The sequence below is a fragment of the Hevea brasiliensis genome, unplaced genomic scaffold (assembly GCF_030052815.1).
Source record: "Hevea brasiliensis isolate MT/VB/25A 57/8 unplaced genomic scaffold, ASM3005281v1 Scaf1, whole genome shotgun sequence".
Lineage (NCBI taxonomy): Eukaryota > Viridiplantae > Streptophyta > Magnoliopsida > Malpighiales > Euphorbiaceae > Hevea > Hevea brasiliensis.
The window spans coordinates 1,374,060-1,518,238 of record NW_026614585.1 but is presented as its reverse complement, the minus strand read 5'-3'; the positions used below and the strand labels follow the sequence as shown (position 1 = coordinate 1,518,238).

Sequence of the window (144,179 nt, the reverse complement as noted above, 5' to 3'; positions counted from 1 at the left end):
AATTTAATCATATGTTTAATTTAATTAGGATATTATTACAATGTCTTCTTAATTAGACTTTTTTTTTCTTTGTAGTTTGTAATTTGATACAAAATATGGTAAACCAAAAATTTATTATAAGAGGAATAGATATAAATGTTATAAATTTTTTTTTTCTCATTTAGCAAAGCCCGTTTCTAATATCTTACTTGGTATATAATGAAACAATGAAAAAAAAAATATATTATCCTTATTTGGAAACTTATTTATTTGAAAAGACCTAATCAAGGAATAAGACAGTCTTATCCCACATCAAACGAAATCAAGGAAGTGCTTATGTTAAAAGAAAAAAGAAATTTTGAGGAAAGTTTTAAATATCAATAAAAAATAAATGTAATAAGGTATTTCTTTTTTAAAAAATAATCACATCTTATTATTTATTGAAAGAGAGTCTTATTAAAGTATATCAAATTTATATATTAAAATAATAAAATATATTCTTATAATATTATATTGAATAAAATATTTTAAAATTATTATTCTTAATTTTTTTAATCCGAGTAAACAAACAATGAGTAATTGTTATGATCTCACTTTTAAGGTTGGGATGATTTTGATGGTTTCCTAATCTTAATTTCTTTAATGCTTATATACATTATAGCATATATTAAGCTTCCATCCGCATTCACATGAGGAGCTTCACTTATTAATTCATTTTCTTGTAAAATCTCATCATGTAACCTATGACGCAAGCTTCACCTTAGAAATAATAGTATCTATGGATTTAAAATCCTACATATTGAATCATTCAAAATTTCCTTGATATATATGATTTTTGTGAAAGAGTCAATAACTTCTTTTGAGTGATCCTTTAACATCTTAATTTCAAAGATACATATATCTTTCACTATTGTTTTTTATCTCAAAATTAAATGAAAGCCATCTTTTTATCTCATTCACATATTTTTTTTATGACTTTCAATTATTAATATATCATTTAATAAGATCTTAAAACGAACTTTGAAATTCTTAATATACATGTAATAGTCTTCATTAATCATAATGAAATTAAATGACATGATCACATTATGAAAATGAATGTACCATTACTCTTTCTCTGTGGCATTGCCACTTATTATATTATTTTTATGATTCAAAATAGATGACATTTTGCAGTTATTTAAGTTAAGCTACCTATAAAATTTATATTTACACACTTAAAAATATTTAGCTAAAATCTTTAAAAAAGCTTCAATTAAAAAATAAAAATGGAAAACAATTGAATTCAGTACTTTGACTATATTTAGGACAACACTAACTACAAAATATTGTAACACATGTGATTTGCTTTACTAATTCAGGTGTAGAGATAAGAAAAGTACATTGAATCTGGACAAATCTCACATTCATTGGAACTTGGACATCATACTCATTCTATTATTAGTTTTCTTTCTCTTCTATCTTCCTTGTTTTTAATTATAATCCAACTCAAATTGGCATTATATTGCTATGATAGTACATATCCTATGACAATGGTTAACCATACATGTGATGTAACTTTGAAAGGCGTGGCTTACTAATTTTTTTTTTAAAATTTTTTTTTATCAATCTGTATTAATTTTGAGTTTGAAATATTATTAAGTTCATGTTATTAATAAATTTTTTAAAAAAGATTGACTCAAAGATTGATTTGATGTTCAATCAAATTCGATTGGCTGAAATAAAAGTGCAATTTTAAATAAGCTTTATGATCAAATAGAGGTATTTAAGGGAATAATCAATAATACCAAGTCTTCAACAAAAGTCCGCGATACATCTCATTTCCAAATTAAATGCAAGGACTTGATCTTTTATGAATTTTTTAATTTTGGCTTAAATTGTTTTTTCTTTAATTATATTTGAGAGTGATTTTATTTACTTATGAATCACCAAATTTTAGTGTGAATTTATTTATGAAAACATAAATCAAGAAGAATAATGTAATAAAATTGAAATATTATAATGACAAAAATATGATATACAAAGAGAATAATTAATGTATTGTTTGATTTATAGCTTTCTATTTTTGCATTCCAAAAATTGCTTGTTATATATATATATATATATTGTGTTAAGGATGAGTATGTTGGATTTAAACCAAATTATTAAATTAAGAGAAATTTACGACTTGGTCTTTAAGTTTTGCCTTATATTCATTTTAATACCTAAATTTTGAGAAATTAACTATTTAATTTTTAAATTTTATAATATATTACATTTTAATCACTAGATTTTAGAAATTAATTATTTAGTCATTAAAATTTTACACTATATCATAATTTGGTCCCTATAATTTTAATATATAAAATAATTTAATCCTTTTATAAATGGATAAAATTATGTAAATATTAAATTACAGAGACAAATTATTTTATATATTAAAATTAAAGAGATTAAATAATTTATTTTTCAAAATCTAAAAATTAAAGTATAATATAGTATAAAATTTAAAGATTAAATAATTAATTTTTTGAAAAAAAAGAACTAAAATATAATATATGCAAAATTCGCTGGCCAATTAGTTATTAATTTTTCTTTAATTAAAATGATGCATTTCGGTTAATTAACTTTAGCTCGGTTTTTCAGTTGCATAAATTAAAATGAAGCGTTTTTGTTAATTAATATTTTATATTTAATACTTATTTAAATATTTTTTCAATCCAAAATTGGAGCCGATATTTAAAAAAGTCAATTATTTTTGAATAAAAATAAAATCAACAAATCTAAAACCAAGCCAAATTATTTTATTTCAATTTGGTTAATTTTACACTAAAAAATGGTTAATTAATCATTTGATTAGAATAATAGCAATAATTTTTTTTTTCAATATATATATATGCACACACTAGCGAATATAGCGTTAGATCAATAGTAACATCATAAAGATTTTTTCTGATTATTTTATGAGATATCGAAAATGGATTTGGATATAATCCAATCCAAATATGCATAAAACATGAAGAGGTTGGGGGGGGGGGGGGACATCTTTCACACTGTTTTCTTTATTTATAAATTAAAATATATTATTTTTATTATTTAAGAACGATAATGGGATGGGTTTGAAAATAAAGATCGCTCTTCCATCCCGACCAGAAAAAAATCCACATCAAATGAGTTTTCTTATAAATAATTGTTGTTAATTTTTTTTATAAATTTATTTTATATAATATATATTTATCAATTAAAAATATAAATTTTAAACAGAATTCATATATTTTTTTATTAGAATTATAATATTAAATACATAAAAATAAATTATTATTTTTAATAATAATAATAATAATATATTATTATTAAAGCGAGAAAATTAAACGGGTGCAAGACGAGTTGATTGGATCGGGAATAATTGTCATCCTACAGCTACTATTGTTATTATTATTATTATTATTATTATTAATTTAGTTGTATTTTTACTAAGACAAGGATGAATGGGATGGAGTTATTGTAGAGAGCTTGATAAGAAAAAAGGCAAAGAAAAAGAACAAGAGCGGGTTCTTAAAGATTGAGGTAAATGGGCCGGGCTTGTCAAGAAATTGAGCCAGGCTTGTCGAGAGAGGTTTGATCTGGATAACTGGGTGAAGCTTGAAAAAGAAAGTGATTGCAATGGAAAAGGAAATAGAGAGGGAAGAAATTGGGAAAGTTAAGAAGTTAAGAGATTTAGTTGAGAAGAAATTCGCAGAAAGCAAAAAATAATAAAGATTTAAATCAGGAGATAAAAGATATTATAAGGAAGAAGACTGAAATGGAGAACAGTGGGATCCAAAATCGCTTGTGCAGAGTATATATATATAGGATATATAACTTAATATGTCTGGATAAAATTATTATGATTATAATTTTGTTGAGAGATATGTATTGTCTTTACCTTGTTATCTTAAAAAAAAAAAAAAAAAGTGAGCAAAATGTTAAGATTACTAACTTGGAGAAAGATGTATTTGAATTGAATGAGATTATTTGAAATTTCAAAACTGTTGTTAATGGTGAAATTATTAAGTTGTGTTTCATTGTGATTTGTGAACGGGTTAATTTGGTGATTTTGTTGTTGAAATTGCAAAATTGAACAGATTTGCAAAATGTATTGTATAAAGCCTATGTGAAAAGACCTCCATGGAAACAAATCAAACACAAAATTAAAGGATTGAAGAACTCAAAAATCCAATAAAAGAAACTTTTTGAAATCGAAGTACAAGCTTTAAAGAAATGAAGGAGAGCTCCGGAGAGAGAAGAGAAGAGAGGAAAAAGAAAGAAGTTTGTTTGTTTGTTTTTTTTTTTTTTTTTTTTTTTTTTTTTTTTTTAAATCAAAGATAAAATAAGATAAAGATAAGTTGATAGTAGTGTCGAGACAAAGGGCACTTATTCAAGAGGATTATGAATTAAAAATTAACTTTGTAAGGCCCTAGAAGCTAGGTCATGAGCTGTAGTGAATGAGCGGAAGCATAAAAAACATAAGTTTAGATCATTGAATTTAAAATTTTTTTTCTAGGTGTCATGCATCATGTAAGATTCATTATTTATCTATTTGATTTCAATGTTAAACAGCATATTAAAACTCTTTTAATATATTTTTGGATCTACATTTGTCATTTAAGATTTTAAAATTAACAGATTAATTCATTAGAACCCTAGATTAGATCAAAAATAAGTGCACTAACCTTTTGATGCACTGCAGTTGTGTTTGGCACCTTTGGGATGCGCCTAGGATATCAGATGTTGTTCCTCTAGCTTGTCCACACCAAGATCACCAGTGGCAGCCCCTTGAACAGCTTCACAAGCCTTTCCAATCAATTAGAAATTCAGGTTTTGCTTTTAGAGAGATTACAGATATATACAGGACACTAGAAACGATTTCTAACAATTTTAATTCAAGAAAATGTTGGCAATTCTCTTTGAATTGATGAGAGATGAAGAAGAAGAGAGGAAGAGCACTCCAAGGGTGGCGACACCTATGAAGAACAGCAGCTTGTTGTTTTACTCTTTCATAACAACACATTATATAGCTAGGTCACCACTAAAACCCTTACCACATGTCACATTTTGATTGGCTCTTAGTTTAATTGACCCAATCACATTATGCCAAGTGCCAAACTTAGATTTAATCTTGACTTTGATCATCTTACATAATTAAAAGACAATTGGCAAGCTTATGTGTAGTGCCATATGTCACCATCTCATGGTGCCACATGTCACCCTGTGAAATGACCAAAACCCTTGTGTCTTAATTTTGAGTTCTTAACCCAAAATAATTATTTTTATTCTTCTAATCACTTTATATCAAATATAAATTAATTATTTAATCTCTATTAATTAATTTCTCATAATTAAATTCATATTTAAACACTTTAAATATAAATTTAACTTATACTATACATTCAATAACCTAGATTTGGTTTCAAGCCATGCTAGGGACTTTGCAATCTAATTGCAAACCAAACCTATTTAATTAATCAATTAAACTCTTCAATTAATTAATTAAATCACATTTAACTTGGTGATTACTTGTGTATGTGTGTGACTCACTAGGCTCATCACTAATTGGCTATGAGATATGATATCAACTCTTAATATCATCAGAACTCTTTCTTACCATAAATGATTTCTCTAAATCATTTTATGCACCTCATAGACTATGGTTAACACCTAGCATAGCATGCCATAGCCACCCAATTAGTAATAAGGTATACTTTAAATGAACCAGTAATCATATGTTATCATGCACTAGAATCTCTTTGTTACAAAATCCCAATTCGAGCTGGAGTCATGGTTTATGTCAAACCCCATTTGCTATGAATATTATGTTATCTTGTAATTCTAGTTTTTGATTAAAAAGATTTTCTCATCAGAAACTCTTTTTTGATTAAATCTACCTGTCCTGGCCAGGAACTTGAAACATCAAGAATAATTAAATGAACATATGATTTTATCCCTATTGACTTAGGGTAACAGATTTCATCCTGATCAACACCTACCTCCATATATAATTAGTAAGAGTCAACACATGCCCATATACCCATACACAGTACAAGTATGAAAGCAATATCAAACTCAAACCACCTATATACAAGATAACTGTGCTATCTCAGGTCTAAAGATTATAAGCACTGATATGATTTATGACAATGCATTGACAAGAGTAAACTCCATGTGCTTATCATAAGTGTCACTGGTTCGGCCTACTTATCATGTATAAGTGCCTATCATGTTTGTTATATAGCATGAGACTCACCATTCCATCTTATTTATATCTCATATAAATAACTTGGGAACAAACATGATTACAATATTTCTGGATAAGTTATGTCCTTATTGTGAAGTATCCTCGACTGTGAACCAATTTATGATACTTTGTGCTAGAAATACTATCACTCATATTCTTAACAACTTAAGAATAGAATTTCTAACAAAATATCAATGGATCTTTTCTATTACACATAAATATATTATGTAAACGGAAAAGTGAAAATGCCTTTTATTAATAAAACATGTACAAGATACATACTAAATGATATGCTCTAGGGCATACTACTAATATGTGGTGTTGCAGCGCCTTTTGACAAAGGAGAAGGAGATAGTATCAAAAGAGATAGCAAGATGCTTAATGTCTGATATGATTACATGAATACATAGCAAGATTGCTCCTATTTGAGAGAGCCTTGATGACAATTTGCGAATGTCCCTCTACTATAACTTCCTTGATACCTTTTGCTCTAGCGAGAAGGATAGCTTCATGGCACATAATGCTTTCCAAAATTAGGGTGTATGTGAGCTCCTTAAGGACTTTACACGACCAACCATGGTGATAACCTTGGTGATTTCTTGCAATGGTGGCTACTTAACCACAATTCTCTCTTGCAAGCACCCCTATCATGGTTTTATTTTAAAGTAGTGGGACGTGGAGTAGACCAAGAGCTAGCTGGCTCACTAAAGAGGTTGAGGTTCACGGTCAGGGGATGGACTTGATTCTAGGCCTGAGCTTCTCAAAAGTCCTCATAATGGCGAATGCCCGCCGTTATAGCTTGTCGAAAGGGGGTAGATTCCCGATTGAAAGCAAGAGAATATATATTCTTCCAACGTTGCCAAATGATGAAGACTAAAAGGACAATCAAATCGGCCCAATTTTCTTGCTTAGAAAGGTGGGAGGACAATTTATGTAACGCCCTCACTTTAGATAGTCCGTATATTTTACTATTCTGGTGACTAATGTCTGTCCGGACAGTCAGAATATCTAGAACCATATTTAAACTAGAGTGAGAAGTCATAAATAAACTAAATAATGGTAAGAAAAATTAAGGAAGAATTTAAGCAATAAAATACAATAAGATTAAATGAGTCGGTGCTCTAGCAATGGGTAACCTAATGGGAAACTACTATGAAGGCAGTTAGCAACCCTTAACTCGAGGGAATGTAACACCCTCCCTATAGTAACTCCGTACATTCTACTGTTTCGGCGACCAGTGTCGGTCTGGACAGCTAGAACGTCCGGAAAAATATTTAAACTAAAGTGAGGAACCATAATTAACTCAAATATTAATAAGAAAAATTTAGCAAAAATTTTAGAAATAAAATACAACTAAGTTAAATGAGTCGGTGCCCTAGCTATGGGTAACCTAGTGGGAAGTTGCGGTTCTCGCAACTAAGAGCCCTAGACCGGAGGAAAAATTCATAAAATAATTTTTGGGACTTCAGAGAAGGGTCATCGAGGTTCCTATGGCATTAGAATGCTAAGAAAATGCTTAGAAAATATTTTCAATAAGTACAGACGATTTTGGCTCAATAAGCCAAATGGAGAGCATTTTGGTCATTTTGTCTTTAGAGATGATTTTTGGCCGACTTGTCCAGTTAAGTAAATAATTATTATGATATAAAATATGAATAAATATTACTACAAATTAAATTGAAATTGAGTAGAAAAGAAAAAAAAAAAAAAATTAAATAAGAAATTATGACATCACATGATGTCATTAGTGTGCCTCCACCCAATCACATGGTGACACATGGCTATAACTCACTTAAAATAAGTTAAATGGGCAGAAATAAAATAAAAAATCAGATTTCTTTTTTCCTTTCTTCTTCCATCCGTAGCCTCTCTTATCCCTTCCACCCAAACCTCCATGAAAGCTCCACCAAAGCTTCATAACTCACCAAATCTCACCCCAAAACCCTAAACACCCTTCACAAAAATTAATCCCCACATCAAGAGCAAGGTTTTGATTATCATAAAGTGAAGAAATTCCAAGGTTTATACAAGCCAATAAAGAGACCAAAGAGGTTAGTGCATGTTAATTACTTAATCTTGTTTATTTCTTAAAATTTAGTTTGAATATGAACAAATAATTAAGAAATTGAGATAAATCATGTGTGAAATTGAGAATGGAATTTTGGCCAGCTTTATGGGAGTGGTAGTTGATGGTTTTGATGGATTTAAAATGGCTTAGAAATGGTGTTGATGTGTAGACATAAATTTGAAATGGATTAGTATGCCTAATTGACATGTGTTGTGTGAACCTTGAGTTTGAGTTAGGGTTTGGACACAAAAACTTGGATCTTGTTCATGTGTTGGTGAAATTAAGTTTTAATGGTTAATTAGTGACCATTTGGTTATGTGTAAAAAAGAAATGAAGTGGTTTGTGTAGTGGGAATTGAGGTTAGTATGGCTGCCCTTGGTGACCTGCAGGACAGGGCATGAGTCCAGCAGGTTTAGGCAGCAATAACTAGAGTTGTAGAGGTTCAATTAGTGCAAGGCCAATTGTACATGAAACTAAACATATAATGACACAACTTTGGTGAAGAAATAATGCCCATAAAATCAAACCAAGTTGACCTAAAGATTGCCCTAATCTGGGTGACCTGCATTCTGCCTGGGCAAAATGACCAAATGAACAGTGTTTAGTCATTTGGCCATAACTCAGTGTAGAAAGGTCCAATTGACCTGAATTTTATCAAAAACAAGCTGAGATATAGACCTACAACTTTCAAGAAGAAACCTAACCCAAATTATGGCCATAACATATTCAAAAAGTGACCTGCAGTCACTACTCAAAATACTGTAGATTTGGTCAGTCCAGAAAATCTGGAAAATTTGTAATCCGGCCAGTTGTGGTTTTTGGGTCATAACTTGAGCTAGAAAACTCCAAATGGAGTTATTCCAAAAAATAAATGTAACTAGACAAAAAAAAGGAACAACTTTCATGTTGATCACTTTGCCAAATTCCCACAGCAAAAATGACTAATGGAACAGTAAACACATAACTTGAAATCTGAAAATTTTGAACAATTAACATTAAGCTTAGAAATGGTATTGGCAACCAATACCAACTTTTTTAGAATGAAAAATGTGGTATGTTGGGAGTATTAAAACTAATGTACCTATTGTCTATGCAAAAGTCAACATTTTTGTTGACTAGTGGAATGAATAATAACACCTAAACTTAAATTTCAAGAATTGTATAAATTAAGAGTATAACATGCCCTAGTACACTTAACAAGATTGGTTTGGATAGGTTGGCATGCCAATAGGGTTCAGTTAGCAGTACTGCACATGGCATTATGCTATTATGTGATTTCATGGCTTTTAGCCATTCTGACACTATGTTGATACTTGGCCTTGTGCCTAATGTTATTACAGCTTATTAGCTATTCAGTTACACACCGAGAGATACATATGTGACCGATGGTGTGACGGCCGGAGGTACTTGATACCCAGTGCCAATTTACCCGTTTATCCAGTCTAGTCGTCCAGTATAGGTTACTTGGGCAACCAAAAATGAAAGTAAATAAATTTAATGAAATTATGAATATAACAAGTATAAAATAAATAAGATTACCAATAATAATCAAAAAATTATATGCATAAGACATTAGGACATGCACTGCATATTTATTTTCTATTATTTCTTTTTATTTTATTATTGGCACCACTAAGTATTATTGCTTAGCGCGTTGCTTTTTGCCACGCGTAGGTTCTGGAGAGACCGACTGAGAGCCCAGTAGACCACAGACTGGGTGAGACCTTCTGCAACTCTGCATAGTGTCCGTGTCACCTCACCGTCATCAGTGCATTGGTAGGACACTAGGTTTTATTTTGATATTTTGTAATTAACTTTTACTTTCTCATGTGCAATTGAAACTCATGTAATGTATTTTGGTATTAATGTAAATAGTGAGAATTGTGTTTATGAATGGAAAAAAATTGAATATTTATGTATGAATTATATATGAATTTCATATGAAATGAATGAATGAGAATGGGAGTATATATGAGAAATATTGGGATTTTGTTGATGAAATGAAGTTTGAGAATGATTAAAAATTTTGGAAGTTCTTTTCACAGTTTCCGAAGGCACTCTGCCGGTTTTTCTATAAAATTTGCGGAACATCAAATAAATTATAATTTCAATAAATGACTTAAATGAATTATGTTTTACAAATTGTACTTCATAACTATGAAAAAAATAAATTAAGAAGAATAAAAATGATTGAATTAAATAGGATGTTCCGGTACACTGCGTGGCATATCTTGATCGGCTACACTGTAGACGGGTAAGGGGTGTCACATTTAGTGGTATCAGAGCACGGTTTAGGCGTTTCTGGGCCTAGATTGAGTCCATACCATGCATTACATTTATAAGAGTCGAGGTGACACTAATACAGATCTGGTTGTCTTTGTTATTTTGAATAGGATATAGATCCCATATCTCAGAGGGCAGTTGAGGAGGAAGTGGAGAGTCATGCTCCACTGCAAAGAATCGAGATCAAAGGTGGAGAACCTGCTCCACCAGCTCCAGCAGAGTCTGCTCAGCCTCCACAGGCCATGTTCCAGCAAATGGCCGAGTTTTTCAGACAAATGGCTGGGGTAATGCCACCACCACCACCACCTCCACAGCAGAAATCGCATTTAGAAAGATTGAGAAAATTTAGAGCAGTGGACTTCTTTTGCAAGAGAGAAGATGATTCTTTTACAGCCGAAAATTGGTTGAACAGAACAGGAAGGGTTTTAAAACAACTCCACTGCACTCCAGAATAAACTCTAGAAGCAGCTGTATCTCTGTTGCAAGATGATGCATATGAATGGTGGGATACGGTGTCCAGTGAAGTATAGCCAGAAGTAATAACTTGGGACTTCTTCCTCTCAGAATTCAAGAAAAAGTATGTGGGTAGTGTATACCTGGAAGAGAGAAGAAGAGAACTCATTAACCTGAGATAGAGACAGCTGACAGTGGCCGAGTATGAGAAGGAATTTGTCAGATTGAGCCGCTATGGAAGGGAGATAGTCCCTAATGAGGCCGAAAGGTGTAAGAGATTTTAAGAGGGATTAAATGATAATATAAAGATCATGACCACTGCCTTGGGAATCACAGACTTCACCAAGTTAGTGGAAGCTGTAATAAAAGTTGAAAAGGTTAGAATAAGTGAGCAGACCAGAAGAGAGAGACAGTAGAAGAGGGGCTTGGGTCAGTCTAGCTCATCTCTTACACCTGGGAAGAAGTTCAAAGGTCCACCTGCACAGAGTTCAGGTAAACCACAAGGTCAGGGTCAGTCCCAGGGGCCCAGGCCACAGTTCATCCCTAGGAGAGGTCAGTCCACACCATCAGTGGGCGGCTCTCCAGGGATGGGGTTCAGGGGACCAACCCCAGCATCTTCTGCATGTCCACATTGCCTGAAGTGGCATAAGGGGGAGTGTTGGAGAGTGACTGGTGCTTGCTTAAGGTGTGGGTCGACAGAGCATCAGGTGAGGAACTGTCCACGCAGAACTACTATAGCTGCTCTAATACAAGCAGACAGACCTGCTCCTGCACCACAAAGGGGTAGGAAATCTGGCAAATCTGAGGCAGTGGGACCATCACAGAGGCCTACATCTAAGCCAGCAGAGAGGCCTGAGGGCAGACCACCTGCCAGAGCCTATTCCATGAGAGCTCAGGAGGAGCAAGATGCCCTGGACATCAACAGGGGTACGTTCTACCTCTACAATACATCTGTACATGCATTGGTGGATCTAGGATCCACTTATTCATACATCTGCATCAACCTACCCATAGAAAGGGGGATACTAGTAGGGGAGAGTGACTAAGACATTCTGGTCACTAATTCATTGGGCCACAGAGTAGTGGTGAACAATGTGTATAAGGGTTGCCCGTTAAGGATTCAGGGGTATGAATTCTTGGCAGATTTGATTGAGTTGCCTTTCCATGAGTTTGACGTGATTTTGGGAATGGACTGGTTGTCACGTCATCAGGCAATGGTTGATTGTAAACTGAAGAGGATTTCTTTGAAAACTCCTGAGGGTAATGAGATTACAGTTGTGGGGGAAAGGACAGATTTCTTGTCCAATGTCATTTCAGCCACAGTTACAAGAAAACTGATAAGAAAAGGCTGTGAAGCCTACCTAGCACATGTGATGGATACTAGGCAGGCTAAGCCAGATCTGTGTGACATACCCACAGTAAGAGACTTCCCAGATGTGTTCCCTGAAGAATTGTCTGGCTTGCCACCAGAAAGGGAAGTTGAATTTGCTATTGAGATACTGTCGGGTACAGCACCAATCTCTATTGCTCCTTATAGGATGGCGCCCACAGAATTGAAGGAACTAAAAATCCAGTTACTGGAGTTATTGGATAAGGGGTTCATACGCCCCAGTGTATCACCATGGGGAGCTCCAGTGCTGTTTGTGAAAAAGAAGGATGGGACTTTGAGGTTATGCATCGATTACCGATAGTTGAATAAAGTAACTGTGAAGAATAAATATCCATTGCCTAGAATTGATGATCTGTTTGATCAGTTGAAGGGAGCAGGAGTATTTTCAAAAATTGATCTCAGATCAGGCTATCATCAATTGAGGGTGAAGGATGCAGATGTGTTAAAGACTGCATTCAGGACCCGGTATGGGCATTATAAGTTCCTGGTGATGCCCTTTGGCCTAACAAATGCACCAGGGGCATTCATGGACCTTATAAACCGTATCTTCCATCCATACCTAGATCGGTTCGTAGTGGTCTTTATTGATGATATTTTGGTGTATTCCAAGACCAGGGAAGAACATGATGAGCATTTGAGGATTGTTCTGCAAACCCTGAGAGAAAAGAAGCTGTATGCTAAGTTGTCTAAGTGTGACTTCTGGTTGAATGAGATTGCATTCCTTGGACACATAGTGTCAGCTGATGGGATTAGAGTGGATCCCAAGAAAATAGAAGCAGTGATGGAATGGAAGCCTCCCAGAAATACAACTGAGGTCAGAAGTTTCTTAGGGCTAGCTGGGTATTACAGAAGATTTGTGAAGGGATTTTCTTTAATAGCTGCTCCAATGACGAAGTTGTTACACAAAAATGTCAGATTTGACTGGAATGACAAGTGTCAGACCAATTTTGAGAAGTTGAAGGCTATGTTGACAGAGGCACCGCAGCACACAAAGGTGTTGGGAAAGGACTTTGTGGTCTATAGTGATGCCTCTCATAATGGGTTAGGGTGTGTATTGATGCAAGAGGGGAAGGTGGTCGCTTATGCTTCCAGGCAGCTAAGGCCACATGAACAGAATTACCCTATCCATGATCTAGAGCTTGCAGCAATTATCTTCGCACTGAATATATGGAGGCATTACTTGTATGGTGAAAAGTGCTACATTTACACAGACCACAAAAGTCGAAAATACTTGCCAACCCAGAAGGAGCTTAACCTCAGACAGAGGCGATGGATTGAGTTCCTGAAGGACTATGATTGTGTGATTGACTATCATTCTGTGAAGGCAAATGTAGTTGCTAATGCTTTGAGCAGAAAATCCATCACAGCTTTGAGATCATTGAATGCCCGTCTATCTTTGGCTCGAGATAGAGTTATTTTGGCTGAGTTGCAAGTGAGTCCAAACCTACTACAGCAGATTTTAGATGGGCAAAAGGTAGATGAGAAATTAATAACTACTGTGAGTAAAATCTCAGAGGGGAAAGCAACTGACTATGAGGTGAAAGTAGATGGGTGTCTGTACTACAAAGGAAGAGTATGTGTACTAGATGATGGGGAATTGAAAGCCAGTATTCTGAAAGAGGTACACACCAGTGTTTATGCTATGCACCCAGGAAGTACAAAAATGTACCATGATCTGAAGCTTCATTATTGGTGGCCTGGTATGAAGAAGGACATAGCTGACTATATGACTAAATGCTTAACATGTCAGCAAGTTAAGGCAGAATATCAAGTTCCATTAGGTTTGCTACAGCCTATACGCATACCTGAACGGAAATGGGATCGGGTCACTATAGATTTTGTAAGTGGTCTACCTCTCACCCAGAAGAAGCATGATGTAGTATGGGTGATAGTAGATAGATTGACGAAGTCAGCACACTTTCTGCCGGTTAGGACTGACTACTCACTGAAGAAGTTAGCAGAATTGTATATCAGTGAGATAGTTAGATTGCATGGAATTCCACTTTCCATCATATCTGATCGAGACCCAAGGTTTACATAGAGATTTTGGAAGAAGTTGCATGAATCCTTGGGTACACAACTTCACTTCAGCATAGCTTTTCATCCTCAGGCGGATGGGCAATCAGAAAGAGTAATCCAAGTAAATCATTGAAACCAATTGAATTAATACAAATATTGAACTGAAATGATAATAATAACATAAAATATATGTCAGGTTCTTGAGGATATACTGAGGAGTTGTGTCATTGAATTTGAGGGAAGTTGGGATAGATACCTCCCACTGGCAGAATTTGCATACAACAATAGCTATCAAGCTAGCATTCAAATGGCCCCATATGAAGCACTGTATGGGAGGAAATGTAGAACTCCAGTGTGCTGGACTGAATTGGGTGAAGATAAACTGATAGGGCGGACACAGTGAAATAGGCGAGGAGAAAGTAAAACTAATCAAAGCCAATCAAGGTTGCCTCGCATGCATGTAAATCCTATGCCGACCTGAAGAGAAAAGAAATAAAATTTGCGGTTGGCGATAAAGTGTTCCTCAAGGTGTCACCATGGAAGAAGGTACTGAGGTTTAAAAGAAAAGGTAAGTTAAGCCCTAGGTTCATTGGCCCATATGAAGTCATTGAACGTGTGGGTCCAGTGGCCTATATGCTAGCTTTACCATCAGAGCTGGACAAGATCCACAATATGTTCCATGTATCTATGCTAAGAAGATACCACTCAGATCCTTCACATGTAATCTCCATGGAAGAAATTGAAGTACAATCAGATTTGACATATGAAGAAGAACCCATACGGATCTTGGCTCGGGAAGTGAAAGAGTTGAGAAATAAGCAGATTCCACTGGTGAAAGTGCTTTGAAGGCACTGCAACACCGAGGAGGCAACTTGGGAAAGTGAAGAGACAATGACGCAACAGTTCCCTCAATTGTTTGCATCAGGTAAATTTCGAGGACGAAATTTAAATTAGAGGGGAAGAGTTGTAACACCCTCCCTGTAGCAACTCTATACATTCTCTTACGGTGACGATTAGTGCAGGCGGACTAGAACGTCTGGAAAAATATTTAAACTAAAGTGAGGAACTATAATTAACTCAAATATTAATAAGAAAAATTTAGGAAAAATTTTAGAAATAAAATACAACTAAGTTAAATGAGCCGGTGCCTTAGCGATGGATAACCTAGTGGAAAGTTGCGGTTCTCGCAACTAAGAGCCCTAGACCCGAGGCAAAATTTATAAAATAATTTTTGGGACTCCAGAGAAGGGTTATTGAGGTTCCTATGGCATTAGAATGCTAAGAAAATGCTTAGAAAATTTTTTCAATCAGTACAGACGATTTTGGCTCGATAAGCCAAACGGAGAGCATTTGATTATTTCGTCTTCAGAGATGATTTTTGGCCGACTTTTCCAGTTAAGTAAATAATTATTATGACATAAAATATGAATAAATATTACTACAAATTAAATTGAAATTGAGTAGAAAAGAAAAAAAAAGAAAAAAAATTAAATAAGAAATTATGACATCACATGATGTCATTAGTGTGCCTCCACCCAATCACATGGTGACACATGGCTATAACTCACTTAAAATAAGTTAAATGGGCAGAAATAAAAGAAAAAATCAGATTTCTTTTTTCCTTTCTTCTTCCATCCGTAGCCTCTCTTATCCCTTCCACCCAAACCTCCATGAAAGCTCCACCAAAGCTTCATAACTCACCAAATCTCACCCCAAAACCCTAAACACCATTCACAAAAATTAATCCCCACATCAAGAGCAAGGTTTTGATTATCATAAAGTGAAGAAATTCCAAGGTTTATACAAGCCAATAAAGAGACCAAAGAGGTTAGTGCATGTTAATTACTTAATCTTGTTTATTTCTTAAAATTTAGTTTGAATATGAACAAATAATTAAGAAATTGAGATAAAATCATGTGTGAAATTGAGAATGGAATTTTGGCCAGCTTTATGGGAGTGGTAGTTGATGGTTTGATGGATTTAAAATGGCTTAGAAATGGTGTTGATGTGTAGACATAAATTTGAAATGGATTAGTATGCCTAATTGACATGTATTGTGTGAACCTTGAATTTGAGCTAGAGTTTGGACACAAAAACAAGGATCTTGTTCATGTGTTAGTGAAAGTAAATTTTAATGGTCAATTAGTGACCATTTGGTTATGTGTAAACAAGAAATGAAGTGGTTTGTGTAGTGGGAATTCAGGTTAGTATGGCTGCCCTTGGTGACCTGCAGGACTGGGGATGAGTCTAGCAGCTTTGGGTAGCAATAAATGGAGTTGTAGAGGTTTAATTGGTGCAAGGCTAATTGGACATGAAGCCAGACACATAATGGCACAACTTTGGTGAAGAAACCATGCCCATAAAACCAAACCAAGTTGACGTAAAGATTGCCCTAATCTGGGTGACCTGCATTCTGCCTGGGCAAAATGACCAAATGAACAGTATTTAGTCATTTGGCCATAACTCAGAGTAGAAAGGTCCAATAGACCTGAAATTTTACCAGCAATAAGCTGAGATATAGACCTAAAACTTTCAATAAGAAACCTAACCCAAATTATGACCATAACATATTCAAAAAGTGACCTGCAATCACTGCTCAAAATATTATAGATTTGGAAAATTTGGAAAATTTGTAATACGGCCAATTGTGGTTTCTGGGTAATAACTTGAGCTACAAAACTCCAAATGGATGATTCAAAAAAAGAAATATAACTAGACAAAAAAAGGAACAACTTTTATGTTGATCACTTTGCCAAATTCCTACTACAAAAATGACTAATGGAACAGTAAACACAAAGCTTGAAATCTGAAAATTTTGAACAATTAACATTAAGCTTAGAAATGGTATTGGCAACCAATACCAACAATTTTAGAATGCAAAATGTGGTATGCTGGGAGTATTAAAACTAATGTACCTATTGTCTATGCAAAAGTCAACATTTTTGTTGACTAATGGAATGAATAATAACACATAAACTTAAATTTCAAGAATTGTATAAATTAAGAGTATAACATGCCCTAGTACACCTAGCAAGATTGGTTTGGATAGGTTGGCATGCCAATAGGGTTTAGTTAGCAGTACTGCACATGGCATTATGCCATTCTGTGATTTCATGGCTTTTAGCCATTCTGACACTATGTTGATACTTGGCCTTGTGCCTAATGTTATTACAGCTTATTAGCTATTTAGTTGCACATCGGGAGATACATATGTGACCGATGATGTGACAACCTGAGGTACTTGATGCCCAGTGCCAGTTTACCCATTTATCCAGTCCAGTCGTCCAGTATAGGTTAACTTGGGCAACCAAAAATGAAAGTAAATAAATTTAATGAAATTATGAATATAACAAGTATAAAATAAATAAGATTACCAATAATGATCGAAAAATTGTCTGCATAGGACATCAGGACATGCATTGCATATTTATTTTCTGTTATTTCTTTTTATTTTATTATTAGCACCACTAAGCATTATTGCTTAGCACGTTGCTTTTTGCCACGGGCAAGTTCTGGAGAGACTGACCGAGAGCCCAGTAGACCACAGACTGAGTGAGATATTCTGCAGCTCTACATAGTGTCCGTGTCACCTCACCATCATCAGTGCATTGGTAGGACACTAGGTTTTATTTTGATATTTTGTAATTAACTTTTACTTTCTCATGTGCAATTGAAACTCATGTAATGTATTTTGGTATTAATGTAAATAGTGAGAATTGTGTTTATGAATGAAAAAAAAATTAAATATTTATGTATGACTTGTATATGAATTTCATATGAAATGAATGAATGAGAATGGGAGTATATATGAGAAATATTGAGATTTTATTAATGAAATGAAGTTTGAGAATGATTGAAAATTTTGAAAGTGCTTTTCACAGGTTCCGAAGAACTGTTTTATCCATTTTTAACCGGCACTCTGCCGGATTTTCTATAAAATTTGCAGAACCTCAAATAAATTATAATTTCAATAAATGACTTAAATGAATTATATTTCACAAATTGTACTTCATAACTTTGAAAAAAAAAATGAGGAAGAATAAAAATGATTGAATTAAATAGGGTGTTCCAGTACAATGCGTGGCATATCTTGCTCGACTTGCAACATCCTCACTTTAGCTAGTCCGTACAGTCTACTGTTCTGGTGACCAGTGTCGGTACGGACAGCTAGAACGTCCAGAAAAATATTTAAAATAAAGTGAGGAACCATAATTAACTCAAATATTAATAAGAAAAATTTAGGAAAAATTTTAGGAATAAAATACAATCAAGTTAAATGAGCCGGTGCCCTAGCGATGGGTAACCTAGTGAGAAGTTGCGGTTCTCGCAACTAGGAGCCCTAGACCAGGGGAAAAAATTATAAAATAATTTTTGGGACTCCAAAGAAGGGTCATTGAGGTTCTTATGGCATTAGAATGCCAAGAAAATATTTAGAAAAATTTTTCAATCGGTACAGATAATTTTGGCCCGTTAAGCCAAACGGAGGGCATTTTGGTCATTTCGTCTTTAGAGATGATTTTTGGCCAACTTGTCCAGTTAAATAAATAATTTATATAACATAAAATATGACTAAATGTTGTTAAAAATTTAATTGAAATTAATTAGACAAGAAATGGAGAGAAAATGAAAGAAAATGGCATTATGACATCATAGTTATGTCATTAAGATTCTCCCAACCAACCCAATTTTGACACATGGAATAAACATATTTAAAAGAGACTAAATGGGCTGCAAAATGAAAGAAAATCAGAACACCTTCTTCTCTTCTTCTTCTTGACGTCAATACTCCCACCATGGCCACCATGAACAAGCTTTTTTAAGCTTGATTTTTCCTAGCTTTCTTCCACCAAAAACCCTAATTGTCAATACAAAAACTTGCTCTTTCATCTTGGTGAAGCTTTTGGGAGCAAAAAGAATTAAAAAGAAAGAGTTCTTACAAGCTTTGGATTAGCTCCATAAGAGGCTAGTGACTTAAACTTATGTTTCTCTTCAAATTTATGTTGAATAAGTATAATTGAGTGCAAAATTACAAAGCAATTTGCTAAATATCTTGTGTATGTCCATTCCAAAATTTTGGGCAGCCTTGAACCTAGTAGGGCTTTGAAGATTTCTTAGAGTTAAATTGTAATTTGGCTGCCTTTAACATTAATACAATACTTAGGACAATGGAAGGTATGTAAATGCATGAATGGTAATGTGTGAGTTAGGGTTTGGGGTGGAAAAATAGGACTTTGACCATGTGATGATCAAAATAGGTATTAATGGTCAATTAGTGACCATTTAGTTCTGTTTAAATAAAAAATGAAGTGTGTTGAGTGATGGGATTTGGGTTTGGTGTGGCTGCCATTAGAGTGACCTGTAGAATTGGAGTGACCTGCAGAATTAGACTTGAGTCCAGTAGGTTTGGGCAGCCATAACTTGAATTGTAGAGGTTCAATTGGTGCAAGGCCAATTGGAAATGAAACTAGACACATAATGGCACAACTTTGGTGAAGAAACCATACCCATAAAACCAAACCAAGTGGACCAAAAGCTTGCCCTAATCCGGGTGATCTGTAGTCTGCCTGGGCAAAATGACCAAATGAATAGTGTTTGGTCATTTGGCCATAACTCAGTGTAGAAAGGTCTAATTGACTTGAAATTTTACTAGCAACAATCTGAGATATAGACCAACAACTTTCATGAAGAAACCTAACCCAAATTATGACCATAACATATTCAAAAGGTGAGTTGCTCTATAGATATGGTCAGTCCAGAAATTCTGGACAGAATTTCAATCCGGCCAGTTGTGGTTATTGGACCATAACTTGAGCTACAAAACTCCAAATGGAGTGATTCAAAAAAGGAAATGCAACTAGACAAAATAAGGAACAACTTTCATGTTGATCAGTTTGCCAAATTCCCACTGCAAAATTGACCAATGGAACAGTAAATACAAGGCATAAAAAGTGAAAATTCTGCCCAACTAACATTAAGCTTAGAAATGGTATTAGCAACCAATACTAACAAATTTTGAATGCAAAATGTGGTATGTTGATGATATTAAAACTAATGTACCTATTGCCTATGCAAAAGTCAATATTTTTGTTGACCAATGAATGGAATAGTAACACTAAAACTTAAATTCCAAAAATTGTGAAACTTAAAAGTGTGAAATGCCCTAGTATACCTAACAAGATTAGTTTGGATAGCTTGGCATGCCAATAGGGTTCTGTTAGCAGTACTGCATATGGCTTCATGCCATTCTGTGTTTCATGGCTTCCCATGCCATTCTGTGATATAATAGCCTTTGGCTATGTTATTTGAATTATTACACTTGGGTTTTAACCCTGATAATTATTACAGCTTATTAGCTGTTTTGTTGCACACCGGGAGACACAATGTGATCGATGGTCTGATGGTCCGAGGTACTTAGTACCCAGTGCCAGTTTACCCATTTATCTAGTCCAGTCAATTAGTATGGGTTACTCGGGCAATGATAATAAATCTTACTAAATTTTAATCGAATAATAATGCAAATAATGTCAGATGTTATGTCTACTAAAAATGTAAACATACATTCTGCATATTCGTTTTATTTTATTTTATTTTATTTTATATTGTCACCACTAAGTAGAATTACTTAGCGTGTCACTTTTGCCACGCGAAGGTACTGGAGACCTAACTGGTGAGCCCAGCAGACATCAGACTAGGTGAGCCTTCAGATTTGCATCTGGAGTCCCGAGTCACCTCACACTTGCAGTGCATATGGTAGGACATAGGATTTTGGGAGCATTTTGTATTTTGGCATTTTGTATTAGTTTGGATTGTAACTATTAAACTTTTATAATTATGTATTAATGTAAATATATGAAATTTCATATTATTGAAATTTTTTGCATAATGTATGTTGATAAATGAAATGTTGAGAAATATTTCTTAATATGCTTCAAGTGATGAAGTAAAAAGAAAAATTTCTGAAAATAGTGTTGTGATTTGAGATTGAGATTTTGAGATTGACTTGAATGTGTATAATGGAGTTTGGAGTTGGAAATTATATTGGAAGTGTTTTTAAACAGGTTCGGAAGAACTGTTTTTCTAATTTACAGCCGGCACTCTGCCAGATTTTCTATAAAATTTTCGAAAAAATTCAGATTTACCAAAAATTGAAAATAAATGAATTAAAAAGGGATAAATTGTAATAGAAACATAAATTGGTGCTCCGGCACACTGAGTGGCATAACTTGCTCGGCTACACTGTAGACGGGTAAGGGGTGTCACATTTAGTGGTATCAGAGCATCAGTTTAGGCGTTTCTGGGCCTAGATAGAGTGCATACTATTGCATTGCATTTGTAAGTGTTGAGGTGACACTGATGCAGATCTGTTTGTTTTCTTATTTTGAATAGGATATGGATCCTGCTTCGCAAAGAGCAGTTGAAGAAGAGGTGGAGAGTCGTGCTTCACCTAGGGCTGAATCTGGGGGCAGGGTAGAATCTACTCCATCAGCAGCTGAGGCACCTGCTCAACCTCAGTTTGCTCTATTTCAGCAAATGACTGAATTCTACTGGCAAATGATGGGGGCAATACCACCACCACAACCACAGCCACAACCTCCACCAGTATCACAGAAATCTCATCTGGAGAAACTGCGAAAGCATGGGGCTGTGGACTTCTTTGGGAAGAGAGAGGATGATCCCATGACTGCAGAAAACTGGTTGGATAGAACCATCAGAGTGCTGAAACAACTAAATTGCACCCCCGAGCAGAACCTGGTGGGTGCTGTGTCCCTACTTCAGGATGATGCATATCAGTGGTGGGATACAGTAACCAGTGAGGTGTAACCAGAACGGATCACCTGGGAATTCTTCCTCACAGAGTTCAGGAAGAAATATGTTAGTAAAGTGAATTTAGAAGAGCGAAGAAGGGAATTTATCAGTTTGAGATAGAGACAGTTGTTAGTGGCTGAGTATGAGCGTGAGTTTGTCAGACTGAGCAGATATGGGAGGAAGATAGTCCCTACAGAGGCAAAGAGGTGTAGAAGGTTTGAAGAAGGGCTCAATGACAACATCAAAGTCATGATCACAGCATTGGAGATCATTGATTTTGCTAAGCTAGTAGATGCTGCATCAAAAGTGGAAAGGGTCAGAATCAATGAAAAAAAATAGAAGGGAAAGACAGCAGAAGAGGGGTCCGGGTCAGTCCAGTACATTTTCTGCTCCCAGCAAGAAGAGTAAGGGTCCTCCTGCTCAGAGTTCAGGACCAACACAGGTCGTGGCCATCTCGGGGCCTGCACCACGCTCACACCTAGGAGAGGCCACCCACACCATCGGTGCGGCTCTCTCGGGGACGGTGTTTAGGGGACCAGCCCCTACATCTTCTGCTTGTCAGTACTGTCAGAAGTGGCATAAGGGGGAATGTTGGCGAGTGACCGGTGCATGCTTGCGGAGTGGATCTACAGAACACCAGATCAAGAATTGTTCGAAGAGGACTACTACTGTTGCTCCAACACAAACTGACAGACTTGCTCCTGCACCACAAAGGGGTAGGAAGCCCGGCAAACCTGAGGCAGCTGGTCCATCACTGAGGCCTGCATCCGAGTCAGCTGAGAGGTTAGACACTAGAATACCTGCCAGAGCCTATGTCATCAGAGCTCAGGAGGAGCAAGATGCCCTAGATGTCATCAAGGGTACGTTTTTCCTTTACAACACTTCTATGCATGCATTGGTGGATCCAGGATACACTCATTCCTATATTTGCATCAAACTACCCATAGAAAGGGGAGTTTTAGTAGAGGCGAGTGATCACGACATTTTGATCACAAATCCACTAGGCCACAGTGTGGTAGTGAATAAGGTGTATAAAGATTGCCCGTTGAGAATTCAGGGGTATGAATTTTCGACAGACCTAATTGAGTTGCCCTTCCATGAGTTTGACGTGATTTTGGGAATGGATTGGTTATCAAGTCATCAGGCAATAGTTGATTGAAATTGAAGAGGATTTCTCTGAAAACTTCTGAGGGTAATGAGATCACTGTTGTGGGTGAAAGGACAGATTTCCTGTCCAATGTTATCTCAGCCACAGTTGCAAGAAGATTGATGAGAAAAGGCTGTGAAGCTTACCTAGCACACGTGGTTGATACTAGGCAGACTAAGCCAAACCTGTGTGATATACCCACAGTGAGAGACTTTCCATATGTGTTTCCTGAAGAGTTGCTTGGTTTACCACCACAAAGGGAAGTCGAGTTTGCTATTGAGGTAATGTCGGGTACAACACCCATTTCTATTGCTTCTTATAGGATGGCACCCACTGAATTGAGGGAGTTGAAAACTCAGTTGCAAGAGTTGCTTGATAAGGGGTTCATACGCCCCAGTGTGTCACCATAGGGAGCTCCGGTGCTATTTGTGAAGAAGAAGGATGGAACCTTGAGATTGTGTATTGATTACCGGCAGTTGAACAAAGTAACTGTGAAGAATAAATATCCGTTGCCCAGAATTGACGATCTGTTTGATCAGTTGAAGGGAGCCGGTGTATTTTCAAAAATTGATCTCAGATCAGGGTATCATCAGTTGAGGGTAAAGGATGCAGATGTGTCAAAAACTGCATTCAGAACCCAGTATGGACACTATGAATTTTTAGTGATGCCATTTGATTTGACAAATGCACTAGCAGCATTTATGGACCTTATGAACCGTATCTTCCATCCATATCTAGATCGGTTTGTAGTAGTCTTTATTGATGATATTCTAGTGTATTCCAAGACCAGGGAAGAACATGAGGAACATTTGAGGATTGTCCTGTAAACCCTACGAGAAAAGAAGTTGTATGCTAAGCTGTCCAAGTGTGACTTCTGGATGAGTGAAATCTCCTTCCTTGGACACATAGTATCAGCTGAGGGGATTAGAGTAGATCCCAAAAAGATAGAAGCAGTGACGGAATGGAAGCCTCCCAGAAATACAACTGAGGTCAGAAGTTTCTTGGGGCTAGCTGGGTATTACAGAAGATTTGTGAAGGGGTTCTCTCTTATAGCTGCTCCAATGATTAAGTTGATGCATAAGAATGTGAAATTTGGCTGGAACGACAAGTGCCAAGCCAGTTTTGAGAGGCTGAAGGCTATGTTGACAGAAGCACCAGTGTTAAGACAGCCAGTGTCGGGAAAAGACTTTGTGGTCTACAGTAATGCCTCACATAATGGGCTAGGGTGTGTATTAATGCAAGAGGAGAAAGTGGTAGCCTATGCTTCCAGACAGTTAAGGCCACATGAATAGAACTACCCTACTCATGACCTGGAGTTAGAAGCAATTATCTTCGCACTGAAGATATGGAGGCATTATTTATATGGTGAAAAATGCTACATCTATATAGACCATAAGAGTCTAAAATATTTGCCAACCCAGAAGGAGCTCAATCTTAAACAGAGGCGATGGATTGAGTTCCTAAAGGACTGTAATTGTGTGATAGATTATCATCCTGGGAAGGCAAATGTAGTTGGTGATGCTTTGAGCAGGAAGTCCATCACAGCTTTAAGATCACTCAATGCCTGTCTGTCTTTAGCTCAAGATGGAGCTATTTTGGCTGAGTTGCAAGTGAGGCCAACCCTGCTACAGCAGATACAAGATGGGCAGAGGGCAGATGAAAAACTAATGGCCATTGTGGGTAAAATTCCTGAGGGAAATGAAACTGAATATGAGGTGAAAGCAGATGGGTGTCTGTACTACAGAGGAAGAGTGTATGTACCAGATGATGGGGAACTGAAGACTAGTATTCTGAAAGAAGCACACACTAGTGTTTATGCTATGCACCCAGGAAGCACGAAAATGTATAATGATTTGAAGCCTTATTATTGGTAGCCTGGTATGAAGAGGGATATAGCTGACTATGTGACTAAGTGTTTGACATGTCAGTAAGTTAAAGCAGAACATTAAGTTCCATCAGGATTGCTACAGCCTGTAAGCGTACCTGAATGGAAATGGGACCGGGTCACTATAGATTTTGTTAGTGGTCTACCTCTCACCCAAAGGAAGCATGATGCAGTATGGGTGATAGTGGATAGATTGACGAAGTCAGCACATTTTCTGCCAGTTAGGACTGACTACTCACTGGAGAAGCTAGCAGAACTGTATATCAGTGAGATAGTTAGACTGCATGGAATCCTACTTTCCATCATATCAGACCGAGACCCAAGGTTTACATCGAGATTCTGGAAAAAGTTACAAGAAGCCTTGGGCATACAACTCCACTTTAGCACGGCTTTTCATCCCCAGATGGATGGACAGTCAGAATGAGTAATCCAGGTAAACCCAAGAACTAATTGAATTTTCGCAATTAATAAATTGAAATGATAGTAACAATGTGAATTATGTGATAGATCCTAGAGGATATGCTAAGGAGTTGTGTCATTGAGTTTGAGGGGAGCTGGGATAGATACCTCCCATTGGCAGAATTCGCATACAACAATAGCTATCAAGCTAGTATTCAAATGGCTCCATATGAAGCACTGTATGGGAGGAAATGTAGAACCCCAGTGTGTTGGACTGAATTGGGCGAAGATAAGCTGGTAGGACCAGACCTGGTGAAACAGACTGAGGAGAAAGTGAAGATAATCAAAGCTAACTTGAAGGTTACCTCAGATAGACAAAAATCTTATGCCGACTTGAAGAGAAAAGAGATTGAGTATACAGTTGGCGATAAAGTGTTTCTCAAAGTCTCACCGTGGAAGAAAGTACTGAGGTTTGGAAGAAAGTACTGAGGTTTGGAAGAAAGGGTAAGTTAAGCCCTAGGTTCATTGGCCCATATGAAGTCATTGAACGTGTGGGACCAGTGGCCTATCGGCTAGCTTTACCACCAGAACTGGATAAAATTCACAACGTATTCCATGTTTCTATGCTGAGAAGATATCGCTCAGACCCTTCACATGTCATTTCCATGGAAGAGATTGAAATCCAACCGGACTTGACATATACAGAAGAACCTATATAGATCCTAGCTTGGGAAGTGAAGGAACTGAGAAATAAACAAATTCCACTGGTGAAAGTGCTTTGGAGGCACCACAATACTGAAGAGGCAACTTGGGAAAGTGAAGAGATGATGAGGCAACGGTTCCCTCAACTGTTTGCATCAGGTAAATTTCAAGGACGAAATTTTTTCTTAGAGGGGAAGAGTTGTAACATCCTCACTTTAGCTAGTCCAAACAGTCTACTGTTCCGATGACCAGTGTCCGTCTGGACAGCTAGAACGTCTGGAAAAATATTTAAACTAAAGTGAGGAACCATAATTAACTCAAATATTAATAAGAAAAATTTAGAAAAAATTTTAGGAATAAAATACAACCAAGTTAAATGAGCCGGTGCCCTAGTGATGGGTAACCTAGTGAGAAGTTGCGGTTCTCGCAACTAGGAGCCCTAGACCAGAGGGAAAAATTATAAAATAATTTTTGAGACTCCAGAGAAGGGTCATTGAGGTTCTTATGGCATTATAATGCCAAGAAAATACTTAGAAAAAATTTTCAATCGGTACAGACAATTTTGGCCCGTTAAGCCAAACGGAGGGCATTTTGGTCATTTCATCTTCAGAGATGATTTTTGGCCAACTTGTCCAGTTAAATAAATAATTTATATAACATAAAATATGACTAAATGTTGTTAAAAATTTAATTGAAATTAATTAGATAAGAAATAGAGAGAAAATGAAAGAAAATGGCATTATAACATCATAGTGATGTCTTAAGATTCTCCCAACAAACCCAATTTTGACACATGGCATAAACATATTTAAAAGAGACTAAATGGGATGAAAAATGAAAAAAAATCAAAACACCTTCTTCTCTTCTTCTCCTTGACTTCAACACTCTCACCATGGCCACCATGAACAAGCTTTTTCAAGCTTGATTTTCCCTAGCTTTCTTCCACTAAAAACCCTAATTGTCAACACAAAAACTTGCTCTTTCATCTTGGTGAAGCTTTTGGGAGCAAAAAGAATTAAAAAGAAAGAGTTCTTACAAGCTTTGGATTAGCTCCCTAAGAGGTTAGTGACTTAAACTTATGTTTCTCTTCAAATTTATATTGAATAAGTATAATTGAGTGCAAAATTGCAAAGAAATTTACTAAATATCTTGTGTATGTCCATCCCAAAATTTTGGACAGCCTTGAACCTAGTAGAGTTTTGAAGATTTCTTAGAGTTAAATTGTAATTTGGCTGCCTTTAACATTAATACAATACTTAGGACAATGGAAGGTATGTAAATGCATGAATGGTAATGTGTGAGTTAGGGTTTGGGGTGGAAAAATGGGACTTTGACCATGTGATGATGAAAATAGGTATTAATGGTCAATTAGTGACCATTTAGTTCTGTTTAAATAAAACATGAAGTGTGTTGAGTGATGGGATTTGGGTTTAGTGTGGCTGCCATTAGAGTGACCTGCAGAATTGGAGTGACCTATAGAATTAGACTTGAGTCCAGCAGGTTTGGGTAGCCATAACTTGAATTGTAGAGGTTCAATTGGTGCAAGGCCAATTGTACATGAAATTAGACACATAATGGCACAACTTTGGTGAAGAAACCATGCCCATAAAACCAAACCAAGTGGACCAAAAACTTGCCCTAATCTGGGTGATCTGCAGTCTGCCTGGGCAAAATGACCAAATAAATAGTGTTTGGTTATTTGGCTATAACTCAGTGTAGAAAGATCCAATTGACCTGAAATTTTACCAACAATAAGCTGAGATATAGACCAATAACTTTCATGAAGAAACCTAACCCAAATTATGACCAGAACATATTCAAAAGGTGAGTTGCAGTCACTGTTCATTGCAATCAGATATGAGTCACCCGTAAATTCTGGACAGAATTTCAATCCGGCCAGTTGTGGTTTTTGGACCATAACATGAGCTACAAAACTCCAAATGGAGTGATTCAAAAAAGGAAATGTAACTAGACAAAATAATAAACAACTTTCATGTTGATCAGTTTGCCAAATTCTCACTGCAAAATTGACCAATGGAACAGTAAAGACAAGGCATAAAAAGTGAAAATTCTGCCCAACTAACATTAAGCTTAGAAATGGTATTGGCTACCAATACCAACAAATTTTGAATGCAAAATGTGGTATGTTGATGATATTAAAACCAATGTACATATTTCCTATTCAAAAGTCAACATTTTTGTTGGCCAATAAATGGAATAGTAACACTAAAACTTAAATTCCAAAAATTGTGAAACTTAAAAGTGTGAAATGCCCTAGTATACCTAACAAGATTGGTTTGGATAGCTTGGCATGCCAATAGGGTTCTGTTTGCAGTACTGCATATGGCTTCATGCCATTCTGTGTTTCATGGCTTCCTATGTGACACCCCTTACCCGTCTACAGTGTAGCCGAGCAAGATATGCCACACAGTGTACCGGAACACCCTATTTTAATTCAATCATTTTTATTCCTCATAATTTATTTTTTTTTCATAGTTATGGAGTACAATTTGTGAAATATAATTCATTTCAGTCATTTATTGAAATCATAAATTTATTTGAGATTCCGCAAATTTTATAGAAAATCCGACAGAGTACCGGCTAAAAATGGAGAAAACAGTTCTTCGGAACCTGTGAAAAACACTTCCAATATTTTCAATCAATCCCGAACTCCATTTCATCAACAAAATCTCAATATTTTTTTCAACAACATTTCCATTTCTCAATCATTCATCTCATATGATAATCATGTAAAAGTCATAAATAAATATTCACTTTTTCATTCATAAACACAATTTCCACTATTTACATTAATACCAAAATACATTACATAAGTTTCAATTACATATGAAAAAATAAAAGTTAGTTACAAAATACCCAAATTGAAACCTAGTGTCCTACCAATGCGCTGACGTCAGTGAGGTGACACGGACACTATGCAAAGCTGCAGAAGGTCTCACCCAGTCTGTGGTTTACTGGGCTCTCGATCGGTCTCTCCAGAACCTACGCGTGGCAAAAGCAACGCGCTAAGCAATAATGCTTAGTGGTGCCAATTATAAAATAAAAAGAAATAACAGAAAATAAATATGCAGTGAATGTATTGATGTCTCATTTCAAACAAATTTTCGATGAGTATTTATAGTCTTACTTATTTGGCACTTGTTATATTCATTATTTCATTAAATTTATCCACTTTCATTTTTGGTTGCCCAAGTAATCTATACTGGACGACTGGACTGGATAAATAGGTAAACTGGCACTGGGTATCAAGTACCTCGGGCCGTCACACCATCGGTTACATATATGTCTCCCGGTGTGCAACAGAACAACTAATAAGCTGTAATAACATTAGGCACAAGGCCAAGTCTCAACACAATGTCAGAATGGCTAAAAGCCATAAAATCACAGAATGGCATAATGCCATGTGCAGTACTGCTAACTGAACCCAATTGGCATGCCAACCTATCCAAACCAATCTTGCTAGGTGTACTAGGGCATGTTACACTTTTAAACTTTACAATTCTTGAAATTTAAGTTTAGGTGTTACTATTCATTTCATTAGTCAACTAAAATGTTGACTTTTGCATAGACAATAGGTACATTGGTTCTAATACTCCCAACATACCACATTTTGCATTCTAAAATTGTTGGTATTGGTTGCCAATACCATTTCTAAGCTTAGTGTTAGTTGTTCAAAATTTTTAGACTTCAAGCCTTGTGTTTACTGTTCCATTAGTCATTTTTACAGTAAGAATTCGGCAAAATTGTCTTCATGAAAGTTGTTCCTTATTTTGTCTAGTTACATTTCCTTTTTTAAATCACTCCATTTGGAGTTTTGTAGCTCAAGTTATGGCCTAAACACCATAACTGGCCGGATTAGACAGAATCCAAAATTCTGGGCAAAACTGGTTCTGCCAGATTTGGTAACCTAAGTTTGGTTGGCAATTTGACTAGGTTATGGTCAGAATTTGGATTTGTGTTCTTCATGAAAGTTTTAGGTCTATTTCTCAGATTTCTTCTGATAAAATTTCAGGTCAATTGGACCTTTCTACACTGAGTTATGATCAAATGAATAAGCACTATTCATTTGGTCATTTTGCCCAAGCAGAATGTAAGTCACCCGGATTAGAGCAATTTTTAGATTAACTTAGTTTGGTTTTCTAGGCAGGGTTTCTTCACCAAAGTTGTGCCATTATGTGTTTAGTTTCATGTCCAATTAATCTTGCACCAATTGAACCTCTACAACTCCATTTATAGCTGCCCAAACCTGCTGGACTCATGCTCAGTCCTGCAGGTCAGCCAAGGTAGCTCACCCGTACACAAATGCCAAGCCTCAACTCACTTCAATTCCTCATCATACACAGCCAAATGGTCACTACTTGACCATTTAAACTTTCATTCACCAACACATGAACAAAATCTAAGTTTTGTGCCTCAAACCCTAACTCCAACAACTAAAATTTTTATACACATACAATCCATGAATTTCAACACCAAAATCATGTTCAATGGCAGCCATACACAAAATTTTTAGAAGAAATTGGCACTAACCTTGACTTAGGCACTTTCCAAGGCTTCAAAACTTCACTTTCTTCCCTTCTTTTTACTGTCCAAAGCTTGCTCTAGGTGTGAGGATGAGTTCTTGTGAAGGGAGGCTAGGGTTTTGAGGTAGTTTGATAGGTGAACCAAAGCTTAGAAAAGCTTTAATGGAGTTTTCCTTCCTCTCTCTCTCTCTCTCTCTCTCCATGTTTTTTGGCTGCCCAAAGGTTGAAGAAGCAACTGATTTTTCTTTCTTTTTTTTTTTCTGCCCATTAAGTCATTTTAAATAAGTTAATGCCATGTGTCAAAGTTTGATTGGGTGGGAGGATTTTTAATGACATCATAATGATGTCATAATTCTAATTCCTTTAATTTTCTTTCCTTTTCTTGTCTACTAAATTTCAATTTAATTTTTAGCAATATTTATTCATATATTATGTCATAATAATTATTTACTTAACTGGACAAGTCGGCCAAAAATCATCTCTGAAGACGAAATGATCAAAATGCCCTCCGTTTGGCTTAACGAACTAAAATTGTCTGTACCGATTGAAAAATTTTTCTAAGCATTTTCTTGGAATTCTAATGCTATAGAAACCTCAATGACCCTTCTATGGAGTCCCAAAAATTATTTTATGAATTTTTCGCCAGGTCTAGGGCTCCAAGTTGCAAGAACCGCAACTTCCTACTAGGTTACCCATCGCTAGGGCACCGGCTCATTTAACTTGGTTGTATTTTATTTCTAAAATTTTTACTAAATTTTTCTTATTAATATTTGAGTTAATTATGGTTCCTCACTTTAGTTTAAATATTTTTCCGGACGTTCTAACTATCTGGACCAACACTGGTCACCAGAACTGTGACACCCCTTACCCGTCTACAGTATATCCGAGTAAGCTTTGTCACACGGTGTACCGGAACACTCTATTTTATCTTACTTAATTTTCATCATAATTTTGAATATAATTTGTGAAATATAATCTATTTAAGTCATTTGTTGAAATTTTAATTTATTTGAGGTTCCGAAAATTTTATAGAAAATCCGGCAGAGTACCGGCTAAAAATGGAGAAAACAGTTCTTCGGAACCTGTGAAAAACACTTCTTATAATCATATTCAATCATCTCAAACTCCAATATCAAAATCTCAATATTTTTAAATTTCATTTCTCAATCATTCATCTCATGTGATAATCATGTACAATTGACAGATAAGTATTCACTTTTCCATTCACCAACATAATTTTCATTATTTACATGAACATCAAAATATGTTACATAAGTTCAATTACATATGAGAAAATAAAAGTTAGTTACAAAAATACCAAAATGAAACCTAGTGTCCTACCAATGCACTGTGGATGGCGAGGTGACACGGATACTATGCAGAGCTGCAGGATGGACTCACCCAGTCTGCGGTCTACTGGGCTCTCGATCAGTATCTCCAGAATCTACGCGTGGCAAAAGCAACGCGCTAAGCAATAATGCTTAGTGGTGCAATAATAAAATAAAAGGAAATAGCAGAAAATAAATATGTATTGAATGTATCGATGTTTTACTGGTTTTGTACTTGTTATAATCATTTTCTTTGTTAACTTTATCCACTTTCATTCTTTTGGTTGCCCAAGTAACCTATACTGAACGACTGGACTGGAAAAATGGGTAAACTGGCACTGGGTTTCTAGTACCTCGGGCCATCACACCATCGGTCACATGTGCATCTCCCGGTGTGCAACAGAACAGCTAATAAGCTGTAATGACAATAGGAACAAGGCCAAATATCAAGACAAGGTTAGAATGGCTAAAAGCCATAAAATCACAGAATGGCATAATGCCATGTGCAGTACTGCTAACTGAACCCTATTGGCATGCCAAACTATCCAAACCAATCTTGTTAGGTATACTAGGGCATTTGATACTTTTGAATTCTTCAATATTTGAATTTCAAGTTTTGGTGTCACTATTCACTTCATTGGTCAACAAAAATATTGACTTTTGGATAGAAAATAGGTACATTGGTTTTGACACTCCCAACATACCACATTTTACATTCAAAACTTGTTGGCATTAATCACCAATACCATTTCTAAGTTTAAACCAAGTGAGCATAATTTTTCAGTTTTCATACCTAAACTTCACAGTTCCATTAGTGACTGTTACAGTGGAAATTTGAGAAAATGGTAAACATGAAAGTTATTCCTAATTTTGTCTAGTTGAATTTCCTTTTTTGAATTACTCCATTTGGAGTTTTTTAGCTCCAGTTATGGTCCAAAAACCACAGCTGGCCGGATTGAAAAGTTGCAGAATTGACCATATCTACAGTGCAGTGAATAGTAAATGCAACTGCCTTGTTGGATAGGTTCTGGTCATAATTTGGGGTAGGTTTCTTCATGAAAGTTGTTTGTCTATATCTTATCTTGTTGCTGTAAAAATTTCAGGTCAATTGGGCCATTCTACAGTGAGTTATGGCCAAATGAACAATTACTGTTCATTTGGTCATTCTGCAGATTCTGGTTGCAGGACATCCGGATTGGGACCAGTTTTTGGTCCACTTGCTTTGGTCTTTTGGGCATGGTTTCTTCACCAAAATTGTGCCATTATGTGTCTAGTTTCATGTCCAATTGGAAAAATACCAATTGAACCTACACAGCCAAAGTTATGGCTGTCCAAGTGGGCTGGAATCACAGCCTCACCTGCTGCCCTCACTAGGCAGCATACCAATTCAGGTTGTAACACTCTAATGCACTTCAAATTATGGTCAACTCACCTCAAATAGTCATTAATTGACCATTAGAATGTTCACTCATCATTTCATAAGCAAAGTCCAAGTTTCACTCCCAAAACCCTAATTTCCCATTTCATTTCACCCATACACCTTAGTTAAACACTTTCATTCATTACATATATGTATATACATTTTAAACACCCTCTCTAATCCACTCTAAGCCCATCAAAACAATCAAAATCATAATCCTCACTAGGCTGCCGAATTCCATGGGATACATATACCTAAGTTTTACTTCATTTAAGTTACATTTTCATACTCATTTTAAGTCCCTAACATGGAATAAGAGATATTTATACATAAATAAGCACTAACCTCTTGTAGGGCAGAATTTTCCAAGCTTAAACTTCACTTTCTTTCCTTTTCTAGGCTGCCTAAGGGTTATTCAAGGTGTAAGGATGAGTTTTAATGAAAGGAGTAGGAGGGTTTATGGTAAAACAAAGAGAGAAATTGAGCTTTGGTTGAAAATCAATGGAGGGAGAGGGGAGAAGGGTTTCGGCTTGCTGAAGGAGAAGAAGAAGACCAGAATTTTTTTGGTCTATTTTGACTCTTTTAAGTGATTTAAGAAAGCTTGTTGAATGGTGATTGGTTGGGAGTAAGTAAATGACATCATGTGATGTCATTATCCTTAATTTCCCTTATTTTTTTTTCTTTTCTTTTCTACTAACTTTAAATTAATTTTTCATCAACATTAATTCATATTTTATGTCATAATAATTATTTACTCAACTGGACAAGTCGGCCAAAAATCGCCTCTGAAGGCGAAATGACCAAAATGCCCTCCGTTTGGCTTAACGGGTCAAAATTGTCTGTACCGATTGAAAAATTTTTCTAAATATTTTCTTGGCATTCTAATGTCATAAGAACCTCAATGACCCTTCTCTAAAGTCCCAAAAATTATTTTATGAATTTTTCCCCGGGTCTAGGGCTCCTAGTTGCGAGAACCGCAACTTCTCTCTGGGTTACCCATCGCTTGGGCACCGGCTCACTTGACTTAGTTGTATTTTATTTCTAAAATTTTTACTAAATTTTTCTTATTAATATTTGAGTTAATTATGGTTCCTGACTTTAGTTTAAATATTTTTCCGGACGTTCTAGCTGTCCGATGACGTTTGGACCGGCACCGGTCACCGGAATAGTAGAATGTACGGAGTTGCTACCGGGAGGGTGTTACAACTCTTCCCATTTAATTTAAATTTCGTCCTCGAAATTTACCTGATGCAAACAGTTGAGAGAACTGTTGCCACATCGTCTCTTCACTTTCCCAAGTTGCCTCCTCGGTGTTGTGGTGCTTCCAAAGCACTTTCACCAGTGAAATCTGCTTATTCCTCAATTCTTTTACTTCCCGAGCTAGGATCCGTAGAGGTTCTTCTTCATATGTCAAATCCGGTTGTATTTCAATTTCTTCCCTAGAGATGACATGTGAAGGATCTGAGCGGTATCTTCTAAGCATAGACACGTGGAACACATTGTGGATCTTATCCAGCTCTGGTGGTAAAGCTAGCCTGTAGGCTACTGGTCCCACACGTTCAATGACTTCATATGGGCCAATAAACCTAGGGCTTAACTTACCTTTTCTTCCAAACCTCAATACCTTCTTCCATGATGACACCTTGAGGAACACCTTGTCGCCAACCGCATATTCTATTTCTTTTCTCTTCAAGCCCGCATAAGATTTCTGTCTGTCTGAGGCAACCTTCAGATTGGCTTTGATTAGTTTTACTTTCTCCTCAGTCTGTTTCACCGTGTCCGCCCTACCGCTTGTTCGCCAATTCAGTCCAAAGACACCTGAGTTCTACATTTCCTCCCATACGATTACTTCATATGGGGCCATTTGGATACTAGCTTGGTAGCTATTGTTGTATGCAAATTCTGCCAGTGGGAGGTATCTATCCCAACTTCCCTCAAACTCAATGACACAACTCCTCAGCATATCCTCAAGGACCTGACATATATTTCATGTTATTTTTATCATTTCAGTTCAATATGTGTATTTGTTTAATTGGTTTCAATTGTTTACCTGGATTACTCTTTCTGATTGCCCATCCGTCTGAGGATGGAAAGCTGTGCTGAAGTGGAGTTGTGTACCCAAGGACTCATGCAACTTCTTCCAAAATCTCGATGTAAACCTTGGGTCATGATCAGATATGATGGAAAGTGGAATTCCATGTAATCTAACTATCTCACTGATATACAATTCTGCTAACTTCTCCAGTGAGTAGTCAGTCCTAACTGGCAGAAAGTGTGCTGACTTCGTCAATCTATCTACTATCACCCATACTGCATCATGTTTCTTCTGGGTGAGAGGTAGACCACTTACAAAATCCATGGTGACTCGATCCCATTTCCATTCAGGTATGCGTATAGGCTGTAGCAAACCTGATGGAACTTGATGTTCTGCCTTGACTTGCTGACATGTCAAGCATTTAGTCACATAGTCAGCTATGTCCTTCTTCATACCAGGCCACCAATACTGAAGCTTCAGATCATGATACATCTTTGTACTTCCTGGGTGCATAGCATATACACTGGTGTGTGCCTCTTTTAGAATACTAGCCTTCAATTCCCCATTATCCGGTACACACAGTCTTCTTTTGTAATACAGACACCCATCAGCTTTCACCCCATAGTCAGTTGCTTTTCCCTCTGAGATTTTGCTCATAATAGCCATTAGCTTCTCATCTACCTTCTGCCCATCTAAAATCTGCTGTAACAGGTTTGGCCTCACTTGCAACTCAGCCAAAATAGCTCCATCTCGAACCAAAGATAGACGGGCATTCAATGATCTCAAAGCTGTCATGGATTTTCTGCTCAAAGATGTCATGGATTTTCTGCTCAAAGCATCAGCAACTACATTTGCCTTCCCAGGATGGTAGTCAATTACACAATCATAGTCCTTCAGGAACTCAATCCATCGTCTCTGTCTAAGGTTGAGCTCCTTCTGAGTTGGCAAATATTTCAGACTTCTGTGGTCTGTGTAAATGTAGCACTTTTCACCATACAAGAAATGCCTCCATATCTTCAGTGCGAAGATAATTGCTGCAAGCTCTAGATCATGGGTAGGGTAATTCTGTTCATGTGGCCTTAGCTTCCTGGAAGCATAAGCGACCACCTTCCCCTCTTGCATCAATACACACCCTAACCCATTATGTGAGGCATCACTATAGACCACAAAGTCCTTTCCTGACACTGGCTGTGTTAACACTGGTGCCTCTGTCAACATAGCTTTCAACTTCTCAAAACTGGTCTGACACTTGTCATTCCAGTCAAATCTGACATTCTTGTGTAACAACTTGGTCATTGGAGCAGCTATTAAGGAAAATCCCTTCACAAATCTCCTGTAATACCCAGCTAGCCCCAAGGAGCTTCTGACCTCAGTTGTATTCCTAGGAGGCTTCCATTCCATCACTGCTTCTATTTTCTTGGGATCCACCCTAATCCCATCAGCTGACACTATGTGTCCAAGGAATGCAATCTCATTCAACCAAAAGTCACACTTGGACAACTTAGCATACAGCTTCTTTTCTCTCAGGGTTTGTAGAACAATCCTCAAATGCTCATCATGTTCTTCCCTGGTCTTGGAATACACCAAAATATCATCAATAAAGACCACTACGAACCAATCTAAGTGTGGATGGAAGATACGGTTCATAAGGTTCATGAATGCCGCTGGTGCATTTGTTAGGCCAAAGGGCATCACTAGGAACTCATAATGCCCATATCGGGTCCTGAATGCAGTCTTTGGCACATCTGTATCCTTCACCCTTAACTGATGATACCCTGATCTGAGATCAATCTTAGAAAATACTCCTGTTCTGTAACGATCGGGAACCAACCACTAGAGGAATTGTCCGCTTTGGCCATAAGCCTCACGGTTTTGTCCCAGAGGTGGAATGGAGAACTTCCCAGGAGGTCACCCATCCTAGGATTTCTCTCAAGCGAGCACGTTTAACCCTGGAGTTCTTCTAACTCTCCAGGCCATTCCATCAAAAGGCGCCTCTAGTGATTAGTTCTCCTATTTTATATATCATTACTTTTTGAGCCCAAGACCATCTCCGTGCTTTGCCGATGTGGGATTTGCCTAAGGGACCTTTCTCCCCCCCTTTCGGGACTCAGCGTACTCGCTGAGGTTTGCCCCACCATCGCCCAAGAGGACACGCGAGCGGCTCTGATACCAATTGTAACGATCAGGCTCGAACCACTAGAGGAATTGTCCGCTTTGGCCATAAGCCTCACGGTTTTGTCCCAGAGGTGGAATGGAGAACTTCCCAGGAGGTCACCCATCCTAGGATTTCTCTCAAACGAGCACTATAAATGTAACACCCCTCACCCGACTACAGTGTAGCCGAGCAAGGCGTGCTACAATCGGTGCCAGAGCACCCTAACTTATCTTACTTTATTTCTTTAATAATTTTCAATTCGTTTAATCTAACATCAATTTTTTTTTTATGGAGAAACCAGTGGAGTTTCCCCTATTTTATTATTGTTTGGCGTATTTCAATTTTCACCTGTTTGAAATTCAACAATATTTTAAAATAAAAATCTCATCCATGCTAATCATAATTATCTTATCAATCATTTCTATACTCATATCATCATTTGAAAAATCATTATGTAGTTCAAATCTATACTCATGTGTACAAATTCATTCATGCTCCATTCTTATAGCAAAATTCTCAAATTTGCATTAATTTACATTGTTTGCAATAATTAAATAAATCCTTAATTTACATGATATACAAATTAATTACAAATTGGCTAATTTATATTACAACATAAGAAATAAATAACATACACAAAATACATAATATGCTTAACGTGAGCCCTATCTACATGCATTGCTGAGGAGGTGACAACCTTGAATACTTCAGACACTTCTGCAGATCAGAACTCCAAAATCTCTGTTTAATATTTTTATCCGGCTTTACCTTGACTGCACTGAGGAAACAATTCTATCGCGCTAAGCATTGCTGCTTAGTGGTGCAATAATATAACAAGGAAATAATATACAAATAAAGATAGAAATAAAATTCGGATAATTAAGATTTATTTATACTTCACATGCGGTTTCTAAAATTTAATAAGTTTTATCCTGATTTAGTCTTCTTTAGAAGTGTTTATTTCGCCAATGTACAATAATAATGTACAAGGAAAAATAATCTAAAAATAATAAATTTATGCTTATATTATCATGTAAGTCACATTTGCAATATTTATGTATGTTATAATTTTCTTTGCTAATCTTTTAGCGTTTTCTCAATACTTTCTAAGTTGTCTCAGATTATTTCATAATAAGTAAATTTTGATATCGGTCCAGTTCATTTCGATTCTTCCTAATAAATAACTATTCTAATTTATTTTAGGTCATCTTACTCATTTATTTTATTTAATTTCTAATATTTTTAATTGCTAGTATTCTTAACTTATTTCAATAAATTTCACTGCCCAAGTAACCTATGACAGGCTGACTAAACTGGATAACGGGTCGTTGGCACTGGACACCGCGGTGCCTCGGGCCGTCATACCATGGGACGCAGAACGTCAACCACGTATGCAGTCAGTATGGCTAAAAAGCCATGATATCACATAATCGGGCATAAAAGCCATGAATGATGGCATAAAGCCATGAATGCGGGCATAAAGCCATGAATACGGGCACAAAGCCATGAATACAGGCATAAAGCCTTTCACACTACTGCTAAAACAATACCCTATTGGCATGCCAAACTATCCAATCTGACACACATGTCTAGGCAATACAAGGGCACATAATATCATTAAATATTAATATATTGTGTTTTATGACTTCATTATTTCATGATAAATTTCAATCATAATTCATACATTCATTTGATCATTTATATGATCACAATTCACATCAATTATCCTTTTATACCATTGTACTCAAAATACTTCTCCTCTCTACAATAATGAGAACTAATGTCTCATTCATACATTAATATGGTTCATTTATTCATTCATTATGTTATTCATATTGATCACACTTCTAAACAATGGTTCACATGTACCATTGTATTCAAAACATTTTTCCTTTCTCATTTATACATTCAAGAATCTACTTATGTAATTACAATTTTTATATTTCAAGTTGAGTTACTAATATTTTATGAATTCCATTTGTGATGGGCATATAAGCCCTAACTATCTATTCACATCAATTAGGTGACTTATTTTTCATGTTTCAAGTAATCCATGAATATTTCATGGATTTCAAATTTATGGCCTTAATTTCTTTTTAACAATTTTGACTAGGATGCATAGTCCACATTTGTCATACAATTCTAAGCATTTAAGCTTAGAATTGGTTCTAGGTCTTCATCTTAATTTACTAATCATTTTGATTACTATTCACCTTACTAGTCAACCAAAATGTTGACCTTTTTATATTTAATGGATACATTAATTCTAATTACACCAGGATCCCACATTTTGAGTTTTACATTTGCTAGTATTAATTACCAATTGCAATTTAAAGTCCCCTAGATGCATTTCTAATTTCAAATTTTGAATTTCAAGTTTTGGTGTCACTATTCACCTCATTGGTCAACAAAAATGTTGACTTTTGGATAGAAAATAGGTACATTGATTTTAACACTCCCAATGCACCACATTTTACATTTAAAACTTGTTGGAATTGATTACCATTACCATTTCTAAGCTTAAAACAAGAGGGCAAAATTTTCAGTTTTTGAAGCTTAACTTTACTGTTCCATTAAGCACTGTTGCAGTGGGAATTTGAGGAAATGGTAAACATGAAAGTTGTTTCTTATTTTGTCTAGTTGAATTTCCTTTTTTGAATCACTCCATTTTGGATTTTGTAGCTCCAGATATGGTCCAAAAACCACAGTTGGCCGGATTTCCATTCTGCAGAATTTACCAAATCTACAGTACCATGAACAGTGACTGTGACTGCCATTTGGGTTAGGTTCTGGTCATAATTTGGGGTAGGTTTCTTTATGAAAGTTGTTTGTCTATATCTCATCTTGTTGCTGTAAAACTTTCAGGTCAATTGACCATTTCTACAGTGAGTTATGGCCAAATGAACAGTTACTGTTCATTTGGTCATTTCTGCAGGTGCTGTTGTAGGGTATCCGGATTGGGGCCAACTTTTGGTCCACTTGCTTTGGTCTTTTGGGCATGGTTTCTTCAGAAAAAATGTGTCATTATAAGCCTAGTTTCATGTACAATTGGCCAAACACCAATTGGACCTACACAGCCAAAGTTATGGCTGTCTAAGTGGGCTGGAATCACAGCCACCCTTGCTGCTGTCCCTAGGCAGCCTACCATTCCACTTTGCCATGCATTAGCTCACTTCAAATTATGATTAACTTGCCTTAAATGGTCAATAATTGACCATTAGAATGTTCTTTAACAATTTCATGAGCAAACCCTAATTTTTGTTCAAGTCTCCAAGTTCTCAAAGTTAAATTTATACATTAAACTTACAATTTCAACTTAAATCATGTCCTTAAACATGAATTGAGTGAGAGAGAGAATAAATTGGGCACTAACCTTGTTGTGTGCATATCCAAGCTTGAAAAACTTCTTTATTTTCACTTCTTTTTGCTGCCCAAGTATTGCACAAATTGTGATGACCAATTTTTGTGAAGGGAAAATGGAGTTTTATGGTGGGATGAAGGGAGAAATCAAGCTTACAAGGAAGCTTTAATGGTGGAACCTCTTCCCTCTCTCTCTCTCAACGTTTTTTAGGCTGCCCAAGGTTGAAGATGCAGTTTGGTTTTTCATATTTTTGGTCTCTTTTATCTCTTTTTATTAGTTAATGAAATGGTTGTTTAAATGGGATTGGTGGAAGCTTTTAAATGACATCATAATGATGTCATATTTGGCATTTTATTGTATTTTCTTTTCTACTAACTTCAAATTAATTTTTCATCAACATTAATTCATATTTTATGTCATAATAATTATTTACTCAACTGGACAAGTCGGCCAAAAATCGTCTCTGAAGGAGAAATGACCAAAATGCCCTCCGTTTGGCTTAACGGGTCAAAATTGTCTGTACCGATTGAAAAATTTTTTTAAATATTTTCTTGGAATTCTAATGCCATAGGAACCTCAATGACCCTTCTCTGGAGTGCCAAAAATTATTTTACGAATTTTCCCCGGGTCTAAGGCTCCTCGTTGCGAGAACCGCAACTTCCCTCTGGTTACCCATCGCTTGGGCACCGGCTCATTTGACTTGGTTGTATTTTATTTCTAAAATTTTTCCTAAATTTTTCTTATTAATATTTGAGTTAATTATGGTTCCTGACTTTAGTTTAAATATTTTTTTCCGAACGTTCTAGCCGTTCGACACTGTCAGGACCGATGAGAATGTACGGAGTTGCTACCGGGAGGGTGTTACATGTTCCCTTCAACTGATCAAACAAATCATCAATTCTAGGCAATTGATATTTGTTCTTCACAGTCACTTTATTCAACTGCCGGTAATCAATGCAAAGCCTCAAAGTTCCATCCTTCTTTTTCACAAACAGCACTGGAGCTCCCCATGGTGACACACTGGGGCGTATGAACCCCTTATCAAGCAACTCTTGCAACTGAGTTTTCAACTCCCTCAATTCAGTGGGTGCCATCCTATAAGGAGCAATGGAAATGGGTGCTGTACCCGGCAGTGTCTCAATTGCAAATTCAACTTCCCTTTCTGGTGGCAAACCAGGCAACTCTTCAGGGAACACATTTAGGAAGTCTCTTACTGTGGGTATATCACTCAGGTTTGGCTTAGCCTGCCTAGTATCCACCACATGTGCTAGGTAGGCTTCACAGCCTTTTCTCATCATTCTTCTTGCAACTGTGGCTGAGATAACATTGGACAAGAAATCTGTCCTTTCACCCACAACAGTGATCTCATTACCCTCAGAAGTTTTCAAAGAAATTCTCTTCAGTTTGCAATCAACTATTGCCTGATGACGTGACAGCCAGTCCATTCCCAAAATCACGTCAAACTCGTGGAAGGGCAACTCAATCAAGTCTGCTAAGAATTCATACCCCTGAATCCTTAACGGGCAACCCTTGTATACTTTGTTCACCACTACACTGTGGCCCAATGGATTAGTGACCAGAATGTCTTGGTCACTCTCCCCTACTAGTATCCCCCTTTCTACGGGTAAGTTGATGTAGATGTATGAATGAGTGGATCCTGGATCCACCAATGCATGCACAGGAGTATTGTAGAGGGAGAATGTACCCCTGATGACGTCCGGGGCATCTTGCTCCTCCTGAGCTCTCATGGCATAAGCTCTGGCAGGTGGTGCATTATCGAGCCTCTCTGTGGCTCGGATGTAGGCCTCGTGATGGTCCCACTACCTCGGTTGCGGATTTCCTACCCCTTTGTGGTGCGGAGCGGTGCATGCGCTTGTGTTGGAGCAAATGTAGTAGTTCTGCGTGGGCGGTTCTTCAACCGATGCTCTGTTGACCCACACCTTAGCGCAGTACCAGTCACTCTCAACACTCCCCCTTGTGCCACTTCAGCGGTGTGGACATGCAGAAGATCTTTGGCTGGTCCCTGAACCCCATCCACGGAGAGCGCCCACCGATGGTGTTGGTGACCTCTCCTAGGGGTAAAGCGTGGCCTGGCCCCCTGACCACGACCTTGTGGTTGACTGAACTCGTGTAGGTGGACCCTTGAACTTCTTCCCAAATGCAGGAGATGAACTAGGCGACAGGCCCCTCTTACGCCGTCTCTCTCTTACAGTCCGCTCACTTATTCTAACCTTTTCAACCTTTATTGCAGCTTCCACTAACTTGGTGAAGTCTGTGATTCCCAAGGCAGTGATCATGATCTTTATATTGTCATTTAATCCCTCTTCAAATCTCTTACACCTTTCGGCCTCATTAGGGACTATCTCCCTTCCATAACGGCTCAATCTGACGAATTCCTTCTCATACTCGACCCAGCGGACGGTGTCTGCCTCAGTTAATGAACTCTTTTCTTCTCTCTTCCGGTATACACTACCCACATATTTCTTCTTAAATTCGGAGAGAAAGAAGTCCCAAGTTACTATTTCTTTGTACTTCATGGACACGAGATCCCACCATTCATATGCATCGTCTTACAAAGATAGATACAGACTTCTAGATTTTGCTCTGGAGTGCGGTGGAGTTGTTTTAAAACTCTGCTGTTACATTCAACCAATTTTCTACTAATGTAATCATCTTCTCTCTTGCCAAAGAAGTCCACTGCTCCAAACTTTCTCAATTTTCCAGGTGTGATTTTGGTTGTGGAGGTGGTGGTGGTGATGGCATTACACCAGCCATTTGTTTAAAAAATTCGGCCATTTGCTGGAACATGGCCTGTGGAGGCTGAGCAGGCTCTGCTTGAGCTGGCGGAGCAGGTTCACCCATACCCCCAGTCTCAGCTGCTGCAGGTGGAGCATGACTCTCCACTTCCTCCTCAACTGCCCTCTGAGATGTAGGGTCCATATCCTATTCAAAATAAGAAAGACAAACAGATCTGCATTAGTGTCACCTCGACTCTTACAAATACAATGCATGGTATGGACTCAATCTAGGCCCAGAAACGCCTAAACCGTGCTCTGATACCACTAAATGTGACACCCCTTACCCGTCTACAGTATATCCGAGTAAGCTTTGTCACACGGTGTACCGGAACACTCTATTTTATCTTACTTAATTTTCATCATAATTTTAAATATAATTTGTGAAATATAATCTATTTAAGTCATTTGTTGAAATTTTAATTTATTTGAGGTTCCGAAAATTTTATAGAAAATCCGTGATCTTAGGCTAAAAATGGAGAAAACAGTTCTTCGGAACCTGTGAAAAACACTTCTTATAATCATATTCAATCATCTCAAACTCCAATATCAAAATCTCAATATTTTTAAATTTCATTTCTCAATCATTCATCTCATGTGATAATCATGTACAATTCACAGATAAGTATTCACTTTTCCATTCACCAACATAATTTTCATTATTTACATGAACATCAAAATATGTTACATAAGTTCAATTACATATGAGAAAATAAAAGTTAGTTACAAAAATACCAAAATGAAACCTAGTGTCCTACAAATGCACTGTGGATGGCGAGGTGACACGGACACTATGCAGAGCTGCAGGATGGACTCACCCAGTCTGCGGTCTACTGGGCTCTCGATCAGTATCTCCAGAACCTACGCGTGGCAAAAGCAACGCGCTAAGCAATAATGCTTAGTGGTGCAATAATAAAATAAAAGGAAATAGCAGAAAATAAATATGTATTGAATGTATCGATGTTTTACTGGTTTTGTACTTGTTATAATCATTTACTTTGTTAACTTTATCCACTTTCATTCTTTTGGTTACCCAAGTAACCTATGCTAAACGACTGGACTGGATAAACGGGTAAACTGGCACTGGGTATCTAGTACCTCGGGCCGTCACACCATCGGTCACATGTGCATCTCCCGGTGTGCAATAGAACAGCTAATAAGCTGTAATGACAATAGGCACAATGCCAAATATCAAGACAAGGTCAGAATGGCTAAAAGCCATAAAATCACAGAATGGCATAATGCCATGTGCAGTACTGCTAACTGAACCCTATTGGCATGCCAAACTATCCAAACCAATCTTGTTAGGTATACTAGGGCATTTGATACTTTTGAATTCTTCAATTTTTGAATTTCAAGTTTTGGTGTCACTATTCACTTCATTGGTCAACAAAAATGTTGACTTTTGGATAGAAAATAGGTACATTGGTTTTGACACTCCCAACATACCACATTTTACATTCAAAACTTGTTGGCATTAATCACCAATACCATTTCTAAGTTTAAACCAAGTGAGCAGAATTTTTCAGTTTTCATACCTAAAATTCACTGTTCCATTAGTGACTGTTACAGTGGAAATTTGAGAAAATGGTAAACATGAAAGTTGTTCATTATTTTGTCTAGTTGAATTTCCTTTTTTGAATCACTCCATTTGGAGTTTTGTAGCTCCAGTTATGGTCCAAAAACCACAGCTGGCCGGATTGAAAAGTTGCAGAATTGACCATATCTACAGTGCAGTGAACAGTAATTGCAACTGCCTTGTTGGATAGGTTCTGGCCATAATTTGGGGTAGGTTTCTTCATGAAAGTTTTTGGTCTATATCTTATCTTATTGCTGTAAAACTTTTAGGTCAATTGGGCCATTCTACAGTGAGTTATGGCCAAATGAAAATTTACTGTTCATTTGGTCATTTTGCAGATTCTGGTTGCAGGACATCCGGATTGGGACCAGTTTTTGGTCCACTTGCTTTGGTCTTTTGAGCATGGTTTCTTCACCAAAATTGTGCCATTATGTGTCTAGTTTCATGTCCAATTGGCCAAATACCAATTGAACCTACATAGCCAAAGTTATGGCTGTCCAAGTGGGCTGGAATCACAGCCTCACCTGCTGCCCTAACTAGGCAGCATACCAATTCAGGTTGTAACACTCTAATGCACTTCAAATTATGGTCAACTCACCTCAAATAGTCACTAATTGACCATTAGAATTTTCACTCATCATTTCATAAGCAAAGTCCAAGTTTCACTCCCAAAACCCTAATTTCCCATTTCATTTTACCCATACACCTTAGTTAAACACTTTCATTCATTACATATATGTATATACACTTTAAACACCCTCTCTAATCCACTCTAAGCCCATCAAAACAATCAAAATCATAATCCTCACTAGGCTGCCGAATTCCATGGGATACATATACCTAAGTTTTACTTCATTTAAGTTACATTTTCATACTCATTTTAAGTCCCTAACATGGAATAAGAGAGATTTATACATAAATAAGCACTACCTCTTGTAGGGCAGAATTTTCCAAGCTTAAACTTCACTTTCTTTCCTTTTCTAGGCTGCCTAAGGGTTATTCAAGGTGTAAGGATGAGTTTTAATGAAAGGAGTAGGAGGGTTTATGGTAAAACAAAGAGAGAAATTGAGCTTTGGTTGAAAATCAATGGAGGGAGAGGGGAGAAGGGTTTCGGCTGGCTGAAGGAGAAGAAGAAGACCAGAATTTTTTTGGTCTATTTTGACTCTTTTAAGTGATTTAAGAAAGCTTGTTGAATGGTGATTGGTTGGGAGTAAGTAAATGACATCATGTGATGTCATTATCCCGAATTTCCCTTATTTTTTCTTTTCTTTTCTTTTCTACTAACTTTAAATTAATTTTTCATCAACATTAATTCATATTTTATGTCATAATAATTATTTACTCAACTGGACAAGTCGGCCAAAAATCGCCTCTGAAGGCGAAATGACCAAAATGCCCTTCGTTTGGCTTAACGGGTCAAAATTGTCTGTACCGATTAAAAAATTTTTCTAAATATTTTCTTGGCATTCTAATGCCATAGGAACCTCAATGACCCTTCTCTAAAGTCCCAAAAATTATTTTATGAATTTTTCCCCGGGTCTAGGGCTCCTAGTTGCGAGAACCGCAACTTCTCTCTGGGTTACCCATCGCTTGGGCACCGGCTCACTTGACTTAGTTGTATTTTATTTCTAAAATTTTTACTAAATTTTTCTTATTAATATTTGAGTTAATTATGGTTCCTAACTTTAGTTTAAATATTTTTCCAGACGTTCTAGCTGTCCGGACCGACACCGGTCACCGAGCGATGAGAATGTACTGAGTTGCTACCGGAGGGTGTTACAGAATGAGAATGTCTGAAGTTGCTTTAGGGAGGGTGTTACAACTCTTCCCCTCTAATTTAAATTTCGTCCTCAAAATTTACCTGATGCAAACAGTTGAGGGAACTGTTGTCTCATCGTCTCTTCACTTTCCCAAGTTGCCTCCTCGGTGTTGTGGTGCCTCCAAAGCATTTTCACCAGTGGAATCTACTTATTTCTCAACTCTTTCACTTCCCGATCCAGGATCCACATGGGTTCCTCTTCATATGTCAAATCCGGTTATACTTCAATTTCTTCCATGGAGATGACATGTGAAGGATCTGAGCGGTATCTTCTTAACATAGATACGTGGAACACATTGTGGATCTTGTCCAGTTCTATTGGTAAAGCTAGCCTATAGGCCACTGGACCCACACGTTCAATGACTTCATATGGGCCAATGAGCCTAGGGCTTAACTTACCTTTTCTTCCAAACCTTAGTACCTTCTTCCATGGTGACACCTTGAGGAACACTTTATCGCTAACCGCTTAATCTATTTCTTTTCTCTTCAAGTCGGCATAGGATTTCTGTCTGTCTGAGGCAACCTTCAAATTGGCTTTGATTAGTTTTACCTTCTCCTCAGTCATTTTCACTAGGTCTGGCCCTATCAGTTTATCTTTGCCCAATTCAGTCTAGCACACTGGAGTTCTATATTTCCTCCCATACAGTGCTTCATACGGGGCCATTTGGACACTAGCTTGGTAGCTATTGTTGTATGCAAATTCTACCAGGGGGAGGTATCTATCCCAACTTTCCTCAAACTCAATGACACAACTCCTCAGCATATCATCAAGGACCTGACATATATTTCACGTTATTATTATCATTTCAGTTCAATATTTGTATTAGTTCAATTGGTTTCAATTGTTTACCTGGATTACTCTTTCTGATTGCCCATCCGTCTGAGGATGGAAAGCTGTGCTGAAGTGGAGTTGTGTACCCAAGGACTCATGCAACTTCTTCCAAAATCTCGATGTAAACCTTGGGTCTCGATCAGATATGATAGAAAGTGGAATTCCATGCAATCTAACTATCTCACTGATATACAATTTGCTAACTTCTCCAATGAGTAGTCAGTCATTACTGGCAGAAAGTGTGCTGACTTCGTCAATCTATCTACTATCACCCATACTGCATCATGCTTCTTCTGGGTGAGAGGTAAACCACTTACAAAATCCATGGTGACCCGATCCCATTTCCATTCAGGTATGCGTATAGGCTGTAGCAAACCTGATGGAACTTGATGTTCTGCCTTAACTTGCTGACATGTCAAGCATTTAGTCATATAGTCAGCTATGTCCTTCTTCATACCAGGCCACCAATACTGAAGTTTCAGATCATGATACATTTTTGTACTTCCTGGGTGCATAGCATAAACACTGGTGTGTGCCTCTTTCAGAATACTGGCTTTCAATTTCCCATCATCTGGTACACATACTCGTCCTTTATAGTACAGACACCCATCTACTTTCATCTCATAGTTAGTTGCTTTCCCTTCTGAGATTTTACTCACAGTAGTCATTAATTTCTCATCTACCTTTTGCCCATCTAAAATCTGCTGTAGCAGGTTTGGCCTCACTTGCAACTCAGCCAAAATAGCTCCATCTCGAGCCAAGGATAGACGGGCATTCAATGATCTCAAAGCTGTGATGGATTTTTTGCTCAAAGTATCTGCAACTACATTTTCCTTCCCAGGATGGTAGTCAATTGCACAATCATAGTCCTTCAGAAACTCAATCCATCGCCTCTGTCTAAGGTTGAGCTCCTTCTGGGTTGGCAAGTATTTCAGACTCTTGTGGTCTGTGTAAATGTAGCACTTTTTACCATACAAGTAGTGCCTCCATATCTTCAGTGTGAAGATAATTGCTGCAAGTTCTAGATCATGGGTAGGGTAATTCTGTTCATGTGACCTTAGCTGCCTGGAAGCATAAGCGACCACCTTCCCCTCTTGCATTAATACACACCCTAACCCATTATGAGAGGCATCACTGTAGACCACAAAGTCCTTTCCCGACACCGGTGTGCTGCCGGTGCCTCTATCAACATAGCCTTCAACTTCTCAAAACTAGCCCGACACTTGTCATTCCAGTCAAATCTGACATTCTTGTATAACAACTTGGTCATTGGAGCAGCTATTAAGGAAAATCCCTTCACAAATCTTCTATAATACCCAGCTAGCCCCAAGAAACTTCTAACCTCAGTTGTATTTTTGGGAGGCTTCCATTCCATCACTACTTTTATTTTCTTGGGATCCACTCTAATCCCATCAGTTGACACTATGTGTCCAAGGAATGCAATCTCATTCAACCAGAAGTCATACTTGGACAACTTAGTATACAGCTTCTTTTCTCTCAAGATTTGCAGAACAATCCTCAAATGTTCATCATGTTCTTCCCTGGTCTTGGAATACACCAAAATATCATCAATAAAGACCACTACGAATCGATCTAGGTATGGATGGAAGATACGGTTCATAAGGTCCATGAATACTGTTGGTGCATTTGTTAGGCCAAAGGGCATCACTAGAAACTCATAATGCCCATACCGGGTCCTGAATGCAGTCTTTGGCACATCTGCTTCCTTCACCCTCAACTGACGATACCCTGATCTAAGATCAATTTTGGAAAATACTCCTGCTCCCTTCAACTGATCAAACAGATCATCAATTCTAGGCAATGGATATTTATTCTTCACAGTCACTTTATTCAACTGCCGGTAATCGATGCACAACCTCAAAGTCCCATCCTTCTTTTTCACAAATAGCACTGAAGCTCCCCATGGTGACACACTGGGGTGTATGAACCCTTTATCCAGTAACTCCTGTAACTAGATTTTCAGTTCTTTCAATTCTGTGGGTGCCATCCTATAAGGAGCAATAGAGATTGGTGTTGTACCCAGCAGTATCTCAATAGCAAATTCAACTTCCCTTTCTGGTGGCAAGCTAGGTAATTCTTCAGGGAATACATCTGGGAAGTCTCCTACTGTGGGTATGTCACACAGATCTGGCTTAGCCTGCCTAGTATCCACCACATGTGCTAGGTAGGTTTCACAGCCTTTTCTCATCAGTTTTCTTGCAACTGTGGCTGAAATGACATTGGACGAGAAATCTGTCCTTTCCCCCACAACTGTAATCTCATTACGCTCAGGAGTTTTCAAAGAAATCATTTTCAGTTCACAATCAACCATTGCCTGATGATGTGACAACCAGTCCATTCCTAAAATCACGTCAAACTCATGGAAAGGCAACTCAATCAAGTCTACCAAGAATTCATATCCCTGAATCCTTAACAGGCAACCCTTGTACACTTTGTTCACCACTACACTATGGCCCAATGGATTAGTGACCAGGATGTCTTGGTCACTCTCCCCTACTAGTATCCCCCTTTCTACGGGTAGGTTGATGCAGATGTATGAATGAGTGGATCCTGGATCCACCAATGCATGCACAGATGTATTGTAGAGGGAGAACGTTCCCCTGATGATGTCCGAGGCATCTTGCTCCTTCTGAGCTCTCATAGCATAGGCTCTGGCAGGTGGTCTGCCCTCAGGCCTCTCTGCTGGCTCAGATGTAGGCCTTTGTGATGGTCCCACTGCCTCAGATTTGCCAGATTTCCTACCCCTTTGTGGTGCAGGAGCAGGTCTGTCTGCTTGTGTTGGAGTAGCTGTAGTAGTTCTGCGTGGACAGTTCCTCAACTGATGCTCTGTCGACCCACACCTTAAGCAGGCACCAGTCACTCTCCAACACTCCCCCTTATGCCACTTCAGACAATGTAGACATGCAGAAGATGCTAGGGCTGGTCCCTTGAACCCTGTCCCTGGAGAGCTGCCCACTGATGGTGTGGACTGACCTCTCCTAGGGGTGAACTATGGCTTGGGCCCTTGGGTCTGACCCTGACTTTGTGGTTGACCTGAACTCAGTGCAGGTGGACCCTTAAACTTCTTTCCAGGTGTCGGAGATGAACTAGACTGACCTGGGCTCCTCTTTTGCTGTCTCTCTCTTTTGGTCTGCTCACTTATTCTAACCTTTTCAACTTTTATTGCAGCTTTCACTAACTTGGTGAAGTCTGTGATTCCCAAGGCAGTAATCATGATCTTTATGTTGTCATTTAATCCATCTTCAAATCTCTTACACCTTTCGACTTCATTAGGGACTATCTCCCTTCCATAGCGGCTTAGTCTGACAAATTCCTTTTCAAACTCGGCCACTGTCAGCTGTCTCTGCCTCAGGTTAATGAACACTCTTCTTCTCTCTTCCAGGTATACACTACCCACATATTTTTTCTTGAATTTTGAGAGGAAGAAGTCCCAAGTTATTACTTCTGGCTGTACTTCATTAGACACCGTATCCCACCATTCATATGCATCATCTTGCAACAGAGATACAACAGCTTCTAGATTTTACTCTGGAGTGCAGTGGAGTTGTTTTAAAACTCTTCCTGTTCTGTTCAACCAATTTTCGGCTGCAACAGAATCATCTTCTCTCTTGCCAAAGAAATCCACTGCTCCAAATTTTCTCAGTCTTTCCAGGTGTGATTTCTGTTGTGGAGATGGTGGTGGTGGTGGCATTACCCCAGCCATTTATCTGAAGAATTTGGCCATTTGCTGGAACATGGCCTGTGGAGGCTGAGCAGGCTCTGCTGGAGCTGGTGGGGCAGGTTTTCCTCTACCTCCAGTCTCAGCTGTTGCAGGTGGAGCATGACTCTCCACTTCCTCCTCAACTGCCCTCTGAGACGAAGGGTCCATATCCTATTTAACAAAGACAACAGATCTGCATTAGTGTCACCTCGACTCAAATGCATTGCATAGTATGGACTCAATCTAGCCCAGAAACGCCTAAACTGTGCTCTGATACCACTAAATGTGACACCCCTTACCCGTCTACAGTGTAGCCAAGCAAGATATGCCACACAAAGCAAATTTAACACCCTATTTTAATTCAATCATTTTTATTCTTCCTAATTTATTTTTTTTTTCATAGTTATGGAGTACAATTTGTGAAATATAATTCATTTTAGTCATTTATTGAAATCATAAATTTATTTGAGGTTCCACAAATTTTATAGAAAATCCGGCAGAGTACCGGCTAAAAATGGAGAAAACAGTTCTTCGAAACCTGTGAAAAACACTTCCAATATTTTCAATCAATCCCAAACTCCATTTCATCAACAAAATCTCAATATTTTTTTCAACAACATTTCCATTTCTCAATCATTCATCTCATATGATAATCATGTAAAAGTCATAAATAAATATTCACTTTTTAATTCATAAACACAATTTTCACTATTTACATTAATACCAAAATACATTACATAAGTTTCAATTACATATGAGAAAATAAAAGTTAATTACAAAATACCCAAAATGAAACCTAGTGTCCTACCAATGCATTGATGTCGGTGAGGTGACACGGACATTATGCAGAGCTGCAGAAGGTCTCACCCAGTCTGTGGTCTACTGGGCTCTCGATCGGTCTCTCCAGAACCTACGCTGGCGTATAACGCGCTAAGCAATAATGCTTAGTGGTGCCAATAATAAAATAAAAAGAAATAACAGAAAATAAATATGCAATGAATGTATTGATGTCTCATTTCATACAAATTTTCGATAAGTATTTGTAGTCTTACTTATTTTGTACTTGTTATATTCATTATTTCATTAAATTTATCCACTTTCATTTTTGGTTGCCTAAGTAATCTATACTGGACGACTGGACTGGATCAATGGGTAAACTGGCACTGGGTATCAAGTACCTCGGTCCATCACACCATCGGTCACATATGTGTCTCCCGGTGTGCAACAGAACAGCTAATAAGCTGTAATAACATTAGGCACAAGGCCAAGTCTCAACACAATGTCAGAATGGCTAAAAGCCATAAAATCACAGAATGGCATAATGCCATGTGCAGTACTGCTAACTGAACCCAATTGGCAAGCCAACCTATCCAAACCAATCTTGCTAGGCGTACTAGGGCATGTTACACTTTTAAACTTTATAATTCTTGAAATTTAAGTTTATGTGTTACTATTCATTTCATTAGTCAACTAAAATGTTGACTTTTGCATAGACAACAGGTACATTGGTTCTAATACTCCCAACATACCACATTTTGCATTCTAAAATTGTTGGTATTGGTTGCCAATACCATTTCTAAGCTTAGTGTTAGTTGTTCAAAATTTTCAGATTTCAAGCCTTGTGTTTACTATTCCATTGGTCATTTTTACAGTAGAAATTCGGCAAAATTATCTTCATGAAAGTTGTTCCTTATTTTGTCTAGTTACATTTCCTTTTTTGAATCACTCCATTTGGAGTTTTGTAGCTCAAGTTATAGCCTAAACACCATAACTGGCCAGATTAGACAGAATCCAAAATTCTGGGCAAAACTGGTTCTGCCAGATTTGGTAACCTAAGTTTGGTTGGTAATTTGACTAGGTTATGGTCAGAATTTGGATTTGTGTTCTTCATGAAAGTTTTAGGTCTATGTCTCAGCTTTCTTCTGGTAAAATTTCAGGTCAATTGGACCTTTCTACACTGAGTTACGACCAAATAAATAAGTACTGTTCATTTGGTCATTTTGCCCAGGCAGAATGCAAGTCACCCGGATTAGGACAATTTTTAGATTAACTTAGTTTGGTTTTCTGTGCAGGGTTTCTTCACCAAAGTTGTGCCATTATGTGTCTAGTTTCATGTCCAATTGTTATTGCACCAATTGAACTTCTAAAACTCCATTTATTGCTGCCCAAACCTGCTGGACTCATGCTCAGTCCTGCAGGTCAGCCAAGACAGCTCACCCATACACAAATGCCAAGCCTCAACTCACTTCAATTCCTCATCATACACAGCCAAATGGTCACTAATTGACCATTTAAAGTTTCATTCACCAACACATGAATAAAATCCAAGTTTTGTGCCTCAAACCCTAACTCCAACAACTAAAATTTTTATACACATACAATCCATGAATTTCAACACCAAAATCATGTTCAATGGCAGCCATACACAAAATTTTTAGAAGAAATTGGCACTAACCTTGACTTAGGCACTTTCCAAGGCTTCAAAACTTCACTTTCTTCCCTTTTTTTTGCTATCCAAAGCTTGCTCTAGGTGTGAGGATGAGTTCTTGTGAAGGGAGGCTAGGGTTTTGAGGTAGTTTGATGGGTGAACCAAAGCTTGGAAAAGCTTTAATGGAGTTTTCCTTCCTCTCTCTCTCTCTCTCTCTCCACGTTTTTTGGCTGCCCAAAGGTTGAAGAAGCAACTGATTTTTCTTTCTTTTTTTTTTTCTGCCCATTAAGTCATTTTAAATAAGTTAATGCCATGTGTCAAAGTTTGATTGGGTGTGAGGATTTTTAATGACATCATAATGATGTCATAATTCTAATTCCTTTAATTTTCTTTCCTTTTCTTGTTTACTAAATTTCAATTTAATTTTTAGCAATATTTATTCACATATTATGTCATAATAATTATTTACTTAACTGGACAAGTCGGCCAAAAATCATCTCTGAAGACGAAATGACCAAAATGCCCTCCGTTTGGCTTAACGGACTAAAATTATCTGTACCGATTGAAAAATTTTTCTAAGCATTTTCTTGGAATTCTAATGCCATAGAAACCTCAATGACCCTTCTATGGAGTCCCAAAAATTATTTTATGAATTTTCCCCCAGGTCTAGGGCTCCTAGTTGCGAGAACCGTAACTTCCTACTAGGTTACCCATCGCTAGGGCACCGGCTCATTTAACTTGGTTGTATTTTATTTCTAAAATTTTTTTATAAATTTTTCTTATTAATATTTGAGTTAATTATGGTTCCTCACTTTAGTTTAAATATTTTTCCGAGCGTTCTAACTGTCTGGACCAATACTGATCATCGGAACAGTAGAATGTACGGAGTTGCTATAGGGAGGGTGTTACATCCCATGCCATTCTGTGACATAATAGCCTTTGGCTATGTTATTTGAATTATTACACTTGGGTTTTAACCCCGATAATTATTACAGCTTATTAACTGTTATGTTGCACATCGGAAGACACAATGTGACCGATGGTGTGATGGTCTGAGGTACTTAGTACCCAGTGCCAGTTTACCTGTTTATCCAGTCCAGTCAATTAGTATGGGTTACTTGGGAAATGATAATAAATCTTACCAAATTTTAATCGAATAATAATGCAAATAATATCAGAAGTTAAGTCTACCAAAAATGTATACATTCTGCATATTCGTTTTATTTTATTTTATATTGTCACCACTAAGTAGAATTGCTTAGCGCGTCGCTTTTGCCACACGCAGGTACTGGAGACCTAGCTAGTGAGCCCAGCAAACATCAGACTGGGTGAGCCTTCAGATTTGCATCCGTAGTCCCGAGTCACCTCACACCTGTAGTGCATATGGTAGGACATAGGATTTTGAGAGCATTTTGTATTTTGGCATTTTGTATTAGTTTGGATTGTAACTATAAACTTTTATAATTATGTATTAATGTAAATATATGAAATTTCATATTATTGAAATTTTCTGCATAATGTATGTTGATAAATGAAATGTTGAGAAATATTTATGAATATGCTTCAAGTGATGAAGTGAAAAGAAAAATTTCTGAAAATAGTGTTGTGATTTGAGATTGAGATTTTGAGATTGACTTGAATGTGTATAATGGAGTTTGGAGTTGGAAATTATATTGGAAGTGTTTTTAAATAGGTTCAGAAGAATTATTTTTTCAATTTACAGCCGGCACTCTGCCGGATTTTCTATAAAATTTTTGGAAAAATTCAGATTTACCAAAAATTGAAAATAAATGAATTAAAAAGGAATAGAAACATAAATTGGTGCTCCAGCACACTGAGTGACATAACTTGCTCAGCTACACTGTAGACGGGTAAGGGGTGTCACACGGCTACACTGTAGACGGGTAAGGGGTGTCACATGAAAACTCTGTTAAATAATTTTTGGGAATCCAGGGAAGGATTATTGAGGTTTCGATGACAATAGATTATCAAGAAAACACAAGGAAAATTTAATTAATCGGTACAGACAATTTTAGCTCGTTAAGCTACACGAAGGGCATTTTGGTCATTTCACCTCCAGAGATGATTTTTAACCAACTTGTCCATTTAAGTAAGTGAGATTTATGACATAAAATGTGAATTTATATTGATGAAAAATTAATTAAAAATGATTAGAGAAGAGAGAAAAAGAAAATGAAATTAAAATCCCAAATTATGACATCATGCACATGTCACCATGATGCAATAAAATTTTCCAACCAATCACCATTCAACAAGCTTACATAAAACAATTGAAAGAGGATAAAAACAAATAAAAATCAGCTTCTTTGTCCCCATTTCCTCATTTGGCCTCCCTCCATCTCTCTCCTCCCTCCATTGTTGCTCTTCCTTCTACCTTGCATAACCTTTGATTCTCACCGTATTTCCCCTAATCACCTTCATTAAAATTTCATTTCTAACCTTGCTAAGGTGCCTAGAAGCAAAAAGAAGTAGAAAGGAAGGAGTTTTAACAAGTTGGGAAAACTCTAATTGAGGTTGGTGTCCATTTCTTCTTCTATCTCTTTAAATTCCTTGTTAGAACTATGAATTGAGTTAGGATTTGTGAAAATTGAACAAAAATAAACATGTTAGGGCACTCTCTAATTTTCGGCAGCCATAAACATAATTGGGTTTAATGGCTTTTAATGAAATTAAATTGGTGTAGAGATGCGTTTTGATGTAAATAGGTGAATTGAAATCCTAAATTGTATATGTGTGCAAGATTAGTGAAATTGGGAATTAGAGTTGGGGCTAATTAGGGTTTTGCTCATGTGTTGTGGAATTAAGGTTCTAATGGTCAATTAGTGACCATTTGAGATGGATTGACCCTAATTTAGAATGAATTGTGGCATTAAGAATTGATTTGGTATCTGCCCTTGTTGTGCCAGAATTTCTGGACTTGAGTCCAGTATGGTTAGGCTACAATAACTTGACTTATGTAGCTCCAATTGGTGCAAGGCCAATTGAAGGTGAAATGGCACATAATGCCACATTTTTTATGAAGGGACCCTGCCTAGAAAACCAACTTAAGTTGACCTAAAAATTGCCTAAATCCGGATACCACAATTCTGGACCTGGAAAATTGACCAAATGAATAGTATTTATTCGATTGGCTATAACTTTGTATAGAGAGGTCCAAATGACCTGATTTTTAAACCCATGAAAAGCTAAGAGAATTTAGAACAACTTTCATGAAGAATAGAAACCCAAATTCTGACCATAACCAATTCAAATTTCTAGCCAAATTCAGGACACCAAAACTGCCAGAACCAAATCCTGTCTAGAAATTTTGGACATGGACCAATTTGACCAGTTATGGTAAAAAGACTATAACTTGAGCTACAAAACTCCAAATGGAGTGATTCAAAAAGGGAATTAAAGAAAACACATTAAGGAACAACTTTGATGAAGGAAGTTTAATCAAACTCCCACTGTAGATTCGTTCAATAGAATAGTAAACATTGGCAATGAAATCTGAAAATTTAAAATAACTTTTAATGAACTTTGATTTGAGATTGGCCATTAATGACAATAAGTCTAAAATCCAAAATATGGGATTTTGGTGTAATTAGAACTAACATAACTATTATGTATGAAAAAGTTAACATTTATGCATGAATAGTAAGGTGAATGGTAACCACCAAACATTAAGTGCAAAGAATTAAATAATTAATTTTGTAATATGCCCTAGTATGCCTAGAATGATTGGTTTGGATAGGTTGGCATGCCAATATGGTTCCGATAGCAGTACTGCATATGGCTTTGTGCCATTCCGTGATTTATGGCATTTTATGCCCTTTTATAATATTATGGCCTATGGCCATTTTGCTATGCTTGACATACTTGGCCTTGTGCCTGATGCTTGTTATGGCTTGTTAGCAATTCTGTTGCACACCTGGAGATAATTTGTGACTGATGGTGTGATGGCCCGAGTTACTTGATACCCAGTGTCAGTTTACCCGTTTATCCAGCCCGGTCAATTTGTATAGGTTACTTGGACAACTAAAATAAGTCTTAATAAAATATTATCAAATAATAAACATAAAAAGTACTGAATTTAATAATATTGTTAATGATTTTCAAAAATTCCAGTTTGCATAAAATATCAACATAATGCCTGCATATTCAGTTATGTAGTTTATTTTTATTTATTACTGGCACTACTAAGCTGTATTGCTTAGCGCGTCGCTATTTGCCACGCGTAGGTACTGGAGACACAGATAGAGAGCCCAACAAACCTTTGACTGGGTGAGCATTCAGATCTTCATCGAGTCCAAAGTCACCTCCACTACTGTACATTTTGGTAGGGCTACCAGGCTTCATTAGATATTTTGTATTTTGGATTTTGTAATTAGATTATCATTTTGCCATGTACATTATAAACTCATGTACTTATAGACTGGTGTAATTAGTTGTAAATTTTGTTAATAAATAATATTTTGAGTATTTCTCCATGAAATTGAGTTTGATTATGATATGAATGGGATGTATGTGAAATTGCCACGTGTAGGTACTGGAGATACAGATAGAGAGCCTAGCAGACCTCAGACTGGGTGATCATTCAGATCTGCATCGAGTCCAAAGTTACCTCCACTACTGTGCATTTTGGTAGAGCCACTAGGCTTCATTAGATATTTTGTATTTTGGATTTTGTAATTAGATTATCATTTTTCCATGTACATTATAAACTCATATACTTATAGACTAGTGTAATTAGTTGTAAATTTTGTTAATAAATAATATTTTGAGTATTTCTCCATGAAATTGAGTTTGATTATGATATGAATGAGATGTATGAAATTGTGTTGAGCCATTGAGAATTGTTGAACTTTTATTGATGGTTATTGGAGTTGAGAATATGATGAACATATTGGGAGTGTTTTTAATAGGTTTCGAAGGACTATTTTTTCAATTTATAGCTGGCACTCTACTGGATTTTCTGTAAAATTTGTGAAAATTCGAATCAATCAAAATTTTGATAAATGACATAAATGGTATGAGTTTCGTTTAAAAGCCTTTAAATCAATAAATCAAGAACTGTAATTGAGATAAGATATGATAAGGTGCTCCGGCACACTATGTGACATGTCTTGCTCGACTACACTGTAGATGGGTAAGGGGTGTCACAATTTAGACCAGATATCCATTAGAGAGGACCCATCAATCACATGAGATCTCAATTGGAGAGAGGAATAAAGCGTGAATTCTTTAGCTTTAGGACACAAGATTTTGTTTTCATGCATTTCTAGCTCTCCACAGGAATCACATTCATAAGCAAAATGGTTCAATTTCCTATGGATAAGATCGTTAGATGGTATCCTTTCCAGAAGCAAATTCTAGAAAAAGATGGATAACTTCTTTAGCAAGTTAAGCTTTCAAATTTGCATCCAAATGGAAGTAAGCTGCAGCTGCAGCTGCATTGTGGGGCCTGGCATCGCTTGAGAGGGTTGATGTAAGGAGGAAAGTAGATTTTTAGCTACATAGTAACCCAATTTCACTAGATAAGTCCCTTAACTCGTGTGGTGCCATATCAACTTGTTAGGACCTTGGAACATGGATACAGGAATAATGGCAATATTAGATACTTCCTCCTAAAAATTCTCTCTTAACTTGTGAGCATTTCAAGACTGACCCTCTTTGTGAAAAATTTGATCATTATGGTGTGCTTTCACTTAAGGATGGTTGGACGAATGATTTTGGAATCCATTTGTCCGATTTGCAAAGAATCAAATTCCCATTATTAACATGCCATTTAACTCTCTTTTGGAGAACTTGTCTACCCCACAACATGCTTCACCGTCCTCAAGATGGATTGGAGCCCTAGTTTGCATCCATAAAAGGAGGAATGTGGGAATTATCTTCTTTTAAGAACTCCACTAAGGAGGGAATTTGGATTTGAAATAATTCTCTAACCTTGTTTGATTAGCATTGTTAGATTGAACTCTTCCAAATCTCTAAAACCTAAGTCGCTGGACCTTTTAGGATTACACATGGAAATCTAAGAAACCCAATGAATTTTCCTTTCTTTATGTACAAGAAGTTGGAGATCATACTATTGACTTCCTAGCATAAAGCAAGCCATTGTTTTTATTGAGATAGTTGTAGCTACTGTTTTAATAAGAATCTCTTTCCCTATCTTATATAAGAGATAATCTTTGGAACCCACAATGTTATGGCGAATTTGATCATTAATTTGGTTGAAAGCTTATTTTTTGGACTTTGGAATGACGGCTAGCACCCCAAAAGATTTATTGAATTTTAATATAAATTAAACTTTAAATATAAGAAATATTTTTAAAAATAAAATTTTAAATTTTATAAAATTTTTTTATTGAATAATTGTTTTAATATATATATATATATATATATATATATATATATATATATATATTATGATTAACATAATTTTATAATATCTAAAATCATAAACTTAAGAATTTATTTAAAATTCTTGAAAGATGTAGTAATTTTTTTAAATAATTAATATATTTTTTTATCTGACATAAAATTTTAATAGTTAAAATTTGAAAACATGTAAATAAAATATTATTATGATAAGTTAATTTTTTATGTAAAAAATTACAAAAATGAAGGTATGAAAGAAAGACAATGTCACATGGCAAATGGCAATTTTTTAAGCATTATTTTAAATTAGGCTGACACTTTTGCAAAGCCATCTGTAAGACTTAGTTTGTATATATTATATCACCATTGCATTTTTTTAAACTATTATGTGATTTTTTAATAGTTTTTTAATGCTTTTTTATTTAATTTATTAAAAATATTATCTATTATTCACATGGACAAGAAGAGATGAGAGATAATGGAGAATTGAAAGCTACTAAATTAATTTATATAAAAAAATTAAAAGGTCAGTTATAAAAATAATAAGCTTATCAAGCTATATTATAATATGAATTGATAAAATAAGTGTGTTAGAATAGTTTAATTAATAAGTGTGTTAGAATAGTTTAATTAATCTTCCTCCAACCTTTAAATTAAAGAGAGAGAAAAAATTTTAAGTTCAAATATTTTTATTTGAAAATCTTAAGTTTAAATATTTTTATTTATTTATTTTAATAATACTATCCAAGAAATAATAAAATTATCTTTAACAAAATTTACTATTTATTTTTTAAATTTTATCATTAATAATAATTTGATACTCAAATTTTAAAAATTAAATTATTTAACCCCTGATTTTTACTTCACCCAAATTTACAAGTCTCTTCGTCCAAAAATTACCGTTAGTCTCATTGATTCCAATAGTCTAAGGGTAGAGAAAATTTTTAAATGATTAAATTACCCTTACTGATTCTCTATACTATTTTTCCGTCTTCTCTTTCTCCCTCCATATTATCTCTCTCTCTCTCTCTCTCTCTCTCTCTCTCTCTCTCTCTCTCTTTGTGTGCACGTTTTTTTTTTTTTCTATCTTTCCTCATCTCAATATCTCTTCATAGCCCTTCCACACAAAAGACAGAACCAACACAAACAAAAATCCAAGCACAACAGGCTAATTCATTGCCAAAAAAAAAAAAAAGAGATACATTAGCTAAATCAGAGAAAAAAAAAAGATGTGAGATTTCCTGAGACATCTTCCATCCGGAATCCCTTAGTCTCAGATACAAGAAAAGCCTCTTTTGCTTTTGTTTCATCAATTATAATTTCAATTTCAATGCCCCACAAGTTCCACAAGTTCAATGTTCCCCAAACATAATTCCAAAAAAATTCCCCAAACATCTCTATCTCTGCTCTCCTTGTTTCATCAATAATAATTTCACAATCATCCATATGGTAAAAAAAAAAAAAAAAAATCAACAAAGATAAGAGAGCAGGAGACCGCGCTCAACATCATCACCACCTCCTCTTAGTTAGGGGGCTTCACTACGAATTGGCTTAACATCACTCAACACCAGCGTTCCAAAATCAATCACACTATATCTTGAACCATGCTTATGATTCAAAATGGAAGAGTAAGAGAATTGAAGGGACCCAGTAATCAATGAATTGAACCACATTTATTTACCTTGAAATGTTTCATGATGGAAAATTGAACAGATCCAAAAACCAATAATGGGTGTAAAAGAAGAAGAAAGACCACTGGATTGGATGAGAGTGAGACTCGGGCGACGCTATGGAAAGGATAAGAAGAGAGTGAATGAAATGACCCAAACAACCACATGCCATTTTGAAAGAGCTAGGTTCTGTAAGTAAACATATGAAGGAAGAGATGGCCTATTGGGATTAATTTTGATTATGGAGCAGATGACTTGAATGCCACTTTCTCTCTCTCTTTTAGAGAGAGTTAGAAGCGTTGGCGCCTACATTCTAGCGAAACGAATGAGATACAAGGGGTATTTTTGTCTTTTTAATTAACATTAACAGCAAATTATTTTGAAATTAGACGGAAAGACTCTAATTTTAATGAAAGCAAAAATTATAAATTAAACAGTTCAATTTTCAAAACTTAAAAATCAAATCATTATTATTCACAATAATAAAACTCAATGACTAAATAATAAATTTTCTTCATCATTACTATTTCTTCTGAAAATGTCCAGCAGAACATTTAAAAGCAAAATCTAGAAGTGGAGATGCACACTCCTTTATCTATCCATGATTTTTTATTGTTTTAAAATGATTTATGCATGAAATTTGACCATTAAAGGAAACAAATGTTTTCCTCCTTATTCAACTACAGTGACTGCACACAAAGTTCTACCTGGAATATTATTACCCCAGGTCTTCCAGAAAAAAAAAAAACTTTCTGATCGGCTTCATCATAAACCTGCACACCATTGCCCTGAAATATTCTGTAAGACAATCACTTAAGAACTGGGTGACGGCAATGCTGATTTAACCAATGTTTGAAGTCCAATCAGAGAAAAATTCAGTACTGGAAAATCATATTTTAAATTAGAAATTGTTATTTTTAAAAATGTACTAACAGCAAGAAAGATGCAAAACTCCTTGATATAAAGTATCACTGAAAAAGCAAAAATTTAACATATGTTTCCATCATATCAATGCGTGTCTTCCACCAACTAGAGCAGTACTTGCATTTGCACATTAATGTCTTTAGAAACCGAAGAATGCCAATAATAATCATCAATGATTATAAGAGTTTTGATTAGTAGTGGATCAACTGCATCACCTCATCAAGAAGTTGCACACTTGCTCCTACAATAACAATATTTCGACCACCTCCAGAAACAGCAGCCAACCAAGCACCTGAAATTGGATCTCTACTCAAGTAAACAAGCAATAATCTACGTATAAACAATGAATTTCCTCAATGCTCCCAACCGTATTCGAGCCTTCAGATTTGAGCACCCACTGTGTAGGTAAATCTTTCTCTTGCTTAATATCACCAGAATTCAAGATTGGCAATGATGGAATTGTCTAAATTTTCATAGCAGCTGAACAAAACTTGTATACTGTACTGCTGCTCTCCTTGAAACTAATACCTGGTAAAGGTGCTGCAACTTTGGCTGCTGCAGGTGGACCACCACTGCCTCAGTGAAACAACAAAAATTTGAAAATCTCACTCATCCATCCATCACATTTCTGTTAAAGAGAAGTACAAGGACAACTTTTCCTTTTTTTATTTTTTATTTCTTTATCTTGACAAAGTAAATTATTTGATAAGATGAAGTATGGTGCTATGTAAATCTCAATACAGAACCCAAAATTTGCGCTTCCTTTTCATATGCATTGATGGGTTCACAAGTACAGATAATTAATTTTACTAGAATTCTATACACAAATCAGCTTCAATCTTCTTAAAAAATGGGCAATTGGAGCATTTCTCCAATCCTTCTCAAAAATTACTCTGATGTAGAAATTGGAAAGACTAAGAGAACCTAAACTCCCATCCATTCAATAATTTCTTGTAGAGGACACCTGTTTCTGCAAAGAACAGCAAAATATTGTTCTACCCTTGAGCAAATATTATGCCCAAATCAATGTTTGAATTACAGCCAAAAAAGACTATCTATATAAAATACATCAAAATCAAACCAGATTATGCATAAATCAATTTGGAAATACCTGAACTATTACCCACATAATTGTCTCTAAAATCAATTATCCAGTTCCCATGGAAAGTCCAATATTTGAGATGCCATTGAGTTAGCCACCTCCACTCATAGGACAGCAAAAGAGAGAATTTCTGTTTTGATGCCCAGCGTCAATCTCAAATTCCAACACTTAGTCTGGATCTAGATGCCTTGATGTGCATGATAAGGGAATCCCCAGCATCAGAGAAGCCTTTCCTACCAACCAACCTTACCTGAAAGTTGTGACATAACATTTCCATCCTCTTTCCATCATCATCTAACTCGCTTAGTTCAATGGCCTGCCTCCTGGAAATCAAACCATAAAGACACAGCAAGCAAGAATCCAATTTTGGTCCTTGGAATTTGACCCTTAATAATGAAAGGGATTCAAGATCATTAGACCTGGGATCAAACAGAATAGAGAAGCTCCCAAATATCAGATCAGGGGTGTCATATAATTTAGTTAAATCATCACTTTCCTCAATGTCATTGTTTAATTTGCTGGTCAGAGCCAAAGACCTCCTCTTGGCCACTCTCAATATGTTAGCAGCCTCTCTCATTCCACTTAGAAATGCTCCATGCATTGTTGCTGGATACTGTTTGTTTGTTGCCTCTCCCGCAAAGAAAACCCTTCCATCTCCAATGCTCTCAGCAAGAATATCATAATCATCTCCTGAAGATCCAACTGCAACATAAGAATAAGACCCATATGTGAAGCAATCTTTCCCCCAGCGGGTACAGACTGCCTGAACTGGATCTGGAACAACAATCCCTTTTGGATGGAAAATACCCCGCAATATTTCTAGGACCCTTTTAACAGACTCCACTGGAGACATTGTCTCAAACTTAACTGCAGCATCCCCAGCAACAAGAGCAATTAGAAGCGGACCCCCTGAAACAGAAGAATAACTATAAAACAGAAAGAATTCACCTCTCATGCTTGAATCTTCTGTCAAATGCCCGAATGTATCAATCTCTCCTCCCCAAAAATTATAGGGAAACAACAGTGCCACCTTATTTAACAGCCCATATCCCAATCTCTGAATTGCATCTTTCTTTCTTTGTGGAAGCTCAGGCACAAATTCAATAGTTCCCTTCTTAAGCACACCCAATGGCACTGTACAGAGCGCCATGTCACCACGAAACACCTGCCCACTTGCATAAACAATAACCCCATCAACTCCATACCTAATACTCTCTACAGTCCTTTCATAGAAAATGGGCAGATCCATAGCAAGTTCTTTAACAAAAGTATCATTACCTCCAGGAATAAAACAATGGTCACCTCCCATCTCATATGGATCATCCTGATCCCAATACGCCATAGACAAATTAGACATTAGAGAAGCATTTGCATATTCTAAATTTGCAAGATGCCAATTCAACAGCATTCTCTCCTGTGAATCCTCAGCTACCTTATAAGCATGCCTAAAAGCTTCAAGCGCGGTTCCTAAGTTAACATCAACAGATTTAACTTCCTCAATCATGGCCTGCCTAAGCTTACAAACTCTGTCTAACAATTTATTAAACGAAACCTCTACTCTAGAATCAATCTCTGAATCTACAGCCTTCCCATCAGGTAAATACAAAGGGCAAATATCTCTCACCTTATGAAGAGGTAAACCCAATTGCCTTGCAAGAACTCCTAGTGGGTTCCCATTGATTCCGGTAAGAACACTCCCACCCACATCGGCGGCAGCCACCACCCCATCGCCCTTCATCCTCCTTGTTTTCACACGACCACCTGGCCGTGCTCTACCTTCCAAGACGACCACTTTAAAACCCATAGCCACTAGCTGCCTGGCTGCAACTAGTCCAGCGAGACCTGCCCCTACAACCACCACATTGGCTCTCTCAGCCCGCTCATGCAACGCCCTTTGCGCCTCTTTAACAGCAGGCGCGAGCCCGAAGTTGATGTAGCCATGTTCTAGTAGGAAATTATAAGCAGAGTCGACCAGGTTCTTGTACTCAGCCCGGATTGACTCAAGAGCGTGGTCGCGAGTAAGCCAAATCGACACATTTGATCTCCACCGAGAAAGAATGTGGTTCCTCACAACAATATAGTTATCTTGCTCGGTGCCGCCAATTGTCGACACCACATTTGCTTCGATTTCTTCTTCGGTGAGCGAATCGACGGGAAAACCTACGGAGATTGCAATGAGTGCTTCGACGTTGAGTTCTTCGGACAGGCCTCCGGCTATCCTCTGCCGGCGAAACGACGGGTTTCCGTTGATTTCGGTGAAGAACCGCTTTCTACGGCGTCGTCGTTTTGGTGGTGGAGCGGGGTCTGTAGAATTGGGGTTTTGGGGCTGTTCTTCGAGGGTGGCTTCGGGGATTGGGTCGGAGGAATCGTCTTGAGAGTCTGAAACGGGAGCGTCGAGTGTCGTATTGGGTGGTGGAGACTGGGTTTCGGATGAGTGTGGGAGGTGGTTTTCAGAAGAATTTTGGGGATCGTTAATGTGGTTTTGGGGTTGGATTGGAGAGAGAGTGAGGTCGGTTTCCGGTGAGGAGTCGTCGGAGACAACGTCGTTACGGTTGTCTGAGGGGTCTCGAGGAAGCTCCGGCTCTTCTGTGGTTTCCATTTGGGTTTATGACTAGGTTTCGGTTAGTTCGGAAACAGGCAACCCAGAGAGGTAGAGAACGTCTAAGCTGGGCTTATAGAAATGGCCCTATTTTTAGGGGGTTTGTTATTTACAAATTATTTTAAGAAATAAATGAAAGTACATAAAAAATATTTATATTTATTTATTGACTTTTTAGCATTTATTTTTATTTTAAAAATTGAAATGTAAATATTTTAAAATTTTTTATATTTTTTTAATAATATAAAATTAATTAAATTATTTTTTATTCCATTTCACACTTATCATTTCATCATTTTATAACTCCCATATAATATCCCAAAAGAAAAGAGAGAATTTTTTTTTTTCTTACACTTGAGTTTGTAACATGATTTATGCAATTAATCAAATAGAAAACCACCTGATTTACACATTGGCCTATCATAATTTCCTTTCTCTATGTGTGGCTAAAACAAACTTTCCATTCCAAATATTATTAGATACTTATTCTCTTATCCTCTTATTTAAAATGTAAAATTTTATAAGAATTTAATTTAATTAATTTTTCTTTAATTAATTTTATATTCTCATACTTAAAATGAAAAGAATTTTATAGTTAAAACATACAAAATTTAATTTTTAATTAATATTTTCTAATATTTTTAAAAAAATATTTTTCTCAACCGTGCGAAACATATCCTATAGAGAGCATGAAAGAGATTTCCTGAATTAAAAAGTTATGTGACTCATTGGCTTAAACAATGGAACTTGAACATGAACCTGAGTTTGTGAGCCGGTTCCCCCATAACTTAGAAAATCACCATCACTTCTTTATGAAACAGTGTGTATGTACAATTTGCTGAACACCAAAAGCAACCAAACCCATTACTTTAGCCAACATAATGAAGCAGAGAAAAGCAAGAAAGCTAAGAAGTTTCATCTCCTACTTGAGTCTAAAATATACAAAGTTACAACTTCAGTACACCCACAACAAACAAGACTGTCACAAAAAAAAAAAAAACCATATAAATATAGGGCTAATATAATTTTATGCCACATACTAGTCGAACATTGCTATATTAATTTCAGCATTGATCATCTCTTCATCATCATTCTCAAACTCTCCTTCCAAGAGCAATTATTCAAGTTCATCCACCTCATCATAGTCATACATGTGTAAACTGTCTGAGTTATCCCACTAGTCAATCCCCAGCTCCTCTGCATGGATTGCCATATGCAAGAATGGTCTATTCCTAGCTAATGCATCTACAATATCCCTATTTACATTTCCTGTCACTCCCAACCATCTCAACCTTAGAAAATAGGGTATTCTTCAACCAATGGAATGCAAGTTGTGTAATTCCACCATAGTTGTAAATATCCAACAAGCGCAAGCTACTCCCATGTCCATGGTCCACATCAACTCGCATCAAGGCTAATGCCATTATTGAAATATCACTTATAAGTGGACATTGTCGCATTCTAAGTGCTGATATTGGTACTCCACTTTTTGCAAGGTAGAGAACTCCATTATCAGAGAGATTAGGGAGATTTGATATATCCAATTCTTGCAATTCTAGTTTAGAAGAACCTTTAAATATAACAGAATGCATTTATCTGCAAGTCTCTTGCAGCCTTTGACAGATAATGAAACTAATGAACCTATGACTCTGCCTTTCAAGTATGACAATCCTGAATCACATATATCAGATCCATCTAGAAGTAAACTCTTTAACTCAGAAAGAGTGCTGATAGCTCTGACGACTTCATCCCCAAGGCTTTTGCAATATCTCAAGTCAAGAACTTTAAGGTGTGTGTTTGATACCAAATTTTCAATTGCATGGTTAGTTAAAAGGTTACACCATCTCAAGCTACGCATGAGTCAAACAAAGTGATGTTGTAGATATATCATGGAAAACCAAATCAGTTAAATGGATCCCATGAGACACCCTAAGCCTGTATAAGTGGGACCATGAATGTAATATTGTTTTGAACCCTATATCTGTAACATGACAAAAAGCCATTGAGACATATACTTTCTATGTTTGCACACTTGTCGGCCATTAAGAGGATGCTAAGATCATTAACTCATTTAAAATATGTAACTATGAACTCCTGGCTTCAAAATAATGAGAGATGTTTCTGTTTCCCATACTGATTGAGCTGTTAAAGGCCAGAATTTGTAAGATCAAATGTAATTCTTGGTTCAATGAGGGGTGTGTCTCGAAGATCCAAATGGGTTAAAGACATGAGACCTTTGGATATTGTGCCCACCATAGTGTCAGTAATATAGTCTACTAAAAGCTTTAATTTTTGAATACTAGGCAAAATGGATGGTCGAATGTGGTTCATTGATTGATGGGGTCCCACTCTTGGGCTTAGTAGTTCAGTTACCATTACTGAAGAAACATAGCCAATCTTAAGGGAAGTGAGTTTTTCTGAAGCCAAAGCCCATGCTCGAGCAAAATTATGGTGCAAAAATAACAAGACATCAAACATCAAAATCAATCCTTACCAGAAGAAAAAAGGGGTATTAGAGGGAAAATATTAAATGATTCTAAGATGGTTATGAACTAATTAAGTTAAAAGATTCAAAACATTTACAAAGTATCACAAATAGATATCCCATAGATGAGCCATTTATATGCTAATAATCTCTAGCGAATGGAATGTAATAAGATGGAATGATACGCATGAAAATATAGCCTACCATTAAATTATTACACCATATGGCCAAAAGGGATACTGACCAAGTCATTTCTCTTATCATTTTCATTTGCCAAGGTTCATGAATAGTGACACAAGCTTTAGGAGTTGTTTCCTAAATCCTCCATGTAACACCCCTATTTGTATAGCCTGGTAGATTTCACTGTTCCGGTAACCGGAGTCGGTCCTGACAATTAAGGAGATTAGAACCACACTTAAGACAACTAGAGAAGCCATAAACACAAATAATTAGTAATGTCCAATTAGTTAAGTATAAACAAGAAAAATAGAACATAAGAAGTTAAACGAGCCGAGAGTCACAGCGATGGGTGACCTTCTCGGGAACGACTGCGAAGTCGTTTTAAACTCAAATTTCGAACCGTAAAATGTGACGCCGCGGTCCTTAGGACCCTTATAAACACAGTGAAAAAGAGAAAATCACGAAAAATAACTGTTAAGCCAGTCAAATAATTAGGTCAGGGAGCCGGAAGAAATATGGAATTAATTGCAACCAGGATGAGCAGCGAGGGCAATTTGGTCAATTGACCCGAGTGACTCTGACCTAATCACAAATAAAATTGGAGAAAAGAAAATTTCAGAATCGAGAATTAAATTAAAGAAAAAAAAAGAAGAGAAAATGAAAAAGTTAAAAAGGTGTAGGAAGATGCATGATATCATGCATGATGCCATAAGTCATATAATTAATAAATTAATTAAATAGATTTTTGAGTCTTCCATAAGGATAAAAACAAAAGAAAACAAAACAAAAAAAAAGAGTAAAAAGCCTCATCTTCCTCACCATTTACGTTTCTCTCTCCCTCACCATTGTAAACCTCCATTAAAGCTTGCTTCAAGCTTTGAAACCACCATTAAACCCCAAATCCTCCCATACTTGCTTCACAAAAACTTGATTTAATCACTTGAGAGGAAGATTGTTCATCAAAGAATTGAAGAAAATTGAGAGGAAGTGAAAGTTCAAAGACACCTAACAAGGTAAGTAATGCAAACTTCAAGTTTTTAGTTTAATTAGTGTATGTATAGCATCAAGAGCATAGAAATAAACTTAAAATAAAAAAAAAATATGTGTGAGGGACTAAACTAAAATTCATCCAGCAGGGAGGGGAGAGTGATTTGCATGAGTTTGATTGAGTTAAACATGTTAAGATGCTTGAATGAGTTGAAAGATTGTGTTTATATGCTTTGAATTAGTTAATTGCAATGGATTAGAGTGGTTAGGGTTTGAGACCTAGGGTTTTGAGGCAAAAATTTGGAGAAATTTGTAAATGGTGTCTTTGACCTAATGTGAAGTGAAAAATGGTCATTTGTGACCAAATGAGGTGTGTTAGAAGTGTTGGAATTAAAAGCCAATTCGGATTAGATAAGGTCATGTGCTGGCAGCATGACCAAAATTTCCTTTGAGGGATCAAAAATGAAATTTTACAAGTCCAATGGATATGGGACTAATTGGAGATGAAAATAGGCACTAAATGACACAATTTTCATTTAGGAATCATGCCCAAAAAGTGACTAAAACCTAGTGAACAAATTGATCAAAGTTAAAAAATTACAGGCTGCCACTGCACAAACTGACCAAATGAACAATGTTTGTTCATTTGGTCATAACTCGAGCTAGGAAGGTCTAAATGACCTGAAATTTTACCAGTGGTTAGAAGAGATATAGACCTAAAACTTTCATGAAGAACCAACCCAAATTATGCCATTAACCCAATCAAATTACTGAGCCAAGTTAGGTCACTGAATCTGCAGACTGCAGATTTGCCATTTGAACAGTAAAGTTTCAATGGCTATAACTCTCTCTAGAAAACTCCGATTTAGGCAATTCTTGAACCGATGGAAACCTAAGACATGGTAGAATATTTCATATGAAGAAAATTAGACTAAATTATGAACTTAACTTGATCAAATTACTGAATGAAGTTGAATCAACAAATCTACAGAACCAAATTCTGCAGCATGAACAGTAAATGTAATTTGCTTATAACTTGAGCTACAAAACTCCAATTGGGGTGATTCAAAAAGGAGAATAAACTTAAGACAATAAGGAACATTTTCTATGAAGAAAGTTTTGCCAAATTCTAACAGTAAACTGATCAATGAAACAGTACAATTAAGGACACTAAAACTAAAAATTGGCAATTTTGCCTAAAAGACCTAAGTTTTGAGAAAATGACCAAAACCAACAAGTTTAGTGACCAAAATGTGGTATGTGGGTGAAGTTGGAGTTCCCATACCTATTAAGCCTTAGAAAGTCAACTATTTGACTTGAATAGTGTAGTGAATATTAACTCGAAACACAAAAATTTTGAGAACATCGAATTTAACACGTTAGAGCTAGGTAAAAGTGAAGCTAAATTTATTTTAGGTTTATGTTAAGTTCTAGTACTGAAACATTGTAAAATTGTGTGTTTCAGTTGGAAAGGATACTGGGAAAGAACCCGAGGAACCGAGTCGAGGCCAAGAGGCGACTCGCTTGAGGTTTGTGCACAACGTATAACTTTTATAAATTATTTCTGCATATTGTTTTGAATAATTTGAATCAATGAATTATGACAATTTTTATGATGTTTTGATTTAAATTGTGGAAAGTTAGTTGTGTATATTTGAAATGACAATGTTTAGCAAATTGTTAAGATAAGTTTTGAAACCACAGTGTCATGACCATATATTTGAACACCTCACTAGCATGACTAGTGCGGGTAATTAGTTTCGAATTTTGATTCCTTCTCTGGAGAAGTGTTGAGGTGTGCCAGTAGAAGAGGATGTGAATGGATATCCATATATTTGAGCTAGCTAGCCTTGTGATATGATTTCTCTTTAGCCTCTGGCTATTGAGATTCTATTTGTTTCGAATGGCATGATCTAACTGTGGGTTTTATGAAATGTGTTTTGATACTTTGAAATGAACTTGGTTTTCATTTAAAATCTCATAATGCATGATTTGTACTTAATTCTCATGTTCAGCCAAATTTTTGAATAAATGTGATTTAAGTTTTGCATAAAGATTATTTTAGTATGTTGTGCACCACTGAGTCCTAGTACTTAGCGATAGCTTCTATTGCTGTCGCAGATACAGAGACTAGAGGAGCAGCAGACTGAGCTGCTGAGGTGTGAGGAGCTATCAGCTTGAAGTCACCGGGTATAATTTATACCCTAATTGTAAATATTTCTTTTGATGTATATATTGCATATAAATGTATGGACATGTAAATGGGTCTTGAGCAGCTTGTACAAAGTTTGTATGAAGTTTATAATAAAAATTTAGTTTAAACTTCCTTTGATGTAAATTTTGTAATGATGTATATATAAATTGTTTTGTCTCTAATGAAATATGAATGAAACTATTTTATTTAATTTGAATGAAATGGATTGCTAGTATTTTGATGATTATTGGATAGTGGATTTGAAATTTGAAAGTTGATAAATGTGTTGAGAAATTGATTGAGATTGAGTATGAAATTGAAGCAGTTGTTGAGAAAAATTTTTAGAAGTTGTTTTTACAGGTATTGAAAAACTGTTTTCTCAAAATACAGAGGGAACTTTGTCAAAATTTTTATAAAATTTGCGTAAAAATAAAATAGGCCAAAAATATTAACTAGTTTTAATTTTAACTAAATGTTTTAAATACTTATTAGAAAATGCTCACCACTTATCAAAAATAAGAAAATTGTTTTAAAATCCCTTGTAGGGTACTTAATGAGTTATCAGTAGGTGAAGTTCGGTAGTTCATTAGGTATTCTACGGAATCATGTTATGCCTTACAGAGGGGTAAGGTGTGACACTCCACAATACATTTCTTTTCTTTTTAATTTATAATTCTAAGGTAATTTTCAAAAATAAAAGATTAAAAATAAAACATTAATTTTTATTCAGCCTGTTAGCTAGGCTAATTTGGCCATAAAATAATAGTTTTGGACTAAGTTCACCAATAAAAGTTTTTGTGTATAATTGGACACTGGCCAATAATTCAAGCACCAAATTGTCCTTCATTCCATTTTAATTAATGTTGTCAAAATTATCTGACATTGAAAGGCAGATATTCATTTGCATTAAATTCAAACATGTATGTGACACTCTTTACCCTTCTATAGTGTAGCCGAGCAAGATATGCCACACAGTGTGCCAGAACACCATATCTTATTCCATTACAATTTACCCTTTCATAATTCATTTATTTATTAGTCACTAAGTGTAAATTCTTACCATTTTTATTATTTATTTACAATTTTGATCAATTTAATTTTTTTGTAAATTTTATAGAAAATCCGACAAAGTGCCGGCTGTAAATTGGAAAGACAGTTCTTCTGAACCTGTTAAAAACACTCCTAATATGGTTTTCAAATCCACAACTCCAATATATATATCACTCAATCTCCAAATTTCAACACAAATTCCAAAATTTGTTCATCTCACATTTCAAATCAATTTCATGAATAACTCCTCAAATTTTATTAATCAACAAAATTTACAGATAATTATAGTAACATATAATTACATATATTTACATCATCATATAATTACATGAGTTTGTAATTACATACAAGAACATAAAACTAGTAAAAAATGCAAAGTAAACAATACAACCCAAAAACCTAACGTCCTACTAAGAGCACTGCAGATAAGAGGTGACTCTGGACTCTGGGCAGATCTAACTAATCACCCGGTCTGAGGTCTGCTGGGCTCCCCAGTGGTGTCTCCAGTACCTACGCATGGCAAGCGATGAGCTAAGCAATACTGCTTAGTGGTGCCAATATAACATAAAATAGCTGAAATAAAATGGATGTGCGTAAGATATGCTAATATTTTATGCAAAGTGAGTTCAGCAATTATTTGTAGTGTTATTAATCGCACTTTTAGGTTAATTATTTGATTAAAATTTGTCAAGATTTATTTCAATTGCCTAAGTAACCTATGCTAGTCGACTGCAGTGGATAAACAGTAACCGACCTTTGGGTACCAAGTACCTCGGGCCATCACACCATCAGTCACAAAGTGTCTCCTGGTGTGCAACAGAACAGCTAATAAGCTGTAATAATTATAAGGCACAAGGCCAAGTATGGTAAATACAATCAAAATAGCCAAAGCATATTATATCACAGAATGACACGAAAGGCCATAAAGCATAGAATGGCGTGAAGCCATATGCAGTATTGCTAACAGAACCCTATCGGCATGCTAACCTATCTAACCCAATCTTTCTAGGCATACTAGGGCATTTTATACAGTAAATTATGTAATTACTTATATTTGTAGTATAGAGGTTACTATTCATTTAACTATTTCCACTCAAAGATTGAATTTTTAATTTATAATAGACTTGTTGAGCCTAAGTTCACCATGATACCACATTTTACATTTTATTTTTATTGGCATTGATTGCCAAACTCAATTCCTAACCTTCTAGGTTTTTTTTTAAATTTTCATAATTTGAGGTCTATGTTTACTGTTCCATTGGACCTTACTACAATGAAATTTTGATAAAACTTCCTTCATAAAAGTTGTTCCTTATTACTCTTCTTTAATTTTCTTTTTGAATAATTCAATTTGGAGTTTTCTAGTTCAAGTTATGCTAATTTTTTTAGGACTGGTTGGATTGGTATCTACCCAGAATTTCTGGGCAGAAATGGTTATGGCAGTTTTGATACCCTGAATTTGGTTAGTAATTCAGATAGTTTATGATCAGAATTTGGTTTGGTGTCCTTCATGAAAGTTGTTCAAAATTGTCTAAGCTTTTTATTGATATAAAATTCAGGTCAATTGAACATTTCTACACTGAGTTATGATCATTTGAACAAACACTGTTCATTTGGTCATTTTCCAGGGATAGCTTGTGTGTCACTCAAATTGAGTCAATTTTTAGATCAACTTATGTTGGTTTTCTGTGCAGGGTTTCTTTACAAAAAATGTGACATTATGTGTCAATTTTCACTTCCAATTAGCCTTATACCAATTGAAGTTACCCAAGTCTAGTTAGGGCTGTCCAAACACACTAGACTTCAAGAGTCCAGAATTCACCACACAAGCTGCTAACCATTTCATTATCAAATGCCTCAATTCACTTTATAGGATGTTCAAACCTTACCAAATGGTCACTAATTGACCATTAAAATGTTCATACACCATTTTATGAGCAAAACTCTAATTTTGCTCAAACCCTAATTTGTTAAAATTACAAATCTCATGCAAGTTCATTCAATTTCACTTCTATTCATATATACACTTTAAGTAACATAAATATACAAGTTTAATTTAATCAAATTCTTCAAAACCTTAACCCTCTCTAAAGGACCGAAATTTCCACTTCCTCCTTAAGCATAGATTCCTTTCCTTTTAGATAAAATTTCAACTTCCATCAACTCACTTGCAAGATTCAAATAACAATTTTAAGGTTTCATGGCACATACCTCTCTTATGAAAATTCCCAAGCTCCCACAACTTCAATTTCTCTTTTTCTTCTTGCTCCCAAAGTGCTGAGCAAGGTTGAAGGATAAATTTTTGTGTTTTGAAGGTAGGAAATCATGGTGGAAATTGGAGAGAATTAAGCTTGAGAAGAAGAAATGGAGGAGCTCTCTATACCCATGGTGGTTCGGCCTAAACACCCAAGGAAGAAGATGAAACTCAATTTTGTTTTATTTATTTTCTTATTATCTTTTTATATATGTTTGTCTTATTTTTATTGGTTAGTAATTTTAATTGCATCATTATGAGGTCATTATTTGACTTTTGTTTCCATTTATTTTATTTACTTTTCTTTTCTTTACTACTCATTTTTAATTTCATTTTTAGTAATATTTATTCATATTTTATGTCATATAATTTGTTTACTTAATTGGATAAGTTAGTAAAAAATCATCTCTGAAGACGAAATGACCAAAATGCTCTCCGTTTGGCGTAACGAGCTAAAATTGTGTGTACCGATTGATTTAATTTTTCTTGTATTTTCTTAGCATTTTATTATTATCGAAACCCCAATAATCCTTTCCTGAAATCCCAAAAATTATTTCATGGAGTTTCCCCCAGGTCTAGGGTTGCTAACGGCCTTCACTGTCACTTCCCGTTAGGGTCACTCATTGCTGGGGCTACTGCTCATTTTACCTTAGTGCATTTCATTTCTAAAAATTTTCCTTAATTTTTCTTATTATTATTTGATTTATTTATAACTCCTCACTCTAGTCTGATGCATGCATTTTAGATCATCATTTAGGAGTAATTTTTGCACATAATTTACCCTTATTCATAGCTATATTAGTATATATTTAGTCAATTTTACAATTTTCACATTTCTTAGTTTAATTTTTGGAATTTATTTGTTTTGTAGGTTAAATTTGGAGAAATTTGATGTATTTTGATCAGAGTAGCCATTTGGAGGAGATTAAAATCGAATTGCAAAAATTTTGAAGTTGAGTAAAAAAATGGCCGAGAGCGACACAACCTGCGGCTGACAAGAATTAGCTTATGTCGCAGTTGTGTCGATCGTCGATATTCACGCCGAGGCGACACAACCCGCGACACAACCGACTCGGCTTATGTCGTTTCTTTGGAAAATTGTTGACGTGGCATTTCCGTTACTCCAGACTTTTTTCCTGACTTTCTCTGGATCCTGCCCATTTTTACCCATTCTAGAACAGTCCCCTCGCCTATATAAAGTGCCCTTTATCACTTTCTTTCCATAGAGAGCAAGGGAGTCATTTTCGGAAAAGTTAGAAAGAGAGAAGGAGGAGCACCTTCTGCATTTTCTTCCAGCAGCAGCAAGGATCACGTTTCTGCACTTTTCTGCAGAGATCCTTCTGCAAATTTGCTGGGTTTTTCTACCCCTTTTAGCTTACATTTCCATTATTTCTTCATTTCTTCATTTGGGTTTGTCTTTAAACAATGATTTGTGAGTAGTTTATTGAGATTCTAGAGATGGGTTTGTAAATATTGATTTGTATTGTGGTTTTGAACTGATTTAGCCATTTAAATGGGATTTGTTATATTTTGATTTATTGCTTGTGTGCTTATTGCCTTGCTTGATGAATGGGCCCTCATTAAGTTAAGTTTTAATCCTTAATAGATGGACTGAAAAGTGAATATTGGGGATGGATAATCTTGCAATAAACTTTATTTTCTTGGTGTTAGAAATAAGCTAAGAAGATTAAGGGGAATTTTCCAAAAATCAATTTTATGCATTAGTTGGGTTTTGTTAGATTTGAAATACCGTGAAAACAGGGTTTGATTTAATGAAAACCAATTTTGAGATGCTTGAAAAAGGTTTCAAAAATTTAAGAATTGATTTCCCTCAAAATTGCAATTCTCATGTGTTTGGCTAAATTAATGATAAACCACATGCAAACAATATTGAAAACCCAATCTCTAGAATCAATTTAATTTTCATTGAATTTAGATTTAAATCCTCCAAATCTCATAAATAGCAATTTCAATTTAAATCCAATATCTAGAATTACTTTATTTTTAGATTTAATTATTCTTAATTTCATAAATAGAAATTTCAAATTAATTTTTGGTAATCTAGTCTAATTAATTTTAGTTAATTGTTTGATTTAGCATTAATTCCTTAAATACCAATTTTAATTCCAAATTTCATTTTACATCTTTAATTTTTGTCTTAATTTTAATTTTTAGATTTTATTTTCAATATCTTTTAATTTTTGTCATTCTAATTAGCTTATACTTTTATTTCCAATTTAAGCACAATTCCCTGTGGGATCGATATCATTTTTTAAAACTATACTCTGTGACAGTGCACTTGCGGACACCCCGTATCAAGTTTTTGGCGCGTTGTCGGAATTGTTTGTTTTTAAGTTGGATTTTAATTGTTTTAAGCTAATTAGAATTTTTATTTTCTTTTATTTTCACTATTGTTCCTTGTGTTTTTCAGGTACTTTTCTTGTTTATGAGACGATCGAAAAGCACAAGTGATACCAATGTTGTTCAATCACGAAATTGAAAAATTACGAGCCAACAAAAGGAGTACAAGAGAAGAAAAGAAGCGAAAAAAGAAGAACAACAAATATTTGAGCAAGAGGAGACAATTGAAAATATGGAGAATCAAAATAGAGCTATTGGTGGAGATAATGGAGGAAAGCAGCAAAGCGGGCAAAATCTGTTGTTAATCAAAATGATCCTCAAAGAAGATCCATGTTAGATTATGCTTTTCCTAGATGTCTTGATGTGAGAGATATGCACCTATTATTGGAGCTAATCAATTTGAATTAAAACTGGTCTTATTCAAATGGTTCGATTCACAATTTGGAGGTAGCCCACTTGAAAATCCTCATTCTCATCTCAAGAAATTTTTGATGATATGTGGTACACAAAGACAACACAGTTTTAGATGAAGTTATTCGGCTCACCTTATTTCCATTCTCTCTTGATTCACATTGGAGTGGTATGATTCACTTCCACAAGCTATTATAGCTACTTGGGAGCAGCTATCTCAAGCTTTTCTATCTCAATTTTTCCCACCCGGGAAAACTACTCATTTGAGGAATTTGATGGTAGCTTTTAAACCAAGAGATGATGAAACTTTGTATGAATCTTGGATGAGATTTAAGGAGCTTGAAAGGCAATGTCCTCATCATGAAATACCGAAATGGATGATTGTTCAGAATTTCTACACGAGTTACTCGACCATAAGAAACACAATTGATTCACAAGCAGGAGGAGATTTCATGAGAATGACAAGTGAAGAATGCTATGATCTATTAGAGAAGATTGCTCATAATACCCATTTATGGGGAAATCCTAGAGCACTTGAGCCAAAGAAAGCTGGGATCTATGAACTAGACTCAGTTAGCTACATGAATGCAAGATTTGACCAGTTGACTCAGCTTCTTAGTGATTTTTGCACAAAGGCAACAACCTCAACTCCTACAACTATGCAACAAGTTGCCTTCACAGATGGAACTCAAAGTTGTGGAGTTGATTACTCTTCTTATGGAGATGATTATTTGCAAGAACAAGCTGCTTATGCAGGAGGTTATCAACAGAAACCTATGGGAAATGCTTATTCTAATGTGAACAACTCAACATGGAGACCACAAGCAACTTTTGCTCAACAAGGCCAAAGCTCAAATTATGCTCATAACTAGCAGTTTATGCAGCAAAATAGGCCTCAATTTCAGCCTCAATTTCAGCCCACAAAGCAGCCACCACCTGGATATCAAGCAAGAGCACAACAATCCCTTCCACCTCATGAACCGAAGCCAACCTTGGAGAGCATGATGGAGAAATTTTTTGCTGAACAAAGCAAGATGAATAACAAATTGGAGGAAGAAATGCAACACATGAGACAAACCATGGATCAATTACAAGTCCACAACCGCATGTTGGAGACTCAATTGGCGCAACAAGCAAGCTCATCAGGAAGCAATTCCTATGGGAAACTACCTAGCCAACCACAAAACCCTCATGAACAATGTAAGGTCAGAACCTTGAGAAGTGGTAAGAAAGTTGGTCAAGAGAGTGAAAACAAGAGAGAAGAAAAACAGAGCACAAAAGAAGAAAATTCAGTTGAGAGCAAGAAAAATGAAAAAGAAGAAGAAAGCAAAAGTGAGCAAGATGAGGGAGAGAAACCATACATCCCACCTGAACCTTACAAACCCACCCTTCCCTACCCTCAAAGATTCATCAAGCATAAGCTAGACAAACAATTTGGCAAATTCCTTGAAGTTCTAAAGAAGTTGTATATCAATGTGCCATTCACTGAGGCACTATCCCAAATGCCAAGTTATGCCAAGTTTTTGAAGGAGATTCTTTCCAACAAGAGAAGGCTAGAAGATTATGACACCATCAACTTGGGAGAGCAATGCAGTGCTATAATTCAGAAAAAGTTACCTCCCAAACTCAAAGATCCGGGTGTGTTTTCCATCCCTTGTCATATTGGTGATAATTGTGTGGCAAATGCTTTATGTGACCTTGGAGCTAGCGTCAGCCTAATGCCTCTTTCAATATATGAGAAGTTGAATATGGGAGAATTGAAGCCCACAAACATGTATCTTTCATTGGCTGACCGTTCAATTAAGTATCCGGAAGGCATTCTTGAAAATGTGCCTATCAAGGTTGGGAAATTTTACATTCCGGTGGACTTTGTCATTTTGGATATGGAAGAAGACACAAAAGTTCCTATCTTATTGGGAAGACTCTTTTTAGCAACAGCTGGTGCATTAATTGATGTGAAGGGTGAGCAATTGACACTTAGAGTGGGAGATGATCAAATGATATTCAATATCAATCCAGCCATGAAAAGGAAACATGAAGAAGTTGAGTCTTGTTTGCGGGTAGACATTATTGAAGAGATTGTTCAAGAGCATTTCAGAAAAAGCTATCCACAAGACCCACTTGAAAATTGCTTAGTCCATGGTGGGAGCATTGATGATGATAATCATAACATGGCTACTTTTGCACAACACTTGGAGAGTTCTCCACCACATCCTGAAGCCACAATTTTTCAACTTGAAGGAGTGCAAAATTTAGAGATCAAACCACCATCATTAAAGGTAGAGGATGCCCCAAAGGTAGATCTTAAACCTCTTCCTTCCAACCTCAGGTATGCTTTTCTTGGACCGAATGAAACATATCCAGTTATAATTAATGCATGTTTAACTGATATTGAGATTGAAAAATTGTTGAGAGTTTTGAGAGAATATAGGAGAGTTTTGGGTTATGCAATTGATGATATAAAGGGAATTAGCCCAACAGTTTGTATGCATAGGATTTTCCTTGAGCCAAATAGTAAACCTTCCATTGAACATCAAAGAAGATTGAATCCTACAATGAAAGATGTTGTGAAAAAGGAAATCCTAAAATTACTAGCTGCTGGAATTATTTACCCTATTTCTGACAGTGAGTGGGTTAGTCCTGTGCATGTTGTACCCAAAAAAAGGTGGGGTGACAGTTGTTAAAAATGAAAATAATGAATTGATACCCACTAGAACTGTTACAGGTTGGAGAATGTGCATAGACTATAGGAAGTTGAACAATGCTACAAGAAAAGACCATTTTCCCCTTCCTTTTATGGATCAAATGTTAGAGAGATTAGCCAAGCATTCATTCTTTTGTTACTTAGATGGATATTCTGGTTTCTTTCAAATTCCAATACATCCTGATGACCAAGAAAAAACTACCTTTACCTGTCCCTATGGCACCTTTGCCTATCGAAGGATGCCATTCGGATTGTGTAATGCACCTGGCACATTTCAAAGATGCATGATGGCCATTTTTTCTGATTTTATTGAAGAAATTATGGAGGTCTTCATGGATGACTTTTCAGTATATGGCACTAATTTTAATTCATGCTTGACTAATTTGTCTAAAATTTTGCAGAGGTGTGCTGATAATGATTTGGTGTTGAATTGGGAGAAATGCCACTTTATGGTCTAAGAGGGGATCGTTTTAGGGCATTTAATCTCAAATAGGGGAATTGAAGTGGATAGAGCTAAAATAGAAATTATTGAAAAAATGCCCCCTCCAACCACTGTCAAAGGAGTGCGAAGTTTCCTTGGACATGCTGGGTTTTACCGGCGATTTATTCAAGATTTTTCTAAACTTGCTAAACCCTTAACAAATCTTTTGAATCATGATGTTAAATTTGATTTTAATCAAGATTGTATGGTTGCTTTTTGCAGGTTGAAGACGGCCTTAACAACAGCTCCTATCATGCAACCCCCAGATTGGACTTTGCCATTCGAAATCATGTGTGATGCAAGCGAGTTTGCTATTGGAGCTGTCCTTGGCCAGCGAAAAGATAGAAAACCTTATGCCATTTACTATGCAAGCCGAACCCTTGATGAAGCTCAAGTTAATTATGCCACAACTGAAAAGGAGTTCCTTGCGGTAGTATTTGCACTCAATAAATTTCGTTCTTATTTGGTCAACTCAAAGGTAATTGTTTTCACTGATCATGCAGCAATAAAGTATTTAATGAGCAAGAAAGAAGCTAAATCTAGGTTGATTAGATGGATATTGTTACTTCAAGAATTTGATTTGGAAATAAGAGATAAAAAGGGTGTTGAGAATGTGGTGGCTGATCACCTTTCTAGGATAAAAACTGAAAATGGAGATGATGAAATTGTGCCAATTGATGAGTTTTTCATGAATGAGCAGTTGTATGTGTTGAATTCTGCACTTCCATGGTTTGCTGATATTGTGAATTTCTTGTCTTGTGGTGTCTTGCCACCTGATTTATCTTAGCGACAAAGAAAAGATTCTTGCATGATGTTAAATTTTATTCTTGGGAAGAACCTCTTTTGTTTAGAAGATGTAATGATGGAATAATTAGAAGATGTATACCAGAGGAAGAAATAAATGATGTTATTTACCATTGTCATTCCTCTGAATATGGTGGTCATTTTAGTGTCTCAAAAACTGTTGAAAAAGTCTTGACATCAGGTTTCTATTGGCCTAATATGTTTAAACATGTGAGAGACTTTGTAAGCAAGTGTGATAGGTGCCAAAGGGTAGGCAACATTTCCAAAAGAGATGAGATGCCCCAACAGTCCATATTAGAAGTTGAATTATTTGATGTGTGGGGAATTGATTTCATGGGGCCATTTCCATCTTCTTATGGGAATAAATATATCTTGGTAGGGGTGGACTATGTATCTAAATGGGTAGAAGCTATTGCTACACCTACCAATGATGCAAAAGTTGTGGTGAAATTTACAAAAATTTGTTTTGACCTGTTTGGTGCCCCACGTGCCATAATCGGTGATGGTGGTAGCCATTTTTGCAACCACCAATTTGAAAAATTGATGAGACAATATGGGGTAAAGCATAGGATTGCCACACCATATCACCCTCAAACAAATGGCCAAGTAGAAATCACAAATAGAGAAATCAAGCAAATCTTGGAGAAAGCATCAATAAGTCCAGAAAGATTGGTCCCTTAAATTAGATGACACTCTTTGGGCATATAGAACAGCATTTAAAACCCCATAGGAACTACACCTTATAGGTTAGTTTTGGGAAATCATGCCATTTGCGTAGAGTTAGAACATAAAGCTTATTGGGCCATAAGAGCAATCAATTTTGATTTACAAGTCACTTTGGACACAAAAGACTTTTGCAACTTGATGAGTTAGAAGAATTGAGACTTGATACTTATGAAAATGCTAGGATCTATAAAGAAAGAACAAAAAATGGCATGATAAGCATATCAAGAAAAAGGACTTTAAAGAAGGAGATTTGGTTCTCTTATTCAATTCAAGGTTGAAATTTTTACCAGGAAAATTAAAAACAAGGTGGTCAGGTCCATTTAAAAGTTTGAAAGTTTTACCTCATGGTGCTGTGGAAATCTTTGGTGAAAAATCGGGTAATTTCAAGGTAAATGGGCAAAGGTTGAGGCATTATTCAGCTGGTGAGCCAATTGAGAAAATAGCAACTTGCTATCTTTCTCATTCTCCATGAAAATTTTGAGTGAGTATGGTCAAGCTAAAGACCTAAACTTAGCATTTTTGTACATAACTCATAATTTTCCATTAATTCTTTATTTCTTTTATATATTTGTTTTAAGCTTTTCTATACTCCTTACTCAGAATCTAACATTGTTCTAATTTCCTTGTGCAGATGGGATGCAATGCATTGCAAGCAAATGAGCAATAAAAATTTTATTTTTTTTAGCTTTAAATTTTAGGTTTTTAATTTGTTCACTTATAATTTTCATCTTTATTTTGTTGAATATTTGCTGGTTCATATTGCTGGATTCATTGCCCTTTTGGTTAATTTTAAGAGAAAATTTTTCCAAATTTTAACATCTTGGTTTAACAAGAAAATTATTTGAATATGGGTGTGTGAATTGGTGCTTTGAAAAATTATTTTGTGTAAGTATTTGATGAACACAACAAGTTGGACAATTAGAATTCATGTTATGAAGGTTTAATTATTTGAAATCTAATTTGTTTCAATTTTTTTTAGGTGCTATGAAATTTGGTCAAATTGGGCAGCAGATTACATAACCGGGTTTTGCTTGTGTCACCGCTTGTGTTCGCTGGACACCCTTTTGGAATAAAAACTCCCTTCACCGGAATGGGCCAGCAGCAAACCCAAAGCCCTAAAAACCGTACCCCACTAGCCCAAGCCCGAAATTAAACCTAAAATCCAAACAAAACCCAAAAGCCTATACCCAAGCCCACAACCCAAACCTAAAGACCCTAACCCGATAGCCCATTACCTTCATCTTCCTCTCGACATCGCCCCCGACACAACCCTCCCTGCCGTAACCTCCATTTTTCCCGTCGCCTTCACCGGCCGCCATTCTTTCCATATTTCTCTTTCCCCGATCACGACCCTCCATTTCGCCATGACCGACTCTCCATTATCATTCGAAAACTCGCCTCCCCACTCCTCACACGCACCGCAGCCCCAAACCACCCCACCCATGCACGCCGACCCATCGCCGGCTCATTCTGCTGATGCTCCGATCGCCACACTCAAAAAGAAAAAGGCGAAAAGTATCAAACCTCACAAATCGACGGGCGGCGTCAAGCGGAAACAACCCAAACCGGCCACACAACAACCCCCAAGCCCGCCTCCAATGCCCGCGCTGGCCGGCGTGGCATTCAAATCGGCCATCAAGCACCCGGTACATTTAGAGGTAACTTTGCATTCCCTTCCTCTTCGCCTACTGCTATACATTGGATATTACCTACTGCCGAAATGAAGAAAAATAAGGCAAGAGTTGCAGCCCGACAAATGGTTCAAACTCGGTATTTGGATGTGTCTACACTTAAAACCTTGAAGATTTATGATGAAATGCGATCTACATTAGATGCTTTAGGTTGGGTGCGATTTGCACATAAACAGAACTGGTCTACCCCATTTTAGTGCAGAATTTACGGCCTCCTGTCCACTAATGAGCATAAAATTGCTTTGGACAATGACTTGACGATCCATTTTAGATGCCTTGGTCAAGATAGGTGTCTTTGTCTATGGATAATTTTCACCATATATTTGGCTTTCCACCGATGGTCTGCTCAAAATACCTACTAACCGATGGGACTATAATGCATGTGAATTTTGGAGCGCATTGCCCCTTCAAGAGTAACTTCAAACCAGGACACGATAAGGCCTCCAAAATTGAAAATCATGCCTTGAGATTGCTTGACGCCTAATTGCAAATACAATTTTAGGCGAGAGGATCCAGTGTTGGCACAATGTCACGAGATGATCTATTCTTTTTGTGGTGTGCAAAAACCGGCAAAAGGCTTCCCAGTTATTATTTACTGCGCCATGTGATTCGCGGACCACTAGGGTACTGGTAGTATTGTCTTTGGAGGCTTAGTCACACCTATTGCACATTATTTTGGGTTTAATCCTCAAATGCACAAGTGTCTGCTTCTTCCAAGCTGGTTTGTTATTTTTGGATGGACCTCATCGCCAACCAAAAATTTTGTATCAAAAATGAAGCTACTAAGCGATGAGATTCTGCACTAATGCACAAACCACTGGTTCTCCCACCATTAGTTCATCCTCAGACTCTGAGCGACCATTTGTGTAGCCTTCTACACAACCTCCAAGACGAGCTCCACCAGCCGCTCAACCTGCTTCTGGACCATCCATAGCAACTCTTTTGACATTCATGGAGAATCTCAGTGATGAGATCTATTCTTTTCGGCAAATAACGGATGTTAATTTTCGGACAACTGCGAGACTTAGTGACATATATTTGGATCAAGTCTTTGAAATGCAAGATGAATTGAAAGTCATGCGAGCTAAGCCGAGAAGATCGAAACAAACCAGCAACGATTTTGAGCATCATCTCTCCACAAAGACCACCACAAGCACCGCCTCCTCAAGATGGCAAGGGCAAAGGACTTCTCGTACCCGACTGACTAGCTTTTATTCTCCATTTACATTTCATGTCTTTAATTACTTAGTATTTTGAACTTATTTTGCTTGTGTTGTTTTACTTCAACCCTTTACTTATTCAGTTTTTTTTTAGTTCCTCATAAAATACATTTTTCTTTTATGTCTTTCGTACATTGCTCACTTGCTTTAATATGCTCCTTGAATTTACACTTGATAATTATATTTTCAATTAACTTCCTATTCCAAATTTTTGAGATTAATCGATTTAATTAATGGATTCCATTACCTTTATTTCTTTTGCAATGAGTGCAGTATTGTCCAAATTTTATCTAATTAAATTGGCTGCACTTCAATGAGGTAACAATTCTCATCTCGACTTGTGTCACTTTGTCAACATAAGTTGTGCTCTCGCTTATGCAACATGGTAATAATTCTTTATGCACATATCACTACCCATTTTACGCACATTTTTAACATTGAGGACAATGTTCATTCTAAGTATGGGGAGAGGGTAAATTTTTGCAAAAATTACTTTTCCTTTTTCATTTAGCGACACACTCATACTTGTACATATTCACATACATACACTTGCATATAGCTTCATACACTTAGTTATGCATATTTAGTTGCATATAGGTTGACTTGACATTTACACTCATGCATTTCATTTAAAATTTTTGGATTTTTAAACCAGTCTTTGAATTCCATAAGCCACTTATTCAAGCAATCCAACTTGCCTTTAGATGGTTAGTGGAATGAAAGTTCCAGCTGGGTACAAAGTCTTAAGCATTATTCTTTCTCTTACTTAATAGCTGAAAATTAATACATTCATCTAGGTATGCAGATTCTGATTAGTTATTTTGAGTTTTGAGTGTCTGGATAAGCCTTTAAGGAAGAAAATGGTCCTTGTCGTCTCACCATTCCTAGAACAAGCATCTTAGATCTTTCAAAGCGAAATTTTTAACTTGCATTTGATAAGAATATGATTTAGGCATTCCTTCATATTTTAAACCTCACATTTAGCCTTAACCTACCTTAATCTCATTTTAACCCTTGCAAACCCCCTTGAACCTTAATTCCCTAATTTCTTTGGAACCCAAATCATTTACCTAGCCGTTAAACCTAAACACTACCACCTATTTATGAGAATAATATTTTAGCAATTAAGTGCATAAAAAAAAAAAAAAAAACTTGGAGGATTGAAACATCTTGAAAAGTGCTAGAGTAAGTGTGAAAAGTTGATAAAAAAAATATAGTCACAAAAATATCCCAAAGGTAATTTTGGGTGTGACGTGAAATAGGGACACATACAAAATAAAAAATATATTATAAAAGTAGTCCCTTTATTGTGTTAGCACTTAAGATTCATTGCGAATTTCTTTCCTCTTGATAAAAAAAAAAAAAAAAGAGAAAAAAAAAATTGGATGCACTTTGAGTTTCATGATTAATATTATTCTCATATTTTGTTTACCTTATTCCCTTTCTTTGTTAACCACAATCTTACCCTATTTGACCCCATTACAACCCTTAAAAAGACCTAATGATTCTTTGAAAAATGCTTGTTACATTAGTAGAGTTAGATCTTTTATGCTTGCATATGGGTTTGGCAATATAATCTTTCATACATTACTCACCATCTATTTGAGACACATTGGCTATCTATTTCATTTAGGTTTGTTTTGGCACAATTGACTCTTGTAGCTGGTTGGTATTTGTTGCTTGGGTTGATTGGTTAATTCTTAGCTATTCTGTAATAGTTGAGAGTGCTTGCTTCATTCTTTGTGCTTTTGCTGGTGGGAATTTGGAATGTTGGTGGCTAGAGGTAAGTTGGTAGTTTGGATTAGTGAATTTTGTGTTTTCAAAGACTGATTCTATTCCCTTCCAAATGAGTTTTAATGAAATTTTGCTTGAGGACAAGCAAGAGTTTGAGTATGGGGGAATTTGATGCATGCATTTTAGATCATCATTTAGGAGTAATTTTTGCACATAATTTACCCTTATTCATAGCTATATTAGTATATATTTAGTCAATTTTACAATTTTCACATTTCTTAGTTTAATTTTTGGAATTTATTTGTTTTGTAGGTTAAATTTGGAGAAATTTGATGTATTTTGATCAGAGTAGCCATTTGGAGGAGATTAAAATCGAATTGCAAAAATTTTGAAGTTGAGTAAAAATGGTAGAGCGACACAACTGCGGCGCAACCGAATTAGCTTATGTCGCGAGTTGTGTCGATCGTCGATATTCACGCCGAGCGACACAACCTGCGACACAAACGACTCAGCTTATGTCGTTTTCTTGGAAAATTGTTGACGTGGCATTTCCGTTACTCCAGCCTTTTTACCTCACTTTCTCTGGATCCTTCCCCTTTTTACCCATTCTAGAACAGTCCCCTCGCCTATATAAAGTGCCCTTTATCACTTTCTTTCCATAGAGAGCAAGGGAGTCATTTTCGGAAAAGTTAGAAAGAGAGAAGGAGGAGCACATTCGCATTTTCTTCCAAAGCTACAAGGATCACGTTTACGCACTTTTCTGCAGAGATCCTTCTGCAAATTTGCTGGGTTTTTCTACCCCTTTTAGCTTACATTTCCATTATTTCTTCATTTCTTCATTTGGGTTTGTCTTTAAACAATGATTTGTGAGTAGTTTATTGAGATTCTAGAGATGGGTTTGTAAATATTGATTTGTATTGTGGTTTTGAACTGATTTAGCCATTTAAATGGGATTTGTTATATTTTGATTTATTGCTTGTGTGCTTATTGCCTTGCTTGATGAATGGGCCCTCATTAAGTTAAGTTTTAATCCTTAATAGATGGACTGAAAAGTGAATATTGGGGATGGATAATCTTGCAATAAACTTTATTTTCTTGGTGTTAGAAATAAGCTAAGAAGATTAAGGGGAATTTTCCAAAAATCAATTTTATGCATTAGTTGGGTTTTTGTTAGATTTGAAATCGTGAAAACAGGGTTTGATTTAATGAAAACCAATTTTGAGATGCTTGAAAAAGGTTTCAAAAATTTAAGAATTGATTTCCCTCAAAATTGCAATTCTCATGTGTTTGGCTAAATTAATGATAAACCACATGCAAACAATATTGAAAACCCAATCTCTAGAATCAATTTAATTTTCATTGAATTTAGATTTAAATCCTCCAAATCTCATAAATAGCAATTTCAATTTAAATCCAATATCTAGAATTACTTTATTTTTTTAGATTTAATTCTTCTTAATTTCATAAATAGAAATTTCAAATTAATTTTTGGTAATCTAGTCTAATTAATTTTAGTTAATTGTTTGATTTAGCATTAATTCCTTAAATACCAATTTTAATTCCAAATTTCATTTTACATCTTTAATTTTTGTCTTAATTTTAATTTTTAGATTTTATTTTCAATATCTTTTAATTTTTGTCATTCTAATTAGCTTATACTTTTATTTCCAATTTAAGCACAATTCCCTGTGGGATCGATATCATTTTTTAAAACTATACTACTGTGACCTGTGCACTTGCGGACACCCCGTATCATAGTCTAATTATAATTCCAGATATTTTAACTACCCGGACCAACATTGGTCACCGAAATAGTAGAACGTATGGACTAGCTAAAGTGAGGATGTTACAATGTATATAACTAATACAATTTGAAACACATGTTTGGCACTTGGTAATTTGCAATAACTCAAGAAATACTCAAATATGGGATGGAATTGTCTTCAAAGGCATATTTCATTTCAACAAATTAATATTCTTGCGTCCTTCTCTTTTTTAAAAAAAAAAAAAAAAAATCTTTTTGAGGTATCAATATCACACAATTTATGTTTCTCATAATTGTTTATAAGTGTTGGGTGCATATCCACTCCACAATTCACATCCAACATGGATATCCTCAATTTATTCATAATGCTTCCCTATATGTGGAAAATCATACCTAGACTTACCCATGTTACTTGTACTTGGTCAATAATCAACCCCAAATTGCTGTTCTCAATTCTAATATAATAACAGTATGAATAAGCAACACTATTTAAAGTGCAAAAAGTCAACTTGATCCTAAAAACTTATAATTTTACTATTAAAAAAATGAAATCATGACAAACATACAAATGTATTTCCACAGAGTGATTCCTAGATTTACCTTTGCCAATATATGGTCCATTGTTCACTTCGTACCAATCTTAAGGAGCATATCAAGTTTTCAGATTTTGCTATCGTCTCTTGGGGCATATATACTTCCTCTTTTGGTACAATGTAAGAAAAGAATCAATATAGTTTCAAAGGCCTAGTACAATTCCGGTTGTATCAAGGCCTTTGATGGTACAACTCTAATATACAATAGTGTTGATATCATATCAATAAAAACCACCTTTTTTTTTGGGGCTAGGGGGGAATTGATGGCAATAAGTTAGAAAGTTACTAAACTTTAGGAACACAAAGTTTTCTGATTTTGCAATGCAGGTATAGCTCCTCTTTTGATACAACCTAAGAATGCCATTGACAGAGTTTGAAAGGCCTAGCAACTCTGGCTGTATCAAGTCCTTTGATGATGTAACTCCATTATAACCAATGGAATGATATCATTGCAGAATAAATCAATTTTCTTTTCTTTTAGAAAATTGATTTATTCACTTGCTGAATTATAATAGATGGGCCCAAAATTAAGTGATCCTATATTAAATGTCTAGAAAATGTTAAGAGTTTGTTTGATATTGCTATTATAACTATTATTTGAAAGTGTAATTATAAGATAATTAAAAATTACTTTAAAGTATACTTGACATGATTTGATTATAAGAAATCAGAAAAACTAAAGAATTATTTCATATTACTTTAAAAATAGCAGATTCAACCACAGGGCCGTACAGACACAAAAGCAGTTGCAAGCATGACACCAAAAAGAAACTTATTAGTTCAACTCCAATAAATTTGGTAAGATGTAATTGAATTTAACCTTATGTAATCATATGAAACTTTAGTTCATTGTTATATTGAATTTTGGTTTCATCAGATTTAATTATATCCCACTAAACATGCATTTAATCCTTATTAACTATTACTGCAATTACTGTCGACACCATATTTTGGCCGATCCCCAGAATCAATAAACTTCGAAACCGATCCCTAGCACTAAGTCTCTCCTTGCCATCTAATCACAGTTCCGATCTCTCTTCACAGAGAGTTGAGTCAATGTTAAGCTCTCGTGTCCGTTAAAGCCTTACCGGTCTCTCAAATCATTCACCGATCTCTCAAGCCAATTGTCAAATATCCTGACCAGTTAACTATATTCCCGATCTCTCTTGTCAGACGAAATTGAATTAACACCAGAACCTTGCTGCCAATATTTATAATCGACCTCTCTTTTAAAAGTTTAGAAATAGCCAAGCCAAGGTTCTAATCCGGTTTAATGAAGATCCCGATCTTAGATGTTCAAGCCAAAACTTTCAATTAAGTTCCGTTTAACAATCTCATGCATGTTGAATTTTCCGATCTCTCACACTTAGGATAATAATAGTTTTCAGTTGTTTCAATATACTCAGACAATCAAGTGTTTAGAAATTTTCCGATCACAACCATTCATCAAACAAAAAGGCATTCTATTTCATTTCATTGTAAAATTTGTACAAGTTATTGATCCCCCAGTCTGATCTACATTTTGCTCATCCTCTCCTTCCTCTTCACTATCCTCACCCTCGCCCCCGGGAGCCAGGTCGGCCATCCAAGAGAAGTCCTCTTCTTGGTAACGCTTCTGGAGTTCGGCTAAGAGGTCCTTGTGAGCATTCACATAGGCACCAGCTATCCCTATCACCATTTCTTCGTCTTTCGCCTTAAGCTCCTCGATAAGTTGGGCGACCTGAGAAGCCGTTGGCGGGCGCCTCGACTTCCCTGAGAGCACGATCCCTTTCAGCCAGAACATGATTCTGTTCGGCCACTCTGTCTTCATAGAACTTCGCCCGCCCCTCAACTTGAGATATGTAATCTTGAGCGGATGCGAGTTGGGATCGAAGGGAAGCCATTTCCTGATTCTTCTTCTCGATCTCCTTGCCCAGGCGATGAGCCTTTTCCCGAACTATGGTCTGGTTCACCAGGCACTCCACGTTCAGGCTCATGGAGCGAGTCAAGATATCGTCAAGGCTGTCCGGGGATAGCCTTTCTCGATCCTCCCGAAGGCAGATGGAAGACCCTAAGACTTTGGCAAAGCGGGGTTCTCGAAACGATCGGTTATTCTTCAGGGACTCCATCAACGTTTGAGCGCCACGAGAAGAGGATTTCACAGAAGATTGAGAAGGACCCCTTTCTGTGCTTGGAGCAACTAGAGGGGGTGGAGCCGGCTCTTCCTGTTGAGGAGGAGATCGGACAGTTTCAGTGATCGGCGGACCCGAAGGTCGGGAATGGCCTCCTTGCGTCTCCCCTGGTTCACGGCCGGCAGTTCGAAGCTTTTCCGAACGCTTCATCTCCTTTACTTTCCGGGAGATCTCCTTTTCTTTCTTCCGCTTCCTAGAACCCTCATTACCCGCCATACCTGCACAAAGAAGAGGTCAGTGAGATCGCTAAGGTCCTGAGATCTGAGATGTAGAAAATACGATCTTAGGTCGAGAGCGGAAGTTCGCGATCTTGGCCGGTGAGCAGCTGTATGTTCCAAAGGTGCGGCTGGCGGTCACCGTGATCTAAACAGAATACTTTTGAGTGGCGGCTGATTCTTGAGATCCATCACTATTAAGCTTTCCTCTGGTTCAGGTTAATGCGCTTGGCGAGGGCCCCTGGTGCCACCAGCTACGGGGGAAGTCCTCAAAGCAGGTCGGATTTTTGCTCCTCAGAATGAAGAAGCGGTTCTTCCAATTTTTAAGGGAGGAGGGCAGATCGGTGAAGAGCCCGCAATGAGGCTTTGCCTGAAAGAACCAGTGCTCGTCGTCCTTTCGGCGAGTTAGCCTGTGCAGTTCGGCGAACACCTTAGCCGTAGGTCTGATTCCCTTAGCTCGGCACAGACCTCGGAAGGCTACTAAGATCCGCCACGAGTTTGGATGAACTTGAGCAATGCACACCCGGTGAAGTTTTAGGACCTCCTTGAAGAAGTCATCCGGAGGAGCAAGAAGGCCGGCCTTTAAATGTTCCTCGTATACCATAACCAGGTCATTCTCTTCAAAGAAGTGATCGGCTCGGTGATCGCCGTGTACCGGATAAGTTAAATGCGAATCGGGAGAATATTGTACTCCTGGCTAAACGATTGTAGATCGGAATCTTGTAAGATCGATGGCAGCTCGTCCATAGGGAGATTCTCCCTCCCTGAAGAAGGTACGTGCCTTGATGGTCCGATCCGCCCCCGAGCTGGAACAGAGGCCCTAGGAGATTCCATTTGCGCGCTTGGCCCGACCACTTCTTCTTCGTCAGACGACCACGAGAACTGAATGGAAGGAGGACTCGCCACTCTTTAACCTTCGGCACCGCTCATTTTCAAAAGAAATAATGAACTTAAACTAAAAAGAAGATCAAAGCCCTTACCGGAGTCTGATCGGCGTCGGAAGAACTTGAGAAAACGAGAGAACTTCGAAGTTGTGAGCAGGGGACTGAAAATGGAATGAGAGAACAATGGCTAACCCCACTCCTATTTATACTAGTCCGAGCATTTAATGCTCATGAGGCTCTAGGCAACGCATCGATTGGTGGGACTCGCCAGCTGTTCTGACACTTCTCTCAAATATTCAAACATTCCAAGGAGATCGGTTAAATGGAGATCGGCATAATAAGTTGAATATCTTGAATGAAGGATTAGTTAAGAGTCGTTTTGTTAGGAACCAGATCGGACAAATATATCAGAGATCGGAAAATAATCAATAAGATAATAATTGGAGAAACAAGATTTTTATTTCCAAAAGATCGGATTACATCATTTGGGTGATCTCTAGGGATCGGATTACAATGAAGGTCTAACTACATCATTTGGGCGATCTCTAGAGATCTGATTACATTGAAGGATTACATCATTTGAGCGATCTCTAGAGACCGGTGGGACATCCTATCTAAAGAGTCCCAGGTTTATAACTGATCCCAAGGGTGTTGCCGATCGGAGCTTAATCCGCTGTCGGAACACCCAATGTGGGAGGAAACCGCTGTCGGAACACTCAATGTGGAGAGAAGCCGAATGAACTTGAGGAAGCAACCGCCAAGGGTCAGCGGAGCATCAGACAAGGTTATGCGATCACCGGGGTCGTAAATTTTCAGTCGAGGAATAAGGAAGTCCATCGGAGAGGGATCAAAAACCACAATCATGGCGAGCGATCACGAGCATTGAACGGAAGAGAAAGAAGGAAGAGAGAAAAAATCAGATGAAGGAAATGTCTACGTCGAGGTATATATAGGGAAAACGGGCATTTATTCTTGAGCGAAAAGCGAACGCCGGGAATCGAGGGAAATTAATGCTGACGAACCAGACCGAGAAAGGAAAGATCGGAATAATAGATCGGAAGATGGGAGACCAGCATGAAAGATCGGAAAAGAGCATGTAAAAGAGATCAGAAAGAGGGAAGATCGGAAGGCAAAAAGAAAAAGACAAATCGTCAGAATTAGAGCCGAGGTAGTTAAAGCGTTGCAGACGAGATCTCCATCGCACGCCTAAGAATCGCTCGCAATGCTGACAGGTGCTAGGGTATGTCATGACAGTCCTGTACATCCCAATCCCCACCGTTGATCTCACTGGTAAGGACAAACCCGGAACCCTTGGATCAAGAGAGAAGACGACAATACCAGCGTCTTTCGCTCTTAGCCCTCAGATCATTCCGGACGAGAAGATTTGGGACCGTCAGATTGAAAGAAGAAAAGGACAAAAATTCTGAAGAGTGATATCAGCCATTCATTTTGATTCTCTTTAATTCCTGAACATCCGATTATGTCCTTCGAAATCTTGACCCTCCATCTCCCTCAAAATAAATCCTGACCCTTCATGGGGAGCACCCGATTCCTATAAATACCTGCATGAAAAACTGTTCAAGGGACGGGCAAAAAAGAGAGGTAGTTATTATAGCGGAAGAACTCTGAAACTTGATTCAGTTTGTTACTCTGCTACTTTGAAGTTTTGATTAGAAAGACTTTTGAAACTAGTTTTCTGAAGTGTTTTCTTGAAAAGGATTCTGAATACTGGAACTCTACATTTTCAGTTTGTTCATTATCCGGTCACACTCTCACTTTTAGCCTTTTATTATCTCTGTCTTCATTCCCATTATTCAAGCTCAATTTCATTTCACTCGGTTTTTATCTTAATCTTATCGCATTTTAGCTAAGCACCCTTCAGTTCACAAAGAAAATCAGCCCTCAAGCTAATCAGTCTGCTGTCTTATTACTATTTGTCACCCCGTAGTCATTTCAATAGATTTGGCTCCTTACAGGTAAGAGCTCATATTGCCGTTTTGTTAAGTGTTTACGTTTACTTTCCGCATTCTCTTTGTCCTTTTTATGCATTTGATTTTCTCCAAGTTCATTTAGTGCCAAAGAACCTTAAAAAATGTTACTCTCGAGTTTATTTCTTTAGTGATCAGTCTATCGTTTTATTAACCTTCGTCGTTTCTGAATGCAAATTTTCTAGTTCCTAGTAGCGTGTAAGTGGTTGGGTAAAATATAGATAACTGCAACTTACGGGTCTCTTTTAAGAGAGAGAGCCTGAATAATACGTCAGGAAAATAGCCACAATATTAGGCTGACGTAAACGGCAATTCGGCAAGATGCCATAAAGTGGGATAAAATCAAAATAAACGAAACAGAATAGATCGGACATTCATAGGTACTGGTAAAGTGACCTTAGGGGAGGTCAGTAAAATTTATTCCAGCTTTTCTTATTTAGTCACAAAATATCAATTAGTTAAAAGAAGCCTTATCCCCAGCACCTTAGAGCGCCAGAATCTTTAGCTTTAGGACCTTATGAAATGTAGCTGGAATTAAAATTTGGGAGATCGGAAAGATCCCATTAAGGTTCCTGTTAATTTAAAAGGAGATCGGAAGAGGGTTCTTATCCGGTCTCAACTCAAAATTTTAATAAATATTAAATAGATCGGAGGAGAGTTCTTACCCGGTCTCAAATCAAAATTTTAATAAACATTAAATAAAGATCGGAGGAGAGTTCTTATCCGGTCTCAACTCAAAATTTTAATAAAACATTAAATAGAGATCGGAGGAGAGTTCTTATCCGGTCTCAACTCAAAATTTTAATAAAACATTAAATAGAGATCGAAGGAAAATTCTTATCCGATCCCTAAGCTAAAATTTTTATGAATACTTAAAAGAGATCGGAGTAGAGTTCTTATCCGATTCTCAATCCTAAATTTTAAATACCCCAAGAGAGATCGGAGGAGAGTTCTTATCCGATTCTCACACCAAATCTTAACCTGTACGCGAGATAATCCCAAAACCAAAAATGATTCACGACGTCAAGTCACTAAGGTTGTCTCATTTACTTATGTATCTGGGTGATCTAAATTTAGTGAAAAATCAAGTGTTCCTTTAGTCAAAAGGATCAACATGTCTATTCAAGCCTTTCTAACTAATGCAAAGTTAAATCTACTTACCCTTATTAAGGGACGAGGTGGGGTGCCTAACACCTTCCCCACCCGTTCTGGACCCGAACCTAGAATCTCTGTTTTGAAGTGGTTTTATTTCAATTTATCTTCACAAATGGTTTTCTTTAGTTACCCTCAAAACTAAGGTGGCGACTCCTCACTCTTTCCCACTTCGGTGAGTGATCGTCCAGGCGACCGCAAAATCCCTTGCGACAGCTTGGCGACTCCGCTGGGGATATTGAAAGACTGACTTAACCCCGGTCTAGTGGTCCAAAAGTAGATTTAATTTTGTCCAATCAAATTATAGTTAGATGGGCTCATTCGACGATGTTTTATACGTTAATTATTGTTATTGCGGCTAACTATTTTGCTTGTTTCTGATTTTGTTTCCTCTGATTGCTCTTGTTTCAAAAAACAAAGAAAAAAGAAAAATGGATAAATAAAATCCCCCTGAATTGGGAAGAGGTAAAGGTGTCCCTTCACACACTGAACACTCACACGATGTCCTCACACACTTTGGCCCTATACCCGGGCTTTCTCACCCTTTTAGGAAAATAGGAGGGGGTCATGTAGCGGTGCAGTGGGTTTTACCCGTTAGTATCCGTGAAGGCTTCGCTCAGTTGAAACTCGTTCTATTCTTTGTGATACCCGTGGAATTTTCCGATAATATCATGGGGGTAGAATGGGGCTCTACTATTTCTGATGAGGGGTAATTTAGGAACCTGTGGCTTTTAGAAAATTAGACCCTAAGCTAAACTATCACGATAACTGAAAGCCATAGTAAGCTACCTTGTAAGATAGAACTACCCAAATAGGTAGCGCTCGTCCGATATCAGGAGTCTCCCTATTATAGGAAAAAAGGGGCATACTTACTCTCATCCTTTTCTGCTTTAATTTCCTTTTGTTCATTTTGTGAGGGTAATTTTGAATTTTCTTTGAAACACCTCGCATTTTCCTACTTTGATAAATGTATGCAGATGATTCAAAATTACCTAATTTATCTTTCTAACGAAGTTTTCCATGAGCATTACCAAACCAAGAGTGCAGCAAAGGATAGGCATCATATTTATCATGGCATCCTCGAGTCGATCGAGAAGAAGTTCAGAATGCTAAACTTTGGTCCAAATCGATTCATACTCCAGTACCCCCACAAAATGATGTTTCCAAGGCACATGCTAGCTTACTACCTTCATTAGATCTGAATGGAATTGAAGTCAGAATGAACGGCCTCGAGAGTCTGTCTAATGGATGGAGGTCGCTTCCCGATCAGGTCAAGGCACGATTTGAAGAGAAGTACGGGAGGATTGCAACCTTAATGCGAGTAAACGTCCAAATCCCGGCATTAAAAGCCAAGTTGTCGGTTTGGAACCCCAAGTACGGGGTATTCTCTTTCAATGATATTGATCTGATTCCCACTATGGAAGAATATCGGGCATTACTAGGGATCCCTTATTCAACAGAATCGGATCTACCTACACCTTGAGCATAGGCGGACACAAACGATTAACACATTTGTTGGGTATTCCTTCGGAGGAGGCAAAGTCAAAAGCGATCAAAGGAAACACACATGGTTGGTATTGGACATATCTCCAGAAGTGGTTAGATCAGTACCTCCAAGAGAAAAAATGGAATCAAGCTTCAGTGGCACTCGCCTTGGGGATCTATGGTCTGATTTTGTTCCCGGGACCATTAGGAATCGTAACTTGCAGCGCGGTGGAAGCATTCTGGACGGTAGAAAGGCAGGAGATCAATCCGATACCGGCTATTCTTGCGGAAACCTTGTTAACCCTAACCTACTGCAGACAACAGGGGAAAGGGTCCATTAAGTGTTGTTCTCAGTTGCTATACCTCTGGATTATCAGTCACATGTGTCCTGTGGAGACAAAGGGATTAACTTGGTACCTTGACCAGCCTCCCATCGAGAAGATGACCCTGTTAGTAATCAGTCCGAAGAATGAACAGCAGTGGTGGGAACGGATTTTGAGTTTCAATAGCCATGATTACTGTTGGAGGAAGCTATGGACGTCAGGCCAACCCGTTTTGATCGGTATGGGAGGTAATCAGTCGGTATCCCTAATCGGAGTAACCGGATATACAAGTTACACTCCTGCCTTGGTAATGAGGCAGTTTGGCTCAACGCAGTCCATGATCAACATTGAAGAACACCACCAAGGTCACTTCTACCATGAGCTCAAGGAAGAGGAAGGATTGAAAATGGCTCGCAAGTCTTGGGAAAACATTACCCTGATGGAGAGATCGCCTAAAGGCCCAAGTGCCTCGGGCGATTATCTTAAATGGAGAGCTGACAGGGACCAAGAACACTCAACTACGAGTCGAGGGCGTAACCTCGCCAAAACATCCTATTAGAAGAAGCTGATAATCGTCTGCTTGACTCACTACAAAAAGCAAACACCGAAAACTCATAACTGCAAGAACAAATAAAATAGTTGGAGGACCAACAGCAGAAACTTAAAAGAAAAGTGAGAAGGCTCAAGGAAGAGGCAAGGGCCGAAAGGATGGGGTTCGAAGAGCAAGAGGAACAGTGGGAAAAGGAAAAAGACTCTCTCCAAGCTAAGGTAAAAGAAGTGAAAGTACAGAATAGTAAGCTTCAGGAAAAGATGAAATACCAAGAGGTGCTCGTTGAAGAGTATAAACAGGAAAACAAAAAGAAGAAGCTCGAATTAAAAGAACAGGCACTACTCATCAACGATATCTTGAAAGAGTGTGCTAAGGAAAGGAAAGAGAAAGAAAAACAAGCTGCTCTCTATCAAGGACTGAAAGAGAATGTTGACCAATTTGGAAAGAGCGATATACAGGAAAACAAGAATTATTACGAATCCGATGCGCTTTGAAAGCATTCGACCCTGCCAAACAAGAAGAAAGGTTATATGAGTATCTCAGAAAATGTCATCTCATTATAAAGAACCTTCCAGAGCCTAGGCCAATGTAGAGGATACGATGTACAAATTATTCAGTTAATGAAATGATTTCTGGACCATTGTTTAGTAAATTTGTGAATGAATAATATGACTCGTAGGAATTCCTCGCTAGGTTATGTGAAAAATTGAATGCGCTATATGGGCGGGTATCATAAATGCGCATTCAATCCGATCATTCACGATCGGACTATCGAGCGATGCCATGACAAAATTGATGCGATTATCCTTTTACAGATTTCAACCTGGCTTTCAAATGCCACTGTATCCTTCGTCCAGACCAGGACTTTTAATTCCTTTTCAAAATTCAAAGTTCATTTAAAATTTTCTTTTTTTTACTCCTTACCGGAAATCAATATTGCTTCAACAAAGGCAAGTCCGACCAAGCACGCAGTTCAAATTTAAGCGAGTGTACTTAACAAGATCTCGGACAAAGAAGATAATGGAAGATCAGGAACAAGTACAGAACCTACAGGGGCAAGTCTCCGAATTGAAAGATCAGGTCTCGGAACTTATGAGACTAATGAGGAAAACGTCCCAAAATAAACCCACAGCAGAGCCTAGCCTGCCATTACCTCCTCCACCACCTCCAACAAATGATCCTCACCAAGCTTCAACTTCTTTCACCTTTCAATCGCCTATCCCGGACCCGACAGTCACTATCAATCCGGTCGTCATGACTAATGACCTGCCTTTCTCCTATTACCCGGCTGTCTCAAATGCCGAGCCTCACCCTTCAATCCTAATCCCTCCAGTTTACTCCAACTCGGCTCCGTACGTGAGCATATCATGCGATGGGAGGAAAATAAGACAAAAGATAGTGAGATACTATACGCTCTAGAGGAAAGATTGAGAAGCAATTGAAGGGCTGAATATGTATGGTTGATCGACGTGGCATCACTAAGATTAGTGCCGGATGTGGTGGTGCCACCTAAGTTCAAGGTCCACGACCGACAAGTACAGTGAATTCGGATCCTCGCATTCACTTGGCCACCTACATCGCCAAGATATGCGCTCGACAGAGGGCGATAGACTGCTGGTCCACTTCTTTCATGAGAGCCTCTCAGGGGCAGCTTTGAGGTGGTGCAGTCAGTGGGACCGGAGCAAACTGCGCTCCTGGAAGGATTTAGCTGATGCCTTCTTAAGGCAGTACAAATTTAATTGTGATGTGGCCCCACGAGAAGGACCTCCTAACACAGTACAGAAAAAGGCAGAAAGCTTTAAGGAATATGCCCAGAGATGGAGGAAAAGGTGGCGAAGTGCATCCCCGGTGGACAATGAGATATGCTCTCTATTCATCGAAACTTTGAAGGCCCCTTACTTCAACTTGATGATTGGGAACACTTCCAACAGCTTCTCTGACATCATACAGGCTGGTGAAAGAATAGAGGCCAACCTAAGAATGGGACGATTGCAGGAGTTGGCTGAGAACCCTGCAAAGAAAACTGCCAACTTTAGCAAGAAAAAGGAGGGTGATGTCCATTCAATCACCCGGCAGAATAATTACTCTCTCCTACCTCAAAACAATTATCGGCCGTATCCTCCCCCTCATGGCAGACGTTCAAATATTCTACCTCCTTCCCTAATTATCCACACCCCCGCCCACAATATCCCCCGCCTACAAATTACCAACCAAGACCATCTCTTCCTCCCGCTCAATCAAGACCACCACTAAACAACCCAAGACCCCCACGAAACCCTGATCCACCTCTCCCCCTCCCACTCAGTGAAATATGCCGATACCTTGTCGGTATAAACCAAATCGTACCAGTTCCCCTAGATCCAATTCAGCCTCCATACCCCAGGTGGTATGATGCTACTGCCCATTGTGAGTATCATGGAGGGGCACAAGGGCACTAAACTGACAACTGCGTGGCACTCAAGGGGAGAGTGCACGCTTTAATCAGAAATGGGTGGTTGAAGATTGAGGGAAATGGTTCCCTCCCCAATGTTACCTCAAACCCACTGCCTAACCATAATGCAGGCAGTGGTATAAATATGATCGAGCGATGAAGAAGGACCAGCTGAAGTAGACAAAGTGGCTCCTTACTTCAAAGAAATTTTTGCTCTAGCAATAAGGAAGGCTACCTGCCTCGGGTAGCGGGATTGGAAGAGAGTACGGTGTCCTTATCATGGAGGCGGCACCGATCACAGTGCGAGGCTATGAGAGATTCGAGCAAGAGGTTCTAACTTATTGTCTCTCAAGGTTACGAGATGCTGACGAGGACGAAGATGGAAGAGGGAGTGAATACCACTAGATATAGCCGAAATGCTCCCCCCCCTAAACCCAGAATCACTTTCTCACCCCCGGTAGCCTCACCACCGGTGACGGTTATCCGAGCCCCATCTCAGCTCCCTGTTACTAACACCCACGCCATACCTTGGAACTACAATTTCCAAGTCTTCACTCAAGGAGCGTCAAGCAGTACACCGGCTCCAAGCCTTGCTTCACCTCCAGCACCTCCTAAGCCATGTTTCACTCCTCATGCACACTTTCAGATGACTTATGCTGGACCTACCACCAGTGCTACTCCCCAGATCGGTCCCCAACCCGTCACTGCCACAAAGCCCTCCTCCCTTGAGCAAGAGGTCGAATTCATAACTCGAAGTGGGAGGTGTTACAGTAACGAAGAAAAAGAAAAGAGGAAAGGGAAAGTAAAGGTGGGAGAGTCATGGAAGAATGCAGACGAGGATGTAGAGAAGACAGAGGAAGCAGAGCCTGCTGAGCATAAAGCAGAGGAGGAGTTGTTACTCCAAATAATGAAACAAAGTGAGTATGATGTGGTGGAACAGTTGAGGAAGACGCTTGCACGGATTTCACTGCTGTCACTGATCTTGAGCTCAGAGGTGCACCGTCAAGCCCTGCAGAAAATTCTGGATCAGGCCTTTGTAAACCCCGACATTACTCCGGGGTAGTTCGAGAAGATAGTGGGACAAATCCAGGCATCCAGCTTTGTTACTTTCTCAGAGGACAAGATAGACCCTGCGGGTTTAAGGCACACTAAGGCTCTACATGTAACAGTGAAGTGTAAGGGCTGTATAGTAGCCAAGGTACTTATTGATAACGGGTCAGCTCTCAATGTACTCCCTAACGCTACTTTAGCTAGGTTGCCAGTTGACCAATCAGACATATGTCAAAGTGCTATGGTGGTAAGAGCCTTTGACGGTACCAGAAGAGAAGTGTTGGGAGATATTGACTTGCCGCTTCAGATTGGCGCATGCACTTTCAACGTCACATTCCAGGTGATGAACATTGAGTCTGCCTATACTATGCTGTTGGGAAGGCCTTGGATCCATTCTGCGAACGTCGTTCCCTCAACTCTGCACCAGAAAATAAAATACATCAGGGACGGCAAAATCGTCACAGTAAAAGGAGAGGAGGCCTTGCTAGTCACCAAGCCGCAATCACTGCCCTATGTGGAGGCAGCTGAGGAGTCATTAGAAAGCTCCTTCCAAGCCCTCGAGTTACAAGAAACCACCTCAGAAAATGGAGGGGCTATGGCTATGGTAGCCAAAATAATGACAAGGAGTGGGTACGAAGAAGGCAAAGGCCTAGGCGCCACATTACAGGGAATCATTGAACCCATACCAACTATCCAGAAAGTAGGCCGCTGTGGTTTGGGTTATGAGGAAGATGCCCTTATGGATGGGCATTTCTAGATGAGGAAAATGCTCCGGGATCAAAGGTTCGATTGGAAAATGGGAAAGATGAAAGTAGTCCCGAGAATTACGGAGATCTTCACTAAACCGGTCATTCAGCATCCGGCAAACACAGAAGAATCACCCGATGATCCATCCATAGATGTCATCCAACTGGATTCCTTGTATGAGGCCCTAGTCTCACCAATGACTGAGGGGCAAGAGCTGAACAACTGGACGGCAGAGGACATCCCTGTACTCAATTTTGAGTAAAGTACCTTTGGTTATCTACACTTGATCATTTTGTCCATGGTGACAAGTGTAATACTGTAAATGGACCTTTTTCTTATGGCACAAACGTTAATGAATTAATAGCGCATTTTAAATCCAATTCTCTCTTTCTTTTGAATTCCATCCTTATAATACATTTTTTTATTCATTCAGGACCATTCATCAATTAACACCTAATAATCCAATAGATTCAGAGATTCCTCTGGTTAATTTTGAAATCCCCATAACTGCCATTACTTCAAATGATTCTGAGGAAGACCCTACAGAAGAAAGCAATGAAAAGGATGAACCCTCCCTCGTGCCTTGTGGAGACGAAACGCGCACCGTAAACTTAGGCACAGAAGAAGTAAAAAGGGAACTCAAGGTAGTGGAGAGTGAAGAATTGGGAGATATGATCGATGCCTTAAGAATTCCTCGACGTATTTTCCTGGAGCTATGATGATATGGTGGGTTTGGACCCCCAGATAGTGACACACAAAATTCCCCTAGTTCCAGGGACAGTCCCGGTAAAACAGAAGTTAAGGAGAATGAATCCCGACACACTACTCAAAGTTCGGGATGAAGTCAAGAAAGCTTGATGTGCTGGGTTCTGAAGTGGTCAAATATCCCCAATGGATAGCTAATGTGGTCCCGGTAATGAAGAAGGACGGGAGAGTTCGGGTGTGCGTCTGTTACAGGGATCTCAATAAAGCGAGCTTGAAAGACGATTTCCCTCTCCCTCACATTGATGTGTTAGTTGACAATGCAGCGGGATTGGGCAGGTGTTCTTGTATTGATGGGGCATCAGGGTATAATCAGATCCCGATGGACGAGGAAGATAAGGATAAAACTGCTTTCATCACTCAATGGGGAGTATTTTGCTATCGGGTCATGCCTTTTGGGTTGAAGAATGCTGGTGCTACCTACCAGCGTGCAATGGTCACATTATTCCACGATATGATGCATAAAGAGGTGGAAGTATATGTGGATGATATGATCATCAAATCTCGGGGAGAAGAAAGTCATGTGCAGGTACTGAGGAAAGTATTCGAGAGACTCAGGAAATACCAGTTGAAACTGAACCCTGCCAAATGCATATTCGGAGCTAGATCAGGAAAGTTGTTGGGATTCGTAGTAAGCAAGAGGGGAATAGAGGTTGATCCAGACAAGGTTCGAGCTATTCAAGAGATGCCATCCCCAAGAACAGAAAGGGAGGTGCGCAGTTTTCTGGGAAAGTTGAACTACATTTCGAGATTTATTTCCAATCTCACTGCCAAAGCTGAGCCAATTTTCAGGCTACTCCGGAAGAACAACTCCACCCAATGGGATTCAGTTTGCCAGGAGGCTTTTGAGAAAATCAAGCAATACTTGTCAAGACCACCAGTATTGGTCCCACCCGTGGTAGGGAGGCCTCTTATCTTGTATATGGCAGTCCAGCAGAACTCGATGGGATATGTTTTGGGACAACATGATGATACTGGCTGAAAGGAAAGGGCTATTTATTACCTGAGTAAGAAGTTCAATGATTGTGAGTCAAGGTACTCTTTCCTAGAAAAGACTTGTTGCGCATTAGCCTGGACAGCGAATCGCCTCAAGCACTACATGCTGAATCACAAGACATGGCTCATCTCCAGGATGGATCCTATCAAATATGTATTCGAAAGTCCATTCATGCCAGGTAGGATAGCCAAGTGGCAGGTTATACTCTCCCAATATGACATAGTCTATATGACCCGGAAAGTGGTGAAAGGTAGCGTGATTGCTGACCTCCTAGCAAAAAATCCTATCCAGGATTATGAAGCTCTGGATTTTGAGTTCCCTGATGAGCATATTAATAAAGTAGACTGCGAAGAAGAGGGGCCAGCCGATGTATGGGAAATGTATTTCAATGATTGTCAATTTGTCCGGGAATGGAATTGGAGCTGTATTGATATCCCCAGATGGAAAGCACTTCCCGATAGCTGTTAAGTTGAGATTCGACTGCACCAACAACGTCACGGAATATGAAGCTTGTGTGATGGGTCTATAGGCCGCCATCGAAATGAAAATCAGGAAGCTGGAGGTATACGGAGACTCAGCCCTGATTATTTATCAAGTCAAGGGAGAATGGCAAACCAAGGATCCCAAGCTAATCCCGTATCAGAAGTACCTATTGGAGCTGATCAAGAAATTCAAAGAAATCTCTTTCACTCACCTTAGTAGGGACAAGAATCAATTTGCTGATGCCTTAGCTACTCTAGCTGTTGTGGCTCAAATCGAAGAGGGTCAGATGGCTCAGACATTGAAGATTAAAGCAAGAAGTGAGCCAGCATATTGCTTCATGATTGAAGAAGAGCCCGATAGAAAGCCTTGGTATCATGACATCCTGGTCTACTGTAGAACCAGAGAATTCCCTTTGAGGGCAAGCAAGAATGAAAAGAAGATGATTCGAAGATTAGCATTAGGATATTTCCCCAGTGGAGAAACCCTATACAAGAGGAGCTCCAACGGCGAATTACTAAGATGTGTGGATGCAAAGGAGGCGAAGAAAATCCTTTTTGAGACTCATGAGGGAAATTGTGCAACCCATGCCAATGGGCACATGATGGCTAAGCAAATCATGCGACGTGGGTATTTTTGGACCACAATGGAAAAGGATTGCGTTGAGTATTTCCGAAAATGCCATAAGTGTCAAATCTATGCTGATCCGATCAATGTGCCACCTCACAAGTTGTTCAAACTCGTCTCACCATGGCCTTTCGCAATGTGGGGCATCGATGTGATTGGTCAGTAAATCCCAAGGCATCCAATGGGCGCGATTCATCCTTGTGGCCATCGACTATTTCTCCAAGTGGTCGGTGACATCCTATGGGCATATCACCACGAATCGTTTCTCGGATTTTTCAAAAGCAATATTATCTGGCATGGCCTCCTAATGAAATCGTCCACCGATAGCGCTAAGAATCTGAATGGCGAAGATCCGTAAATTGTGTGATCAATACAAAATCAGACATCTCAATTCCTCCCCATACCGTCCCGGATGAATGGGCGGTAGAAGGCGCAAACAAAAACCTCAAGAGGATAATCCGGAAAATGACAGTCACGTATAGGGATTGGCATGATATGCTTCCTTACGCTCGCCACGCATACCGGACTTCTGTGAGAACCTCAACCGGGGCAACACCATACTCGTTGGTTTACGGCATGGAAGCGATGTGCCTATTGAAGTTGAAATTCCTTCCTAAGGATTACGAAGAAGTCGGAATTGATGAGTCAGAATGCATCCAGTCAAGGTTGGATCAGTTAAACTTGCTTGATGAGAAAAGGTTAGCGGCAGCATGTCATGGGCAGTTATACCAGATGAGAATGGCTAGAGCATTTGACAAAAATGTTTGCCCGCGCGAATTCCAACCCGGGGACTTAGTTACGAAGAAATGCTAGAATCAAAATGATCCCGGGTAAATGGTCACCAACCTCGAGGGCCCTATGTAGTTAAGAAGGCATTTTACGGAGGAGCCTTAATCTTGACCCACATGGACGGTGAAGAGTGTCAGAGACACATGAATGCTGACACCATCAAGAAATACTATGCTTAAAAAAAATAAATAAATAAAAATAGGGGTGAAAACCCAAAGGGGGCGCTCCTAGCAAAATGTGTGAAAGAAGGCGAAAACCCGAAGGAGCGTTTGAAAGCAGTGAAGGATGAAAACCCGAAGGGGCATCCTGAAAAAGTGAGTAAAAAAAAATCAAAAAAAAAAAAAAAATCTAGGGGTGAAAACCCGAAAGGGCATCCCGAGAACAAAAAGGGAGAAATAAGGAATGGGGGGCATGAAACCAGGATGAAGAGGAATCTGTCACGGCATGAGACTTCAGAGAACTTGAAATAATGGCAGTTAAGGGATTTCAAAATCAACCACAGGGAATATGTGAGATCTATCCTTGTACCCTTCTTCTTTGAAACTTCTTCTTTGTTTATATTAAACCGTAATAAAATCACACTTCATTCCCTATGTTTCTATCTTCCCCTTATATTTATCTTTCTGCAATCTCGTTATTTAATGCGCTATTTAAATCAGTTAAAATTTTTGCCATAAGATTAAGATTTGACGATTGATAACCTCACATACTTTACTATGAGATTTGCAGGGGATGACCTAAAAAAAAAAAAAAAAAAAAAAACTAGAGGTGAAAACCTGGAAGGGCACTTCTAGTCATATAGACGAAGGGGAAGTAAAGACCCGCGAGGGTGCTTTTCGGGGGAAAATCTGAAAAACAAATTGGGGCATCTCAAGAAACAAGGCCATAGGTCAAGTCTTGCAACTCGTCCTCCATTCGTCATTGGTCTTCGGGATTCTGTTAAGTACACTTCATTGGGGAAGAACTTCTTGTGTCCGGATCAGGCTTGCTTTGTGAGTGCAATTTAAATTTCCTGTTGATTTTAATTTTCTGCATTTAAATTTCCTGTTATCAACCTCTGGTTCCTTGATCTAAGTTGATTTTAATTTCCTGCAATTTAAATTTCCGTTATCAACCTCTGGTTCCTTGATCTAAGTTGATTTTAATTTCCTGCAATTTAAATTTTCCGTTATCAACCTCTGGTTCCTTGATCTAAGTTGATTTTAATTTCCTGCATTTAAATTTCCTGCTATCAACCTCTGGTTCCTTGATCTAAGTTGATTTTAATTTCCTACATTTAAATTTCCTGCTATCAATCTCTGGTTCCTTGATCTAAGTTGATTTTAATTTCCTGCAATTTAAATTTCTTGCTATCAACCTCTGGTTCCTTGATCTAAGTTGATTTTAATTTCCTGCAATTTAGATTTCCTGTTATCAACCTCTGGTTCCTTGATCTAAGTTGATTTTAATTTCCTGCATTTAAATTTCTTGCTATCAACCTCTGGTTCCTTGATCTAAGTTGATTTTAATTTCCCGCATTTAAGTTTTCTGTTATCAACCTCTGGTTCCTTGATCTAAGTTAATTTTAATTTCCTGCATTTAAATTCCCTGTTATCAACCTTTGGTTCTTTGATCTAAGTTGATTTTAATTTCCTGCATTTAAATTTCCTGCTATCAACCTCTGGTTCCTTGATCTAAGTTGATTTTAATTTCCCGCATTTAAGTTTTCTGTTATCAACCTCTGGTTCCTTGATCTAAGTTGATTTTAATTTCCTGCATTTAAATTCCTTGTTATCAACCTCTGGTTCCTTGATCTAAGTTGATTTTAATTTCCTGCATTTAATTTTCCTGTCATCAAGCTCTGGTTCCTTGATCTAAGTTGATTTTAATTTCCTGCAATTTAAATTTCCGTTATCAACCTCTGGTTCCTTGATCTAAGTTGATTTTAATTTCCTGCAATTTAAATTTTCCGTTATCAACCTCTGGTTCCTTGATCTAAGTTGATTTTAATTTCCTGCAATTTAAATTTTCCGTTATCAACCTCTGGTTCCTTGATCTAAGTTGATTTTAATTTCCTGCATTTAATTTTCCTGTCATCAACCTCTGGTTCTTTGATCTAAGTTGATTTTAATTTCCTGCATTTAATTTTCCTGTTATCAACCTCTGGTTCCTTGATCTAAGTTGATTTTAATTTCCTGCATTTAAATTTCCTGTTATCAACCTCTGGTTCCTTGATCTAAGTTGATTTTAATTTCCTGCATTTAAATTTCCTATTATCAACCTCTGGTTCCTTGATCTAAGTTGATTTTAATTTCCTGCATTTACATTTCCTGTTATCAACCTCTGGTTCCTTGATCTAAGTTAATTTTAATTTCCTGCAATTTAAATTTCCTGTTATCAACCTCTGGTTACTTGATCTAAGTTGATTTTAATTTCCTGCATTTAAATTTCCTGTTATCAACCTCTGGTTCCTTGATCTAAGTTGATTTTAATTTCCTGCATTTAAATCCCCTGTTATCAACCTCTGGTTCCTTGATCTAAGTTGATTTTAATTTCCTGCATTTAATTTTCCGTTATCAACCTCTGGTTCCTTGATCTAAGTTGATTTTAATTTCCTGCATTTAATTTTCCTGTCATCAACCTCTGGTTCCTTGATCTAAGTTGATTTTAATTTCCTGCATTTAATTTTCCTGTTATCAACCTCTGGTTCCTTGATCTAAGTTGATTTTAATTTCCTGCATTTAAATTTCCTGTTATCAACCTCTGGTTCCTTGATCTAAGTTGATTTTAATTTCCTGCATTTACATTTCCTGTTATCAACCTCTGGTTCCTTGATCTAAGTTGATTTTAATTTCCTGCAATTTAAATTTCCTGTTATCAACCTCTGGTTCCTTGATCTAAGTTGATTTTAATTTCCTGCATTTAAATTTCCTGTTATCAATCTCTGATTCCTTGATCTAAGTTGATTTTAATTTCCTGCATTTAAATTCCCTGTTATCAACCTCTGGTTCCTTGATCTAAGTTGATTTTAATTTCCTGCATTTAATTTTCCTGTTATCAACCTCTGGTTCCTTGATCTAAGTTGATTTTAATTTCCTGCATTTACATTTCCTGTTATCAACCTCTGGTTCCTTGATCTAAGTTGATTTTAATTTCCTGCAATTTAAATTTCCTGTTATCAACCTCTGGTTCCTTGATCTAAGTTGATTTTAATTTCCTGCAATTTAAATTTCCTGTTATCAACCTCTGGTTCCTTGATCTAAGTTGATTTTAATTTCCTGCATTTAAATTTCCTGTTATTAACTTCTGGTTCCTTGATCCAAGTTGATTTTAATTTTCTAAATCTTTTTAACTTCTGTTGTCGATCTCTAGGTCACTGGTTTATGTATGCTTTAGTTCCCTAACTTCAAGCACTTAATCGTCCAAAATATGAGTCTGAATCTTTACATAATTCTTACACGGGAAATTCTTTTCCCTTTGATAAAAATTATGTAAAGAGGGGCAGCTGTCGACACCATATTTTGGCCGATCCCCAGAATCAATAAACTTCGAAACCGATCCCTAGAACTAAGTCTCTCCTTGCCATCTAATCACAGTTCCGATCTCTCTTCACAGAGAGTTGAGTCAATGTTAAGCTCTCGTGTCCGTTAAAGCCTTACCGGTCTCTCAAATCATTCACCGATCTCTCAAGCCAATTGTCAAATATCGACCGATTAACTATATTCCGATCTCTCTTGTCGAATGAAATTGAATTAACACGAACCTTCTTTGCCAATATTTATAATCGACCTCTCTTTTAAAAGTTTAGAAATAGCCAAGCCAAGGTTCTAATCCGGTTTAATGAAGATCCCGATCTTAGATGTTCAAGCCAAAACTTTCAATTAAGTTCCGTTTAACAATCTCATGCATGTTGAATTTTCCGTTCTCTCACACTTAGGATAATAATAGTTTTCAGTTGTTTCAATATACTCAGACAATCAAGTGTTTAGAAATTTTCCGATCACAACCATTCATCAAACAAAAAGGCATTCTATTTCATTTCATTGCAAAATTTGTACAAGTTATTGGTGAGGATCACCCCACTGATCTATTTGCTCATCCTCTCCTTCCTCTTCACTATCCTCACCCTGCCTCAGGAGCAGTCGGCCATCAGAGAAGTCCTCTTACAGGTAGCAGCTTGAGGTTCGCCAAGATGTCCTTGTGAGCATTCACATAGGCACCACTATCCTGTCACCATTTCTTCGTCTTTCGCCTTAAGCTCCTCGATAAGTTGGGCGACTGAGAAGCCGTTGGCGGGCGCCTCGACTTCCACGAGAGCACGATCCCTTTCAGCGGAACATTATTGTGTTCGCCACTGTCTTCATAGAACTTTGCCCACCCCTCAACTTGAGATATGTAATCCTGAGCGGATGCGAGTTGGGATCGGAGGGAAGCCATTTCCTGATTCTTCTTCTCGATCTCCTTGCCCAGGCAATGAGCCTTTTCCCGAACTATGGTCTGGTTCACCAGGCACTCCACGTTCAGGCTCATGGAGCGAGTCAAGATATCGTCAAGGCTGTCCGGGGATAGCCTTTCTCGATCCTCCCGAAGGCAGATGGAAGACCCCAAGACTTTGGCAAAACCGGGGTTCTCCCGAACAGTCCGGTTATTCTTCAGGAACTCCATCAACGTTTGAGCGCCATGAGAAGAGGATTACACAGAAGATTGAGAAGGACCCCTTTCTATGCTTGGAGCAACTGGAGGGGGTGGAGCCGGCTCTTCCTGTTGAGGAGGAGATCGGACAGTTTCAGTGATCGGCGGATCCGAAGGTCGGGACGGGCCTCCTTGCGTCTCCCCTGGTTCACGGCTGGGAGTTCGAAGCTTTTCCGAACGCTTCATCTCCTTTACTTTCCAGGAGATCTCCTTTTCTTTCTTTCGCTTCCTAGAACCCTCATCACCCGCCATACCTGCACAAAGAAGAGGTCAGTGAGATCGCTAAGGTCCTGAGATCTGAGATGTAGAAAATACCAGTGCCGAGGTCAGCGAGCGGAAGTTCGCGATCTTGGCCGGTGGCGGTGTATGTTCCAATGGTGCAGCTCGGCGGTCACCGCATCTAAACAGGAATACTTTTGAGTGGCAGCCTGATTCTTCAGATCCATCACTATTAAGCTTTCCTCCTGGTTCAGGTTAATGCGCTTCGGAAGCAGGGGCCCCTGGTGCCACCAGCTACGGGGGAAGTCCTCAAAGCAGGTTGGATTTTTGCTCCTCAGAATGAAGAAGCGGTTCTTCCAATTTTTAAGGGAGGAGGGCAGATTGGTGAAGAGCCCGCAATGAGGCTTCGCCTGAAAGAACCAGTGCTCGTCGTCCTTTCGGCGAGTTAGCTTTATCGATTTGGTGAACACCTTAGCCGTAGGTCTGATTCCCTTAGCTCGGCACAGACCTCGGAAGGCTTCTAAGATCCGCCACGAGTTAGGATGAACTTGAGCAATGCACACCCGGTGAAGTTTTAGGACCTCCTTGAAGAAGTCATCCAGAGGCAGAAGGCCGGCCTTTAAGCGTTCCTCGTATACCATAACGGTCATTCTCTTCAAAGAAGTGATCGGCTCGGTGATCGCCGTGGCACCGGATAAGTTAAATGCGAATCGGAGGCGAATATTGTACTCCTGGCTAAATGATTGTAGATCGAACTCTTGTAAGATCGATGGTAGCTCGTCCATAGGGAGATTCTCCCTCCCTGAAGAAGGTACGTGCCTTGATGGTCTGATCCGCCCCCGAGCTGGAACAGAGCCCTAGGAGATTCCGTTTGCGCGCTTGGCCCGACCACTTCTTCTTCGTCAGACGACCACGAGAACTGAATGGAATGAGGACTCGCCGCTCTTTGACCTTCGGCACCGCTCATTTTCAAAAGAAATAAAGAACTTAAACTAAAAAGAAGATCAAAGCCCTTACCGGAGTCTGATCGGCGTCGGAAGAACTTGAGAAAACGAGAGAACTTCGAAGTTGTGAGCAGGGGACTGAAAATGGAATGAGAGAACAACTGGCTAACTCCCCCCACTCCTATTTATACTAGTCCGAGCATTTAATGCTCACGAGGCTCTAGGCAACGCATCGATTGGTGGGACTCGCCAGCTGTTCTGACACTTCTCTCAAATATTCGAACATTCCAAGGAGATCGGTTAAATGGAGATCGACATAATAAGTTGAATATCTTGAATGAAGGATTAGTTAAGAGTCGTTTTGTTAGGAACCAGATCGGACAAATATATCAGAGATCGAAAAATAATCAATAAGATAATAATTGGAGAAACAAGATTTTTATTTCCAAAAGATCGGATTACATCATTTGGGCGATCTCTAGGGATCGGATTACAATGAAGGTCTAACTACATCATTTGGGCGATCTCTAGAGATCTGATTACATTGAAGGATTACATCATTTGGGCGATCTCTAGAGACCGGTGGGACATCCTATCTAAAGAGTCCCAGGTTTATAACTGATCCCAAGGGTGTCGCCGATCGGAGCTTAATCGTTGTAACACCCAATGTAGGAGAAACCGTGTCGGAACACTCAATGTGGAGAGGAAAGCGAATGAACTTGAGGAAGCAACCGCTAAGGGTCGCGGAGCATCGGACAAGGTTATCGATCAAATTCGTAAATTTTTAGTCGAGAATAAGGAAGTCCATCGGAGAGGATCAAAAACCACAATCATGGCGAACGACCGTAGGAGCATTAGGCGGAAGAGAAAGAAGGAAGAGAAAAAAATCGGATGAAGGAAATGTCTCTAAATCGAGGTATATATAGGGAAAGCGGGCATTTATTCTGGCGACGAAAAGCGAGCTTGGGAATCGAGAAATTAATGCTTTGACCAGACCGGACCAGAGAAAGGGAAAGATCGGAATAATAGATCGGAAGATGGGAGACCAGCATGAAAGATCGGAAAAGAGCATGTAAAAGAGATCAGAAAGAGGGAAGATCGGAAGGCAAAAAGAAAAAGACAAATCGTCAGAATCAGAGCCGAGGTAGTTAAAGCGTTGCAGACGAGATCTCCACCGCACGCCTAAGAATCGCGCAATCTTGACAGTGCGGTATGTCATGTGATCTGTACATCCCAATCCCCACCGTTGATCTCACTTTGGTAAGGCGCCGCAATAGATTTTGCGGTCACACGGGCGATCACTCACGAAGTGGGAAAAAGTGAGAGTCGCCACCTTAGTTTTGAGGAAACTAAGAAAACCATTTGAGAAGTTAAATTAAAAATGAAACCACTTCAAAGCAGATTCTAAGTTCGGTCCGTAAGCGGGTGGGAAGGTGTTAGGCACCCCACCTCGTCCCTTAATAAGGGTAAGTAGATTTAATTCTGCGTCCTTTATAAATTAGTTAGGAGGGCTTAGGCGGCAATGTTAATCCTTTTGGTATAAGGAATATTTGATTTTTCACTAAATTTGGATCACCCAGATACATAAGTAAATGAGACAACCTTAGTGAGCAGTGTGAGAATCGGATAAGAACTCTCCTCCAATCTCTTTTAAGTTATTTATTAAAATTTTGAGGGGCCGGATAAGAACCCTCTTAGATCTCTTTTAAGTTATTTATTAAAATTTTGAGGAGGCAGGATAAGAACCCTCCTCAGATCTCCTTTAGAGTTATTTATTAATGTTAGAGTTGAGGCAGGAGAAGAACTCTCCTCCGATCCTATTTAATGTTTATTAGAATTTTGAGTTGAGGACCGGATAAGAACTCTCCTCAGATCTCTATTTAATAGTTATTAAAATTTTGGATTGAGACCGGATAAGAACTCTCCTCCGATCTCTTTTAAATTAGAATTTTGAGTTGAGACCGGATAAGAACTCTCCTCCGATCTCTTTTAAATTAGAAAGGAGCCTGAAAGGGATTTTTCCGATCTCCGAATTTTGGTGTCCTAAGAACCTAAGGATAAGGATCCTTAAATTTAAAGAGGTTGGGGATAAGATTTCTCGATACCTTTTGGCTAGATGGGAAAACTAGACTTGATTTACCGACCTTCCATGTATTCATTTTACCAATATCTATTAACATCCGATCTATCTTTGTTATGTTTACTTTGGTTCTATTTAGCTTTATGACATCTTGCCGAATTCTTTGTTTTCGTCGACCTAATAGTTTGGCTATCTTCTGACGTGTTATTCATGTTCTCTCTTTTAAAGAGACCCTAAGTTGCGACTACCTCGTTTACCCAACCATTTACATACTACTAGGAGTTAGAAAAACTTGTTTTTAGAAATGACGGAGATCAATAAAATGAGCTGATCACTAAAAGATGATTTGAGATTGACTTTCTTTGGGATTGCTTGTGCGAAATGATCTTGAAGAAAATCGCGGATGTGAGAAGAACAAGGAAAATGCGGGAAATAGGCGTAGACACTTAATAAAGCGATGGCGTGAACTCTTACAACAACATTTTTCTTGGGTTCTCTTGTACAAAATAATCTTGAAGAAAGTTGCGGATGTATGAAGAACAAAAGAAGTGCGGAAAATAAGCGTAAGCAATGATGAACTCTTACTGTGAGGCGGGTCTACTAAAATAGTTCTGGGGTGGCAAATAGGGATAAGGCAGTGGGTGATTAGCTTTGAGAGTGGTGTTCTTAAATGGCGGAGGGTGCTTAGCTAAAATGCGACCAGATCAAGATGAAAAGAACCGAATAGAATGAAGTTGAGCTTGGGCAGAAATGATAAAATGGCGAGAAAGTGAGAGTGTGACGGATAATGAACAAACTAGAAATGTAGAGTTCGAGTATTCGAGAATCTTTTCAAGAAAAACACTTGAGAAAACTTGTTTCAAAAGTCTTTTGATTGACACTTCTAAGTAGCAGTAGTAAACCAAATGAAATTTGAGTTCCTCTGCTATAATATGACCTCTTGTCTATTTTTTCTTGCCCGTCCATTGAACAGTTTTTATGCAGGTATTTATAGGAATCGGGTGCTCTTCGTGAAGGGTCAGGATTTATTTGAGGAGATGGAGGGTCGAGATCTCGAAGGACATGATCGGAGGTTCAGGAATTAAAGAGAATCAAAATGAATGGTTGAGATCACTCTTCATAATATTTGTCCTTTTCTTCTTTCCATCAGCGGTCCCAAATTTCCTTGTCTAACGTCCAGGGCTAAGAGCGAAAAACGCCGTATTGTCGTCTTCTCTCTTGATCTAAGGGTTCGGGTTTGTCCTTACAAGTGGGATCAACGGTGGAGATTGGGATGTCTGGGTGTCATGACATACCACGGCACTGTCGGACGTGCGGGCGATTCTTAGGCGTGCGGTGGAGATCTCGTGCAGCGCCTTAACTACCTCGCTCATTCGGCGGTTGTGGAATTTGTCTTATTCTTTTTGTCTACCGATACCTCCTCTTTCTGATCTATTTAACATGTTCTTTCCGACCTTTAATGCTGGTCTCCCACCTTAGATCTACTATTAGATCTTTTCCCTTCTTGGTCGGTCTTGGTCAAAGTATTAATTGTCCTCGATTCGGCGTTAAGCCGTTTTACGCTTCGACAATAAATGCTCATTTTCCCCTATATATACTCCTGTCGCGAGACATTTCTTTCATCGATTTTCCTCTCTTCCTTTCTTACTTTCCTGTTCATTTGCTCGGTGGAAGTTACGGCTATAACTGTGGCTTTGATCTTTTTCCGATGGACTTCTTTACTCACCGACTGAAAATTCATGATCCCGGTGATCGAATGACCTTAACTGACGATGGTGAGAGGACTGGATTTGACCGATCTGTATTGCGGACCTCGGTTGTACCGATCTCGAGTCGCTCAACTGAGTTCATTCGGCTTTTCATCGCATTGGGTGTTCCGACAGCGTCTTTCCTCCACATTGGGTGTTCGGCCGGGTCGGTTTAGTGTGTAACATCGGTGGCGATGTCTCTCATCTTCATGGGAGTCATAGTCACCCCATCTGAGCTGTACATCTATCCGATGTCAATAGCCGGTCTCCTGATCGAACACCTCTTTTGATTCAGCCACGAGACTAGGCTTTGACATAGGTCCTTTAGATAGGATGTTCCACTGGTCTCTAGAATCGCCCAAATGATGTAATCCTAAAATGTAATCAGATCTCTAGAGATCGCCCAAATGATGTAGTTAGACCTTTATTGTAGTCCGATCCCTAGAGATCGCCCAAATGATGTATTTTATTTTCAATGCAATCCGATCTCTAGAGATCACAGAAATGATGTGATCCAATGTTAGTGTAATCCGATCCCTAGAGATCGCCCAAATGATGTAATCCGATCTTTTGAAAATAAAGACTTTATTTTATCGGTTATCATCTTATTGACTATTTTTCCGATCTCTAATGTGATTATCCGATCTGGTTCTTTACCTGAATGATACTTAACTGATCCTTTATTCAAAATATTTAACTTATTATGCCGATCTCCAATTAACCCATCCCTGAACATTCGGATATTTGAGAGAAGTGTCAGAACAGCTGTCGAGTTCCACCAATCGATGCGCTGCCTAGAACCTCGCGAGCATTAAATGCTCGAACTAGTATAAATAGGGGTGGGAGGGTTAGCCAGTTGTTCTCTCATTCCATTTTCAATCCCCTACTCACAACTTCGAAGTTCTCTCGTTTTCTCAAGTTCTTCCGACGCCGATCAGACTCCGGTAAGGGCTTTGATCCTCTTTTTAATTTAAATTCTTTGTTTCTTTTGAAAATGAAGCGGTCTGAAGGTCGGAGCGCGAGCCCTCCTTCGATTCAGTTCTCATGGTCTTCCGATGAAGAAGAGGCAGTCGGGCCAAGCGTTCAACAAGAACCTCCCAGGGCCTCCGCTTCAACTCGGGGGCGGGTCATACCATCGAGGCTCGCACCTTCTTCAAGGAGAGAGACCCTTCCTATAGACGAGCTTCCGTCGGTTCTTCGAGAATTCGATCTGCAATCGTTTGTTCAAGAATACAATAATTGTCCTGAATCAAATGAGATTAACAAGTGCCATGGCGATCTTCGTGTCGATCACTCTTTTGAAGAGAATGACATGGTCATGGTGTACGAGGAACAGTTAAAGGCCGGTCTGAGGTTCCCTCTAGACGATTTCTACAAGGAGGTCTTAAAACTTCACCGAGCATGCATTGTTCAAATTCACCCCAACTCGTGGCGGATCTTGGTAGCCTTCCGAGGTCTATGCCGAGCTAAGGGAATCGGACCTACGGCTAAGGTGTTCGCCATTGCCTGCAGACTAACTCGTAGAAAGGATGAAGAACAGTGGTTCTTTTATGCGAAGCCTCATTGCGGAATCTTTTCCGATCTTCCCTCATCCCTTAAGAATTTGAAGAACCAGGTTCTTCATTACGAGGAGTAAAGATCAGTGCTTTGAGGACTTTCCTCGTAGGTGGTGGTACCGAGGCCCCGCTTCCAAGCACATTACCGAGTCAAGAGGAAAGTTTAATAGTGATGGAGCTAAAGAGTCAGGCCGCCACTCTAAATTATTCTGTCCAAATGCGGTGGCTTGAAGCGCACCATTGGACCATGCAGCGATCACCGGCCAAGATCGCGAACTTCCGCTCTCGACCTCGGCATTGGTATTTTCTATATCTCGGTTCTCGGGACCTTAGCGATCTCACTAACCTCTTTTACGTGCGGTATGGCGGGTGGTGAAGGTTCTAGGAAGCGAAAGAAAGAAAGAGAGATCTCCGGAAGATAAAGGAGATGAAGCGTTGGAACGACTTCAAACACCGATCACGAACACAGGGAGATACAAAGAGACCCGCCTCAACCTTTGGATCTGCCAGGCCGTCCGATCACCTCCTAGATCGGAAGAGCGGCCTCCACCTCTCCCAATTGTTCCAGAAATGCAGACGGGGTCCTTCTCAATCTTACGGGAGGACCTCTTCTCGTGGCGCTCGAATCTTGATCGATTCCTTGAAGGATAACCGGTGTTAGGGAGAACCCGATTTTGCCAAAGTCACGGGGTCTACCATCTTCTTTCGGGAGGATCGGGGACGGGCTATCCGGAATGGTCTCGATGATATCTTGACTCGATCCATGAGCTTGAATGTGGAGTGTCAGTGAACCGGACCATGGTTGAGGAAAAGATTCAACGTCAGGTAAGGAGGTCGGGAAGAAAAATCGAATTGGCTTCCCTCGATCCCAACTCTCATCCGCTCGGGATTATATATCTCAAGTCGAGGGCAGGCGAAGTACCATGAAGACCCGGTGGCCGAAAAGTCTCGTGACACAGTGAAAGAGAGCGGGCTCTCGGAGAAGTCCGGGCACTTGAGCCAACGAAGCGCTCAGTCGCTCAACTTATAGAGGAGCTTAATGCGAAGGATAAGGAGCTTCTGAGAGAAAGACAAAGAGCTTAAGGAAAAGATGAAGAGATGGTGTCGGGAATAGCGGAGCCTATGTGAATGCTCATAAGGATCTCTTGGCCGAACTCCAGCGCTACCACGAAGAGGACTTCTCTGGATGGATGACTGGCTCCAGAGCGGCGGCGAAGATAGTGAGGAGGAAGCCGAAGGTGAGAGAGAGGGAGAGTGATCCAAATGTAGATCGGTGGGGTGATCCCCGGCCCGAATAACTTGTCGATTATGACATGAAATGGAATGCCTCTTTGTTCAATGAATGATTGTGATCGGAAAATTTTAAACCATTGTTTATCGAGTATTTGATTGTATGAGCACAGCAAAACAAAAACTAAGCGTGATTATTAATCTAAGTATGAGACATCGGAAAGCACTATAACAATGATATCGGAAGGGAAGAAATTCTTAAAGTAACTTGATTGAAAATTTAACTCGAACACTTAAGATCGGAATCCTCATTAAATCGAACCAAAACTTTAGCTCTTAAACCTTCGGAAAGGAGGTCGGCAATAAAACTGGTAGGAAAAGATCTAGTGCCAGTTCATTTTATTTATCAACAGAGATCAGGAATATACTTGACAGGTCCGGAAATTCGACAACGGGTTTGAGAGGTCGGTAAATGATTTGAGAGATCGGCGAGGCTGTAATGAATGTGAGGACTTAGCATTGATTCAATTCTTTGTGAGGAGAGATCGGAAATGTGACCGCCTATCAAAGAGGGATCGGAAACGTGATTAGCTATTCAAAGAAGAATTTTTATTAATTCTAGGGGTCGGCCAAAATATGGTGTCGACAGCTGCCCCTCTTTACATAATTTCTATTAAAGGAAAAATTTCCGTATAGGAATTATGTAAAGATTCCGACTCATATTTTGGACGATTAGGTGTTTGAAGTTAAGGAACTAAAGCACACCTAAGTTAATGACCTAGAAATAGGCAACAGAAGTTAGACCCAAATTAACTTGGATCAAAGAATCGGGGAATAAAAATTGAAATCAACTTAGATCAAGGATCCAGAGGTTGATAACAGGAAATGTAAATTGCATGAAATCAAAATCAACTTAGATCGAGGAACCAGAGGTTGATAACAGAAATGTAAATTGCATGAAATTTAAAAATCAACTTAGATCAAGGAACCAGAGGTTGATAACAGAAATGTAAATTGCATGAAATTAAAAATCAACTTAGATCAAGGAACCAGAGGTTGATAACAGAAATGTAAATTGCATGAAATTAAAAATCAACTTAGATCAAGGAACCAGAGGTTGATAGCAGAAATGTAAATTGCAGGAAATTAAAATCAACTTAGATCAAGGAACCAGAGGTTGATAACAGAAATGTAAATTGCATGAAATTAAAATCAACTTAGATCAAGGAACCAGAGGTTGATATGAAATGTAAATTGCATGAAATTAAAAATCAACTTAGATCAAGGAACCAGAGGTTGATAACGAAATGTAAATTGCATGAAATTAAAATCAACTTAGATCAAGGAACGGAGGTTGATAAATAGAAATGTAAATTGCATGAAATTAAAAATCAACTTAGATCAAGGAACGGAGGTTGATAACAGAAATGTAAATTGCATGAAATTAAAATCAACTTAGATCAAGGAACCAGAGGTTGATAACAGAAATGTAAATTGCATGAAATTAAAAATCAACTTAGATCAAGGAACCAGAGGTTGATAACAGAAATGTAAATTGCATGAAATTAAAATCAACTTAGATCAAGGAACCAGAGGTTGATAGCAGAAATGTAAATTGCATGAAATTAAAATCAACTTAGATCAAGGAACCAGAGGTTGATAGCGAAATGTAAATTGCGAAATTAAAATCAACTTAGATCAAGGAACCGTGAGGTTGATAGCGAGAAATGTAAATTGCAGGAAATTAAAATCAACTTAGATCAAGGAACCAGAGGTTGATGGTGGAAATGTGGATTGCATGAAATTAAAATCAACTTAGATCAAGGAACCGAGAGGTTGATAGCGAGAAATGTAAATTGCATGAAATTTAAAATCAACTTAGATCAAGGAACCAGAGGTTGATAACAGAAAATTAAAATCAACTTAGATCAAGGAACCAGAGGTTGATGGTGGAAATGTAAATTGCATGAAATTTAAAATCAACTTAGATCAAGGAACCAGAGGTTGATAACAGAAAATTAAAATCAACTTAGATCAAGGAACCAGAGGTTGATGGTGGAAATGTGAATTGCAAGAAATTAAAATCAACTTAGATCAAGGAACCAGAGGTTGATAGCAGGAAATTAAAATTGCTGGAAATTAAAATTGCAGGAAATTAAAATCAACTTACAAGGCAAGTCTAACCCTGACACATGAAGTTCTTTCCCTGACGAAGTGTACTTAACAAGATACCGAAGGCCGACGATTAACGGAAAAGAAGTTGCAAGACTTGACCTATGACCATCAAGGCTTCAAATGCCCCTCTTCTGTTCCCGATTTTCTTCTTATTTTATGGAAAGCGCCCTTGCGAATTTTCACTTTCCTTACGTCTATTTGACTAGAAGCGCCCTTAGTTTTCACCCCTTTTTTTTTTTTTTTTTTTGATAACTCACTTTTCGGGATGCCCTTTGGGTTTCATCCTTCACTCATTTTCAAGATGGCGCCCTCTCAGGTTTTCACCCTTTTTCACACATTTTGCTAGGAGCGCCCTTTCGGGTTTTCACTCCTACATTTTTTTTTTTTTTTTTTTTTTTTTTTCAAGTCCCAACTTCCCATATCAATAGGTTGTGTTCACTGCTTAGTCATTCCCTATAATTCTCAATGCAATGTATATAAAGTTACCTGTGTTTAAATTCTTAACTCACAATAAAGCATTAACAAGTTAACAGCGCATGTTCCAAGGTAAATGGGCTAATGGAATATGAGAAAAATATGGTTTTTAATAGCAAAGAATAAGAATATGAATTTGGAAGAAAGAGAAATCTCACGAATTCCTTCATTAACTTTTCTAGACCCTTTACTGCCCCAAATACTAATAGTTTGAGAAGAATCCTTGTGCCATGGTCACTTGCTACCTTTTGACTCCATTTTACGTTCTCAATAAGGTTTCATGTTGCTAGGCGCATCCTTTGAGATTTTCAATCCCGATAACTCACTTTTTCAGGATGCCCTCTCGAGTTTTCATCCTTCACTCATTTTGCAGAAGGCGCCTTCTCAGGTTTTCACCCTCTTTCACACATTTTGCTAGGAGCGCCCTTTCGGGTTTTCACTCCTACATTTTTTTTTTTTTTTTTTTTTTTTTTTTTTTTTTAAGTTCAAGTCCCACATTTTGTAGTATTTTCCTTCGATATAAGATCTCTTGGTTGGAGCTCCCGAGATTGTTCATTCTTATTCAAGCGCCCTGGCCTTTCTTCTTTGGTATATCGTCCATGGTAGATTTCGAATCTTGTTTTGACCTATTCGATTTCATCTAGCTCTGTTCTCCATTAAGATTCACAGCGAAGGAATTTCCATCTTGATTGGCAAAACTGCTTGCATATATGGAGTTGCCCTAATCAGTCATCTTTTCGATCATTCATTTGAGATTCTTGTTTACAATTTCCATGGCTTTGTTCATTTGGGGCCGATAAGGTGATGAATTAAGATGAATCACCCCGGAGGCTTCCAATGACATCGATCCCCCGCATTGCAATCGATCATGGGACGTTTATCCAGCCAGCGTATGTACAGCACTTGTGACATTTTCAAACATATTCAATATAGTTTCTCCTTCCAAAGTAATCTAATAGTATCTCTGTCGTAAGATTTTCTTAGCCATCATGTGTTCGTTAGCTTGCGTGGCATAGTTCCCCTTCATCAGAATCACTAGTATTCAGGGCAATTATTGGTCCTTCAAAGTTAACTTCATGAATATCATAGTTGATTGAATCATTATGTATTGGTTGATTATTATTCTTGAAGAAAATGGAAATGGGGCGGTTACAAGAGGAGAATTAAGTGGTTTTATTAAGCAAAGAAAAGGCTAAACAAAAGAAGTAATCGGATATGAAAATTTGGAAAAATGCGCTATTAACTTACTAATACTTAATCATGAGAGAAGGTCCATTCACAATTCACTTGACACCATGGACAAAGTAGTCAAGTGTTGGTAACCAAATATTCATTACTCAGAGAAAAGTATAAGGATATCCTTTGCCCCCCAAGTATCAAGCTCTTGATTTCCTTTTATTTGCACAATCAGCAATTATGGTTCCAACGCATCCCCTATGCATTCTTTCATGTGCACATTCTCTTTTACCAGTTTCGTGGTTAGGCAACATTAGGAATTGCACTTTCACTTTCCATCTCCAACCACCCATTTCTGATAAGGGACTGTACTTTACCTTTGAAAGCTCCACAATTGTGTGTTGAGTGACCAATTGCCCCCCCTATAGTAGTCACAATGAGCATTTGGATCACACCTCATTGGATATGGGGATTGTAAAAGGTCAAGTGGTATGGGGGCTATCTGGTTTATGCTTAAAAGGTAGCAATAAATCTCGCTCAAGGGTATAGGCAGTGGTGGGTCGGGATTGGGGAGTGGGTGATTTAGATGAACTAGTTTGTTTGAGTCGGCAGACGTGAAGTGTAAGCAATTGGTTATGGGACCTATTGTGGTTGGGATAAGAAGAACTTGTGGTGGAAAATTGGCTACCATTAGGTTTTGGGAAGGAAATCGAGAACGGTAGGTGTTTTGTGGGGGGTATGGTTGATCATATTGTGCACCTCCCCTAGTCTCAAATTTGCCTCAATTCTCTCCCCAGTCTGTATAATGTTAGCAAAGTTGTTGGAAGTGTTCCCGATCATCAAATAGAAATAAGGAGCTTTCAAGGTCTCAATGAAGAGAGCAAAGCTCATTGTCAATAATCGGAGGGTATATCTCCATTGCTTTCTCTCTCCATCTCTGAGCATATTCTTTGAAGCTTTCCTGTCCCTCTGCACCAAGTTTTGAGATCTCTCCTTGTGAGGGCCACGTCGCGATTGAATTTGTATTGCTTCAAGAAGGTATCAGCCAAATCTTTCAGGAGCGCGACTTGCTCCTGTCAATTGTATGCACCATCTCGGAGCCGCTCGAGAGGCTCGTGAAAGAAGTGAATGAGAAGCTGTCATCTTCTGTTAGGGCACACATTTTGGCAATATAGGTTGCCAAGTGAATGCAGTCTGAATTCCCGAGATACTTATCGAAATCGGGGACCTTGAATTTGGGTGGCACCACCACATCGGTACTAATCTTAATGATGCCACGTCAATCGAGCCATACATATTCAAGCCCTCTATAGCTCTTAATCTCTCTTCCAGGCGAGACTGACTTCTCATTTTCTCCCATCTTACTTTCTCCTCTGATGTGTGAGGTACTCCCCAACCGGGAAATGAGGCGGAATGAATTGGAGGTTCGGGCCGAAAGGGATGGTTCGGCATTCGGGATGGCTGGATAATAAGAGAAAGGAGGTTCATTATTTAGTGGAACCAGATTGATAGTGACCGTCGGATCAGGTATTGATGGCTGGAAAGTGAAAGAGGTTGAAGCGTAGTGAGAATCAACCGTTGTAGGAGGTGGGGAGGTAATGGTAGGTTAAGGTCCAAGTGGCTTATTTTGGGACATCTCCCTCATCAGCTTCACAAGTTCTGAAACTTGGTCTTTTATTTCAGACACTTGCCCCTGTAGGTTCTGTACTTGTTCCTGGTCTTCCATTATCTTCTTTGTCCGGGATCTTGTTAAGTACACTCGCTGGGGTTGAATCGCGTGCTTGGTCAGACTTGCCTTGTTCGAAGCAATGTTGTTTTTCCTGTAAGGAAGTAAAAAACTTTTAATAAATTTTGGATTTCGTAAAAAAAACTAAAGGTCCTGGTTCGGATGAAGGATATTGTGGCATCTGGGAGCCAAAATGGGGTCTGGAGAAGGATAATTGCATCAATTTTATCATGGCATTGTTCGATAGTCTGACGGTGAATGACTGGATTGAACACGCCTCTATAGTACTTGTCCATATGGCGCTTCCAACTTTTCGCATAACCCTAACGAGGGAGTACCTACGGGAGTCATACTATCCATTCACAATTTTGCTAAACCATGGCCCGAACCGCCTCATAGGTTCAACAATGGTTTAGCATTCTGTTATGGTATAAGAACTTCTTACATGCTGACTCGAGAATGCCATGTTAAAAATGATGCTTGTCTTTCATAGACCTTAATTTAGTGATGTGCGGGAAAAACTTATTAGCGGGATAGATTCGGGTAATCTTGGATTATATTGTTGGCAGTGGTACCTACACATTTATCAAAGTAGGAAAATGTGCGTTTTCTTAACAACATGATTCAAGATTACCCTTAAAAGTAAGAACAAAGTAAAATAAACAGAATAGGGTAGAGTAAGTATGCCCCTTTTGTCCTAGCATAGGAGACTCACGATCTGGGATGAGTGCTACCTAATTGGATAGTTCTATCTTATAAGGTAGCTTACTACGACTTTCGGCTATTGTGATAGTTTAGCTCAAGGTCTAACTTTCTAAAAGCCACGAGTTCCCAAATTGCCCTTCATCAGAATGAGGCCCCATTCTATAACCATGATATTGTAGGGAAAATTCCACGGGTATCACGGTAAATAGAGCAGTTTCAATTTGGCGAAGCCTTCACGGATACTAATGGGGTAAAACCCACGGTACAGCTACATGACCCCTCCTACTTTCCTAAAAGGGTAAGAAAGCCGGGTTAGGACCATAGTGTGTGAGGACATTGTGTGAGTGTTCGGTGTGTGAAGGACACCTTTTACCTCTTCCCTATTGAGGGGGATTTTTTTTTTCCATTTTTTCCTTTGTTTTCCATTTTGAAATGAAGAGCACTTTAAGAGACAGAACTGGCAAAACTAAATAGTTAGCGATAATAATAATTAACATATAAGACATCGCGAGTGAGCCCATCTAACTATAATTTGATCGGACAAAATTAAATCTACTTTTGGACCACTAGACAGGGTATAATCCCAGTAGTCGCCAGTGTCGCAATAGATTTTTGCGATCGCTGGACGATCACTCACCGAAGTGGGAAAAAGTGAGGAGTCGCCACCTTAGTTTTGAGGGAAACTAAAGAAAACCATTTGAGAAGTTAAATTAAAAATGAAACCACTTCAAAACAGAGATTCTAAGTTCGGGGTCCGTAAATGGGTGGGGAAGGTGTTAGGCACCCCACCTCGTCCCTTAATAAGGGTAAGTAGATTTAATTCTGCGTCCTTTATAAATTAGTTAGGAGGGCTTAGGCGGCAATGTTAATCCTTTTGGTAGAAGGAATATTTGATTTTTCACTAAATTTGGATCACCCAGATACATAAGTAAATGAGACAACCTTAGTGAACGGGTGTGAGAATCGGATAAGAACTCTCCTCCAATCTCTTTTAAGTTATTTATTAAAATTTTGAGGGGAGACGTGATAAGAACCCTCCTCCGATCTCTTTTAAGTTATTTATTAAAATTTTGAGGGGAGACCGGATAAGAACCCTCCTCCGATCTCCTTTAGAGTTATTTATTAATGTTCCGAGTTGAGACCGGATAAGAACTCTCCTCCGATCCCTATTTAATGTTTATTAGAATTTTGAGTTGAGACCGGATAAGAACTATCCTCCGATCTCTATTTAATAGTTATTAAAATTTTGGATTGAGACCGGATAAGAACTCTCCTCCGATCTCTTTTAAATTAGAATTTTGAGTTGAGACCGGATAAGAACTCTCCTCCGATCTCTTTTAAATTAGAAAGGAGCCTGAAAGGGATTTTTCCGATCTCCCGAATTTTGGTGTCCTAAGAACCTAAGGATAAGGATCCTTAAATTTAAAGAGGTTGGGGATAAGATTTCTCGATACCTTTTGGCTAGATGGGGAAAACTAGACTTGATTTACCGACCTTCCATGTATTCATTTTACCAATATCTATTAACATCCGATCTATTCTGTTATGTTTACTTTGGTTCTATTTCGCTTTATGACATCTTGCGAATTCTTTGTTTCGTCGACCTAATAGTTTGGCTATCTTCTGACGTGTTATTCATGTTCTCTCTTTTAAAGAGACCCTAAGTTGCAACTACCTCGTTTACCCAACCATTTACATACTACTAGGAGTTAGAAAAACTTGTTTTCAGAAATGACGGAGATCAATAAAATGAACTGATCACTGAAAAGATGATTTGAGATTGACTTTCTTTGGGATTGCTTGTGCAGAAATGATCTTGAAGAAAATCGCAGATGTGAGAAGAACAAGGAAAATGCGGGAAATAGACATAGACACTTAATAAAACAGTAGCGTGAACTCTTACAACAACATTTTTCTTGGGTTCTCTTGTACAAAATAATCTTGAAGAAAGTTGCAGATGTATGAAGAACAAAAGAAGTGCGGAAAATAAACGTAAACAGCAGTATGAACTCTTACCTGTGAGGAGCCGGGTCTACTAAAATAGTTACGGGGTGGCAAATAGGGATAAGACCGTGGACTGATTAGCCTGAGAGTGGTGTTCTTCAGAACCGGAGGGTGCTTAGCTAAAATGCGACCAGATCAAGATGAAAAGAACCGAATAGAATGAAGTTGAGCTTGGACAGAAATGATAAAATGGCGTAAAGTGAGAGTGTGACCGGATAATGAACAAACCGAAATGTAGAGTTCCAGATTCGATCTTTTCAAGAAAAACACTTGAAAACTTGTTTCAAAAGTCTTTTTGATTGACACTTCTAAGTAGCAGAGTAGTAAACCAAATGAAATTTCAGAGTTCCTCTGCTATAATAACAGCCTCTTGTCTATTTTTTTCTTGCCCGTCCGTTGAACAGTTTTTATGCAGGTATTTATAGGAATCGGGTGCTCTTCGTGAAGGGTCAGGATTTATTTGAGGGAGATGGAGGGTCGAGATCTCGAAGGACATGATTGGAGGTTCAGGAATTAAAGAGAATCAAAATGAATGGTTGAGATCACTCTTCATAATATTTGTCCTTTTCTTCTTTCCATCTGACGGTCCCAAATTTCCTTGTCCTAACGATCCGAGGGCTAAGAGCGAAAAGACGCCGGTATTGTCGTCTTCTCTCTTGATCTAAGGGTTCCGGTTTGTCCTTACAAGTGGGATCAACGGTGGAGATTGGGATGTACAGGATCACATGACATACCACCGCACTGTCAAGATTGCGGCGATTCTTAGGCGTGCGGTGGAGATCTCTGCGCAACGCCTTAACTACCTCTACCCGATTCTCGATTTACGACGGTTATTGGAATTTGTCTTATTCTTTTGTCTACCGATCCCTCCTCTTCTCGATCTCTTTCACATGTTCTTTCCGACCTTTCATGCTGGTCTCCCACCTTCCGATCTACTATTCCGATCTTTTCCTTCTTCAGTCCGGTCTTGGTCAAAGTATTAATTGTCCTCGATTCCCGGCGTTAAGCGCTTTTCTCGCCAAAGAATAAATGCTCATTTTCCCTATATATACTCCTATCGACAGAGACATTTCTTTCATCCGATTTTCCTCTCTTCCTTTCTTACTTTCCTGTTTCTACCGCCCGGTGGAAGTTCGCTATAATTGTGGCTTTGATCTTTTTCCGATGGACTTCTTTACTCACCGACTGAAAATTCACGATCCCGGTGATCGAATGACCTTAACTGACGATGGTGAGAGGACTGGATTTGACCGATCTGTATTGCGGACCTCGGTTGTACCGATCTCGAGTCGCTCAACTGAGTTCATTCGGCTTTTCATCGCATTGGGTGTTCCGACAGCGTCTTTCCTCCACATTGGGTGTTCCGACAGCGGGTCGGTTTCGAGTGGTAACATCGGTGACGATGTCTCTCATCTTCATGGGAGTCATAGTCACCCCATCTGAGCTGTACATCTATCCGATGTCAATAGCCGGTCTCCTGATCGAACACCTCTTTTGATTCAGCCACGAGACTAGGCTTTGACATAGGTCCTTTAGATAGGATGTTCCACCGGTCTCTAGAGATCGCCCAAATGATGTAATCCTAAAATGTAATCAGATCTCTAGAGATCGCCCAAATGATGTAGTTAGACCTTTATTGTAGTCCGATCCCTAGAGATCGCCCAAATGATGTATTTTATTTTCAATGCAATCCGATCTATAGAGATCACAGAAATGATGTGATCCAATGTTAGTGTAATCCGATCCCTAGAGATTGCCCAAATGATGTAATCCGATCTTTTGAAAATAAAGACTTTATTTTATCGGTTATCATCTTATTGACTATTTTTCCGATCTCTAATGTGATTATCCGATCTGGTTCTTTACCTGAATGATACTTAACTGATCCTTTATTCAAAATATTTAACTTATTATGCCGATCTCCAATTAACCCATCCCTGAACATTCGGATATTTGAGAGAAGTGTCAGAACAGCTGTCGAGTTCCACCAATCGATGCGCTGCCTAGAACCTCGCGAGCATTAAATGCTCGGACTAGTATAAATAGGGGTGGGAGGGTTAGCCAGTTGTTCTCTCATTCCATTTTCAATCCCCTGCTCACAACTTCGAAGTTCTCTCGTTTTCTCAAGTTCTTCCGACGCCGATCAGACTCCGGTAAGGGCTTTGATCCTCTTTTTAATTTAAATTCTTTGTTTCTTTTAAAAATGAACGGTGCCGAAGGTCAGAGAGCGGCGAGCCCTCCTTCGATTCAGTTCTCATGGTCTTCCGATGAAGAAGAGGCAGTCGGGCCAAGCGTTCAACAAGAACCTCCCAGGGCCTCCGCTCCAACTCGGGGGCGGGTCATACCATCGAGGCTCGCACCTTCTTCAAGGAGAGAGACCCTTCCTATAGACGAGCTTCCGTCGGTTCTTCGAGAATCCGATCTGCAATCGTTTGTTCAAGAATACAATATTTGTCCTGATTCATATGAGCTGATCAAGTGCCATGGCGATCTTCGTGTCGATCACTCTTTTGAAGAGAATGACATGGTCATGGTGTACGAGGAACGATTAAAGGCGGTCCGAGGTTCCTCTAGACGATTTCTACAAGGAGGTCTTAAAACTTCACCGAGCATGCATTGTTCAAATTCACCCCAACTCGTGGCGGATCTTGGTAGCCTTCCGAGGTCTATGCCGAGCTAAGGGAATCAGACCTACGGCTAAGGTGTTCGCCGAGCTGCACAGACTAACTCGCCGAAAGGATGACGAACACTGGTTCTTTAAGGATAAGCCTCATTTCGGACTCTTTTCCGATCTGCCTCATCCCTTAAGAATTGGAAGAAACGTTTCTTCATTCTGAGGAGCAAAGATCCGAGCTGCTTTGAGGACTTCCCTCGTAGCTGGTGGTACCAGGGCCCTCGCTCAAGCACATTACCCCGAGTCAAGAGGAAAGCTTAATAGTGATGGAGTGAAGAGTCGCCGCCACTCTAAAATATTCTGTCTAAATGTGGTGATCGCCGAATCGCACCATTGGACCATGCAACTAATCACCGCCAAGATCGCGAACTTCCGCTCTCGACCTCGGCATTGGTATTTTCTATATCTCGGTTCTCGGGACCTTAGCGATCTCACTAACCTCTTTTACTGCGGTGTATGGCGGGTGGTGAAGGTTCTAGGAAACGAAAGAAAGAAAGAGAGATCTCCCGGAAGATAAAGGAGATGAAGCGTTCGGAACGACTTCAAACACCCGGTCACGAACCTGGGGAGATACAAAGAGACCCGCCTCAACCTTTGGATCTGCCGACCGCTGAAGCTGTCCGATCACCTCCTAGATCGGAAGAGCAGCCTCCACCTCTCCCAATTGTTCCAAGTACTGCATAGGGTCCTTCTCAATCTTCTGGGAGGACCTCTTCTCGTGGCGCTCAGATACTGATCGATTCCTTGAAGGATAACCAGGCTGTTAGGGAGAACCCCGATTTTGCCAAAGTCCTAGGGTCTACCATCTTCTTTCAGGAGGATCGGGACAGGCTATCCCGGAATGGTCTCGATGATATCTTGACTCGATCCATGAGCTTGAATGTGGAGTGTCCGTGAACCGGACCATGGTTCGGAAAAGATTCAACGTCTGGGTAAGGAGGTCGGGAAGAAAAATCAGAATTGGCTTCCTCCGATCCCAACTCTCATCCGCCGGGATTATATATCTCAAGTCGAGTGACGGGAGACGTTCCATGAAGACCACCGGCCGAAAAGTCTCGTGGACTGGCCGAAAGAGAACGGGCTCGTGAGAAGTCCGGGCACTTCGTGCCAACGGCCGCTCGTGTCGCTCAACTTATAGAGGAGCTTAACGCGAAGGATAAGGAGCTTACAGAGAAAGACAAAGAGCTTAAGGAAAAGATGAAGAGATGGTGTCAGAATAGCCGAGCCTATGTGAATGCTCATAAGGATCTCTTGGCCGAACTCCAAAAGCGCTACTCAAGAGGACTTCTCTGGATGGATGACTGGCTCCCGAGGGCGACGAAGATAGTGAGGAGGAAGCCAAGGTGAGGGAGAGAGGGAGAGTGATCCAAATGTAGATCAGTGGGGTGATCCCCACCAATAACTTGTACTGATTATGACATGAAATGGAATGCCTCTTTGTTCAATGAATGATTGTGATCGGAAAATTTTAAACCATTGTTTGTCTGAGTATTTGATTGTATGAGCACAGCAAAACAAAAACTAAACGTGATTATTAATCTAAGTATGAGAGATCGGAAAGCACTTTAAGCATGAGATCGGTAGGGAAGAAATGCTGAATGGAACTTGATTGAAAATTTAACTCGAACACTTAAGATCGGAATCCTCATTAAATCGAACCAAAACTTTAGCTCTTAAACCTTCGGAAAGGAGGTCGGCAATAAAACTGGTAGGAAAAGATCTAGTGCCAGCTCATTTTATTTATCAACAGAGATCAGGAATATACTTGACAGGTCCGGAAATTCGACAACGGGTTTGAGAGGTCGGTAAATGATTTGAGAGATCGGCGAGGCTTTAATGAATGTGAGGACTTAGCATTGATTCAATTCTTTGTGAGGAGAGATCGGAAATGTGACCGCCTATCAAAGAGGGATCGGAAACGTGATTAGCTATTCAAAGAAGAATTTTTATTGATTCTAGGGGTCGGCCAAAATATGGTGTCGACAAGGACAAACCCGGAACCCTTGGATCAAGAGAGAAGACGACAATACCAGCGTCTTTCGCTCTTAGCCCTCAGATCGTTCCAGACGAGAAGATTTGGGACCGTCAGATTGAAAGAAGAAAAGGACAAAAATTCTGAAGAGTGATCTCAGCCATTCATTTTGATTCTCTTTAATTCCTGAACATCCGATTATGTCCTTCGAAATCTTGATCCTCCATCTCCCTCAAAATAAATCCTGACCCTTCATGGGGAGCACCCGATTCCTATAAATACCTGCATGAAAAACTGTTCAAGGGACGGGCAAAAAAGAGAGGTAGTTATTATAGCGGAAGAACTCTGAAACTTGATTCAGTTTGTTACTCTGCTACTTTGAAGTTTTGATTAGAAAGACTTTTGAAACTAGTTTTCTAAAGTGTTTTATTGAAAAGGATTCTGAATACTGGAACTCTACATTTTCAGTTTGTTCATTATCCGGTCACACTCTCACTTTCAGCCTTTTATCATCTCTGTCTTCATTCCCATTATTCAAGCTCAATTTCATTTCACTCGGTTTTTATCTTAATCTTATCGCATTTTAGCTAAGCACCCTTCAATTCACAAAGAAAATCAGCCCTCAAGCTAATCAGTCTGCTGTCTTATTACTATTTGTCACCCCGTAGTCATTTCAATAGATTTGGCTCCTTACAGGTAAGAGCTCATATTGCCGTTTTGTTAAGTGTTTACGTTTACTTTCCGCATTCTCTTTGTCCTTTTTATGCATTTGATTTTCTCCAAGTTCATTTAGTGCCAAAGAACCTTAAAAAATGTTACTCTCGAGTTTATTTCTTTAGTGATCAGTCTATCGTTTTATTAACCTTCATCGTTTCTGAATGCAAATTTTCTAGTTCCTAGTAGCGTGTAAGTGGTTGGGTAAAATATAGATAACTGCAACTTACGGGTCTCTTTTAAGAGAGAGAGCCTGAATAATACGTCAGGAAAATAGCCACAATATTAGGCTGACGTAAACGGCAATTCGGCAAGATGCCATAAAGTGGGATAAAATCAAAGTAAATGAAACAGAATAGATCGGACATTCATAGGTACTGGTAAAGTGACCTTAGGGGAGGTCAGCAAAATTTATTCCAGCTTTTCTTATTTAGTCACAAAATATCAATTAGTTAAAAGAAGCCTTATCCTCAAAGACCTTAGAGCGCCAGAATCTTTAGCTTTAGGACCTTATGACATGTAGCTGGAATTAAAATTTGGGAGATCGGAAAGATCCCATTAAGGTTCCTGTTAATTTAAAAGGAGATCGGAAGAGGGTTCTTATCCGGTCTCAACTCAAAATTTTAATAAATATTAAATAGATCGGAGGAGAGTTCTTACCCGGTCTCAAATCAAAATTTTAATAAACATTAAATAAAGATCGGAGGAGAGTTCTTATCCGGTCTCAACTCAAAATTTTAATAAAACATTAAATAGAGATCGGAGGAGAGTTCTTATCCGGTCTCAACTCAAAATTTTAATAAAACATTAAATAGAGATCGAAGGAAAATTCTTATCCGATCCCTAAGCTAAAATTTTTATGAATACTTAAAAGAGATCGGAGTAGAGTTCTTATCCGATTCTCAATCCTAAATTTTAAATACCCCAAGAGAGATCGGAGGAGAGTTCTTATCCGATTCTCACACCAAATCTTAACCTGTACGCGAGATAATCCCAAAACCAAAAATGATTCACGACGTCAAGTCACTAAGGTTGTCTCATTTACTTATGTATCTGGGTGATCCAAATTTAGTGAAAAATCAAGTGTTCCTTTAGTCAAAAGGATCAACATGTCTATTCAAGCCTTTCTAACTAATGCAAAGTTAAATCTACTTACCCTTATTAAGGGACGAGGTGGGGTGCCTAACACCTTCCCCACCCGTTTACGGACCCCAAACCTAGAATCTCTGTTTTGAAGTGGTTTTATTTCAATTCATCTTCACAAATGGTTTTCTTTAGTTACCCTCAAAACTAAGGTGGCGACTCCTCACTCTTTCCCACTTTGGTGAGTGATCGTCCAGGCGACCGCAAAATCCCTTGCGACAATTACTCTTACTTCTAATTGTGTGCAACCACTGAGTAACTCCTCCAAATTAGATATATGAATAGCCAGCCCTCTCTTTTCAGCCACCGAACCCAAGTAGAGATATTTGAAGCAAAATTAGGCATACAAGTCATTAATAAAAAGGAACATAATTACACATTCCACATTCATGATGCATATATAAAATTTTATTGCATTATACACAAAAATTTTACCTTAGATCAACACTTTTTCCCCCAATCTCATAAAGCAATTTCCCACTAACATCTGCACGTTATGTAGGTAAAGCTCCTGCAACAAAGGCTGAACCAAAAGATTGAAGGCTGAATCATCAAGACAAGCACAATCGACCTTCAAGCTGCTAAGATAAGGATTGGGTAGTAGTGCCTCAATAAATTGATTGATAGCACAATATCCTGCTTGATCAATCCATTAAAGCTAATTAATTGGTTAATTTTTTGAAAATTTTCCCAAAATCAAAATAGATACAAAATTTTAACTTACCAAAAGGTGAAATTGGGGATGAAAGTAAGGATATGAGAAGCACAGGCCTTGAAGATCTTGGACATGGAAGTGAGTCAGCAGATGGAAGCGACGTTTAGTTTCGTCATTACGGTGGCCAATAGAGCCGTCAGCAACTGATCGAAGCCCTCTTCTTCTTCTTCTTCTTCTTTAGTTGCTTCACTGCTCGCCATTTCTCTCTTTGGTTTGCATGATTTACCAAAAGTCGGATGATGCTGAAGATGCTAAGTTGTTTGTTTTTCTTTCGATGGCAAATGAATGTGGGGTCCACTTGTGAAAAGAATTTTGTTCAATGATTCTAGTTTTTGTGTTGAGAAATTATACAACACGAATCTTTTTTTTAATTTTTTATTTTTTTATTTGAACCTTATTTTTGTTTAGTTGTGAGTATTTACAATTTATAATTATTTATTAGTAAATTTTTTACTACTCTAATTCCCGTGTTAGGCTCGAATAAATAGATTATTTAATAAATATTTTAATGAAAAATTATTTTATCTTATATTTTAATAAATATACATTAATAAACCTAAATATGAAGTGAAATAGACATTTCGATTAAATATGAAATATATTACTTTTATTAGATATGATATTGAAATATTAAAAAAGAAAATAATATATTAGATGAAAAATAAGTGAGAAAATCACTAAGGGAGTCAAAGTTTTGGAGTTCATTGTTGTTAGAAATAATGACTTTTAAGCATCTAAGATTTCTTAAAATAGTAGTGAAAATTTATTAATTATTCTTATCAATGTTATTAAATTCAATTTGGAGGTTGACTTGACAAAGGAGTGGATAAGTGATTTAACCAATGGCTCAGTGGGTAATTAATAAATTAATAAAAAATTAATTAAATATAGCACCTATTAATATAAATAAATAAATAAAATTAATTAAATTTAATTATTTAAAATAAAACTTCAACATTTATTATGTTATATTTAAATGCATAAAAGTTTGAAATAACTGCTAAAAAAGTCCTGTATTTAGCAAATTTTTGTAATTCTACCCTATACTATAAAAATTAATAATTAAACCCTAAACTTTTAAACCATTACATAATGTACCCTATAGTTAACTAGTCTGTTAACCCACTAACAGAATGGCCATGTCATCACCATGTAAGCGTGCCACATCAGCAATAGTAAAAACCTCAAATTACCCCTAAATTAACCCCTACAGTAAATCTCTAAATTAATCCTTAAGTGTACCCCTAAATCACCATTATAAAAGCCTAAGTTAACCTTTTGAAGAATTTTAAATCCCTAATTAATTCAGCAAAGATTTCCATTTGTGATACTTAGTGGTCTCTTCATGTCTCCGTCAAATCCAATGAAAGGAAATGACAGAAGCAGAAAGTGGTGCCTTTGGCATGTCTGAGATTCGAGGTATGCAATTCTTGCCCTGTAGATGCAAACTTTGCATGCATGTAATGTGTTGCTCTGTTCTCGTAAAATGCCTTGCGTGTTTGTTTTCGTTATTTCTTGTTTTGCATGATAGAATATGTGTTATGTGTCTTTACTTACTCACCACTATGGGGTTTTAGTTGAAAGGAAACATAGCTTCTAGTATGAGGGTGGTGAGATTTTTTACTGGGAAGACAAAGATGTGGATTTGATTAGCTATCTTGATATTAAGGATGAGTTAAAAAATGTGGGATATGGGGACATAACGAAAATGGCATATTTCATACCTGGAATGCCTAAGAAGGAAGGAATTGGATATGTGAAAAAGTACAATGATGTTGATGTATTAGAGATGTTGAAATGGGATGAGAATTAGGATATTCATGTGTTTGTTAAGGCTTTCAAAGGACAAGATTATGATAGTGAAAACCAACTTGGTGTTGACATTAATACAGTGCAAGGTGCAACCAAAGAGAAGCTAATTGAAATTGATGCCATAAGTCAGGACTATGAAATTGTTGATGTAAATGGTAGCATAATAGGTGGAGGGAACAATGATAAGGATAATAGTGCAAAAACTGTAACGCCCCTATTTGCATAGCCTGGTATATTTCACTATTCCGGTGACCGGTGTCGGTCCGGACAATTAAGGAGATTAGAACTACACTTAAGACAACTAGATAAGCCCTGAACACAAATAATTAGTAATTGCTAATTAGTTAAGTATAAATAAGAAAAACAGAACATAAGAAGTTAAATGAGCTGAGAGTCACAGCGATGGGTGACCTTCTCGGGAAGGATTGCGAAGTCGATTTAAACTCAAATTTTGAACCGTAAACTGTGACGCTGCGGTCCTTAGGACTATTGCGAACACAGTGGAAAAGAGAAAATCACGAAAAAGAATTGTTAAGCCAGTCAAATAATTAGGTCAGGGAGCCGGAAGATATATTCAATTATTTGCAAACCGGGTTGAACCAGCGAGGGACAATTTGGTCAATTGACCCCGAGAGCTGACTCCTGACCTAACTGTCAAATAAAATCAGAGAAAAGAAAATTTCAGAATCGGATATTAAATTAAAGAACTAATGGAAAAATAAATAAAAAAAAGGAAAAGGTGATGACATCATGCGTGATGCAATAAATATTATAATTAAAAAAGTTAAATTTTTGGATAATTATTGGTCTTCTATAGGTTAAATATTTGATAAAAGAAAAGAAAAAAAATAAAAAAAGTCATCTTCTACTCCATATTGCTGCCTCAATTCTCTCGCCTCTCTTTCTCATTTTCTTCCACCATTTTTAAGGAACAAAAGCTTGGAATTCTTTGGTTCCTTTACATAAATCCCCTAAATCCCAACATTAAATCTTACCCTTAGACCTAGATAAACACTTTGGGAGTAAGAAGGAAGAGAAAACTTGGAGAATTGAAGAACTAGGGAATCTACAAATTGAGGTAAGTGCAACTTCAAGTTTAGATTCTTATTGAATTTGTGAATTTAAGTTTAAATGTGATGAAATTACATTAGAAATAAAGAAAACCATGTTTGAATAAGGGAAGAGAAAATTTGGCAGCCATGGAACCCTAGAATTTTGATGGTGTTTAGTTAGGTTAAACATGAAATCTTGGTGAATTGATGTTGTATATGTGACTTGTATATTTAGATTGCATGAATTGTGATGATTAGACAAATTAGGGTTTTGACACCTAGGGTTTTGGAAGCAAAAAATGTGAGAATTGGTCAAATAGTGTGTTTGACCTTGTTTGAGGTGAGAAATGGTCATTTGTGACCAATTGAGATGTGTTGGAAGTAAGAGTGAATTCGGATTGAAAGTGGCCATGCTGCAGGCATGTAACACCCCTCACCCGTCTACAGTATAGCCGAGCAAGGCGTGCTACACGGCGTGCCGGAACACTTAGTCTGTGATTATTTCATATCTTGAACTCAATTTGATTTTAAGAAGTCTTTTATGTAATATTCATATCATGCTGATACTATTGTCATACTTTGATAAAATCAGTGTTTCAAGATTGGTAATAAAAATTTGGCAAGGTGCCGTCTATATTTAGGACAAACTGTCCTTCCAAACCTGTTGAAAATAGTTTAATATGATGATATCAAAATCTCAAATATTTCACAGTCTCTATTTCTCAGTAAAGTCAATAGACTTTTCTGATCATTAAACATGATTCCATAATCTGATCCATAATAATTTAAATATATATAGAAAATCTCTATGTTATTTAATATGTACAAAATATTACAAACTTTAGAGCTTTCATAACATTACAAAATACAGGGCCGAATTTCAAATATACAATAAAAGTACAAAATACAAGATATCCTAAGTCCTACCATGTATGCAATGCAGTGCAGATGACTCTGGACTCCTGTGCAGATCTGATGTCTCATCCGGTCGTAGGTCTGCTGGGCTCCCCAGCTGTGTCTCCAATACTTACGCGTTGCAAAAGCAACGCGCTAAGCAATTTTGCTTAGTGGTGCCAAATATAAAGAAATATATACTAAAATAAAGTAAATAAAGTGTTTACGAATTTTTGGTGGTGCTGTATGTCAGTAGACTGGATTTAGGTATTTGAATTTAATAGTACTTGAATTACTGCCCGTGTAGCCTATATACTAACCAGACTGGATAAACGGATATACTGGCACTGGGTACCTAGTACCTCAGGCCGTCACACCATCGGTCACAAAGTGTCTCCCTGTGTGCAAATAGCATGGCTAAAAAGCCATATAGTCAATCTGGCGATAAGCCAAAAATAAATACACAATATGTATAGCCGTAGGCTATTAAAGTCACAGTGCGGCATAATAAGCCGTAAAAACACAGTATGGCATAAAGCCATTTACAGAACAGCTGTCAGAATCCTATTGGCATGCCAACCTATCCATACTAGTCAACTAGGCAAACTAGGGCACATTATTAATTAATTGTTTAATTCTTCAATTTTTGGAGTTTACTAACTATTATATAATTCACAAGTCAATGCATATGTTGACCTTTTTAGGTAATATGGATAAGTTGTTTCTAGCATCAATATGTCACAATTTATATCTCAATATGCTGCCAATATAGTGCAATTTACCATTTTTACAAGTTGGCATTCATTGCCAAAATGCTTCAAGCATCATTGTATGCAAAATGTCAAATTCTCAATTTTTGTGTGCTAGATTGGTCTAGCTTAAAGTCCTATTTCCCTTGGTTTTTAGCTTCTGGTCAAAGAAGCAAAATTGTAGCTCTATGTCTTATTGCACGCGGGGAAAAATTTCAGGTCATTCTGAGTTGTATAGACCAAGATATGGTCAATTTACTAAAGCTGGACAGATTGCACCTTTAGTGCAAAATTTGGTCAATTTTAGGTCAGTTTTGGTTCGGCAGTTTTTGAACCCAAATTTGTGCAAGTCATTTGACTTGGTTCTGGCCATTTCTGGGCTTTGGTGTCTTCATAATAATTTTAGATCTATGTCTAAACTAACCATGGTAAAAATTTCAGGTCAATTGGACCTGTTTTGAGTGAGTTATGGTCATCCAAAGGACTACTGTTCATATGGTCAAAAATCTGGGTTGCAAGGTTGCTAATCCGGATTTGGTCATTTTTAAGGTCAGTTTCTAGGCAGAAGTTTGGCAACATTTCTCCATGAAAGTTGGCCTATTTGGTGTCTAGTTTCACCCCCTATTGGCCTCATACCAATTGGGTTCATAGTTTGACACTTATGGCCTAATTTATGTACTGCCTTCACACACAACCTGCACAAAGCACATACACTTCCAATTTGATATTCCTTCTCCTCCTCATTTCTTCAATATTCAATCAATAACACTTCCATATATATATTGCACACAATTCCAGCAACAATTTTGGGCAGAATATTCAAGTGCTCAATGCACACAATTCACCATTAATTCAACATTCACTTCCACCAAAATTTAACACATCTCAATGTCAATATTACACATAGACTTCAACAGAATCATACTTTAATATCACTTACACTTGCTGCCCACAATTTAACCTTAGCATATTTCATTAATAACTACATGTTCACACACAAATTCATGCTATTAGGGGCTACCAAATATGGCAGTTTGCTCAAGGCATCAAAGTTCCATTTCACACCCTTAATTCAAACACTACATGCATATACTTAGATACAAACTTACTACAACTTTCATTTAAATTAATCAACCTTCATTTCCATTCATTAAAAGTAAAAATAACTCAAGCTCAACAAAGGTTTATGGCTACCAAAAATGGACAAGTCCATTTCTCACTATTTCTTTCATTTCTCTTCACCAAAATACTCACCTCAACCTAAACACAAGGTTTACTAAAGCAAGGGAGAGGTTTTGGACACTTACCACTTTTGAAGCTTATCAAAACTTCACCAAATCCCCAAGGTGAGTAGGCAAGCTTTAATGAAGGAAAGAAGTGGAAAGGATGGCTTGATCATGCACCCATGGAGGTTGCATGTGGGGTGGCCATGGTGATTTCCATGGTGGAATTCATTTCGGCAAAGTAAAATGGGATGATGTAGAAGATGATAGTGAGTGCTATCTGCTGTCCCAAGGCTGTGATAAGGGTCCCAATATCCAAGTTAGTGGAGCACTAACTTGGATTTTAATGTTAATTATTCAAAGTTTCATAAATTGGATTTTATCCCCCATTTCTTTCACTATTCTTATAATGTATCACAATTTAATTTTTCATGACATTTTCTAAGTGTAATATCATTTATTTTTAATGGAGATTGAGGTCAAAAGGCAACACTATGTGTCAAATGACCAAAATATCCCACTTCGGGTTATATTCCCGATTTTTCGGTAACACCGATTTTTGTCTGTTTCTCGATTTTTCATTTTTCTTTGTACTAATCTATTAATTTTTCTTTGATATTTCTAGTGTCAATTACATTTCAATAAACCTTTATTTATGTCTCAAAATTAAATTCAGAGGGTTTCCCACGGTCCTGGGGTTGGCAACGGCCTTCCCAGTGCAGTCACCCATCGCTGCGGTGCCGGCTCGTTTAACTTAGCATCATTTTCTCTCTTTCATTTTTGTTTGATATTTCTTGTATTTTCTTTTTATTTATTTCATCATTATATGTCTGTTCACTATCACCGAAGTGTAGTTCTAGACATCCTGACTTGCCTGGACTGTTATTTGACTACTGGAGCAATAGAACGTACAGAACACGTATAGGGAGGATGTTACAACTCTTCTCCTCTAAATAAAAATTTCGTCCTCGAAATTTACCTAATGTGAAGAGCTGAGGGAACTGTTGTCTCATTGTCTCCTCGCTCTCCCATGTTGCCTCTTCCGTGTTGTGGTGTCTCCATAGGATTTTCACTAGTGGAATTGTTTTGTTTCTGAGCTCTTTTACCTCTCGTGCCAAGATTTTAATTGGTTCTTCTTCATATGTTAGGTCAGGTTGTACTACAATTTCTTCTGCTGAGATGACATGTGAAGGATCTGATCTGTATCTTCTGAGCATCGAGACATGGAACACATTATGTATCTTGTCATTTCGGTGGTAAGGCTAATCTGTAGGCTACTGGTCCCACACGTTCAATAACTTCATATGGGCCAATAAACCTAGGGCTTAATCTTCCCTTTTTCCCAAATCTCAACACTTTCTTCCACGGTGATACTCTGAGAAATACATTCTCGCCAACTTCATATTCAATGTCCTTTCTTTTCAAGTCAGCATAAGATTTCTGTCGGTCTGAGGCAACTTTCAAATTGGCCTTTATCAGTTTCTGTCGGTCTGATGTAAATATTGTAATGTCATATGTATCAATGTAAAGTTGAGCAATTGTATAATAAATTGTAGTAATATTATTTTTTGTATTTAATATCTGTAAATTAAACTTGTGAATGTAAATTAGCTTTATTGAATGAAATGATGAAATGTTTTGAGATGACAAACTTGGATTAAATTGTGGAATTATTTTGAAGTGGAATTGACTTCAGTTATGTTGAATTGAGATTATTTGGAGGTTGGGAGTTGTGGAAAAATTTATTCGAAGTGTTTTTACAGGTTTTTAAAGAACTGTTTTCTCAAAATACAAACGGCACTCTGCCGAAATTTTTATAAAATTTGCGAAAAAATAAAAATGAACAAAAATTTTTACTAGTTTTTAAGCTTTGAATAAATGATTTTAATTCCTACCAAAACGCTTACCACTTCCAAAATGTAAGAAAATAGTTTTAAAATCCCTTGTAGTGTACTTAATGAATTATCGGTAGGTGAAGTTCGGTAGTTTATTAGGTATTCTACGAGATCATGTTATGCCTTACAGAGCGGTAAGGTGTGACATGTTTTAGTGGTATCAGAGCCTGGTTTTGCAATAAATTTTGACTATTTATGTGAATATTTCTTTGATAAGTACAACTGCTCAAGTGTCTTTAATTGATACATATGACATATTTACATCATGAATATGTACTAACGGAGGTCAATCTCCTTGTGTTTGATCTCAGGAAGTAGAAATTTTGGGAAAACGGAATGGAAGAAGGAGATCATTCCATGGAACAATCTGTTGAGGCTGAGATTCAAGGGGAAGCCCTAGCACTCCAGAACGTGAGTGGGTCAATCACTCCAGCTCCTACTCCAGCATCGCAGTTTCCTGCTCAGTTTGCACAACAGATGGCTACGTTTTTCCAGCAAATGGCGGGAAATGTGCCACCCCAAGCTCAGATGCAAGCACCTGTAGCACAACCACAGTCCTCGGCTCGACAATATGAAAAATTGATGAAATTTGGGGCCACCGAGTTTAAGGGCACTGTGGATCCACTGGAGGCAGAACAGTGGTTAGAGCGAATGGAACGGGTTTTTAGAAAGCTGCAGTGTGCAAAAGAGCTGAAGTTCGAGTATTCTGTTTCATTGTTGCAAGGGGATGCGTATGAATGGTGGAAGACCATCCCCCACTGTGACACCCCTTACTCGTGTACAGTATACCCGAGTAAGTAATGACACACGGTGTACCGGCACACTCTAATATTCCTCAATTAATTTATATCCTGCTTTTGCATATAATTTATGAAATACAATTTATTTAAGCCATTTATCAAAAGTATTATTCATTTAAGGTTCTGAAAATTTTAAAGAAAATCCGGCGGAGTACCGGCTAAAAATGGAGAAAACCGTTCTTCGGAACTTGCGAAAACACTTCCAAATAATTTTCAAACAAACCCAACTTCAATTCATCAACAGAGTCTCAATATCAAAAACTCAACAATATTTCTCAATTTCAGTTCTCAATAGCCTTTTCATTTCTCAAACATCCATTTCTCAGGGTTCTCATATATATAAATAACAATTAAAAGCTCAAATTACTTCCATACATAACCATAAATCTTTATTATTTATATGAACCTCAAAATACATTACATAATCCCAAATACATATGAGAAAATAAAAATTTAA

The 144,179-nt window shown here is 37.9% G+C and overlaps 1 protein-coding gene, 1 long non-coding RNA gene, 1 other non-coding gene and 1 pseudogene across 4 annotated transcripts; all 4 read right to left on the bottom strand.

The window, feature by feature from the left end:
- Positions 1-64,121: 64,121 nt before the first annotated feature.
- On the bottom strand, positions 64,122-67,163 carry LOC110672072 (lysine-specific histone demethylase 1 homolog 1). Of its 2 annotated transcripts, none has more exons than XM_021834736.2 (2): positions 64,491-67,163; positions 64,122-64,349 (listed from the first exon to the last, which is right to left on the bottom strand). In XM_021834736.2, exon 1 carries the CDS (start codon positions 67,078-67,080, stop codon positions 64,636-64,638), a length of 2,445 nt encoding a protein of 814 aa, XP_021690428.2. In that variant the 5' UTR covers positions 67,081-67,163; the 3' UTR covers positions 64,122-64,349; positions 64,491-64,635. The 2 variants fall into 2 exon arrangements, with proteins under 2 accessions (XP_021690428.2, XP_057997278.1); XM_058141295.1 differs by having other exon boundaries at positions 64,122-65,348; positions 65,430-67,163.
- A 625-nt stretch (positions 67,164-67,788) lies between these two features.
- Positions 67,789-70,145, bottom strand: LOC131169177 (F-box/LRR-repeat protein 10-like; annotated as a pseudogene).
- A 4,069-nt stretch (positions 70,146-74,214) lies between these two features.
- LOC110672066 (uncharacterized) lies at positions 74,215-135,632 on the bottom strand. Its single transcript, XR_009146448.1, has 3 exons — positions 135,307-135,632; positions 135,018-135,218; positions 74,215-74,486 (listed from the first exon to the last, which is right to left on the bottom strand). It is a non-coding gene; the product is annotated as an uncharacterized LOC110672066 (long non-coding RNA).
- LOC131176382 (small nucleolar RNA R71) lies at positions 79,263-79,369 on the bottom strand. Its single transcript, XR_009146474.1, has one exon. It is a non-coding gene; the product is annotated as a small nucleolar RNA R71 (small nucleolar RNA).
- Positions 135,633-144,179: the final 8,547 nt, after the last annotated feature.

What these genes read in the sequence shown, in the direction of transcription:
- LOC110672072 (XM_021834736.2), bottom strand. Translation starts at nt 67,080, where the DNA reads ATGGAAACCACAGAAGAGCCGGAGCTTCCTCGAGACCCCTCAGACAAC.